Raw genomic sequence first — 144,179 nt, 5'->3', positions numbered from 1 at the left:
AAATATTTGAAGGAATATAATTCAACATGTCATTATTATTTTCATTTTCTTCTTGTGATGCCACAATTTGATTGATTGTGTGATGTGTGTGAGTGTGTGATGAGTCCCACATCGGGTATTTACTGGGTTGAACTGGGCTTTATTAACAACTTTAAGGAGCTTCAATTGTGACTAGTCCTTTTGAGATATAGTGCAGATGTGGCTAGCGCTCTTCCTTGGGTCGTTACATATAGTATCAAAGCCAGCCTAGTAACCCTGTATGGGCTCGAATACACTACTCCACAAAATGGGCACTAACAAGGACATTAGGAATTTAAGTGGGGGAGATTGTGATGCCCCAATTTGATTGATTGTGTGATGTGTGTGGGTGTGGGTGTGTGATGAGTCCCACATTAGGTATTTACTGGGTTGATCTGGGCTTTATTAACAACTACAAGGAGCCTCAATTGTGACTAGTCTTTTTGAGGTATAGCGCAGATGTGGCTAGTGCTTTTCCTTGGGTCGTTACATATGGTATCAAAGTAGGCCCGGTAACCCCGTCTGGGCTCAGAGACACTACCCCACAAAGTGGGCCCTAACGAGGATGGTAGGGATTTAAGTGGGGGAGATTGTGATGTCCTAATTTAATTGATTGTATGATGTGTGTGGGTGTGTGATGAGTCCCACATCGGGTATTAACTATGTAAATCTAGGCTTTATTAACAACTACAAGGATTCTTAATTGTGACTAGTCCTCTTGAGGTATAGCGCAGATGTGGCTGGCGCTTTTCCTTGAGTCATTACATATGGTATCAGAGCCAGCCCGGTAACCCTATCTGGGCTCGGAGACACTAACCCACAAAGTGTGCCCTAATGAGGATGTTAGGGATTTAAGTGGGAGAGATTGTGATGTGTGTAGATGTGTGATGAGTCCCACATCGGGTATTTACTAGGCTAAACTGGGTTTTATTAACAACTTTAAGGAGCTTCAATTGTGACTAGTCCTTTTGAGATATAGCGTAGATGTGGCTAGCACTTTTTCTTGGGTCGTTACATATGGGATCAAAGCCAGCCCAATAACCCCGTTTGGGTTCGAAGACACTATTCCACAAAATAGGCCCTAACAAGGACGTTAGGGATTTAAGTGGGGGAAATTGTGATGTCCCAATTTGATTGATTGTGTGATATGTGTGGGTGTGTGATGAGTCCCACATCGGGTATTTACTGAGTAGATCTGAGCTTTATTAACAATTACAATGAGCCTTAATTGTGACTAATCCTTTTGAGGTATAGTGCAGATGTGGTTAGCGCTTTTCCTTGGGTCATTACACTTCTAGTTGAACATCAATTATGGTGAACTTATTCATTTGTGACATTTTCATCATTATTTTCATTTTCTTCTAAATTATTTTGAAGTTCATTATCAATATTTGTTGTATTGCAAAATTGAACATCATTGTTATCTTGCAATTGTATCATTTCATTATCTTCTAACTCTTTTTGGTGAATTTCTTGCTCATTTGTGATATTTTCATTTAAATTTTGTATTATATTTTGTTTATTACTAATAACAAATTTATCCATTGATCCTTTTTGAGACTCAATTAATTTTTTTTTTCAAGTTTTTCATATCCAGATGCATATTTTCTAGTTGACATTTCTAATCAAACAATATATTTATAAAGACTAAAATAAAAAATATCTTTCAAGTGTAGAGCAAATGAGAAATAGAACCTGATTTATATAAAAAGTATTGATGTAGTTTCACTAAACAATAACAAGTTTTTAGCAATCTCAACCGGCATAAATAAAAACTTATTCAATATATTACCACTAACTAAAATATATATATATATATATATATATATATATATATATAAACACAAGATTAAAATTAAAAATAAATTAAGTACAAGCATAACAAAAATTTAAGCAGAGTTAGTTAGCCATAACACAAGGCTTATTAATAAGACCCACCCACAAAAAAAAAACACAAAACAAATCCTATCTATAATTCCCAAAAAAACGCAGGCTTTATAAAAAAAAAAAATTTGAAGGCCCAAACAAACGTGAAGTTAACGTCCAGTTCAGGCAGCCATAAACTGATAACAAAACTAGGGCCCAATCTTATTATCTTAACAAATAAAATGAAGAGAAAGCCAAATGCCCAAATATTTATACCTGAACTTGATACGGTGAGTAGTTGAGAGAGGCGAAGAAACCAAGAAAGCTTGCTTGAGCAGTCGAGGGAGGCAGTCCAAGCGGAGGAATTGAGGAAGCTTGCTTGAGCTGTTGAGCAGATGAGAACAGTGGAGAGCATCAGAGAGAATGAGAGACAGAGAGAGGTGGAGAGCAAAGAAAAAGGTAAAATTTTATTTTAGTTCTATCATATTTGACTTTATATTTGGTTGATAATATTTTGATAGGCACAATAGTATCTACGTTTTTTTTTTTTTTTTTAATTCTATTTTATTTGATTTTTTGTTTTGTTGATATATTGCTAACAATTTTTTTAAATAATTATGGGGCTCTTTTATTCTTATCGAACCTATGTTCTAGGATTTGAAAGGAAACAGCCACATTAGCATCAACTCAAAATCTATTTTGCCTTTAAATAACAAAACCGCCTAAGTGGTAACATATCTTTCAAGATTCCCACTTTGCAATTATATAGTAAAAACTGCTGCTTAAAGTAATTTTTAAATAAATTTGGATTTAAAATAAGCATTCTAGGATTTAAAAGGAAACAGCCACATTAGCATCAACTCAAAATCTACTTTGCCTTTAAATAACAAAACCGCCTAAGTGGTAACATATCTTTCAAGATTCCCACCTGCAATTATATAGTAAAAACTGCTACTTAAAGTAATTTTTAAATAAATTTGGATTTAAAATAGGCACTCTCAACCATCTATATATATATATATATATATATCCACCATGTCATTATCCATATAACTATTCTTTTTTTCTTATTTATTTTTTATTCCTGAATTTTGTTGACAATAATAAATATATAAATAGATTGGCTTTACACATTCATCTTATGTGGTTTTAATTTCCATATAATTTTGCATATACACATTCACTTTAATGTAGATGTTTATAACTAAAAAATAAAATAAAATTTCTAAAATAATAAAAAATAAAAAATAAAATCAATGAATACACAAAAACCAAAACAGTGTATACAAATATATATATCTATACAAAATACAATATGGAGGCTTTGCAATAAATTTTGCAAATATTTGTTTTTGCACCACGTAATTAGCATCCTTTCTTATTTTTATTTTTTGCAATTTTTACTTTATTCAACATTTCATCTTTTGCAACCATTTTCTTCTTAAATCAATCTTTTATCTCCTCAAATCACTAATTTTTTTATAAAAAAATTTCATTTGATTCCTTTATAAAATTTTAAATTTTCTCAATCATTGTCTTTTTAAATTTCCAACCTTTCATCTACTTTAACCATTCCTCTTCCATCTTAATTTTCTTATAAATTTCTTTTTACTTCATTTCCACCTCTCTCCCTATTCCTTCCAAGTTGTTCATGACAAAAAAAGGTTAATACTCTCTCTCTCTCTCTCCAATTTTGTTTCTCTTTTGGTGGATTCTTTTATTGTTTCTATCATTTTTTTTTCCTACTAATGGTGCTTTTGTTATTATTGATTTAATTGCCACATTATATTTGTTTATATTTTTGGCAAATTTGTATAGAATTTTATGCATATTTATGTATTTTGGTATTTTGATTCCCGATTACAAGTTCCACAATAGTGGAGCTAAAAATTTAGCTATTTGACATCTACAAAAGTCGTTTTATCTATTTTACCTCTTCACACCCAACATCAATGGATCTATATTTTTAGCCATTTGATTAAAATAATAAAAATATGAATAATAATAATAATAAAAACATCTACCACAAACTTCATCAACCAACCACAACCACCTCTACCATTACCCAGAGCCACCACCACCAGCAGTCCATAATAGGGGGGAAAAAAAAACCTCAGACCCAACATTGCAACAATATACCTCAGACCTAACCAGCCAACAAAAAAAAAAAGTAGTCACAGATCGGTGACGTGGATTGGTGGCGTGGGTCAGAGGCATGGATCGGTGGTGTGGATCAGAGGTGTGGATCAGCGGCTTGGGGCTTGGGTCGGCTTGGGACTTCGACGGAGTGGGTCAGCGGCGTGGATCAGTGATGTTGAGCTTCAAATGGGCCAGTGACGTTGAGCTTCGGGTGGGTCGGTGGCAATGAGACAGAGAGGTGAGAGTGAGACAGTCAGGCTTGGATAAAAGAAAAAAAAACAAATAATATTTTAAATGGAGGGAGAATAAAAAACTAATTTTTTTTTATAGCTTTCAGCTAGCTGTGCACTGTAGCAATTTAGGTAAAAAATTTACTTATACCACCACTATTGCAGCACTCTTTTTGTATATAGTGGTGCTAAAAATAGCTTTTTAGCACCACTATTATGGATGCTCTTAGTTCAATCTTTTATCTCCTCAAATCACTATTTAAAAAAAAAAAATTTCATTTGATTCCTTTATAAAATTTTAAATTTTCTCCATCTTCTTAAATTCTACTATTCTCAATCATTGTCTTTTTAAATTTCCAACCTTTCATCTACTTCAACCATTTCTATTCCATCTTAATTTTCTTATAAATTTCTTTTTACTTCATTTCCACCTCTCTCCCCTAGTCCTTCCATGTTGTTCATGACAAAAAAGGTTAATACTCTCTCTCTCTCTCTCTCTCTCTCTCTCTCTCTCTCTCTCTCTCCAATTTTGTTTCTCTTTTGGTGGATTCTTTTATTGTTTCAATCATTTTTTTTATACTAATGGTGCTTTTGTTATTATTGATTTAATTGTCACATTATATCTGTTTCTATTTTTGACAAATTTGTATAGAATTTTATGCATATTTATGTATTTTGGTATTCCGATTCCCGATTACAAGTTCTTTTTCTTTATCCTATTAGTTTGGTATGATTTCTGTTAATAATTAGTTGTTTTGTAAGTTAAAATTTGATTTTTTTTTTCTAGTAATCCATTTAGATGTTAAACTATGAGATTTTACTGTGTTTTTTTATTTTTATTTTTAATCCTTTTGGGTAGACAAATTTTAGTGTTTGTAGAGAAAGTACTCTTAAAATTTGTATTAGAAGTACCCTATATTGCCACTTATTTATACAATAACAAAGATTAGTCAAACAAAAATAATAGGATAAATGACATATTTTAACTTTTGCAATTGTATTAATAATAATAATAATAATAATAATAATAATAATAATAATAATAATAATAATAATAATAATCTCAACAAATTGTTTTTCTAATTGATCCAATTAATCATTGTTAAGCGACAATTGATATGAAATTTTCTTTGCTTGCAATGCATCTCCATATGGGTATGTTTTGATTCGGTATATATTTATGGATGTGTTGAGATAAGCATTGTATTTAAGAAGAGAGATCATGATCCTACTTTGTATACTTCAAAAGAGATAGATTGGTTTAAGATGAAAAATAAGTTGAAATTTTTTTAATGGTGAGAAAACTCTATTTTTATCATTCATTTCTAACTATTATAATTGGAACAACTTAAACCCCCCTTTATTTTATCACTAGCTTAGCTCATAATATGAGTAGATGAAAATTTTAATATAAAAAGGAAGTAAACATATATATATATATATATATATATATATATATATATATATTTATATATATATATATTATATATATTTATATATATATATATTATATATATATATATATATATATATATATTTATATATATATATATATATATTATATATTTATATATATATATATATTATATTTATAAAGACACAAAATTCATTATTTAAAAAAGAAAGCAATATGACGATGTTTATGTTAGGAAAAAAAACCCTTGCCCTTTGTTGGTTTGGTAAAGGGTTATATAAAAAAATACTTCTTAATTAATAGTTTAATACATCCAAAATTAAATTCTCTTATGAGAAAAACACTTTATTACAGATTACTAATCCTAATATATGATTTTATGAATATTTTAGAAAATAAATTGTACATTGTATTTCATTACAAAGTAATCAGATATTCCCGTGCATCATGCAGGGTTGCGACTAGTGGTTTTAAAAATTGAATTGTATCAGCCGATTCAACTAGAAATTAGACCCTAATCCGATCAGATAAAAATTAGGAAAACCAGTGGTTCAATAGATAAAAACTGAGAATCAAATTGGTTCTTTGACAGTTCTAGTTTTTAAAACCTTGCTTTCAACCTTAATTCCCTTTTCCCATTTTTAAGTAAGTGCACCAAATAGAACGAATTGGATTGAATGGACTGAATTGGACCGATATGGACCTAAAGTTCTGAATGGACTAGATTAGACTGAATTATCTAAATTGGACAGAAATGGACCAAACGAACCGAATTGGACTGTATGGATTGAAGTGGACTGTATGTACCGAAATAGAGATCCAATGAACTGAAGTGGACCGAATTGGACCAAAACCTTAACACACTAGACTACTACTAGTATATTTATAAAACTTTGATACTGTTGAGATATATTTATAAGTTTTTTGACAAATTAGTTGAGTCATACCGAAGGAATAGTTTTAATAAGCTTACTAAAAATACATCTTATTGGTGTGTCCATCTCATTCATGTATCAATTTTTTGTTCTTAATCAAGTTAATTTATAATGATAAAATTGTTTAATTGAAAAATGAAAAATAAATTGATTTAATTTTGGAAGTTAAGAGACAATTACTAGTTGAAGTACCTTGATTCTAAGGTTGAATGACAAAACTGACACAAATAAGACCAAAATTGTAGTTTTTTTGGTCTTTGATTTGGTTCAAATTCAATTTTTTACAAAGCAGAATAACTTGAATTAGGGCGGTTTATTATAGGGAATATAACTTAATAAACCCGAACCAAGTAGCACCACTTTAACATGGCATTTCAAACATTTTGAACATCAAATAGTTGTGTTTAATAGAATAATTCTACACCAGCAAAATGGACTCTGGTAATGACCATCAGTCAACTGAGGAGAAAGTGCCCAAATCATAGTTGTGATAGGTGATGAATTGGAAAGGTGACAATGTGGTGTTCGGTTTTTCCTTCACTAATTAATATTTTTCATTTTAATTTGTACAATGGGAAGATAATGTATCACACTTCAAAATTCAAGATAATATCTGTGATGTAGGGCAAATCACATGAATTTTTATGCTCCCCCGCCCCAAAAAGGAAAAATATTACTATCTAAATTCTAAAGGCAAATAACAAAGCCATTATTTATTTAGATTCAATTTCATTTTTCTTAAAAGACTAGTGATAATTCATCAGTGTACGAGTACAACTATGTTGTCACGCAATAAGGCACAATCTAATAAATTGCATTACATTGTGGACTAAGCCAGCTTATTTGCTTAAAGATGAGACAAAAAGTGACTTCTGCAAATAAGTTGGCATAGATCAAACGCCTTTTTTAGGTCACTCGGTTGTACATTGTGAAACTGATTAGTGATACCAAGCTACAGATAATAGTAACAGCTATGAACAAAAAAATTAATTCAATACTTTGATGAATCAAATAAAAGGAACACATGAATAGCTGGGTGATCTGCTATACAAACCTGTGTGGCTGTATCTGCTAGAGCTCAAAATGAACATTTTTTACTAGGACACACAAGCACCTTTTTATCTGCTGGAACCGGACCCTTGACATGAGAATTAAAATCCACAAAGCAGACCTCTAAACATAATGAATAAAGTTCCATGACCTGTCTAAATGACTATGAATTGTTTGTGTGGTGTTATGTATCGCACAAAATAAAAAGAGGTAAAGAATGTGTTATTTAAGACAAATTACAATAGCAAACCATGATCTGAAACACTTGTAAGTACCTATTTTAAGTGATTTTTGAATAATCTCCACACGCAGATTGAACTAGAATTCTAGCACGCGAATGTAACAAGTAACTACCAGAGGAAAGCCTAAACAGTATTCTAGTTCACGTCACAGGCGTCCTCTCATTGTTTTTTCCATTGCTCATCTTTCAATAAACCAAACCAGGATACAAAATTGGTGAATTTAACTGAAGATGCAGCTGTTATTTTTACGATCAAAATGCTAAATACTACAATAAATAAATACACAATGAGGAAAAGCCAAGAAGTGAACCAAACTAAAAATGGGATGGGATAAAAGAGCCTTTGACCCAAAAAGGGAAAAAAAAAATCAGCTATTCTCAGCACCCTCAAAAGTGCAAATATCTTTTACCATTTACACCATTTTAGGATAAGTGATATAATCATTCCAAATCCCACTATTGCTGTGCCTCCTGCACCTTCCTTCCCAACATCCAAATATCTCAATAAACTACTTAGGCAGCAGCCCTGAACCTGAAACAAGGAAAAATTTGCGGCCACAACCAAAGTGCAACTAAACACTACAGTGACAGCTTATTAATTGTTTCTCTCCACTTAACTTGGACAAAAACCGGTCCAAGATAATAATTTTTTATTGAGGATATTCTTTACTATTAAAATTTTCCCTAAAGCTGCAGTCTTGCACAAGAAAACTTTAGAGGACACATTTGGACTCCACTCAAACAGAGCTCCAATAGGCACTCTGGAAGCCCTACAAACTTCTATATTTCATTGAATTCCAAACCATTTCATCCTCTCCTACAAGTTACACATTCACTGAATCCAGCAGGTAAGGGCTTGGAATTGTAGAAGGGTTTAGACTTTAGAGCTTGTATTTTGAACGTAATAGAAGGGTTAGAGAAAAGAAATTTAAAAAATTGTGCAGAAACAAGTCGCACCAATTTTCAGGAAACAACACAAAGGTTTCAAGATAGGGTGGTTTAAGGGGTTAATTAGAAGTTAAGGCACAAATTATATGGGGTTTTCAACAAATAAGAAGTTTGTTGTAAATCTTAAAAGAGATTTAATGAGGTAAAACTTTGAGCTTTTCAAGATATTCCTTGCTACTAAAAATCATCCCTAAAGTTAGTGTCTTCCTTTTCTTAACTGTTGGATTCGGTGAATGTGTATGTTGTAGGAAAGTTTGATGTCCAATCTTATTGTAGGGCTTCAAAAGCACCTTTTGGAGCTATGTTTCCGCGGAGTCCAAAGGTGTCCTCTAGTGTTTCTTTGTGCAAGACTGCAGCTAACTCTAGTGCCCCCAACTCTGCTCTGCTTCTAAAAATCTTTGCCTATGTTGAAGAAGCCAATGCTACAAAATAAAAGCCAATGTTGCAATCTTACCAAAACTATCACAAAGAAATTTGGATACAGCCTTATTGGGACAGTGGGACCTCTCCAAACCAAGGATCATGATTTAAAAAAAACCACAAAAAAACAAAATAAAAAGTCATGCATGTCCTCTCTAGCATCAAACAATATAAAATCCTTCAACATCAAATGCATAAAAATAAATAACTTAGAAAGAAAAAAAAATTCTGATATGATCAACTACCTTCTTAATCTTTTCGAAAAAGTCATGGTGCAGAACCCCTCACTTTACTCGCACTGTTAACAATCTTCCACCAGCCCCTATCTTCCTTATATTTCAGCCTAGAATACAGCTCCAGCAGCAATCTTGTGTGACTACTTAACACCATTATGCCACTAATCATGCCAGAATTTCAGCCTATTTCCCACCCATATCTCAAATAGAGTGTTTCGGCTAAATGCTGCCCAACCCATTTTAATTCCTCTCCACAAACCACAACAGCACAACCATACACACCCCTGCCCAACTTAGAAGTCCATCCGGCCCACTCTTCCCCAAACTTCATAACTATCAACCTCCTTTAAAGAAGTGACTCCTCTGCCCCAAAACGCAATAACCATTTAAAAATGTATTGTCAATGTCTCACACTACGCCAAGTGCCACAACTAATTTTGCACAAATATATATATATATATATATATATATATATATATATATATATATATTATAAGAACTTATGGCCTGTTTGGGAGTTTAGAGAGGGAGGAGTGTAATACCCCACATAATTTTTTTATTTAAGAGTTTTCTTTAAAATATAATTGTTGGGCTATAGGCTTTCTTTTAATTGTTATTGCAGCCCACTACCCACTAAGCCCACATCTTATAATACAAGCTACAGAATAGAGGAAGAGATAGTCAGGGTTTATTCTAAGAGGCTAAGAGGTGTTTTCCTTGGAGTTAGAGCACGTACAATTGAAGAGACAATCAGATTGTTCAAGGTAAAATTTCTCTCAATTAGAAACAAGAAAAAAATTAGAATTTTATTAGGTTATTTAGAAATTTGATTTTGATCCTAAGATTTATATTCTAACATTTAGATTTTCCGCTGGATTAGATATTAGATTTGAGTCAGTGGGATTTCACGAATCATTATTTCTGTTTAAGTCTTCCATTGGATTTATACATATAATCCTAGATTGAAGTCAAACAATTCGGCTTTCTTCTTCCATTGAATTGGTGTATATATATATATATATATATATATATAATGGTTAAAGAAGAAGTCAAAGAAAGTTGCTATTGTTATTCGGTTGGATTTGTGTGTGTGTATATATATATATATATAATGGTTGAAGAAGAAGTCAAAGAAGGTGGCTATTATGCTTTAGTTGGATTTGTGTGTGTATATATATATATATATATATATATATATATATATATATATATATATATATATATATATATAATGGTTGAAGAAGAAGTCAAAGAAGGTGGCTATTATGCTTTAGTTGGATTTGTGTATATATATATATATATATATATATATATATATATATATATATATATATATATAATGAATAGAAGAAGTCAAATAATTCGGCTGTGGTTTCTTTGCCTCTGGGACTTATGCTATGCCAGTGTGGTGTTATATATATACATATTAGGATATTAGGATAGTTGTAAAGTTTTCTATGGTGGATATATATAATATGGCTTGTTTGGGGTTATGTATATCAAATTAAACTCTAAGGCATTAGCTGCTGCCTCTGCGTTCTGATAAATTCAAGGAAAACACATATTTGTTTTGGGTAGAGATACTTTGTGTGAGGACCCGAGGACCTAAGAACCCGAAGACCCGAAGAGAGGAAGGCCAACATTTAGAATGAAAGATGAGGTCTCTCCAGGTGTGCCCGAAGATGAGGTGGCATGGGCGATAACTAAATAAGGGGCATGTTACAAATATCTGGTTGTAATAGGCTGATTTGGAAGGTTGCGAGGTTGCATTAAATGCTGGGCAACAACCATTCTGGCCGCATTAATTAGCAAGCATCTCCTCTATCCGTCGCATTAATGTGGACATGACCTGAACAGTACGGGATGCAAAGTGGAATCTTGTTCCATTGCCGACGGACAAGTGTCACGGGAAAAGGACCGCAGATTGCAAGGTGTAAGGCTACGATGAAAGCAAAGAATAGCATAAATAGGAATCAAGAGATTACGAGGAGAGGGCTTTTTGTTGTTGAACCCTCTCTACCAAATGTATTGTATGAGGACTTTTAAGTGAATAGAGCAGCAGGAACGTTTTGAAGTATTTTATGAGTTTTCAGTCCTTACACTTTGCATTAGTGCTATCATGTAGTTCAGCAAAGTATTTTACTAGTGAGTCAGTTTTTGTAGTTTAGTAAAATTTATATTTTGTAGAGGATATTGAGTAATTTTCATAATTGATTATAGGTCCGATTTAAGAGTGTTTTGAGGCTCTTGGGAGATTATTTTGGCTGGATTTTCAGAGTGATTCGAGTGCGGTAAGTAATTATGCATAATATGCACAAGTTTTGCTCTTTAGGTTCTTAGAAGTTAAAGATTTTCAAAGTTATATTTTTAAGCTTACATTTTTTAAAAAGTTTATCAAAAAGCATTTTTACACTATTGAAAGAGAAATTTTAATTGGCTTTTAAATAATGTTTTAAAAGAAATTTCAAATTTTGAATAGCGTTTTGAATGTCTAAATCCCATTTAAAAGATGATTTTTAATTAAACTATTTTCTGAAAATAATTGAGTTTCAAAGTAAGTTTTCTAAAAAGATTTTTGTTCTTTAAATTGTTTGAAACCAAGTGATTTCGAAATCATGTTCTTGTTTTTCAAATGGTATTTAAGACGTTCCTTTTAGCAAACTAGATTTTCAAACTTATTCAAGAATTGTAAAAATATTTATATAACCTCTTGAGTTCCTATTCGTTCCCTAAGAGAGTCAAGCATCTTTTGATTTATGTTTCAATTTGATATTGATTATTCAATATATCTTTATTGTTGGAACAATTGTTAATATTGAGAAAATTATTATATGTTGTATAAACTTTATTGTTTGTGATATGTGACTCAAAATGAGTGTTTTTAGAATTGATCAGATATATATGTGTAAATCCGCTCACAGGATTGTATGTGAGAATATGTGTTGATCCCTCACCAGCAGGGGTTAGATGTTGGTATCCGCTCACAGGATTGTATGTGAGAATATGTGATGTGTATATGTGACACTGTGCTCTGATCAATTATTTGTATGTGTTTCCAAAAGATTTTAAGATATGATTATATGTGTATTAAGTGATTCTTTACATGTTTTGAAAACTATATTGGATATTTTGAGTGTAATTGTGAAATTAAACTCGTGCCTTGCTTGACTCTATTCCGTTGTGTATTCTGTATAATTACTTACTAGATGTGTGGCTCACCCCATCAATTAATATTTTCAGATTAAAGTATAGTTGAGAATTAGAACCTTTGGACCGCTTGTGAGGTGCAAGGTAGAGCGTGGAAGTTGTAGGCGGCTTCAGTGTTACTTGAAGACTCATAAAATTTTAGTTACCTTTGTTTTGTAGTTCACATTTTATATAGTGGAGTTTATTTTCAATTTGTGGAGTTTTGAAAAGATTATTAGTTATTATTTTTTTTATTTTCCGCTTAGACTTCACAACTTTTTGGAGATTATTATAAATTGTGGATTTTAGTTATTATAAGAGGTTTATCAGAAGCATTATTTATTTGGAGTTTTATTGAATTAAGTTTAAATAAATTATGTTTATTGAGCTAAGTAAGGTTAGCAAGTTAGTCAGGTATCTAAATTCATGTTTCATGGATTTGGGGCCTGACAAGGAGAGTAGAGGGGAGGGGAGTAGTGGGGAGGAGAGTAGAGGAGAATGATTACCCTCCACCTTGTTTGGATGTTTTTATAATTAGTAAGGGGGAAGGGAGTAATTAGCCCTTCCCCTTGTTTTTAACATTGTAATTTTATAAATATAATAAGGGTAAATTAGGTAATTTACTTTATCAATAATTTTATGTGCTCTACTCTCCCTCCAAATCTCTCCAATTTGGGGGAATTAAAAATGAGGGGGTTGGAGGTAGTTGAAACCCCTTCAAACCCCTCCCCCTCCTTCCTTAAAAAACTCCCAAAAAAGGTAATTAAATTACTCCCCTTCCCTCTACTCGACTCCCCCTCCTTTTTTAAACATCCAAACAGGCCATTAATATTTGGTTGTTCCAACTTGAATGACATACAACTAAAGTGGTATACAGATGCTTCATCAACCAGATCTTCGATCTCATTAATAAATAGGGTCAATAAATTCCAATTAACGCCTAGCCACGGAATCCAATGAAACCCGTTCCGCTAATCAACCACAACCAAATCAAACTCTCCCCTAACATTAAGGCTGTGTTTGTTTTGCCTTCAAATGATTTCAGGAAATCATTTTACACCGGCCCTTGTGTTTTGTAGCAACAGAAAATTGGGTCAAACGGAATTCATTTTCTACATTGACTGTAAAATACCCTGCCTCACCCGTAAAATCATTTCAGGTTTTAGTTTACCTTTAAATAATTTCCACCCAGGAAAATAGAAGAGAGAGAGAGAGAGAGAGAGAGAGAGAAACAGCAAGGAGATTGCACCAGAAGCACCGGTCTTGTCGCATCGAGCACCGGTCTCGTCGAACCCAGTCGCTCCCGATCACGCGATCTCACTTCTGCCTGAGATCACGGGGCCGTGCCTTCGCCTGAGATCGCACGATCTCACCATTGCCTGAAAATCGTGCGATATCGCCTCTCTCTCTTCCTTCTTCTCTCAACTTGACCGGATTTGATAATTTTTTTTTTTGGGGTTTTGTTTCTTTTATGTAACTCTGTTGAGAAATGATGATATATATTTGTTTGGATGCTGAGAAAATGTGAGCAACAAGTAAAAAATGTATTTTCTATGGTATTTTCAAGAACACAACTAAACACTAAAAAATATTTTCTAAAGTATTTTTTAAAATACCACCAAACACCTAAAAATATTTTCTTTTCCGAAAAATATTTTCACCTGAAAATATTTTACACTTGGAAAACATTTTATATCCAGCCAAACACAGCCTAAAATACAAAATGAATTCCCAAAAACAAAAAATACAAAATCAACATTTTATTAATTCTTGTGTACAAATGTGGGGCTGTACTTTTTTTTTTTTTTTTTTTCATCTGGGGTCGTTAGTCAATTGACTCACTGTGCTTCTCCAACATCATTAGCACTTCTAGTCATAGTTTTAAAAACTAGTATGGTAAAAGAACCGAAAAAGTGACTGGCTATCGATTTTTTGGTATGACTAGGGTTGAACCAATGGTCTGACCAGTGACATCATAAATATTTATTTTTATAATTTTACAATTATAAAAAATAATAAAATTATGACTAATAATATTTCGTTTATATATATATATATATATATATATATATATATTTACTTTTCTTGTACTGTATTTAGAAAATTAATCTTCAACTTATATATAAGAAGTTATATCTATTAAATTTCAAATTAACTCTAATAAAAAAAGTATTAAATTAACAATAGATGATAACAAAATTGTAGTAAGGTTGGTTTATTATTATATTTATATATTTGGTACTTATATAATTTGTTCCACTTTTTTTTTTTTTTAATCGGGTGTCGAAGTGTTGTGGTTATCTAGGATTAGCATGCAAATAATCCCATTAATTAATAAATACACTCCCCATTAAATATCACACCTACCTCACCTAACCCCACTAATTTAGACTTCAATTTTCTCCTTTTATTCTTAAGTCAGATTTGAAGTCCGAAGTCTCCAAAGCTGAAAATTATATGTTGTACCCGGCATATATGCCGGGTCTCTCACACAGAGGCGGGCCCCACAGCGTGTGGGACATGCCAGTGTGTGAGTGACTTGGCATATATGCCGGGTACACCATATACCAGTCAAACTCCAAAGCCAAAATTGCTTCTTCTATGCTCCACAGCCACTTTTAAGTTTATCTCTTAGTCTCTCTCGTTGGAGCAAAACTCAAGATAAAAAATTAGTGAGCTAAAGAAGTTGAAGAAGCTAAAAGATATCCACCTCAAGAAATAATGAAGGATCACACTCTCTTTGTAAAACACATATCACAGTTCTAATTTTTTTTTTAACCATATTTCATATTCTTTTTTTCCCCTCTTTTTGTTGTAGTAGTTGTTTAAAACAACAGTGTTTTGATCTATCATCAAACATTGCAATAACCAGTTCAATCATACTGGTTTCCAGTTTTTACGGTTGAACAGATCGGTTTCTGATTATTTTAGGTTTTTAGCTCTTTTTCGATTATTTGTCATTACCGGACCGGATTAATTGCCGATTTTCGGTTAAACTGGTCGGTCCGGTCCATTTTTAAAACTATGCTTCTAGCATCCCAGTCAGTTGCTAAATTGACAAAAAAATTTAAGTTTAATTGCTTTGCTGTTTAAAGTAGTGTTTTGAGATGTTAAAAACTAAAATTTTTCGATGTTTTATATTGAATGCTCTAAATATATTTAAAACAACCATTCAACCAAAATAGAAAACACTTTAGCGTGCGTTTGGATTGGGATTATAAATGAAATTATTTCATTATGCAATTTATTTTTACTACAATTTATGGATTTTATTGTACTTTTTAGCATTATTAATAGGCTTATTGTACTATTTCAACTAATTTTTATTTTTATCTACAATACTTCTAGCAAAATAAGTGATATTCAAACATAGCAAAATCAATTATTTATTTTTATTTTTACTACTTACTACTTTTGAAAAAGGGGGTACTGTACAACAAAGAGACAAACCAACTATTAATAGGCTTACAGTACTTTTTGGCACTATAAATAAAATTACTGTACTATTTCAACTAACTTTTACTTTTATCTATCATACTTTTAACAAAATAAACTATATTAAAAAAGCAATTATTTATTTTTATTTTTACTGCTTACTACTTTTGAAAAAGGGAGTACTGTACAACAAAGCGACAAACCAACTACCACCTAAAAATGTGGAATTATTGTTGAAGCAAGAAAAGTAGACACGCCACACTTCTGGCTCTCTCTGTTTCAAGTTTCAAAGTTTCAATATTAAATTTCAAGAAATGTCTATTGAAACGCCACTGCTATTAGACACTGCTACAAATGCCGTTGACTACAGAGGCCGGCGAGTCCTCAGATCCAACTCCGGAGGTTGGAGGTCCGCATGTTTCATGATAGGTAAGAAATTAAGTCTCACCTAAATCAATTCAAAAAAGTGAAAAATCTTAAATGACCCTTTCGTGTTTTTGGTCATAAAAATGGTATTTATGTATGAATATGATGGTTTATATTAGGTGTGGAAGTGGCTGAGAGGTTTGCATATTATGGGATTAGCTGTAACCTCATCATGTACTTGACTGAGCAGCTGGGGCAGTCAACGGCCACTGCGGCCGAGAACGTCAACACTTGGTTGGGTATGGCGTCGTTGCTTCCTCTTTTAGGAGCATTCGTAGCTGATTCTTATCTGGGGCGCTACCGCACCATTATTATTGCTTCTTGCATATACATTCTGGTGCGTATCTCTCTCTCTCTGCCCCTAAATTCCATTTAAGCATCACTCGCCAAAAGTGGGAGAAAAGTCAAATATCAATTTCATAGCAAAAAAACTAGATAGTTGCAAAGATCTCATAGCAGCACAAGTGCATAGGCACTTGTTTTCCAAATAACTCCTGTAGCTTAACCCTCAGACAACCATTATTGTCCTGGTCTTAACTTTTCCACAAAGGCTATGGGGTGTTTGGTGGTTGTTTTCAAATAACCATTTCAGTTTTTAAATATTTTACGTATTTTTATACAATTTTTTCAATCACACGTACTTTCACAAATATTTTTAAATAATCATTTTCAATTTTTAAACAGCCGTACCAGACAGCCCTATGTAAGGAGGACACAGCTTTTATACTGTGCATTAGTACATTGAATATCCTAAGATATAAACACGTGTTTGCATCCTATTCTCAACCCATGTAAGAGTTGCCTACCTTTACTAATACTAGAGAAAGGAACAAAATGGAGAGTATTGCCAAACTTGACTCAGACTTATCCCTCAAAAGCCTTTGCATTCAAGAATTCTGCTAGAGATTATTAGTACATTTTTCTTGGAAACAAAAGGCCTTTTAAACAACACACTGTTTTATGACAAGAGAGCATCAGCTTTCAAAACCAAATCTTCCCAAACCAAACATTAATGTTTCAGCGTTATATTTTAAACTTCGGCATTTGTTTTGTACACAGGGATTAGGCTTGCTGACTCTGTCAGCTATGCTTACTTCTATCAATACTTCTAATAACATGGGCATGAACAAAGTTACATTAGGTTCTTCTGAGCTCCAAGTGATTTTATTCTTCATCTCCCTATATCTAGTAGCAGTTGCGCAAGGTGGACACAAGCCTTGCATTCAAGCTTTTGGAGCCGACCAATTTGATGTAGAAGATCCGGTAGAATGCCGAGCCAAAAGCTCATTCTTCAATTGGTGGTATTTTGGACTATGTTCAGGTTCTGCTGTGGCAACGTTGATCATAAGCTATGTACAAGAAAACCTTAGTTGGGGTCTAGGATTTGGAATCCCCTGTGTTGTGATGGTCATTGCCTTAGGTCTCTTCTTGCTTGGTGCTAGAACTTATCGATATAGTATCAAAGGGGTGAAAAGCCCTTTTGTGAGAATTGGTCGGGTGTTTGTTACCGCAATTAAGAATCGGCGGGCTAAACCATCAGAAATAGCTAGTGAAGAGGAAGCTTGCAGAACCTTGCCACAGCATAACTTTCTACAATTCAAGTAAGAGAGCAATATTCAGTTTTATTTTAAAGACTTACCTCCTCTTTAATATGGTATTCTTGCCCCAAAAAATATAAAATAAAAACTTTATACGTAAACATGATATAAAAGGGTTCAGGAAGTTAAATTGTTGAACAGATAATACTTGGAGGAGACAATTAAAACCTTAATATAACATATAATAAACAGAGTTTATCAAAAGCTTATATGTAGGTTTTAACCTGACATGGTAAAATTGGACTTGGATTTAATAAGTTATGCAAACCTAAAAAAAAATATATATATGAGTTTGAGTAAAGCATTTGTGCCCGTAAAAAAATGGGTTGACCCAATTCCGATCGGCTGAAATGCCTATCCGGGTCAACCCGCAAGTTACATGGGTAAACTCTTTTTTATTTTTAAAGGAAAAACTTTTTGATCCTATGTAAAAATGTTTTTGCACCTTCACTTCTTGTTATTTTTTCTTTATTTCCTTTCTGTTTTAAGTTGTTTTCTTATCACTTATCAGGGAGACTTATAGATTCTTTCTAAACATAGTGGAGCCTCGAAGACTTCAGTTTAGTGAGTTATATAGTCTAAGGTACCTTAGACTATATAAACTTAAAATTTTGTGTATTATTTTAATTTTTACTTATGAGTCTTTTCGTTATTTGTTCACTTATTTCTATTGAAAAGAAGAAGACAGACAATTTGATCAAATTTCATTTTTACATATATATTTATTATTATTATTATTATTATTATTATTTGCATGCGAAAAAAACAGGTCAAACTAGATTGACTTGATCCTAAAAGAATGGATAAGGGTTATAAGTTTTGCAATCCATTTAGTACAACCCACTGTTGACATGAACCCAATCTTACCTAAACCCGACAACGTCGAATTTTAACCCAATAAACTTGACTAGTTTGCCAGAGATAGTTTGCTACTTATACCATTTATTTTACCCATGCTCCATTGAATTAGCTTGGGACTTACGTACAGTTTTCTAGAACACTATCAGAACTTTGATTATATTACTAATAAAAAAAATCATTCATACCACCTGTTTCCCAACTAATGAACAAGAATGGCTCCTCTTTCAGATCAAGAAAACAAATTTTAATTCCTTTTTTAGATCTAATCTCCTTTTGTAGAATGATTTGGATCCACTATTGTGACAGGTTCCTTAACAAAGCATTGCAATGCAAGGTATGTACTGTCAGTGAGGTTGAAGAAGCAAAGGCAGTTCTTAGGCTTGTTCCAATTTGGGTTACAAGCTTAGGTTATGCTATTGTGTTTGCACAAACCTCAACTTTCTTTACAAAGCAAGGGGCTACCCTTGATAGAACAATTTTTCCTGGCTTTGAGATACCAGCAGCTTCACTACAATTCTTTATCAGTTTGGCCATTGTTCTTTTCATTCCTGTATATGATCGCATTTTTGTTCCTATAGCAAGAGCTATCACCACTAAACCCTTTGGAATCACAATGCTACAGAGAATTGGAATTGGGATGCTTTTATCTGTCATCTGCATGGTAGTTGCAGCTTTAATTGAAATAAAAAGGCTCAAAACTGCTAAAGAATATGGGTTGGTTGATATGCCAGATTTGACTATTCCAATGAGTGTGTGGTGGCTTCTTCCTCAATATGTTTTGTCAGGAATTGCTGAAGTTTTTACCGTGGTTGGGCTACAAGAATTCTTCTATGATCAGGTCCCAATTGAATTAAGAAGTGTGGGTCTCGCCCTCTATCTCAGTATTTTTGGGGTCGGGAATTTTTTAAGCAGCTTTCTTGTCTCTATCATTGAGGAGGTGACTGGCGGGGATGGCAAGGATAGTTGGTTTGCTAATAATCTTAATCGGGCACATCTTGACTATTTTTATTGGCTACTTGCTGGAATTAGTGCAGTTGCATTTACTGCCTACTTGTATTTTGCAAAAACTTATATTTATAATAAGCCAAGTACAATTTAAATTTAAATTCAGTCACTTTGTTGTAAGTAAATTTAAATTGTATTTAGGCATGTGAATGCTCTATGTTATTTGTTAAATTAAAATGAAAAAGAAGAAAATCATTAAAAGAGAAAAGAAAAGAAAAAAGAAATAGGTGAAAGGAAAATGATGATGTACTAAGACATAATATGGTTGGTTACTTTCACGTTACCCCGCTATTGCATGTTAAATTAACTTAATTAATTAACTTGGATAATTAATTAATTAATTTGTCAAAGTGGTCAATACATTTTTGGCCTATCAATACATTTGTGGGTTCCAGTTAGCTTAACTAGTAAAGTCCTTGATGGTTGTATAAGAAATCTGAGGTTCAATCCCCGCTTACACCAAAAACTGATTGGTATCTTGGTCTGATGATAAAGAGCAATAATCAGGAACAGACACCATAGGTTGAAACTCTAAAAAAAAAAAAAAATTGTTTAGAAAACCAAAGAATATACTGTGCAAAAATTGAAAAAACTAGAGATGCATGATCTCATTGATTGTAAAACCACAAAATTTTCATATGGCTAATAATATATATATATATATATATATATATTATTCCATCTCAATATTCAAACTTACTGAATCTATGGGAAAAAAGTAAAAGAAAAAAAAATCATAAAATAGTGAAAATGAAAAAAAAGAAAAGAAAAGAAGAAGTTCCAACCATGGATTTAGTTTCCATTAAGAAGTTTGATCAATAGAAACTGCATTGCAAGAAGTCAAGGAAAACCTTTTGAAAATCTCTAAGTTCTTTTGAGATATTTCAACATCATAATGGTTCAACCAAAAAATTCGTTAAGATTTCCATGACCTACAAATTCACATTTTATGTTTAAACTTAAGAGGTCCAAACTTAATTAAGTAGATCTTTGTGTTCGAAAAGACGATTAATTGATTTGAAGAAAGGAACAAAAACCAATTTGATGAAGCAACCCAACTCAAGTTCCAACTTCCAACCCAACCAAATCTTAATCAAAATTAAAATGAAATCAAATCTTAAAAAAATGAAGGAAGAGAGAGAGAGAGAGAGAGAGAGAGAGAGAGAGCTGAAACCTAATGACTTACATTAAGAGAGCTGAAAGTCTGAAACTTAATGACTTACATCAAGCAAAGCCAATAGTTTGTTTGGGGCTTTAATTTGTAGAGAGAGATCAAACACCAATTAATTTCTAAAGGTGTAACAAATATGAGAAAACAACCTAAAGTTAATGACTTTCATCAAGCAAAGTAAACATATACATATGTGGCTGTTTATGGAAAGCAACAACATTATGAAAAAAGCAATTTGCAAATAAAACTAATACATATTACTGCATAATAGGTCTATCTGAGTGCAAGCTTTCTACTAAATAAGGCCATATTGTTTCTCTCCCTAAGAATATGAGCCAACAGCTAGAAGTAACCCCAAATACTCATAAATTGAAAGTTACAATGAAAACAAACACAATACAAAGATGGTATAAATTTTATTCATTAAAATGCCATGGAAAAATAAAAATGAGTCCACTTATATTGCTGTAGAAAACTCATTACATAAGTCATCCTGTCCTAATAGCTAAAATCAATTATTTATGTTAAGACATATGTGATTCATGTTAGAAGCATATGTCAATTTAGAATTGGCTAATTATTTGACAAAATGCATTTTACTTGTATTTGGGTAGATGTATGATGTGTTTAATACTTCAAAGAATAAGAGTTCAAGTCTAGTATTGAAGCCATGCAAATCTGTCCAAGAAACAAGTGCAAAAGTGCTGATTCATTAAAGCTCAACAGTTCTCAACAGATAGTTATCTATTGAGGCTCGATAGCTGCTCAACAGATTGCTATCTATCGAGGCTCGACAGCTTCTCAACAGATACTATTTATCGAGAATTATGAAATTCAGATTTCCAGATTTGATTTTCAACCCATGCCGACATGTATGTGTAGGGTTTCTTTTCTCACAACCCTAGGCATATATAAGACTTATTTTAAAGGCCGTTACATATGAGAATACAAGGAAAACACATGCAAAAAGTGATTGATGTCTTATTCTTTCTGAAAGAAGCTACTATGTCTTTTGCGTCTTAGGGTTTTATAACCAAGTGCTTCTTGATCTTCATTGTTAATGAAGTGAAGAACTTTGTAACCAACATTCTTCTTCTTCTTCAAGTTGGTGAGTGAGCCACGTACTAAGATTCGTGCAAAGGAGTTAGTCATATACTGAGATCCGTGTATCAAAGGGTGGCTTTCATATATTGAAGAGTTCAGAGGTTCTAAAGCGGTAGAAGGTTTCTGCTGTAAGTTCATCTATGAGGATTGTAGAGTCTAGGGACAGGTTTTGTACTAGATCTGAAACTTTTCTTTATTATAGTGAATTGTTTCTCGGGAAGGTTTCCACCCTAGTTTTTTACTGTGAAATTAGTTTGTTTCATTGGTTTTCCTAGGTCATCATATCTTGTCTTATTTAATTTTCTGTTGTGCATGATTTTAACATGATATTGATTTTTTTTAACAAGTTTTATTTATAATAAATCTAATTAACAACTTGGGTTTAAAACTTGTTAATTCTATCAACCGGGGTCTAAATTTCTCAACAATATATTTTTTGTTACAATTAAATTCTATCTCCTAGTTCAATTCAAGAGCAAGGTACTAATGGTAAAATCAAATTTGCTCGTTATAGATGATCTTCCTACCACAATAAAGTGGCTAAAAAGATAAAGAACAAAAATAATGGTAATAATACAAATAAACAAAAGTGAAATATTTTATTACTAAAAAAAAAAAGCCTTACGGGGAAAATTGCAAAGCATACTTATTAGGAGCAACAAAGGCAATACAAACCCACCATGGAAGCTCCAAATGAGAATCACTTTCAACAAATAATCAAACATTCAGTGATGCTAGAGACTTTGGCTTTGGGTTTGAAGATGTTGGTTTTGATTGAATTTTGAGAAGGGCAAGACCTCAAGAGGAGATAAACGGGCGATTATTCTGTTTACAACGAAAGGAAGAGGATGGATGGAAATAGTAGAAGTAGATAGAACTTGACAAATTTATTAATGGGTGAAAAGCAATGGATTTATAGAATAGGAAGAGACAGAATAAGAAGAGGTGAAAACTGAAAGGTGATGGGTTTGTATAATTGAGGGAGACAATTGTTTGGGTATGCTAAAAGACATGAAGAGGAGAGAGATGTAGAGGGATTAAACTCTTCAAAGAGAGCGTTATTTGGCAAAACCGCATGCTCTCCCGCATGAGGTCACTACTTTTATATATATATTGATTGATTGATGATTGATGATTATTATTGCAAACAATTAACAAAACTTCCTTTATAAGAAAAGTGCAAATAGGATAATACATAGATAAACCAATACATTCTTGTTTTATGCCATTGCTGGAGACTTTTCAATTGGGATTTATTATTTTTTGTCATAGTTGTATGTAAAATCCCTCATTAATGGACCCATGTTATCTGAAACGGAAATCCATGTAAGAGAGATGCCACATACAACCGTTACACACAATATGACCTCTTCAATTGTATCATCACATCAACTTTTTATCAAAATAAAAAATAAAAACATTGTTACACATCAACTAGTTGAAATAAGTTTGTGTTTGCTCAAACTAACTAGTCCAAACCTTATGAACTCTAACAAGTTTTATATTGCTAAATAGTTTCCATGTCAATTTTCCCCAAATTAAAGCCCTTTAAAATTTATCAAGAGCCTTATAACTTAATTGGTTGTCGTCTCCTAATATTTTCAAAGAGACCTCTAGAGTTCAAATTCCTCTTACTTATTCTATCAAATTATGCTTCAATAGTTCAACCCAGTTATTGGATGGCTATAAGCCAGATATGGAGAGGTGGCAAATGCATAGGTACAATGCCATCCTATCTAATATTGGAATGAACGGTTTTGGAAAAAAGATGATTAGTGTTATCCATTCTTCAAATGACGTATTTGTTTTTGTTTTTGTTTTTAATGGAAAAGACAGCGAGAAACTTTATTGCATATGTGAAATAGAGGATATATTATGGATAAGAGCTTGCCTAATACAGCAAGGGTACTCTTCAATCCAAACAACGGACTCAGCTATGCTAGACGCATGCTTTGCTAACATATGGGCTGGTAAGTTGCCCTGCCTCCTGACATGAGAGATGCCTACATTCCTGAATTCACCACAGATGTCTTGCATGCCTTGGATCACTGCAACAATTGAGGACGGAGGTGGAGAGTTATTACAAAGAGCATTATAGACTACCAATGAATCATCATATATTGTTACTGTTTTTCCAATTCTGACACCTTCAATTTATCATTGGTTTTACACTTTTTACTAATCGTAAACCTAAATGCCAATCTAGTTACTTCTTTTAATATCTAAATTCATTTTCAAACTATTAAATTTAAGAATTAGATGATAAGAACTGTTAGAAGGATCGGGAATCGGATGTCATCCAAAGTATCCAAAATAATTCGAAATGTAACAGAGGTCAAAACTAGTAAATAAAAATCTCAAAAAAAAAAAAAAAAAAATCCTAGATATGCGCCCATTAATAGCTTCCAAGAATTCTATCAATCATTACAGATGAGGATTTTCATCTGTGGCATCCTCTCGACTTCTCGACTTAACAAGGTGGTCAGATGTTAGAGATGCCTTAAAAGAATTGTCGTGAAATTTCTAATGGATGCAGCAGGCAATTAGTACTTCTATTTGCCCAATAAAAAAAAAAAAAAATTTATGTTAACTAGGATTGCAGACAATTTTGATGCCTCAGATGCCAATAGAATTTTCGTGGTGGCCATGAATAATTTAAGCTTTCCTTACATACCACTGTATTTATAGTCCCTTGCCCGGGTGGTACTAAGGGAGATGTTCCGAAGTCATTAAGGGCATGTAGAGATAAATGGTTCTCCCTACTTTGATGAATTTGAGTCAACATAAAGGTCTAGTTGAGATGAATTGTGTAATTTGCAAACAGACAAAATAGACGATTACAAGGGACATGATAAAACCATCAATAGCTAAAAATACATATGCCTAGAAAAAGCTTAAACCTATTGTACATAAATCTAATGGTAGAGTATCCTAGAAAATTTAGAGGATCTGAATCTAATCAACATATGTAACCAAAATAAATTTGTGGATACCAAACGAAATTGTTAACTTTTTTAACAAGAGGAGAAACACTAAGTTAATTAAAACAGTGATCAAATCATGAAATCAGGAACCCAATTTGTGATTCTGTATCATAAAGGCCACAACCAAGTACATCTTTATATATATCCATTTCTTTCAATCAATTGAATAAAATTGTAAACACACAAAAAGATTTATGTAATCCAAAATTTGTGAGAAAATATTAAGAGAAAAAAAGAGTAAAAGTTATGAATCAAAACCACAGTTTTAAAAACTGATATAGTCAAAGAACCGAAAAAGAGACTGGTTATCGGTTTTATGGTCCGATTGTGGTTGAACCGATGATGTCATAAATAATATTTTTAAATTATATAAAACAAATAATATTATTTTGAGAAAATAAAATAAATAATATAAATGTATGATAACCCATTATATTTACTAAATAATATCCAAGCATATGAATAGTTTTAAGTGAGTTTTCATGATTTATAATGTTAAAAATTTAGTGAAAAAAGGTATAAAGATAAAGATTATACTAACATTATATAATGTAATATTTTTAGGTTTTATTATATAAATGCATATATGTTATTAATTAGGAAAAAAAAATTCAGGTGCTTTGCTGAAGCCTGAATGTTGATGACTACCACTCAAAATTCAAAAATCAAAATTAAAAATTGAAATGGCCCACCTGTTTCATTTTCGACAACACATCCTACACTTCTCCATTCCCCTGCCAAACTCTCTCTCTCTCTCTCTCTCTCTCTCTCCTGTGTTTCATTCTCACGAACAGAAAATTTCATTTTTTCACCACAGCCAAACTTTTACTCACACCCAGCTAAATTTCATCTTTTTACCGCAGCGAATAGCCGAATACCTATGTAGTTTAGAACAAAGGAGTCAATATTGTATCCAAGACCGTTTCAGTTTGGTTATCAGAACGAAATATTTCGGTATTGGTTAACACTGGTATACCGTTTTGGGATTACTGCTATTTTATATAAGGGTTGTGTTAACGAGTACTGCTATTTTATATAAGGGTTGTGTTAACGGGCACCTTACAATACTAGTTAATAACACACTTTTCGGTAACTTTTTCAACTTTTGGCAGTTTTCAGTTTTTGGCAATTTTTTTTTACCTCTTTTAACAATTTTTTTGACAATTTTTTTTTAAAAGTGAAACTCAAAAAAAGAAACATTAACAAGCACTGTTAACATTTCCCTTTATATAATAATAATAATAATAATAATCTTAGAGCCCATACCTTCTATGTTCTTTAGCACTTAAATAATTTGCTAACACATTTAAAGGATAGCTAAATATCTATAGCTCCGTTGGATAAAACTTATTGCTGAAACTGAAAACTGAAAATATTGTAGCAAAATAATTTTTAAATGTGTGAATAGTACTGTGAGGCCAATTTTTAATATTATTAATCTGAATAAAGTGCTCGTGGGTCCTGTGAACAGTACATGAATAATAATTGTCTCCCGCACAATGCTGAACAGTACCTGGTACAGTAAAATAACGTGCATGAACAATACTTGTTACTGTTCATGCACATTGAAAAAAAAGAAAAGAGGAGAAAACGTAAAAACTCAAAACGCAGCAATTATAATTCAGATCCAAACGGCCACTGTTTATGAACCATGTAATCAGTTAAACTAAACTCCTTGCCACTAGAAGTTGACACTTGCCCATCTAAGCAATTAACTAAATAAAAAATAAAAAGTACTTGAAAGAGCAAAATAAGCCAGAGATAAGAACCCAGGAGAGACACGTGGCTTTGGGAAAAACAAATAAAATAAGAGACTTTTATGCTTTTGGCAGAGAAACCAAGACAAATAGGTACAGCAGTAGACGACGAAGGGAGCAATTTCAATGGCTAAAAAGAAGATCTAAGTAGCTAAAACGAAGAAGAAGATGATGTTGTTGATGATCTAGCAAGTTGATGCTTCAATGAGGGTCACTGGTTGCTGCAAGTTGCTGTAAGTATTTAAGTATTTAAAAAAAAAAAAAAACACTTTAGAACCTCATTCAAATTTTATCGGAGTGTAGGAATTGGTGTTGTTCTTGATGATTGCACAAAATTAACATTTTAGTAATTCTGAGCGTGGGGCAATGCTTTTTTATTATTTTATTTTTTAATATGAGGTAATTATTGAATTGAAATAGAGAAATAATATTTTTAATATATTTTTACAATATTTTTATAACAAATTTTAAGTGACAAATTATTATTATTATTATTATTGAGATAATAATAATAACTAATTTATTATAAAAATATTGTAAAATATTCTGGATCGCGATCGAATAAGTCAGCGAGCTTCTTGCAGAAGGAGTATAATAAAGTATAATCAACCCTGACAACTGTAAGGAAAAAAAAACAAAAAACACATACAGCCAGAATATAAAACAAATAGCAAAAGCCATTTTTTTTAAAAATTTTTTTAATTGAAAGAGGCTTTGCTGTACAGCAAAGCGACCAACCAACTCCAATCACTGCTGAAGTAAGAAGAGTAGCTGTCTCCGTTTCAGCTTAACTCTCAAATTTCAAAGTGGGGTTGTGTGAGGTTGTTGTGTCGTGTGGTTCAAGAAATGTCCATTGAAAGGCCACTGCTATTAGACACAGTTGCAAACGCCGTCGTTGACTACAAAGGCCGGCGAGTGCTCAGATCCCATTCCGGAGGTTGGAGGTCTGCATGTTTCATCATAGGTAAGAAAGTCTCACCCAAATCAATTCAACAAAGTGAAAAATCTCTCAAATAAAAATAATTAAGAAATGTGATGATCATCTCCTTTTGTGTTTTTGGGCATAAAATTAGTATTATGTATGAATATGATGGTTTATATATATTAGGTGTGGAAGTGGCGGAGAGGTTTGCATATTATGGGATTAGCTGCAACCTCATCATGTACTTGACTGAGCAGCTGGGGCAATCAACAGCCACTGCAGCCGAGAACGTCAACACTTGGTCAGGGACGGCATCGTTGCTTCCTCTTTTAGGAGCATTCGTAGCTGATTCTTATCTGGGGCGTTACCGCACCATTATTATTGCTTCTTGCATTTACATTCTGGTGCGTATCTCTCTCTCTCTCCCTCCCCTAAATCCATTTAAGCATCCCTTGCCAAAAGTGTGAGAAAAGTCAAATATCAATTTCATTGCCGAAAAAGTAGCAAGTTGGAAAGATCTCATTGGTAGCACAAGTGCCTAGGCACTTGTTTTCCAAATAACTCCTGTAGCAAACCTCAGACAACCATTATTGTCCTGGTCTTGACTTTTCCACAAAAGCTATGTAAGAAGCACATGGTTTGTGTCCACATTAGTGCACTGTTCATGTTAATGTCCGCATCCTAATGTGTTCGCGGCAGTTAATGCACTTGATACAATCCCAACCCATATGAGAACTACCGACCTTTACCAAAGAAAAGAACAAAATGGAGAGTATTGCCAAAGTTGACTCAATCCTCTTCCTCAAAAATGTCAAAAGCCTTTGCATACAAGAACTCTGCTAGAGATTATTAGTGCATTTTCATAGAAACAATGTCTTTCAAACAACAAACGGTTTTATTACAAGATAGCATCAGCTTTCAAAACCAAATCTTCCCAATCTAAACATTAATATTTGAGCATTATATTTTAAACTTAGGCTCTTTTTTTTTTTCCTTTTTTTTAAACTTTAACCATCCATGACCATGACTTAGATTGGGATTTATCACAGGGACTAGGCTTGCTGACTCTGTCAGCTATGCTTCCTTCTATCAGTACCTCTAATTACATGGGCAAAAACAAAGTTATATTAGCTTCTTCTGAGCTCCAAGTGAATTTATTCTTCATCTCTCTATATCTAGTAGCAGTTGGGCAAGGTGGACATAAGCCTTGCGTTCAAGCTTTTGGAGCTGACCAGTTTGATGGAGAAGATCCGGTGGAATGCCAAGCCAAAAGCTCATTCTTCAATTGGTGGTATTTTGGACTATGTGCAAGTACTTCTGTGGCAATGTTGATCCTAACCTATGTACAAGAAGACCTTAGTTGGGGTCTAGGATTTGGAATCCCGTGTGTTGCGATGGTCATTGCCTTAGGTGTCTTCTTGCTTGGTACTAGAACTTATCGATATAGTGTCAAAGAGGTGAAAAGCCCATTTGTGAGAATCGGTCAAGTGTTTGTTACCGCAATTAAGAATCGGCGGGCTAAACCATCAGAAATAGCTATTGAAGAGGAAGCTTGCAGAACCCTGCCACAGCATAACTCTGAACAATTCAAGTAAGAGAGCAATAATATTCAGTTTTATTTTAAAGACTTACTACCTCTTCAATATGGTATTTCTTGTCCCAAAAAAAAAAAAAAAATAGAAACTTTGTATACAAATATGATATAAAGGGTTCAGGAGGTTAACTTGTTGAAGAGATAATACTTGGAGAAGAAAATTAAAACCTTATTCTAACATATAATAATCATATTTAATCCAAAAGCTTATTTATGGTTTCGACTAGACATAATAAAATTAGACTTGGACTTACTAAGCCCAAAAGAAAAATATTGGTATTAGTATGGCTTTTGTACCCATAAAAAAATTGGGTTGACCCAAATCCAGACTTGCTGAAATATCTGTTCGGGTCGATCTGCAAGTCACATGGGTCAACTATTTTTATTTTCAAAGGAAAAACTTTCGCTTACTTTGGCTCTTTGATCCTGTGAAAAAATGTTTTTGCACTTTCACTTCTTGTTTTTATTTTTTTTTCCTTTATTTCCTTTCTATTTTAAGCTCTTTTCTTGTCAGGAACACTTGTAGATTCTTTCTTAACATAGTGGAGCCTTGAAGACTTCAATTTAGTGAACCATAGACTATGTACACTTAAAATTTTGTGTATTCTCATAAAAAAAAGTGTTTTATTTTAACTTTTACTTAAGAGTGTTTTTATTATTTATTCACTTATTTGTATTGAAAAGAAGACAGTCAATTTGATCAAATTTATTATTATTATTATTATTATTATTATTATGTGGAAAAAGGTCAAACTAGATTTACTAGACCCTAAAAAGAATGTATAAGGGTTAGAGCATCAGCATTGATTAATGTTATCCTATTCTATTTTACTATCTAAAAAAACTACTTTATTATTTATACCCTACCATTTTATAACATACATAACATCCTAACTTTTATTTTCCTATTCTACTCTTTAAAATAATATATCTACCCAATAAAATAATAAATCCCAAAACCATATCTATTCTCTCCCATCTCTCTCCTCTCTCTAATTTTTAACTCTCTTCCTTTGTCTCTCTTCCACTAAAACCACCACCACCACCCCCACCGTCCAAAAAGGCTACAAAACTCAAACAAATCACCCTTACTTCACTGCCCATTACTCACCACCGCCAAAACAAAACCCATAAATAACCAGCAAAAATCAGCAAAATTAGACCCATAAATGAAGAACTCGCACCATAAATGAACAAAACCCATAAACCGATCTCTGCATCAATCTCCACATCCCACGATCTCCATGCCCAACGACGATCTCCACATCCCACGCCCAACGACGATCTCTATGCCCAACGCCGATCACCACATCCAACACCGATCTCCACACCACACCCAAACATCGATCTCTGCGCCAAACCCCAAACGTCGATGACCACACTACCACACTGATCTGCAACGAGAGAGAGAAGAGAAATAATGAGTGGGTGGTGGCTTGCCATGGCCGGTGATAGTGGGTCAGGCCATGGTGTGGTGGCTCTAGGGTTGAGTCTGAAGAGAGGAGAGCAGAATGAGAGAGAGAAGGAAGATAGAGAAAAGAAAAGAAATAATGAGAGAGAGAGGAGAGAGAAAGTTGGATGGAGTTTTTTATAAAAAGTATGAGAGAGACAATTAAAAAATAATTTTTAGAAATACGACTGTGCTATAGTAGCATCTTATTAATAAGATGTTACTGTAGCACAATTGTAAATTTTTTTACAATTCCGAATGTTTACAAGTTCTAATGCTGGGTGATTTATTGGCTCTAATGCTAAATAATCCTTACATTTCCCATTTGGCATTTCTACTGGGATGCTCTTATAGCTTATATGTTTCGCAACACATTTAGTACAACCCATTGTTGACTTGAACCCAATCTTACCTAAACCTGAAAACATCGAACTTAAACACAATTAACTTGACCAATTCGCTAGAGCTAGTTTGCTGCGTAAACCATTCATTTTACCTATGCTTCACTGAATTAGCTTGGCACTTACGGACAGTTTTCTAGAAAACTATCAGAATTTTGATATATTACTAATTAAAAACAGTCATACCCCTTGTTTCCCAACTAATGAGCAAGTCTTGCTTTTCTTTCAGATCAAGAAAACAAATTTTAATTCCTTTTTTAGATCTAATCTCCTTTTATAGAATGATTTGGATCCACTAATGTGACAGGTTCCTTAACAAAGCCCTGCAAGGCGAGGTATGTACTGTTAGTGATGTTGAAGAAGCAAAGGCCGTTCTTAGGCTTGTTCCAATTTGGGCTACGAGCTTAGGTTATGCTATTGTGTTTGCACAAACCTCAACTTTCTTTACCAAGCAAGGGGCTACTCTTGATAGAACAATTTTTCCTGGCTTTGAGATACCAGCTGCATCACTACAATTCTTTATCGGCTTGGCCATTGTTTTTTTCATTCCTGTATATGATCGTATTTTTGTTCCTATAGCAAGAGCTATCACCACTAAACCTTTTGGAATCACAATGCTACAGAGAATTGGAACTGGGATGCTTTTATCTATCATTTGCATGGTAGTTGCAGCTCTAGTTGAAATAAAAAGGCTCAAAACTGCTAAAGAATATGGGTTGGTTGATATGCCAGAAGTGACTATTCCAATGAGTGTGTGGTGGCTTCTTCCTCAATATGTTTTGTCTGGAATTGCTGATGTTTTCACCATTGTTGGGCTACAAGAATTCTTCTATGATCAGGTCCCAAGTGAATTAAGAAGTGTTGGTCTTGCCCTCTATCTTAGTATTTTGGGGGTCGGGAGTTTTTTAAGCAGCTTTCTTGTCTCTGTCATTGAGGAGGTGACTGGCGGGGATGGCAAAGATAGTTGGTTTACTGATAATCTTAATCGGGCACATCTTGACTATTTTTATTGGCTACTTGCTGGAATTAGTGCAGTTGCATTTACTGCCTACCTGTATTTTGCAAAATCTTATATTTATAATATGCCAAGTACAATTTAAATTAAATTCAGTCACTTTGTTGTAAGTAAATTTAAATTGCATTTAGGCATGCGAATGCTCTATGTTATTTGTTAAATTAAAATGAAAAGGAAGAAAATCATTGAAAGAGAAGAAAAAAAAAAAGAAAAGAAAAAGAAACAGGTGGAAGGAAAATGATGATGTACTAAGACATAATATGGTTGGTTCCTTTTCCACTACCGCGTTATTGTATGTTAAATTGACTTAATTAATTAACTTGAATAATTAATTAATTTGCCAAAAGGTCAATATATTTTTGGTTTATCAAGTTGTTTAGAAAACCAAAGAATATAATTTGCCAAAATTGAAAAAACCAGAGATGCATGATCTCTCATTGATTGTAAAACCACAAAATTTTCATATGGCTAATAATATATGTGTGTGTGTATATATACTATTCCATCACAATATTCAAATGGTTGCACAAAAACCATAGCCATCAATAAATAAATATAAGAAACATAAAATAAGATTACTGTGTCTATGGGAAAAAGTAAAAGAAAAAATCATAAAATCATAAACAGTGAAAATGCAAAAAAAAAAAAGTTCCAACCATGGATTTAGTTTCCATTAAGAAGTTTGATTAATAGTAACTGCATTGCATGAAGTCAAGGGAAACCTTTTGTAAATCTCTAAGTTCTTTTGAGATATTTCAACATCATAATGGTTCAACCAAAAAATTGGTTAAGATTTCTATGACCTACAAATTCACATTTTATGGTAAAACTTAAGAGGTCCAAACTTAATTAAGTAGATCTTTGTGTCTGAAAAAAACGATTAATTGATTTGAAGAAAGGAACAAAAACCAATTTGATGAAGCAACCCAACTCAAGTTCCAACTTCCAACCCAACCAAATCTTAATCAAAATTAAATCAAATCAAATCTTTAAAAAAATGGAGAGAGAGAGAGAGAGAGAGAGAGAGAGCTGAAACCTAATGACTTAGGTCAAGAGAGCTGAAAGTCTGAAACTTAATGACTTACATCAAGCAAAGCCAATAGTTTGTTTGGGGCTTTAATTTGTAGTGAGAGATCAAACTTCAATTAATTACTAAAGCTGTAAGAAATATGAGAAAACAGCCTAAAGTTAATGACTTTCATCAAGCAAAGTAAACATATACATATGTGGCTGTATATGGAAAGCAACAACATTATGAAAAAAACAATTTGCAAATGAAACTAAATTTTATTCATTAAATTGCCATGGAAAAATAAAAATGAGTCCACTTACATTGCGGTAGAAAACTCATTACATAAGTCATCATGTCCTGATAGCTAAAATCAATTATATATTTTTGGTTGTAATTAAATTTTATCTCCTAGTTCAATTCAAGAGCAAGGTACCAATGGTAAAAGCAGGAAGATATTTCAACATAGATGTAAGAATTTATTATTTTTGTCAATTTACTATTTTAACCCTATTTTTAAGTTTTAGGTAGGGGTATTTTTGACAATAAAAAAGTAATAACTAACTTTCTTTTGCCAATTTACTATTTTAATCTTATTTTTAAATTGTTGATTAATTAATTTAAGGGTATTTTTGACAGGAAAAAAAGCAATAACTAACTTTTTGAATCTTCTTAATATATACAGATGTATGATAACTCATTATATTTACTAAATAATAGCCAAGCATATGAAAAATTTTAAGTGAGATTTCATGATTTATAATGTTAAAAATTTAGTGAAAAAAAGTATAAAGACTATACTAACATTATATAATATAATATTTTTGGCTTTTATTATATAAATGCATATATGTTATTAATTAGGAAAATAAAATTCAGGTGCTGTGCCGAAGCCTGACTGTTGATGGCTACCGCTCAAAATTCAAAAATCAAAATTAAAAAATGAAATGGCCCACCCCTTTCATTTTGGACAACACATCCTACACTTCAATCACTTCATAGACTTCCAGTAGTTCTACACTTCTACGGCAATACCACTCTTTGAAGTTTTCAATTTTGCCTTATTTTCAGTTCTCCGTTCCCACTGCCAAACTCTCTCTCTCTCTCCTGCGTTCCATTCTCACGAACAGAAAATTTCATCTTTTCACCACAGCCAAACTTTTACTCACACTCACAGCTAAATTTCATCTTTTTACCACAGCGAATACCTATGTAGTTTAGAACCTCGTTCAAATTTTAATCGGAGTGTAGGAATTGGTGTTGTCCTTGATGATTGCACAAAATTAACATTTTAGTACTTCTGAACGTGGGGGGCAGTACTATTTTATTATTTTATTTTTTAATATGGGGTAATTATTCAATTGAAATAACTCACCGAGCTTCTCGTGGAAGGAGTATAATAGAGTATAATCAACCCTGATAACTGTAAGGGAAAAAAAAAAAAAAAACACACATTCAGCCAAAATATAAAACAAAGGAAAATGTTAAAAAGCACCGGACGTTCAGTTAAAAATAAAAATATATTCAGCCAAAATATTTTCTTTTATGGGTTTTACTTAAAAAAAGTGAAAAAAAAATTATCAAAAAAATTACTAAAAAAAAAAAAAATTGTAAAAGATTGCGAGAAGCTGCCATAAAATTGCAAAAAAAGTTGTTATTAACGGGCACCTTTCGGTGCCAGTTAACACAATCCTAAAACAAATAGCAAAAGCCATTTATTTATTTATTTGAAAGAGGCTTTGCTGTACAACAAAGCGACCAACCAACTCCAATCACTGCTGAAGTAAGAAGAGTAGTTGTCTCCGTTTCAACTTAAGGGTCTGTTCGGTTAGAGGAGTGGAAAAGTAGGAGGATGAAAAATTGTAGGAGAATGGAAAAGTGAGAGGATGAAAAATATTTAGTTTTGCCTCTTGTGTGTTTGGTTGGAAGGGTGGAAAAATGGAAGAGTGAAAAACTCTTTTGTTTGGTTGGAGAGAAAAATGGAAGGATAGAAAATGTAATTTATATAAATTGACTATTATACCCTTGTTATATAATATGTAAGAAATATATTTATTTGTACTCATTAAATAATATAAAATTTACCACATCATATATATAAATTTATATTATTATAATGTAAAAATTATAATAGTGTACATAAAAAAGAGAGAAACAATAGAGGAAAGTGATTAGGTCACGTTGAAAAAAAAAAAAGAAAAAAAGAGAGAGAAGAGAGGGTCATAGGTCATGAATGAGGGTAGGTGAGAGAGGACATTTGTGTAAAAATGCTATGAAAGTACTTTTCTCTTCAAATTTTCCTTCCAATTTGAAAGAATAAAAAATGTAGGTTCAGGAGAGAAAACTTTCTCCCAAGTTTTCTCTTCTTTCTATTTTTCTTCCTCAACCAAATAATAAAAAACAACATTTTTTATCCTATTTTTCTCTCTATTTTCTATCCCTTATTTTCACCTCAAATGAACACACCCTATTTCTTAAATTTCAGAGTGGGGTTGTGTGAGGTTGTTGTGTCGTGTGGTTCAAGAAATGTCCATTGAAACGCCACTGCTATTAGACACAGTTGCAAAAGCCGTCGTTGACTACAAAGGCCGGCGAGTCCTCAGATCCCATTGCGGAGGTTGTTGGTCTGCATGTTTCATCATTTCATAGGTAAGAAAGTCTCACTCAAATAAATTCAACAAAGTGAAAAATCTCTCAAATAATTAAGAAATGTGATGATCATCTCCTTTTGTGTTTTTGGGCATAAAATTAGTATTATGTATGAATATGATGGTTTATATATATTAGGTGTGGAAGTGGCGGAGGCGGAGAGGTTTGCATATTATGGGATTAGCTGCAACCTCATCATGTACTTGACTGAGCAGCTGCGGCAATCAACAGCCACTGCAACCGAGAACGTCAACACTTGGTCAGGGACGGCATCATTGCTTCCTCTTTTAGGAGCATTCGTGGCTGATTCCTATCTTGGGCGTTACTGCACCATTATTATTGCTTCTTGCATTTACATTCTGGTGCGTATCTCTCTCTCTCTCTCTCTCTCTCTCTCTCCCTCCCCTAAATCTATTTAAGCATCCCTTGCCAAAAGTGGGAGAAAGTCAAATATCAATTTCATAGCAGAAAAAGTAGCAAGTTGGAAAGATCTCATTGGCAGCACAAGTGCATAGGCACTTGTTTTCCAAATAACTCCTGTAGCAAACCTCAGACAACCATTGCCCTGGTCTTGACTTTTCCACAAAAGCTATGTAAGAAGGACATGGTTTGTGTCCACATTAGTGCACTGTTCATGTTTATATGTCTGCATCCTCACGTGTCCGCGGCATTTATATTCACTTATATAATAAATCTTTTATAGCTGTAAATAATTCTATTTGATATAGACAAAACACTATTGCTTCCTATATTCAGAGTAGCCCATAACAAAAGCTAGAGACTGCAAATACTTTTAACTAACAAATTATAGTTTTGTGACTCCCATAAACAAAATTTGGGTTCAAATGCCCCCTTTGGCCCTCCCCTTCTTGTACCTTAAAAAAAAAAAAAATAGAGCATTTGATTTTTATCTTTTTAGGAACATTTTTTTTCTCTCTCTCAATGGAAGTATGCGGAGTCATTTCCTTGCTCAAGCCAAGGGCCATTGACATATACATATATTTAATAGCATTTGAAGTAGAGATAGTCCGATATCCAATAATACTGTGGGCGTGTAGCACAAAGAATCTTAACAATATTGTTGTGCCAATTATTCTTGCAAACTATCCCATATTTCGATTTTGAAGTACAACCACATTTTGCCATTGGCCTTAAAAGACTAGCTGAGTTCTAACACTTATTTAATGAAAGGAACTTATCCAGCTCAAATCCCCTCTATAACATTTCCTAAGAAAAAAAAAATTACAAACACATTCTATACGGTACTAAGAAAAGAAGTTGGACTTGGAGGGATTGGGATATCTACAGTCCCTTCCAGCATTAGCAGAACCTTTTTCATTGAAGGACGAAGAGATGGCTCATCAAGAATGCACCAAAGTCCCACTTTAAATATTCTCTCCAATTGCCTTTTGTCAACATCCTTATCACTCACTAGTTTATCTAGCTCACGAGCCTCAAAGCAAGAGTATGCCCATTCTTCAAGAATAGCTTCTTCTTCAGGAAAACTCCAATCCACACTCTTTCTACAACATATAAGCTCCAACAGAACAATTCCGAAGCTGTATACATCTGCTTTGATTGTCACTGGCTGGTTTCGATGCCATTCTGGTGCAACATACCCCTTTGTTCCTCGGACACCTGTAAAGGTATTGGTTTGGTCTGGCTTTAGTAGCTTTGCCAATCCAAAATCAGAGATTTTTGGGCACCTATATTCGTCCATGAGTATGTTTTGGGGCTTTATGTCACAATGAATGATTTGTGACTCGCACTCTTCATGGAGATAAAGAATTCCCTTTGCTATGTTGCGAGCAATTTCTATTCTTTCATCCCAAAAAAGTTTTTTTTCCGGTTTGAAGAGTATATTTGCAAGTGAGCCATTGCTCATGTACTCATATACCAAAAGCCTATTCTCTCCATCATGACAATACCCGAGTAGACGGACAAGGTTCTTGTGGTGTGTTCTTCCAATAACTTTCATCTCGGGTTGAAACTCTCTCTCCCCCTCAGTCAACACTTTCTCTAGTCTTTTGACTGCTACAATCTTCTGACCATTCCATATTGTTCCCTTGTAAACAGTCCCAAATGATCCTCTACCCAGCTCTTCCTTGAAACCATTAGTCATTTTCTCAAGATCAGAATAAGTAAATGATCTTAGAGAAACATCCATGCTTAAATCAACATTTCCACTATTAGAGACCCTTCTATATGCTCGGACTCGATTTTTATAAATTGCAATTGCAGAAATCACTGACATAATGAGTCCAAAAGCACTAAGTGAGATGCCCAGAATCATTATGTCCTTCCGAGAATATTTTTCACGTCCCAAGGGCTCGATTTTATTTATGGTGGAAGTAGATATAGCTACCTTGATGAATGCAATATTGTTTACATCACTTAGTACCCTTCTTCCAAATCTCAATGGAAGCTTTTGCTTTCGACAAACTCCATCTCTGTATGTAGCGGCTTCACAATTACAATCCTTCAAACATGCTGCTTCACAATCGTCTTTGGTCAATATTGTTAGGGAAGAAAAAGAATCATCTTCCCATACAGTATTAGGTACTGCTTTCATGATATATTTCATACTTCCATCTTTGCTCTTGCAACTTTCTGCAGTGAAATTCCTTTCACAACCTGAGCTCCAATTTCCCTCGATAACACTTGCAAAATCTGGAAGACATAAGCAATTAGCATCCTGATCATTCATAGTGCAAAACCCATTGAGACCACACAGGCCCTTAGGGTCACACTTATTATTGGAAGATGACCATATGACTGAGAAATTCCCATTCTTATCCAAATTGTGTGAGAATAGCCTGAAGATCCCATCCACATCAATTCGCATAAAATACACTACATCTTTTGTTGGATATCCGCCTTGAGTCAGATTTTTTAAGATTGTGCCGGTGGAATTGAGCAAGTAAAGACGACCATCATCATCCAGACATAGTGAAACATTACTGCCTTTTCCATCTGTTCCAGAAGCCCAATAAGCATATTCAGCTACATCTGTGGTTTGCACTGGGTACTGCACAAGGTTTCCATCCGTCTGCATTTTCAGACGAAATATTCCTGTCGATTGATCAGATACTGAGACACTTGAAAACAACTCATTTCCAACTGTGAGACGCTGACCTTGTAAGAGGGTATTCGTTGGGGATTCAAAACTTTGCCATATAATCTTCTTATCAGAATTATAGAGAACAAAGTTTCCCGAATCAAGCATTGATGCTGATGCTGCACGTTCAGGAGGATCGGCAATGGCTGTATCTATGCCTTGAGCTGATTGCATGATGAGTCTACCATCACTAGTGAAATTCAATGTAACACTAGCGAGAGCTGGAGGTTTGTCTCGGTTGGCTGTCCAGACTACCGTCTTTTCAGGAATCCCAGCAAAAAAAACTCCAACAGCATAGCCATTGGCTTGTTGGTAGAAGCCAAAGGCATAGAAACCAGATTGTGACTGCCATGAAGACTTGGAGGTAGGTGTTAAAGAAGAGCCAAGGTTTACAATGGATTCACCTCGTTCAGCTTCTGTAGTGATAATTGCTGAGAGAAAAATAAAAAACAAGAGACTTGCCATTACTAGAAAATAGCCAGTTCTCTCTGTTATTCTTTCACTCTGTTTGCAAATGAAATGCGACTAACACAGCTCCATATCAATAAAAAACAAGAGACTTGCCATTACCGAGTTATGATGTTGTCTTGAGTATTACTATTAAATATATTTTTTTGGAAAGTGTTTGGAAGGAAATAGTTTAAAAAAAAAAATGAAGCATTCTTGAGTATATGTCTTTTCTAAGGATGAAAAGTCACAACTTGTGTATATTCAAAGAACTTCTGGATATATAGAATAAGAATCATTCACTTTAGTCTCTTTCTTAGCTGGGATGAGAAGTCTTTGCATGCGTTTAATTATATTCAAAGCTTTTCAGCTGGTCATCCATTGAATTATTAATTAGTCATAACCCAAGCAACACGGGATGTTTAATTTCAAAGTCCCAATGCAGTGCTAAGTTTAAACCAATAACCTTGTAGTTCAATGGCACAATTTTTTTAACGATGAAAACTAGGATTAATTCAAATTCCCCCAACTTTATTGTAATTATCGAATTAAAAAAAAATTATTCACAAATATTTTAGGGACTAAAACAGATATTTGGCAACACAAAAATTAACTTTGTTTTATGTTGTGGGTTCCAGTTAGCTCAACTAGTAAAGTCTTTGATGGTTGAATAAAAGATTTAGGGTTCAATCTCCACCTACACCAAAAACTAATTAGTGTTTTGGTCTGATGATAAAGAGTATCATCAGGAGCGGACGCTATAGATTGAAATTCTCTTAAAAAAAACATTGTTTTATGGTTTGCCTTGAAAATGTACCGTTTGATAGTAGGTCAAGGGAGTGAGCTCGAAATCTAAGAAGCTGAAGAATTTGGACATTCAGGCTAAAAGGAATCAATCCGGGTAGAGCAGATGAACTGCTTGTGGTAAAGTTAGCTCCAATTGTGAAATTTGGCCACTCAAATTCAAAATACGGAGTCAAATAAGCGGTATGCAAGCTCTCGTCTATGAAAAAAGAAAATAAACAATCCAAATGTTAACCAAATAACTAATTTATGAATACTTTCAGGGATGTACATATTATACCTTTACAATATTTTTTTATTTTATTTTTTATTTTTAGAATCAACTAGTCACAAACCCATGTAATATGTGGGAATAGATAATTACTTTGTAATTTTGATATAAATATAATTTGTTCTCCTAAATTTGTTGAAAATAATTGGCTCTACCAAAAAATTAAGAGAAATGGTATGTCGACAATAATTTCACAACAAATCATATGTAGTAGGTTGTTATTGGTTGGCAAAAAACAATTTTAGTGTAGGTTTAAATTAGAACCTATAACAACTTGCCAACTACAACTTGTGAAAATGTTATAGACATAGTATTTCTAAAAAATTAAATTATTTTTCATCTCAATATATCTAAAGATAAAAATATATCATTCTATTATTTTTGGGTATGTTTGATTGATATTCATCCATTTTTTAGGTGGCTCCTATTCCTTTAAATTATTTTATAGTGCGTTCTGTTTTCCTAATTTGAGTTTTTAGTTTTAGATTTTGGATTATGCTATTTTTTTTTCAACAACTTGATTTTCTTTTTAGAATTTTCTCCTCTTAAATATCTAGAATACAACTAAACTTTTTAACTAAGTATTAGCTCAAATAAAAATTTAATCAAATAAGGAGAGAGAGGACTTGTGATAGAAAACTCAATTCAATTCAATTGGTCTTCTTCATATTTTAGCCAAATTCAATTTCTTCATATAGCCAAGCATACTTCTTTGTGGAATTTCTCACATCCAATTGGTCTTTGTGGATTTTGAGACTTTGTCCTTGGATAATCTTTCGCCCTAGTCTCTTTTTTGGTTGTCTATTGCTACCTTATATAGTTTTATACATGTCCTTTGATTTAATTTTCTTTCTATTGACATCAAATTCTACAATTTGTGTAAAAAATCTTACAGTAAAGGCAAGCATACTTCTTTGTGGAATTTCTCACATCAAATTCTACAATTTCTTCATATAGCCAAGCATACTTCTTTGTGGAATTTCTCACATCCAATTGGTCTTTGTGGATTTTGAGACTTTGTCCTTGGATAATCTTTCGCCCTAGTCTCTTTTTTGGTTGTCTATTGCTACCTTATATAGTTTTATACATGTCCTTTGATTTAATTTTCTTTCTATTGACATCAAATTCTACAATTTGTGCAAAAAATCTTACAATAAAGGCATCCCATAATAATATCTAAATTTTTTATAATACAAAAAAAAAGTAACATATCTTGTACTAATTTATACATTTACATTCATGTCACAACTAACATGTACGTACAATAGAACTAATTTATGCTACACATATACAAAGAGAATTATTTATCCATAGTGGAGAATGTATCACACAAATTCACATAAGAGGTATAACATCAGAGAAAAAAAAAATCATCCATGATTAACGACCACATAAACTATAGTAGTAAGACCCCATTGCAATTCTTTTAATGTATTCTTCACCATGGCTTTGTGATTTTTTTTTGGTTGGTTCATGGGAACCAATATTGTTGGCACCTGAGATCTTCGATATATGGCACATCACTAACAAAATTAATTCAGAAAACTTGAAGAATATGGGAGAGAAAAAAAAAAAAAAAAACCCTTCACTTTAGAGGGACTTTCCAAATTTGCAGGAGTGAGGTAGAGCAATTGCAAATATATATAGACAAAAAATCAGTAGGTTCTTTTTTTTTTTGGAATCTAATAGATTGGCAATTGAACAATTTTTATAACTACTTGATTTGGGAGAGGGAGTGTCATAAAATTGAAGGAAGTCTGAATTATTATCAAATTAGGTTTGATGGAATAATAAATGGAAAGTTGAAAAGTTAGGAAACGTTAATTAAGAGATGGAGGGTTTTTTTTTTTTTTTTTTTTGTGATTGGGAATTTGTTAATTTGCAAAAGGAAGGAAAACAAAAAGAAAAAAGGAAAGTTAGTGGGACCCATGACGTGGCCGCTGATGTGGCTCAATAGAAGTGAAGCAATAATAAATACTATACTTCAGCTTTTAGATATATATAGATATAGATTGGATTACAATCAATAACTCAAAAAAGATAAATTCTAAGTATAAGTTTCTCTCTCTCTCTCTCTCTCTCAAATGGTACTAATATAGACATTTGCTTGGTGTGGTCCAAAGGGCTCCTCTTTAAAAAGGTTTCCTACATTAAGAAGAAGAAGAAGAAGAAGATTGCACAAGAAGCCGGGGAATTTTCTATAATACCTAATTTGATTGCTAAGGATGGGATAAATGATATTTTAAAGGGCTTGGAATTGTAAAAGGGTTTAGAGCTTGTATTGTCAACATAATTGCAGGGTTGTAGAAATCTAAAAAATTGTGCAGAAAGAAGAAGAAGCAACTTTTTGGACAGTAACAAAGTTTTTAAGATGGGGCGGTTTACTGGATTAATTAGAAGATAAGGATAAAATTTTATAAAATGAGCTTCAACAAATAAGATGCAGGTTTTTTATAAATGTTAAAAGAGGCTTGACATGGTAAAGCATCGAGCGTTTCAGAAGCTTTGAGAAATACCCATAAACCATATCTGTCAACTGCAAGTTTGTAACAGTGAAAAAGAAGAGAGTAACAGTGAAAAAGAAGAGAGAGAGAGTGAGGATGCATCAAAACCCCTTTTTTTTTGTGTGTGAGAGAGGGAGGGGGGGGGGGGGGGGAAGGAAGCAACCTATAGCAGACATCCAATAAAAGAGTGCAGTTCTCTTTCACCAAATAAACCATTTTAGGCAAAGTGATATAATCATTCCAAATCCCATTATTGTTGTGCCTCTTGCACCTTCCTTCCTACCATCCTAATATCTCAATAGCTACTTAGGCAGCAAGTGAGCAACCCATAAACCTGAAAGAAGGAAACATTTGCAGCCATAACCAAAGTGCAACTATGTAGGAAAATAACATGAAATTCTCAAATCTGTGAGAAACAAAAAATAGAGAAAACACACGCTAAAGAAAAATAATTACATACACAAGACGGTATTTACGTGGTTCGACAATTTGCCTACGCCCACAGAGTTACAGAAATTTCATTATTATCAGAGAAAAATACAAAGTGCGGCCGTACAGTTTTTCACTCTCTCAAAAACAACAACAACAACAAGAAGAAATCCTAATTACCAAAACAGTGGTTTCTATATCCTACACACATGATTCACAATAGGCTACAAACCACGCAACATTTTTTCGGGTCGGGTTTGGTCGTTAACCGGATCAAATACAACTAAGCTCCACAAAGCCCAACACAACTAAACATTGTAGTGACAACTTATTAACATTTTCTCTCCACTGTTCTTGGACAAAAACCTGTCCAGAATAATAGTTTTCTATTGAAAATATTCTTTACTATTAAAATTTATCCCAGCTCCAATAGGTGCTCTGGAAGCCCTAAAAATTTATTTATTTCATAAATTAAAAACCAATTCATCCTCTCCTACAAGATACACATTCACTGACTACAACAGTTTAGGGCTAGGAATTGCAGAAGGGTTTAGAGCTTGTATTTTGAACATAATAGCAGGATTTATAGAAAAGAAGTCTAACAAATTCTGCGGAAACAAGTTGCAGAAATTTTCAGGAAACAACACAAAGTTTTTAAGATTGGGTGGTTTAAGGAGTTAATTAGAAGTTAAGGCACAACTTATATGGGGTGCTTCAACAAATAAGGAGTAAGTTTTTTGTAAATCTTTAAAGAGGTAAATCTTTGAGCTTTTCAGAAACTTTGAGCAATACCCATAAACCATACCCGTCAACTGTAACAGATCAAAAAGAGGAGAGAGAGAGAGAGAGAGAGAGAGAGAGAGAGAGAGGTGGGAAGAACCTTCAAGAAATAAAAATCTACAGCAAAATGTAAACTATCCTTAGATTTGTAAATCCAATATGAAGTTTTTTTTTTTTTTTTTTATTTATAAAAAAAAATCTTTCTCCAACTAAATAATGACAAATAAAATGTAAACTATAAATTATGTCAAATTCATTAAAACTATAGTCTCACATTTCAAAATGATAAGTACAATACAAAAATAACTATTTTTTTTAATTGCAAATAAATAAATAACTATTTACAAAAAATAACTATTTGAATTCTTATTCTTTATGAAAAATTTTGTTAATAAAAATAAATAATTTATTTTACTTTAGCATCTAACCAATCCCAAAAAGGGTATATAAAAAGGGAAAAAATTAATTCTTAACCATAAGTTTAGAAAGAGTCTAATCCATAACAAAACAACCTGACAGTGTTTAGGTCTATAAGATATTGATGATTTGTTTTATGTTTTATCTCCATTGTTTAAATGATAAGGAAAAATGGTTAAAATTATCAATTTATAAAAAATACAATTTCCTTTAAACTTGAAAATCTGAATATTCACTTATTTTAAAGGAAATTCACATTCATACAAAAATGATTAAGGAGGAATCCAGATACCCCTGGAATCTGATTCTCTAGTGTGCTTTGCAATTAAATATGAGAATTTTTAAACATTCTTAAGAATCCTAAAACACTAACTCGTACCAAATGCCATATAAATATATTGTATAATTGGCTAGAAGTGATTGCATTGAAGCCCAACAGACCAAACGTTATAATCTCTTAAGCTTCTACATTTATGGTTTCAAATAAGCAAAAGAGTGTGTGTGGTCTGAAGTGTCCAACTTATACAAAGAAAGAGCGTTTGTAAGTGAGTCAGGGTTTTAGTTTTCATCTACACATGGGGTAATAAGTGGGTTTGGGCTTTTCATAATATTTGGTCTAAATGTCAACAACAACCTATCTTTTATATAATAGGTATAAAAAAACCTTAATAAAAAGAGGTTAAAAAGGATAAATACAAAATTAAAGTTGTAAATGAGTTCTTGTTAAAAAGGTTTGACCCAATTTGATATAACTGATAAATGATAACTAGGTCTAGATCAATTCTGTGTTGACTTTTTACAGACAAAATCAACCTAAAACGATCCAATTCATATTAATAAATGTCATTTTTATCGAACTTAAATCAAAATATAAATATAAAATTGTTGATAAACTCTTCATTTTGGATCATTTATTAAATGGGTTGAAATTGGTCATGTCCATGTTAACACATACATGTTTATTAAATAGATCAAATTTGTGTTATAGCTCAACACAACATGTATTTATACTCAGTGTGTTATGTAGGCCATGTAGTGTCAACCTGCTTAATAATCTGGCCGTATTAGGATTAAGACACGATTTTTAGGAACACCCTTTGCCTTGATACGATACGACCACGACCCTCTACCATGAATTGCCTCCCTCGTTCTACGAAAGAAATGTAATGTGTATTGACAAGGCTATAAACATAGTTTTATTACTTGATTGTAGGAGCGATGAAACTTGCAAAATTAGGAACGATATTTGGAATAAGTGGAACAAGCCAAATCCATGCAGCAACAAGGAAATGCATCACAACAAAAAGTAACGATAATTTATCAGTACCCATAATTTACTTGTCATCTCACACTTGCGCCATTAAAAAGTTTTAAATTGTAGATGGCAAAGTGGTTGGTAAATTGGGGATTGCTGTAATTTTTTTTTTTTTTTTTTTTTTTTTTTTTTTTGTGAATCTAGCTTTAATGCATTATTTTTCAATGCATCTAAGGTTCACGAATGGCATTAATGTTCGTCAAAAAAAAAAACAAAAAAAAAACGAATGGCATTACTGTACGGGGCTATCTGATTAGGTCTACAGTTAGCTTAGAATTTAATCTACCGAAATATCCAATTAGAATCAAGCACATTGTTAGCAGTACAATGGCTAATCAGTTAAAGCTTGCATTGCCCTTTTTTTATTGACAAACTTATCAGCTGATTGCTGGTAAGCAAGGACGGACCCAGGTGAGGGCCTAAGAGGGCCCGGACCTCCCTGGGCCCAAAAAAAAAAAAATAGCAGGTTAAATTTTTCAAAAAACAAAAATATAAGCTTGGGCTTCCCTTAGTTTTTAGCTCAGGCCCTAGTCATGAATTCCAAGCCCAGCCAGCTAGCCCAAGAGGTAAGAGCCCATGACCCATGTTAAAAAAAAATTAAAAAAAAAAAAAAAAAAACTCAGTAGTAAACCTAATGGAGAAAGTGAAAGAGGAACTGAGGAAGGAAAAAAGAAGAAGAAGAAAAAAAAGAAAGGAAACAGAGAGATAGTGAGGCAAGACAGAGAGATAGTGAGCCACTGAGCCCATATGCCGACACGATGCGAGATAGTGAGCCCAAAGTCCAGATGCCGACGCGACACGAGACTCTACCCAACTGTCACCATCACCCACGTGAGCTCCATCTTGCCATTGACGCTAGCCCGCTGATTGCTCGAGCCTTCATAGGTATTTAATCTATGATCCTTTCCTTCAAAACCTAATAAAATGTTTGCAAATCTCAGAATCTAACAATTTGTGCTTGTGAAGTGTTTGTGTTTTTACTAATTACTGATGAGTGATGAACTGATTACTGATATTGGTGATTGATTGATTGTGAATTGAATCTGTGCTCCAGCTTGTGGTGTTTTATTTATTTTTATTTATTTTTGGCTTTTTGGCTTTGTGACTCTCTGTCACTTTGTGTTTGTGACTCCTCTCTTGTATTATATAGATGAGAGAGAGAGAGAGAGAGTGGAGTAGAGTTTGTAGAGATTACTCAGAATATTTGTTTGACTGTTTGTTTGTGCTTTGTTGACTGGTAGTTGGGCATAATAGGGACAAGTGACAGAGAAAGAAGAAGAAGTAAAGTTAGGAAAAGTTTTTGTTAGTAGTGCAGAATAAGTTTAGAGTGTCGGTAGTGTCGTAGTGAGATTGGATTAATGGGTCAATGTCAGAAAGATGGAGACAACACAAAGACAAAGATAAATAAAGGCAGACCAAAGACAAAAAGAAAAAAAAAATCAAATCATATAATATAAAAAATTGTCACAAATTTAAGAAAATTGTCACACAAATTTAATATATATGATTCTTATTTGATTTGTAGATCATGAAAAAATCAATTGTACTTGATTTTTTTTATTTTTTCAAAAAAAAATATTCAAATTCTTTCGAAATCAACGGGAGATTGCCAACAACTAATGTTGATATTCCAATTCTAGAAAATGTGGATGTTCCAATTCAAGAAAATATGCATTCCCCAATTCTGGAAAATGTTGATGTTCCAATCTCTCAAACACAATTTCAAAGAGTTGATCTTGATTCTTTGGATTATGATCCCAGAACATGCAAACAAATATGGGAATATCATGTTAATCAACGTGATGAAATTCGACGGGCTTACATTACAAATGGTCCACACCAACCTCCTCTAAAGACACACAAGAAAAGTGGAAAGCAAAATCGTAGCTTTCAAGCTTCTTGGTTTGAATATAATAAAACATGGCTTGAATATTCTCCTACGACAGATGCAGCTTATTGTCTACTCTGCTTTGTCTTTCATAATCCAAATGGAGTTGTGGGACAAAATACATTCACTGTTGGTGGATTTAGAAATTGGAAAAAAGTTGGGGGCAAAGATTGTTATTTTGAAGGTCATAAAGGAAAAGATCCTAACTCAGCTCATAGAGATGCCAAGCAAATGTGTAAGGATTTGATGAACCAATCGCAGCATTTACAAAGGGTAGTTGATCATTTCACTATTGAACAAATTGCAAATCATCGGTTGCAACTGAAGGCATTAGTTTTTATTGTCCGATATCTTACCTTTCAAGTTGTAGCTTTTAGAGGTCGAGATGAAAGTTTTAATTCATTAAATGGTGGGAACTTACTTGAATCATTGGGTATTGCGACTTTTTGGATTGAGAAGGTTGCTAAAATAATAGAAAAAGCTCCCAAAAATGCAACCTACACATCACCTAGGATTCAAAAGGAAATTCTACATGTTTTCTCAGCTAAAGTGAAGAAGACCATTTGGGAAGAAATTGGTGATGCAAAATTTCGCATAATGGTTGATAAAGCTCATGATGAGTCCATGAAAAAGCTAATGACTATGGTTTTTAGATATGTTGATGCTGAAGGCTTTGTGAAAGAACGTTTTTTTTTTGGCTTATTCATGTTGTTAACATTGCGGCTTTGACTCTAAAGAATGTGATATATTCTTTGTTATCTCAACATTGCTTAGATATGTACAGTTTTTAGACCTCTTAAAACACAACCAAATTAATCTAGTTATTTAGCCAAGTGATTAACTTAGGTAAATTATGCAAATCTAGCTTAACACATATAAATCATATCATTGACAAGTGAGGAAAATAAATAACACAACGACATGATAACCCAGGAAAACCAAACCGGTAAAAAACCTGGGGAGGATTTAACCTAACTATCCTCAAGGTAAAACAAATCTACTATGAAAGAATTGAAATTTACACAATAGCGACTTAGAACACTAACATCCTATTGCTACCTCGAGTAGGAAACTTACTACCACGATCACGTGACAGCTCTGAGTCCACAAATTACTTTTTTCTTGGATTCCTAGCAAGCACAAATACTCCCGCTTGTATATCTTTAAGCTCTTGAATCTGCAAATTGAACTAATCACCAAGCTCTTGACATCAATCTAGACCTTGATAACCCTAAGTGTATGTGAAGGCAAATACCTCTAGGTCTCACAAGAGATTCACACACATAGCATAAAGAGCAACCTTAAAACGTGGCTAGGGTTTTCTTTTTTATACTTAAGACAAAATATAAAACCCTACACGTAAAACGAGTTTGGGTTGAGTTGAAAAAATCTTAAGAAAAAAAAATCTACACGAGTTTCGATCAATTGAGTCTAATTTTCGATCAATTGCGCCAGGCAGATTTACACAATAAACCTTGCAGTACACTCGATTCCAACTTTTTACTTAAACATACTTTAAGCAAGACTAAAATAAGGATAAACGTTTTGATCATGGTTTGCCAACATTACAAATTGAAGTTCTAATACATTTAAACCTAAAGTCTTAGAAACCAATAAACTCCCCCTTTGGCAATCCGTGACAAAATACAAAACTTAACCAAAGTGCTCAAAGTTACAAAAACAGCCGAACAAAAAAAATTCAACCTAACTATTATCTATCAGTTGCAAGTGTAGACAACAACACGACTGAATCAACCTATATATTTCTATAACACTTAACAAACACATAAACGCAAGTGTGGAAAATACAAGTAAACAAAAATTAACTTCTTGATTTCACATAACACAAAATAAAGTCATATATCATGAATAACCTCATAAATATAAATCAATAAACAATGTGAAACAAGAGACATATATAATCAAAGTATTTCCCCCTATCATGGACAACCCAAAAAAAAAAAAATCATGAGCCAAAAAGGTAAATACATAATGAAGCACCTAGATATAATCTAAAGCTCCATAGCTTCATACCAACAAAATCTCCCCCTAACAACAAAAACTCCTCTACATATGTACTTTCCCTTTTTGTGACGAATTGTCAAAAGACATTTACTCATTATCAAAAGGAGGTGGTAGAGGTCATCGTCTAATACTCTCCAAATCCGCTCACAAAGCACGAAGCTCATCAAGCATGTCCACCACAAGCTGACCATAAGTTGCCAGAACGGTCATGACAGTCTACAACATACGACGAATCTCTAAATCATCCGAAATAGAAGGTGAAGGAACAGCAGCAGCAATAGCAGTCAGATTGACAGATGCCTTGGCAGAAGTATCACCTGTAGAAGAGGGAGGAGGAGGTGCAACACTAGAAGTCTCAACCCTAGGGTGTTTAGAGCTTGCTCTCATCTGAGTAGCCCTCTGCCAAAGAAAGGTGACACCTAGAGGAGCAACTATATAGACAGGCTCAGACGTGAGAAAGCTCTCTAAACTTAAGTGAAAAAGACCTGATGAATACAAACCAAAAAAAAAAAAAAAAAAAAAAAAAAAAAAAAAAAAGCATGAGAAATAGAACTACTTTGATGAACCTCAGTCAAAGAATAAATGAAGAGATGAAGAAAGCTCATAGGAGCATCGGTGACAAGGGCATACAAAAACGCACATCTCTCTATAAGAATGGTGTGCAAATGAGAGATAGGCCACAAAGAATGACAAGTAATCCGAAAGAAAAAAATAATGAATCTCGGTCAACTCAGAAGACGTGATCTGAGGATCAAAACCCACTAGATAGAAGTACCAGTAATGTATGACATGATGTCATCAAGGGGAGGAGACTCATCGTAAGGATAAACAGGATGCTAAACCAGTAGCACCACAAGAGTAGCAGCCACTACCAAAGGAGTAATGGTATACTTGTCACCACATATCCAACTTTTCACAAGAGTGTTGGAATCAACGGAGTGGACAGAGTGATTTGAGTAGAACTCTTTGATCAAGGTAGCTAAAGGGAGATGAGAAATGTCCATCAAGGGTAACCAACCCTTACACTTAAAGTTTCTCCTAATCTCAGGGTCAAGCTCATCTAAAAGAACCCTTCTCTCAGCCCAAATGTTTTTAACAAGGTTCAAAGTCTCATATGTTTTCTGGTTTTTCTCACTCAGAAACCTATTACTCTTAAAGGAAGGAGCAGAAGAAGAGGAGGCTTTCCTATTAGCTCTAGTATTACTAGTCATGGTGCTAAAGAGCAGAAAGGAGAGACAGACAAGAGACAAAAGACAAAAAACAAGAAAAACCCAAAGGCAGACTGCATGTTAGCACAAAAATATAGAAAATAATAATCTATATGATGTATGAACAATATCAACACATGATGCATGCTCTAATGCAATGATAATAAGTTCAATTTTACTTTGAAATCACAAAATTAGCTTGAGCATAAAATCCCAAATTTTGAAAAACCCAATTTCAAAAATCCAACAAATTGATCATTACACAAGATAAATAACACAAAATAATGATCAAATCAACCAATCTAACAAGCTAATTTCATCAAAATAAGCTCAATTGAACAAAAACCCCAAATCAGATAGTTTCAAGCCCTAGAAATTCCAATTTTTCCCAAAATATCAAATTAATCAAATTAATTCACAAAGATCAGTTTTATATATTGAGGTGATATGTGAATAGTAATCAAGCACAATTTTTACAAAATTCATCACATAATTTTGAAAGAGATTATCATCTAAAGAGTTACATCATATAACTCTCATATCTCTTAGAATAAAAGCTTGCAATCATGTAAGTTTTTTTTATTTGTCTTATAATGTACACACAAATTTTATTTGATCAGAAACTTATTAGAAATAGCCAAGATAATGTATACACAAATTTTATTTGATTGATTTAATTATAGTCCAAAAATGTACACACCAATTTTATTTGATTGATTTAATTATAGTCCAATAATGTACACACCAATTTTAGTATTTAAACCGAGGCTACACCTTATGTTCTTTTTGTGCATGTGCTACATTTTCTCGAGCACAAAATCTTACGATATGCACTAATGTGTTCATGATTGAATAGTAATCAGTAGTGAGATGGTTATTTATGCATTTCTCATTAAGATCAAGTCCGACAATCAAAGGCATGTGACTTCAAAATCAAGACAAAGTGATAAAAAAACTATAAACATCTCCACACACGAAATGCACTACAAAGCTCAAATTAGTAAAGTGTAATAAAATAAGCTCATCCAAGTTAATAAGGTACATAGACATGTTATGTAAAAATAAATTAGCCAACCTTGATTTCAAATCCAAGAAAAATAATGCAAAACACATTTTGCTTTCCTTTTTTTTTTTTTTTTGAAAAGTAATAATAAAAACAACTTAGAATGAAATGCATTAATGTTATGTAATGCAAATCCTAAAAAAACAAAGAAAACAAAAACAACAAAAAACAAATGGTCACAAAGAGAAGAGAGATAAAGCACAAGGACCATGTTAGAAAGACTCAATTAGATCGAGCCTTTTGTATCTAAAACTTTTTAGATGCAACTTTAGCATTGGAGTTATTATTCAAATTAGAATTCTGAGAAACTCTAGAATTGGAATAAAGGTTTAAAGCCTTTACCAACTCAGCAATAAGTACCATAGGATCTTGTACTTAAGGCACATGTACTTTTGGTTTATTTGCTCGCTTAGCAGCTTGCAACTTGAAATAGTTTGGATGAATGTGCCTAGACTTTCCACAAAAATGACAAACCCATGCAGATCTATCTTGCAACTTGCCCTTATGATGATTAGAAGTCTTAGGTTTAGACTCTTGAAGATCAACCCTAATTTTCCTAAGAGGTGTAACTTCTACAGGTTTGACAACCTCACTCACAGGGGGCTCAGAAGAAGGAACAAAGTTTGTAAAATGTGTTTCAGGAACAGAGATGCTTTCTACAAAATCTAAGCTAGTTTTATCTGAAGGAGACTTTTGAACACTCAGCATATGATCAAGTTTGGAACTAGCAAACCTATTAGTTTGTTATCTAGAAACAGATAATTCATCTTCCAAATTCTTAACTTTATTAAGCAAAAGCATGTTCTCAATCTTCACATTATTCAACAATTCATTAACATCAAACAATTTTACAAGCAAATTTTTCTTATCAAGTTCAAGAGATGCAATTTTCTTTAAACCTAGATCAACACTCATAGCATCCTTTGCAGCAACTTTGCAAAGCTTATTGTAGGCTTCTTGTAAATTTGCATCCTCAGAAAGTTTCCCATCAGAAGGGTTCTCCTCAACAACAACACTTTCATTAACTACAGCAGTAGCAGTGAAAGTAATGAAATTTCCATCCTGATCACTACTAGACTCATTGTCAGAAACTTCATCATCACTAAGGGTTACAACCATAGCCTTACCCTTAGACCTCAAGAATGTTAGACATTCAGATTTCACATGACCATACTCTTGACAACCAAAACATTATTAACCCATAGAATTATTAGAAAGTTGACTTACTTTTTTTTTAGGTTTCTCATTATTGTTCACCTTAGCGAGTTTATTCCTTTTAAAATTTCTAGGTTTAGCATTGTTTTTACCTCTTCCCCTTTTGTTGTTATTCCTAAGAAAGTTTTTAAAGTTCTTGGCAAGATAGGCAATCTCTATAGTAAAGAGCTCATCATCAAATCCACTTACATCAACACCATCAACAGACTTAAGAGCTATTGATTTGGATTTGCTAGTCTTAGGTAGGTCCAACTCATAGGACTGAAGAGATCCTACAAGTTCATCAATAAGAATGGAGTCCACATCCTTGCTTTCAGTTATGGCAGTTACTTTGGGTCTAAAATCTTCAGTTAAAGATCTAAGTATATTCCTAACAATTTTAGGTTAATCATAGATTTCACCAAAATTATAGCAAAATTAACAATATCATTAAGCTTAGCATAGAATTCATCAAAAGTTCCATCATCAGACATCCTAATACTTTCAAATCTAGTTGTTAACTGCTGCAGCTTATTGATCTTAATTGCCCTTGTGCCTTCATGCACAGTTTGGAGAATGTTCCATGTAGTGTGAGCAACCTCAACATTAGAGATTCTCTTGAATTCCTCCATAGAAACAGCATTAAAAATAATATTCATAACTTTGCTATTAAAAGCAGCTGCTTCTTTTTGAGAAGTTTGCCACTCACTCACTAGAGTAGTGGGCTTCTCCCATCCGAATTCAATGGAGTTTCAGACTCTTTCATCAATAGATTTCAAGAATGCTTTCATTCTTACTTTCCAATAAGCATAGTTATTTCCATCAAAGTGAGGTGAGATCGCAAGAGAGTAACCGTGTTCCATGACAATGGGGGTCAAGGACCAACTATTAGATCAAATGATCTAAACACAAGAGCTAACCTGCTCTGATACCACTTGTACAATTTTTAAACCCCTTAAAACACAACTAGATTAACCTAGTTATTTAGCTAAGTGATTAACTTAGGTAAATTATGCAGATCTAGGTTAACACATACAAATCATATCATTGACAAGTGCGAAAAATAAATAGCACAATGATATGATAACCTAGGAAAACCAAACCGATAAAAAATCTGGGGAGGATTTAACTTAGCTATTCTCAAGGTAAAACAAATCTACTATAAAAGAATTGAAGTTTACACAATAGCGACTTAGACCACTAACGTTCTATTGCTACTTCGAGTAGGAAACTTACTACCACGACCACGTGACAGCTCCAAGTACACGAATTACTTCTTTCTTGGATTCCGAGCAAGCACAAGCACTCCTGCTTGTATATCTTTAAGCTCTTGAATCTGCTACTGAATTGATCACCAAGCTCTTGACATCGATCTAGACCTTAATAACCCTAAGTATATGTGAAGGAAAACACATCTAGATCTCACAAGAGTTTCACACACACAGAATAAAGAGCAACCCTAAACCGTGGCTAGGGTTTTCCCTTTTATATTTAAGACAAAACATAAAACCCTACACGTAAAACGGGCTTAGGCTGAATTGGAAAAATCTGCAGAAAAATAATTTGCACGAGCTTTAATTGATTGTGTCTAATTTTCGATCGATCGAGCCAGGTAGAGATACACAGTAAACCCTACAGTACACTCGATTCCAACTTTACACTCAAACATACTTTGAGCAAGACTAAAATAAGGATAAAAGTTTTGATCATAGTCTGCCAACATTACAAATTGAAGTTCTAATACATTTAAATCTAAAGTCTTAGAACCCAACAAGATATACAATATATTCAAGGGCAAGGATACGATGGAGCATGCAACATGTGAGGTATGTGGAATGGATTACAACCTTTGATTTTGAATGATTTCTCATATGCTTACTACATCCATTGGTTTGCACATCGTTTACAATTGGCATTAGTAAAAACATCAAAACAAGTTGTCCCCATTAGTGGGTTTTTTCTTAAATTGCTTTTTCTAATCAGAATTGTTAATACTTCATGCAAGCGTAATGAGCAATTGAAAGTTGCCAATGGTAATGAAATAGCACGTTTGATTGATCTTGAAGAGCTTGAGACTGAAAATGGACTTAATCAAATTGACACTTTACAACGACCTGTAAAAACACATTAGAGTTCACATTTTAAATCAGTTTCTAGCTTATTAAGGATGTTTACTTCAACTATTGAAATTTTACTAAATATAATTGATGATGTAATTAATGGAGAACATCAAGTAGAAGCAAAGTCAGCTTATGATGGTTTAACTTCATTTGAATTTGTCTTCAACTTGTATCTTGAGAAGGAAACTATGAAGATCACTAATAAACTTTGTCAAGCTTTGCAAAGCCAATCTCAAGACATTTTAAATGTCATGCATTTAGTTTCATCTACTAAAACACTTATCCAAAAATTTAGAGATGATGGATGGGATGACTTACTCATTACTGTGATATCATTTTGTGAGAAGCATTGTACTGATGTCCTCGATATGAATGCTTGTTATGCTGCGAGGCAAGGTCGAGCTCGTAATCAGCAAGATAATGTTACAATTGAGCATCATTATTGAGTAAATATTTTTTATGCTGCAATAGATTCTCAACTATAGGAACTAAATCACTAGTTTAATGAAGATGCAATGAAGTTACTTAGGCTTAGCTTAGCTTAGCTTTAGAACCTCGAGAGGCATTAAAATCTTTCAAAAGTAGTGATCTTTGTTTGTGGGTAAAGAATTTCTATCCACACGATTTCACAGATTATGACAAACAAGTGTTAGAAAATGAACTTTATCATTTTGAGTATAATGTAGTCTAGGATCCAGAGTTCAAAAAATTGAAAAGTTTATTTGAGTTGTGTCAATGGTTAGTGAGAATTAGAAATTCAGAACACTACAAACTTGTTTATAGAATGGTGAGACTTGTGCTTACTCTTCCAGTTTCTACTGCTACTACAGAGCTAGCATTTTCAGCTATAAAAGTTGTCAAAACTAACATTCGAAGCAAAATGAAAAATGATTTTTTGATAGACTCTTTGATGTTATACATTGAAAATGATCTAGCTTCAAAATTTAGTTTGGATTCAATTGTAGATGATTTTGAAGATTTGAAAAAGCGTCCAATTCCCTTTTCATAGATGATTGTATTAAGAAATAATAGTGTTTCGTGTCTTTTGTTTTGTTGGTAGATGATTGTATCTTAATATATTAAGAAACAATGATTTTTGGATATTTGTCTTGATTGATAGTTTATTAATATTATATGGATGCGTATTTGAAAAAAAAAATTTCGCTTATCTCCGGCCCCACTCCCTAGCTTGAAATCCTAAGTTTGTCTCTGCTAGTAAGGTACCTATTATGGAGACTATCGATGGCCTCAATTGGCCGTGTCTATTGATAAGAAAATAACTTTTTGATTTTTGGATGAATATCTAATGAGTAACAACAACTATGCAGACATTCTCGTTGTGGAAGGCGATGTCCAACTAGAAAGGAATTAGAGTGTAATCAAGGATGATTATGAAATTTTAGCCTCATCATTTTGTAGTTTTTTTTTTGGTTTTTTTTTTATAGAATATTAAGTATTTTAACACACACACGAGGAGAGAGGAGAATGTCTTAAAGAATATTTAGGGTCTATTTGGTTTTATTGGTTTAAATATGCAATGTAATCAAGAATATTTAAGATCCATTTGGATTGAGGGGATGAAAAGGGGGGTGAAAGGGGGTAAAGTAGAGCCCCTCAATTCAAATGGACCATTAAAGAATTAGAGGGTGACACCAATATATCCCTTTTATGGTAGCGTAGCCTCATCAAGGATAAGGTGGTGAATTCGAGACCCACCTTGTTCGAGTATAACTTACCCATAAAAAGAATAGCATAGATATTTGTGACCTTCCTGATGTTCAAAATGATGGTTCCTGGGCTTCCTAACAATCAACCACAAGAACAAAATCAATAAACAAAATTAAAATCAAGAAATTTCACAATAGTTGACATTTAGTAGTCCCATTTATACCTGTAGTAGAATACCAGAGATAGCATTTTGGGAATCCAAAACTTCAAATGTGGAAAACGCCTTGAAATTTCAGCAAGGTGGAAAACGAAAATTTGTTGCTAAATATGAAGCTACATTCTTTAAGCAAGTTTAATTTTGGGATAATGAGTCACTTCAATACACAATAGACATTTTGTATATTGATTTCTTGAAATTTAAAAGAGGTTTTCCATTTTGAAGAGAAGATAAAAGAATTGCCCAACGACTAGTTTTCAAAATACTCAACAGCTATATTGTGATTTATATCCAAATGGCATCATTTTTCATTAAACTATACAATACCGTTTGGCTCAGGAAAGCTAGTTGTTGTTTTATCAAGATGGTGTCATTTTGCTATACTTGTTAGCTGAACTTATCCTCTCTCTCTAAACTTCAGAGTATTGTAGCGGCTAGCAGTTATGAAGATTTTTCTAGAAGCTAGAGTTAGTTGGATGATGACATGTTGATCACGTGTGTAATTGAGATTAACAACTCCCAATCTTTACAGAAATATAGTTAGGCAGTTAGCTTAAGCTATTCTTGATCTTGTATATATATGTATTGATGTACACTTTTGATAGTTAGTGTTGCTAATCATTTTTCATTTAATCACAGACTCTCTCTCACTCTTCCTTTCTCTCTCTCTGTTATTTTTCCGTCATTCTTAAAGCTCTGATTTTCTCAGCAATCTTTCATGGTATCAGAGCCAAACACCATGACTTCCACAATTGCATCTTCTTCAACAAGCAATACTAGCAATACCTCCACAACTACCACCATACCTTCACAGTCATCATTACTTCTTCTTTCCAATATGTCAAACCTGATGTCCATTAAGCTGGATTATAGCAATAACATTCCATGGAAGCACCAGTTGGTGACCATCCTTAAACCCATTCATTGATCGAGCACATAGATAGCTCAATTTCCCCACCATGCCCCTTTCTTCTTGATGCTCAGGGAAATCCAACGACTATGGTGAATCTAGAATATCAAACATGGGGGATCAAAGATAAAGCACTCCTCTCTTTGATCAATTCAACACTAACACCTCAGGTGTTTTCTTTGGTTGTTGGAATCACATGTGCTTAGGAGGTGTGGAACACTTTAGATCAAAGGTTCACATCTACAGCTAGAGCCAATATACTAAATCTCAAACTTGAACTGCAAAGCCTCAAGAAAGATACTAAGACTGTTAATGGATTCTTGCAGAAGATTAAGATAGCTTGAGATAAACTTCTTGCAATAGGAGTTGTTGTAGATAATGAGGAATTGATCTATATGGTCCTCAGAGGCTTACCAAAAGAATTTGCACATTTTTGCTCAGCAATTCATACGAGGAGTGATCCAATCTCCTATGAACAACTATCAATCATGCTTCAGAGTGAAGATCAAGCTATGATGGAAGTTTCAGACTCTATTCCACGTTCTCTTGCAATGTTTGCTTCCAATTTAAAGCCAAGTGGCAATGGAAGCAACTCACAATCCAACATGTACCTAAACCAAGGTTCTGCAAGAGGAAGGGGAAGAAACAATTACAATAGAGGGAGAGGTAGTGGTAGTGGTAGATCAAACAACTACTCACCTCACTCTCAAGGCAATGGTGGAGGCAATTTTGGATTCTACAACACTGCTACTTTTTCTTCACAACATCACTCATAGAATCAGAACGATAAGTCTAAGAATACACGTCCACAATGCCAAATCTGTGGCAAGATGGGACATCTAGCCATAGACTGCTACCACAAAATGGACTTTGCTTTTCAAGGCAAGAATCCACCAGCTAAATTGGCTGCCATGGCAACAGCATCCAACACAGCAATCACTGGCAATTCAGATCCTTGGCTTATTGATTTAGGATACCGCATCATTGGAAATCTCAATAATTTGACAAGTCAATCTCAGTGCAAAGGATCTAATCAGATAGCAGTTGGTAATGGCCAATCTCTTCCAATCAACCACATAGGTAATACCTCACTCCATACCAAATATCATAAATTTCAACTAAGAATTGTCCTTTGCCAAGAATTGCATCTAATCTTTTATTTGTGCACAAACTTTGTCTTCATAATAATTGCTCATGTTATTTTGATGCATACAGATTTCTTATCCAGGATATTCCTACAAGGAGAATCCTTTACAATGGCTTGAGTAAGAATGGCCTTTATCCCATCTACTCCAAATCTATCCAAGCTCTTACATCTCCTTCGCTTCAATCACACTCTCATCACAATCACGCTTTCAATGCTCAGAAATCCAATAAACTACTACTATGACACCATAGGCTAGGTCATCCTAGTGATAGAGTGCTGAATTTAGCCATATCTTCTCTTGTTTCCAATAAATCTGCTAGTACATATACTGTAACCAATAATAATTCTATTGTCACACATTGCAGACATTGTCTCGGTGGAAAAATGTGTCAGTTACCTTTCAAGAATTCTATTCTTCAGTCCATCTAAGCCTCTTGAACTTGTTCACAATGATGTATGGGGCCCTGATCTTGTTGTTTCAATCAATGATTACAAATGCTTTTTGGTTTTTGTTGATGACTTTACTAAATTTTCTTGGGTTTATCTACTTAAATTCAAGTTTGATGTCATTAACATTTTCAAGAATTTCAAAGCTACAGTTGAAAATCTTCTTGATCATAAAGTCAAAATTTTGAGAACAGACTGTGGTGGTGAATTTACTTCAAAGGCTTTCAATGAATTCTCTTCCACACAAGGTATACTCCACCATCTCTCTATTCACACACTCCACAGCAATATGGTGTGGCAAAAAGAAAGCACAGACACCTTGTGGAATGCTCCCTTACCATGCTTTCCCATTCACATTTGCCCCTTTCCTATTGGTCATATGCTATTTTTGCAACAACACACATTATCAATAGGCTCCCTACCCCTATCCTAAATAATCAGTCTCCTTGGGAAGTGTTATACAAATCTAAACCTGATATTAGTCATCTCAGGACTTTTGGTTGTACATGCTTTCCTTTACTCAAGCCTTATAACTCTCACAAGCTACAACCACACACTAAACCATGTATTTTTCTTGGATACCCTGCATATTCAAAAGGCTACATTTTTCTTGACCCTTCTACTCACAGAATATATATAACTAGGCATGTCTTGTTCAATGAACTTGAATTTCTATATGATGAGAATTCTACTTTATCCTTTGGTTCTTTATCTTCCTCAAAATGGTTGTCCTCACATGTCTGTCAGTCCTTAGCCATATCTTCACCTATACACTCATCTCATGATACTTCTACTCAGTCTTGTCCTCAGCCTACTTTTGATCCTACCCTGCTTTCATCTTTTATACAACCATCTCCACCTCTTCCTTCTGATTCTTCCCCATATTCTGATCCACCTTTATCACCATCTCCACCTCTTCCTTCTGGTGTATTTGCTATTCTATGTTGATGACATTGTTCTCACTGGTAACTCTCTAGCTTTTCTACAATCTTTTATCAAACAGTTGAGCTAGACTTTTGAATTGAAGGATTTAGGGGATTTGCATTTCTTCTTGGGTCTTCACATTCATTGCTCACCCAAGGGGATTTTCATCAATCAGGCTAAGTACATAACAGGTCTGTTTGGATAGAACTTATTGCTGAAAACTGAAAACACTGTAGCAAAATAATTTTTAAATGTGTAAAAAATTACTGTTTACTCTTTTTTTACTGTTCATATGCCTTAGTGCACTGTTCATTTCCCATGAACAGTGCGCTAAGTGCAGGTCTTTTAAAAAAAAAAAAAAAAAACGCGGAAAGGGTTTGGACGCAGACGCAGACGTGTATCCAAACCTTCTCAACAAATCTTCTCACTAAGCATCATATGCTTCATTCCAAGCTTGCCAAGACACCATGTGTTCCTTATGTTAGACTTGTTCCAAATGATGGTACTTTGCTCTCTAATCCTCATGTGTATCGCATTCTGGTTGGTTCCCTAAATTACCTCACCTTCACAAGACTTGAATTGAGTTTTGTTGTTCATCAAGTTTTTTAGTTCATGTCTTTTCCCACAGATGTTCATCTTGTAGCTGAAAAATGCATTCTGCTCTATCTTATTGGCACACAACATTTTGGCATTTGTCTTCAACCTGGTCCTCTTTCTCTTTCTGCTTTTTCAGTCTCAAATTGGGTTGGTGACCCTTATGATCACCATTCCACTACTGGATTTCTTATGTATCTAGGTTATAACCCCATTACTTGGAGTGCTAAGAAGCAGCTCATGGTTTCCAGATCTTCCACAGAGTCTGAGTATCATGCTATGGCTTCCACAATTGCTGAACTTTGTTGGCTTCATCAAGTTCTTAAGGATTTGGGCGTTTATCTTATTGTTCCTCCCAAAATTGGGTGTGATAATGTTTTTGCTTTAGCTATTGCCTTGAATCCTGTATTCCACGCCTATACAAAGCACATCGAGGTTGACTATCACTTTATTCGCAAGCGTGTTCTTTGCAAAGATCTTCACATCAAATACATATCTACTAGTGATCAACTTGTTGATTTCTTTACTAAAAGCTTGCCTACTTCTCGTTTCCAGATTCTTTGTTCCAAACTCTTGTTCACAGTGGTGCTCAAGGTTTTGAGGGGGGGTGAAGAGAAGATAAAAAAAATTGCCCAATGGCTAGTTTTCAAAATACTTAACAGCTATATTGTGATTTATATCCAAACAACATCGTTTTTCATTAAACTATACGATACTATTTGGCTCAGGAAAGCTAGTTGTTGTTTTATCAAGACGGTGTTGTTTTGCTATACTTGTTAGCTGAACTTATCCTCTCTCTCTAAACTTCAAAGTGTTGTAGTGGCTAGTAGTTATAAAGATTTTTCTGGAAGCTAGAGTCAGTCGGATGATGACATGTTGATCACGTGTGTAATTGGGATTAAAAACTCCCAATCTTTACAAGATTATAGTTAGGTAGTTAGCTTAATCTATTCTTGATCTTGTATATATATTTATTGACGTACACTTTTGATAGTTAGTGTTGTTAATCAATTTTCATTCAATCACAAACTTTCTCTCACTCTTCCTTTCTCTCTCTCTATTATTTTTTCGCCATTGTTAAAGCTCTGATTTTCTTAGCAATCTTTCATGGTATGTGATTTATATCCAAACAACATCATTTATTATAGGAATGGCAATAGGTCGGGTTCGAGGCAGGTTTTCTTATGCTCGAACCCGCCTTGCGAGCCTACCCCGTTACCCCAACCCGACCCGTTTACTAAACGGGTTTTTTTTTTTCAACCTCATATCCGCCTCGTTGGGCTTTGCGGGCACAACGAGCCCTGTCAGCAACACAAATCACAGCAACACAAATAACAAAATCTAAGAAAATCTCAAACCAAAATCCACCATACCCATTGATTTACGGAATCTAAATACATTTGAAATCAAAATTCAAACCAAAGCACATGCAAGCAACAACATCAGATCTTAAAAACCAAATCTAAATCCCTAATCCCAAGAGAAAAAAAAACAGAAGAAGAAAGTGAATAAACCTTGGTTTTGTTCATAGTGGCAGCAATGCTGAGATGATCAAGGTTTAGCCATGGGCTTTACAAGCAAAACCACGATGGCAGCAACACTAAGATGATCAAGGTTCGACCATGGAAGCTTTGAGGGAGGTTCGGCCATGGAAGCTTTGAGAGAGAGAGGGTCTAAGAATTAGTTTGACAAGTGAGGAGTAAGAGATGAGGAGCGACTATTGAGAAAAGTTTAAGAATAGGGTTAGAAATTTAAGTTAGAATAAGTTTATATATATGGGATTTTTGGTAAATTACATTTAAACGGGTTGGATCCGGGTCGGGTATCATAAGAACCCGCACCCAACCCGAATCTACTTTGGGTTTTATTTTAAAAGCCCAAATCCGACCCTACTATTTCACGGGCCAGGTAAAACCCAACCCATTAAGGTTGGGTCGAATTGAGTGCCTGCGAGTTAGGTAAAAATTGTCATGCCTAGTTTTTTATCAAACTATACAATACTGTTTGGCTTAGGAAAGCTAGTTGTTTTATCAAGACGTTGTTGTTTTGCTATACTCGTTAGCTGTACTTATTCTCCCTCTCTAAACTTCAAAGTGTTGCAGTGGCTAGCAGTTATGAAGATATTTCTAGAAGCTAAAGTCAGTTGGATGATGACATGTTGATCACGTGTGTAATTGGGATTAACGACTCTCAATCTTTACAGAATTATAATTAGGCAATTAGTTTAAGCTACTCTTGATCTTGTATATATATGTATTGATGTACACTTTTGATAGTTAGTGTTGCCAATCATTTTTCATTCAATCACAGACTCCCTCTCTCTTCCTTTCTCTCTCTATTATTTTTTTGCCATTGTTAAAGTTTTGATTTTCTCAGCAATCTTTCACATTTAACAAGTAACAACATTCTACAAAGATTGTAGTTTTCTTTTTCTTCTCCTCCCTTTTCTATTTTCACACTTTGACTTTTCACATTTTTGTTTGTGAGAATTGATAGATATCATCTTGTAGCATTTGTAGCTCCAGGAAAATGATAACGCTCGCTTGGAACTTTCCACTTTTAATTTGAGTGTAACTATAGCCTATAGCATCTGAACCTTTGTGGCTTTGTACCTTATAAAGTAGAGTTGCCCGAAAATACAATAAGCATGCACAAGTTACTTATAATTTTGAGTCGGTCTAACATAAATATCTATAATGTAAAGCTGAAGGTCATATAATCTAAAATAACATCTTTGTAATTTTGTTTCGTCTTGATATTTTTTATTGCTTAACAACTTTATTAAATTTCTCTCGCATCTTCGAAAAAAAAAATTCTTAGTTTCACCACTAATTATATATAAGAATATTACCACCACACACCCTTAGTACAATAATTATTTTAAAAATATAAGTACCTATGAGGTGTAAGGGACAAGAGCTGGAGTTCAAGTCTCTAATAAAGAATTTCACACGCATATACATTTAGATTAAATTAGAGTAGAATTTTTATTTTGTATTAATATATATATATATATATATGAACTTTTCTTGAATGAAATTACTTATTTTCATTCATTTTCAACTCATCGTACCTTCAAGTAAAAAAATTATATGTAATTTTTATTTAACTATCCCGTGTATTGTACAAGTTAGTAACTAGTATGTTATATATATACATATATATAATCAAAATATTATTGACTTTTAGTTGACCTCTCTTTATTGTGCCACGTGGACGGTAGAAAATAACATGCATCTTAAAAGCCAATTGACTAAACTAAACTACCAACTCAACGTTCTGGCTCTTGGGTAGTTACAAATTTTGCACTAATCATATTCCTTCCCACCAAAAACAGAAAAAAGAAACACTTCAGGCCTATCTCGTTCTTCTATCACTCTCTTTCTAAACCAAAAAGAATCCAGGGCCCCGCAGTCTCACCATCTCATACCAAGAAAGCTACTCATCATTCAAATTTTTTGTTCACTGTCTGACTAAAAGCAAATATGAAACAAAAAAAAAATGAGATACCCCTTCACAACCACTCGTCTTTGGATCTCCTCCACCAAAGACGTGGTCCACGTCCACCATGTCGTTGACTCATTGTCACAAAACCTTGTGGCTTGGGATGGAGCCGCCAGGCTCTACTTATGTGACTCCAACAAACACTGCCTCTGTTGATCTCTTCAGATCCACTATAGATGGGTTGGATTTACTGTCTGAATTTTTTTTCCCTCATTTTTTTGAATTAGAATTTCGTTATGGTGATTTTTTTTGGGTTTAGTTACTGGATTCAGAGGCCCAATAACTTGAAATTATAACACCCGGTGCTTACATAATCCCCTACTCGAAGCAGCAATGGCATGGCACAAGTCATAGGTGCTCTATACATCACAAATATTTGTTGCAGGTTAAGCGTCAAAAGCATTGGTGAGCCAGAGAGAGAGAAAGAGACAGAGAGACAGAGAGAAGGGTGGGGTAAGAAACTCAATAGTACGCATACATTGTAGGATCTCTGCAGTGAAATTAGCATCACAGCCAATTCAGATCATTGACTCCAACAAATAAGAAAATCAAGGTATATGCGGTTATTGCATTAGAGCAATGAGCTAAACGCAAGATATGAATATAGTTTCAGATGTACTTCTAGCATATGAATGTAAAAACTTTGGAATATTTGAAGGGTAAAATGGCTCATATTCTTGGGCAATACCCTAAAATAGCAACGGTGAAGCAATGCCGTCAATGAAAGCACATCTCAGTTCTAAACAGGGAGAGAAGAATTATTAAGAAACTAATGCTAGATTGCAATTAATTTCATGTTCTACAAATGAGAGGAAACAAAAGTTTTTTCCCACTCAACCAAGCCCATATCAAAATTTTTGACTTGCACAACAATTATAATTGTGCATTATATAACACAATTATACAATCCTGTCATTCCCTCATTTTCCAGGGGAACCAAACCAAGGGTTCAGAACCCAGAAAAGTAGTAGATCCTACATTAACAAAGCAAGAATAACAAGCACTGAAAATATTGTCATCCGACATTATGTTTAAAGCAAAGAAGTGTTAATCTATACCATCTACCTCCATGTTACTTTTTTTTTCCCTCAATTTATGCCCTTAATTAAAATACCAGTCCTACAGTCCTCTCCAAATCAAATCTATTGAAATTCAATATCAAAGCCATAGAGTGAAATAACCTATACACAGACAGGCATAACCTTAGCCCAAATGCATTGTATACGCATTAAGGAGCTATTGGATTTCAGATTTTACACTCATTAGATAAAGTAAATAAAAAAATTTAAAAAAAAAAATCCTCCACCTATTCGGCTTATGTAAATTGTAAAGTAAGCTTTCCCATTGTGAACCCAATTAGCTGAAATTCAAAACCTTACATCTGTGAAAAAATCATCAGTCAAAAATATTTAGGAACTTTGAATCTCTAAAACGTTGTTCCTTATCTCTTTTTCTTCTTTTTTCTTTTTTCTTTTTTCAATAACCAAACAGACTCAAGCCTATTAGTTACAAAAGCAAACTTCAGTTAATTACATAAGAAAATGCGGAAATAAAAAATAAACAAAAAATCCAAATCCCAAATCTCAACACATACGTTTTCAAAGCATAGAAAGGAGCCATATTTGAAGGAAAATTTTAAAATCTTACCATAGTAACTAAAACATTGGGTAGGGTTGCTTCAAGAACACCTTCTCCAACAGCAATTTAGATAATAAACCTTCTAAAAGAAACCCATCTCTCTGTCTCAACCACACCCATCTAAAAGAAACCCTCCCACTCTCTGCTCCCATCATCTCTCTCTCTCTCTCTCTCTGCCACTCTTCTCGAAATGTCTTCAGAAGTTCTACAGTGAGTGAGAAAGACTCCCCCTCTCTCTGCGTAGCAAACAAATAGATCAAATAGAGTAAAAATACCAAACTGCCCCACTCCTGTCGTTTTAAGGTTTTGAAGGTCGTTTCGTCAAACAAACTCTCATTTTCTCTATCTCTATATATATAGTATAGAAACCCTCCTCACTTTCCAATAAACAAAGTATAATAAACTCCTACAAAGACTTTTATTTTTATTTTTATTTTTTATGAACAAACTCCTCCAAAGACTTTAAAAATAAAAAACTCCCAAAAACATCTTTCATATAGTTCACCGTATGTTATAGAGTTGGCAATTCACCATATATGTAATTAATAAAGTACAACACTCAATATAATTAAATTGAAAAAGTAGCATATAAATTTTGCTAAAAGGCTTATCAATTTTGATGAAAAAATGCGTAACCATTAAGAATTCAGTATATGAAACATTGAGTGTAGAAGCAGATAGTGTTGATTAGAAATAAGATAAAATAATAAAAAATAAACTAAAGAAATATTGTAGGTTTGGAGTCTGTGAGATCTATTGTTATTATAATTTTTTCTTGTACAATCCACAACATTGGAAAGAAGAAAGAGAGGAACAAATGAAAGGAGAAGTTACCACCAAGGTGGTGTGGTCCAGTGGTGTTAGGTGATGCATAAAGAGCTGCGCTAAGGGTGAGGTTCTATGTTCAAGTCCGAAAATGGACTTGCGTGGGGTTGCCTTCCTTGGCAGCCTAAGATCACTGGTGCCCCTTGTGGGGCTGGAGAAGTTATGGCTCACCAGTCTCCTTGCACCCTAGTAGGGCTCGGATCCTGACGAGTAGGGTGCTACTATGGTCATGTCTGTAGGTAGGATTGCCACGTTAGTCTCTCCCTACCCATTTTTCATTCCGCCAAAAAAAAAAATGAAAGGAGAAGTTTTCATTTTTGTTTTTTTGCTTGGGTTTGTTTGTTTGTTTGTTTGTTTGTTTGTTTTTTATTTAATTTTATGTGATGTGGATTGTTTTTATTTTTATTTTTTATGCAAGTTTTTTTTATATTATTATTTTTTCTTTTTACGGAAGATGAGATAGTGTTTCTTTTTTGGATGGTGTTTTTATTTATTTATAGCAACCATAGGTAGCCTTTCTTTCTTTTCTTTATCTTTTTTAGAAACGTAGGGTAGTGGGGCCAGAAAATGGGAAGTGGGAAGCTTTTTTTTTTTTTTTTTAGGAACCGTGGATAGTTTTTTTTTGTTTGTTTTTTTTAGAAGGTGGGGGCAGTGGGAATTGGGAATTGGGAAGTGGGAAGGTTGTTTTTTTAATTTATCTTTTTATGAATGCTGGGTAGTTATTTTATTTTTTATTTTTGTTGATTTACAATTTTAACTTTATTTTTTTTAAGGAATAAGAATAAATTAATTAAATTAAGGTATCTTAAGCTAAAATTGTAATAACTAACTTTCTGAATCCTTTTAATATATAGAGAAGAGATAATATATATACTATATATAGGAGAATTCATCTTTTTTAATTGAACTTTTATGTAGTTCAAAAATACTCTCATTAATGAATGGTAACTTCATTTAAAAATAGAGTTATAAATGTTAAATAACAAATTTTATTTTGAATTCGAAAAGAGAATTCCTAAAATTTAGGATTTTTTCCCTTTACATTCAAAAAATAAATTACAATTACCACTTATCTCTAAAATTTATCTTTTTTTATTTTTTTGAAAAAATTAAAAAATATTTATTTATTTTTTGATACAAATATATATATATATATATATATATATTTCTAAATTATAATATATGCAAATTTTAAACTTTTATCCCAAAAAATAGAAGTCTCTGAGCACATGCACGAGTGTGCACTTAGAGGCTAATATAGAGGTAACATCATTTGATCCCATGACTCGGACAAATATTTATGATACCAACAAGTCTAAAACACAATAATATTTTTCATAATTTTTTATACTTAATGTTATGTACTATAATTGATGAATAATATAAATAAAAAATAGGTAAAAATATTATTTTGGTCATTACATTTTGGGGCTATGTTCAATTTGGTCTCTATTATTTTTAACTTGAAGTCAATTTGGTTTCTACCGTTAACTCACTAACAGAAAATGTATACGTGACAAATAGTGTACACAATTGGCACACTTGATGTTGACATAGATAATAAAATAATAATAAAAATTATTTAATTTCTATTTGAGAAAATCATGTTATCAATTTTAAGAATTAAAAAAATAAAACAAAAAATTTGAATGATGAGTAGCTTTCTTGCATTTTCTTATCAGCCAAACATAACAAACTCATAAACACAAACTTAAATGCAATCCAAAAAATTCACCATAACCAAATTCTATTTCAACTTCCAAGCAATGGATCTCTCACTTTCAGACCCAACACCAATCCCCGACCTTCTTAGACCAACCAAATATAAAAGCAAAATTGAATAGTCTTAAAAGTTAAAACCCCAAAGATTCCTTGCATTATGTCCTATTGCATACTCAATCTCTTTCTTTCTGAACCAAAAAGATTCCAAGGGCCTACAGTCCCTAGTAATTCTGGTGCCACACCCTATCCCACAACTTTGTGCACAAATTTCACATGTGGCAAGCCACCTCATCACCTTGGGCCCACCAACATACCACAACACTTAAAGCTTGAGCGGCAAAACAAATCCTATAGTAAACATTACTCCTTTGGTCTTCTTCTCCCTCCCTCCCAAAACCCATATGTGAAAAAGCTTAAGCGCCAAAACAAATTGTAGCTGCTGGAGTACTGGAACTACGATGCGAAAATTAAAAAATCACTCCGGAAAACACCATCCTACACTAGAAAATAAAAACCCAACCTTGAAAAACATTACCTCTCCACTGAAAAACCAAAACCCACTCCTCCCCAAACCCGCGAAAACCATCGTTCGTATCAGCTCCATCTATTGTGGGGGGAAAAAAATTCTCTTCCAAATCTCAGAGTTGATCAACATCTGCCATCCAAGGAGGTGATTTTTCATTTCGCTTTTCCTCTTATTTTCTCTAGATTTCTTTGTTAGTATTGCTCTCATTCAATAAAAATTATTATGCATTTGTGTTAGTTCACTATGTACTGTTGTGCTGTTAGTTTACTTTGTCAATTGTTTGTTGTGTTCTCAATTAAATTGTTGCTGGGAGGTTCCTTGTTTTAGGGTCCACTGCTTTATATACTCCCCTTGTACTCTATTCTATTTCTATGAAATCTAAATTGAAATATCAACAAAAAATGCAATCTTGAAGTTGTGAATTTGTTGCCTATAATAATTGGGTTTTCCATTTTTCTATTGCATTTGGAAATGAGATTTTTTTTTCTTTTGTAATAATGGCTAGAGGCTATAGACAATAAAAGTGATCCATCACTTGCTTTGCAAAAATAAATGCGAATAACAAATTTATATGAAGCACAAAATTTTTGAAAGGATAAATTATAATATTTAAAAATATTAATATTCTTATGATTAGGTGACTTTATATTTTGATAATGTGTTATGAATTATATTGTATAGGCATGGCAGATGAAATATCAAATGTTTTCTCACATGTGAAATTAAACAAAGATAATATTGAGAATGATATGGTGGAGGGGGATTCAAATGAAGATATCGAGAATGATATGGTGGAGGTGGAGTCGAATGAAGATAATATTGAGAATGAAATAGTGCAGTTGAATGAAATGGTAGAAACAAAAGGTGTGGAAAACAAAGCAAAAGACCCTAAGTTGGGAATGATGTTTGATTCCATTGTTGATGCTATGATATATTATAGAATGAACAAGAGTTTTAATTCATTTGTGGTTGCAGTAGGGGGACATGAGAATTTGTCTTTTCTAGAAAAGGATTGTAGAAATCTCACATGGAAAAATTCAAACATTCACATCTTAGGGAAGGGAATGCTAGTGCAATGCACCATTACTTTTTGAAAATGCAAGTTGACAATTCTAAATTCTTTTACACAATGGATTTTGATGACAACGGTCAATTAAAGAATGTATTTTGGGTTGATGCAAGAAGTAGGGCAGCATTCAAAGAGTTTGGTGATGTAGTTACATTTGACACTACATATATGGTTAACAAATACGAAATTCCATTTGCTCCATTTGTTAGGGTGAACCATCATGGGCAATCAACATTGCTAGGATGTGGATTGATCTTAAAAGAAGATACAAATTCATTTATATGGCTATTTAAATCTTGGCTTGCATGCATGTCTGAATGTCCTCCCAATGCAATTATTACGAATCAAGACAAAGTCATGAAAAAAGCGATAGAGATTGTTTTCCCTAATGCACAACATCGATGGTGCTTGTGGCATATCATGAATAAGTTGCCTGACAAATTTAAAGGGTTCAAAGACTATGAATCAATAAAGTTCTATATGAAAAATGTTGTTCATGATTCATTGACAAAAGAAGAATTTGAAGAAAGTTGGGGTAGTTTCATTAAGAAATATCAACTTGAAAGCAATGAATGGTTACCTGGGTTGTATGATGAGTGGCATCGTTGGGTGCCTGCCTCTGTGAATGATATGTTCTGGGCAGGAATGTCAACATCACAGCGAAGTGAAAGCACGAATGCTTTCTTTGATAAATACATTAATAAGAAAACTACTTTAAAACAATTTGTTGAAAAATATGAGAATTCTTTGGCAACAAAGGTGCATAATGAAACTATTTAAGATTTTAATTCTTTCAATTCATGCATTTCCTGTATAACTATTTATGATATGGAGAAACAATTTCAGAGTGCTTACACTTCGAGAAAATTTACAAATTTCCAAAATGAGATTGTTGAAAGCATTTGTTGCAGTTTGTCTTCATGAAGGGAACATAACAACTTTTCAGAGTATGAAGTACGTGAAGATGTATCACGTGGAGAAGGTTAGCGGAGTGTAATTTTTCATGTGTATTTTAATGAGGATAACAGTGAAGTTAACTGCAAATGCAGGTTGTTTGAGTTCAAGGGGATAGTACGCAGGCATCAAATATTGGTGTTTATTCATAGGAAGATTTATCGATTACCAGACAAGTACATCTTAAATAGATGGAATAAAAATGTCAAAAGGAGGCACACTAAAGTTTGAATAAGTTATGACAATTGGTCTTTAAAACTTGAAGCATGTCACTATGAAAAGATGTGTAATACTTTCTACGAGGTTGCTAATTTGACAGCAGATTCTGAAAATGCATATAAGAATGTGATGAAACAAATATGTGAAATGAAAGGAGAACTCAAGGAAGGGGGAAATGCTTGTGGTAGCAATAAGCCTATTTCTATAGATATTCAGAATGCTTCCACCTCATGTGGCAATGATCTTGTAATATCAAAAGAAGCTAGAAATTTTTTTGATCTAGTGGTTGTTTGTCAAAAGGAGCAACCATCATTTAAAAGGAAGATGTCAAAGGTTGAACAAGTTGTTAAGAAAAAAAAGGAAAAGGAAAAGAAAATGAAAATGAAGACTATAATTAACGAAGGCAATGTAGTTAACCAAGTTGAGACTTCAATTCTTGAGGAAATTTGTGAGAAGGTTAGGCTATAATAATTATATTATTTACTTATTTTTTGGATTAATAATTGTTATTACTATTATTAACTTTTTTACTTTGTGCTTTTGTAGGATTCTACCAAGGTTGGAAATGTGTATAGTACAAATTCTACTATGGGATTTGGTATGCTTGAAATGCATGAGAGTTTTACCTTTAATGTAATACTCTTTATTTTCTATTATCAGGATGTTGCTAATAGGTTTAAATTAAATATACTGAAATGCAATTATATTGTATATAAAATGTAGGATTTGAAATGCAACAGTCATAATCACAACATGTTGGCGATAAGAATTGTCAATTTTTTCCCCAATCGCTCGTGTAGCCAAACATAAGTGGAATTCCTAATATCACTGGGATACATCCATATTTTGGCCTACAAAATATGTTATAAGGAGGAACTTTTCCATTTCAAACAAATATGATAAGTCAAAAGTTTGGCATGCACCCTTTTCTTTACCATGATAATGTATCTCAAGTAGAAGTGTAGAACTCAATTTTGGGTTGGATCCATAGAACAATCATGGAGTCACTATAAAGAGGTAGGCGGCTCAAGGGCAGGTGCACAGTAACAACCAGATTTTTTTAAAAAAATTACTATTATTATTATTATGTTTTTATGTAGGATTCTATTTCCTTAAAGAGAATTTTATGTGGCCCACATTTGAGTGAAGATGAAACTCATGTCTTAAGTTTCTTATTTCATGTCTTAAGTTTCCTATTTGTGAAAGTTACATGTTAGGTATAACATCCTTTGGTAACCCTCAATTGGTATAACATCTTTGGTTAATAAAACACTACAAAGTTACAATTTTTAAGCTCCTTGATGGAAGGAGAGTTATGAAAATCTTCATCTAAAAGGGTCCCTAGTCCACCCTATATATATAGCCTGTATTTCCATCAAAATGATATGTGTGAGATAAAGGCTATAGACTAGAAGACCCTTTTATATACACTATCATCATATAGTGAGTCTTCTTTTCTTCAAAGACTTAAACAACTATGGCTAGAGCCTGAAGGTATATTTATTTTATTCCGCAACTCTAAATTTATCTTACATTTGGTATTAGAGCCTCCTTCATGCTATGTTGTTTAGTAATTTCTTTATTCATAGGTTTTCTATGATTTGGCTAAATTTCCAATGCACATATGGATTTAAGGACATAAAGTATTTGCATTGCATATTCTTTTGTGCTGGGACCTTTTGGCTAAATTAACTCTGCCATCAAAATCTTGCCTTTTAGCCAACGTCAGCAAACAAAGTTCTAAGAGGCATGGACTAATGTTAAGTTTTATGCCATGTATCTCATGTGTGGGTTATAGCATATAGTATTGAAGCCTATCACTAAAATAGTTTTTACCATTGTTTGGGTTGGATGGATTTAAGATGGGATAGTTTTTGAATATAGACGACTTTCTATAGAAAATTATTCCTTTTGCATTTGGCATTGGCCGAATGTTTCTGGGGAGATCATGATTGGTTTTCCAAATTTAAGCTTCTCATGAAAGGGGACATCTGTCATGATAGCTTTGCATATAGATTATTATGCTTCTTTGTTATTTAGCAGAACTTATCTTGTCTGACTTATAGTGTGGAGTGATTTTATAAAGTTTGTGACTATATATGAAAATTTGATCATTACATAGTTAAAATTTATGATATTTTTAGTGTATTTACAGTTTCTTACACTTGTCTTTAAATATCATTTTATGGTTTATTTTAATTGACATGATCAATATGATGTTTCGTTTATCTTTATGATGTCATTTGAAGGGGCGACTATCAAAATGACTTGAGAATAGCCATATCATCTTAAGCTGTAGTGATAATCACATCAAGTTAATTTTTATAATACTTCATTAAGAATAAAGACATCTAAATTGTAATTAATTCATGAATAACAATAACTTGGCCACACAGGGATGTTATTATTTTTATGATTTAATTGGAATAAGATGGTGAATTACACATTAAGAATATAATTTTCCTAGGCCCAAAGGTATGGAAAATTTTATTCTTATTTTAGTAAATTTATGTGTGATGCACCTCTACCCATAGGAAGGTTAGAATTTACTACTAAATTGACATTGGTTGATTTAGAATTAAGGTTTATATTTCATAGCCTTAAAGTTTATTTTTTCTTGGTTATTGCAGCAATTCCTACTACTTATATACCGATTAAAAATATGCCCACGAAAACCAAATAGCACAACAAAGTTGGTGAATCCATATATAACTGATTCTTCATGTGTGCCAACGTTAATTGGTGACAACTATAATGATTGGAAAGAAGCATAATAATCTATATGCAAAGTTATCATGATAGATGTAATGATCAAATTTTTATATATAGTCACAAACTTTATAAAATCACTGCAAATTATATGTAAGTCAGACAAGATAAGTTCTACTAAATAGCAAAGAAGCATAATAATCTATATGCAAAGTTATCATGATAGATGTCCACTTTCATGAGAAGCTTAAATTTGAAAAACCAATCATGTTCTCTACAGAAACATTTGGCCAATGCCAAATGCAAAAGGAATAATTTTCCATAGATAGTCGTCTATATCCAAAAACTATCCCATATTATAGCCATACAGCCCAAACAATGGTGAAAGCTATTTTAGTGATAGGCTTCAATACTACATGCTATGACCCACACATGAGATACATGGCATAAAACTTAACATTATTCCATACCTCTTAAAACTGGGTTTGTTGACATTTGTTAAAAGGCCAGATTTTGATGGCATAGTTAGTTTAGCCAAAAGGTCCCAGCACAAAAGAATATGCATTGCAAATACTTTATATCCTTAAATCCATATGTGCATCGAAAATTTAGCCAAATCATAAAAAATCTATGAATGAAAAAATTGCTAAACAACATAGCACGAAGGAGGCTTTGATACCAAATGTAAGATAAATTTAGAATTGCGGAATAAAATAAACATACTTCTAGCTAGCTATAGTTGTTTAAGTCTTTGGAGAAAAGAAGACTCACGTGGAACATATGGGAACATATGGGACTTAATAGCTTATTTGATGTTTTGTATTTGGACACATATTTGCTTGTTCTTAGAGAATAAAAGACAATATATATTTTGTGCACATAAAGTATATATATAGAGTTGATTTAATCCATGGGAATAAATAAAGGAAAATATATCCGTGGGAATGTTTAGAGGAGGACCCGAATGGCTAATAGGTAGTCCATTCATAAAGAATTAATGGCCCATAAAGTACTCATGTAAGGATTACATTATATTGTAATACATGGAAGGAAATACTCAATATACTTAGAGGGGATTACCACCATGATTCATATATTGGATTCTTTATTTGAGTGAGAGCATTTCACAACTAGTGACATGGATAATATTGTGGCTATAGCATAGTGATAATCACTTATTGAGTTATTTGAATTTCATGTGGGCCAAGTGGGAGAACGTAGGATTATACTTCCTTAAAGAGAATTTTTAAGTGACTCACATTTTAGTGAAGATGAAACTCATGCCTTAAGTTTCCTATTTGTTAAAGTTACATGTTAGGTGTAACATCCTTTAGTAACTCTCAATTGGTATAACCTCTTTGGTTAATGAAACTTCATGAAGTTACAATTTTTAAGCTCCTTGATGGAAGGAGAGTTATGAAAATCTTCATCTAAAAGGGTCCCTAGTCTAGTCTCTATATATAGCCTGTGTTTCCATCAAAATGTTATGTGTAAGGTAAAAGCCATATACTAGAAAACCCTTCTATATACATTATCATAATACAGTGAGTCCTCTTCTCTTCAAAAACTTAAACAACTATAGCTGAAGGTATGTTTATTTTATTTCGCAACTCAAAATTTATCTTACATTTTAATGTTGAAATCTAGTGCTTTAAAGCTGAGAATTGGGTTTATTGTTTTTATTTTTTTACCAGATGTACCGATTTAAAATTTTTTTTGGATCAAGGTCTAAATTTTAGATGTTGAGAACTTGAATTCCAAAAATTGAGAGGTGGTCAGCAAGTAAATTCTTTATGTAAATTATCAACTTACTCTCTTGCTAGTTAGGCTGGTCTTAACAGAAATTTTAAAAAGCTAGGGGGTTCATGGCCGCCTATAATTAATGTTGAGTCATTCCACATCGGTAAGGTGTGATATTGAGAAGAGGTTTATCTCTTGCCCCGCGATACTAACTGCCGCGTTCAATTTTGGTATTAGCGTGTGAGTGTATTCTCTTATCTCATCCTCCTTCCCCTATATATATGTGTGTGTGTGTGTGTGTGTGTGTCTCTAAAAAAAAAAGAAACTTAGTGTTGTTGGGTTATCCCACATCCGTAAGGTGTAATATTAAGAAGGATTTTATCACTTGCTCCGCGACACTAACTGCCGCATGCAGTTTTGGTATTGGCGTGTAAGTGTATTTCCTTATTTTATCTCCCTTCCCCTATATGTGTGTGTGTGTGTGTGTTTTCTAAAATAAAAAAAATACTCAGTGTTGTTGAGTCGTCCTACATTGGTAAGGTGTGATATTGAGAAGGGGTTTATCACTTGCTCTGTGATATTAACTGCCGCATGCAGTTTTGGTGTTGACGTGTAAGTGTATCTTCTTATCTCATCCCATTACCCATATGTGTGTGTGTATGTGTGTGTGTGCGTGTGTTTATAAAAAAAAAAAGATACTCAATGTTATTGAGTCGTCCCACATTGGTAATGGGTGATATTGAGAAGAGGTTAATCACTTGCTCTAGACACTAATTACCACATGCAGTTTTGGCGTTGGCGTGTGAGTATATTCCCTTATCTCATCCCACTTTCCCTATATGTGTGTGTGTGTGTGTGTGTGTGCACGCGCGTGTGTGTTTTCTCAAAAAAAAAAAAAGATACTCAGTGTTGTTGAGTCATCCCACATCGGTAAGGTGTGATATTGAGAAAGGGTTTATCACCTGTTCCGCGACACTAATTGCCGCATGCAGTTTTGGTATTAGCGTGTGAGTGTATTCTCTTATCTCATCTTTCTTCCCCTATATATATGTGTGTGTGTGTGTGTGTGTGTGTGTGTGTGTGTGTTTCTAAAAAAAAAATAAAGATACTCAGTGTTGTTGAGTCTTCTCACATTGGTAAGGTGTGATATTGAGAAGCGGTTTATCACTTGCTTCACGACACTAACTGCCGCATGCAGTTTTGGTGTTGGTGTGTGAGTGTATTCTCTTATCTCATCCCCCTTCCCGTATATGTGTGTGTGTGTGTGTGTGTTTTCTTAAATAAAAAGATACTAAGTGTTGTGATGTTGTCCCACATCGGTAATGTGTGATATTGAGAAAGGGTTTATCACTTGCTCTAGACACTAATTGCCGCATGCAGTTTTGGCGTTGGCGTGTGAGTGTATTCCCTTATCTCATCTCCCTTTCCCTATATGTGTGTGTGTGTGTGTGTGCACGCGTGTGTGTTTTCTCAAAAAAAAAAGATACTCAGTGTTGTTGAGTCATCCCACATCGGTAAGGTGTGATATTAAGAAAGGGTTTATCACCTGCTCCGCGACACTAATTGCCGCATGCATTTTTGGTATTGGCATGTGAGTGTATTCCCTTATCTCATCCCTCTTCCCCTATATATATGTGTGTGTGTGTTTGTTTTTTTTTTTTAAAAAAAAAGAAGATACTTAGTGTTGTTAAGTTGTCCCACATCGGTAAGGTGTGATATTGAGAAGAGATTTATCACTTGCTCTGCGACTCTAACTGCCGCATCCAGTTTTGGTGTTGGCGTGTGAGTGTATTCCCTTATCTTATCTCCCTTTCCCTATATGTGTGTGTGTGTGTGTGATTTCTCAAAAAAAAAAAAAGATACTCAGTGCTGTTCAGTTGTCCCATATCAGTAAGGTGTGATATTGAGAATGGTTTTATCACTTACTTCGCGACACTAATTGTCGCATGCAGTTTTGGTGTTAGCTTGTGAGTGTATTCTCTTATCTTATCATCCTTCCCCTAGATATATGTGTGTGTGTGTGTGTGTTTTCAAAAAAAAAAAAAAAAGATACTCAGTGTTGTTAAGTTGTTCTACATTGGTAAGGTGTGATATTAAGAAGAGATTTATCACTTGCTCTGCAACACTAACTGCCGCATGTAGTTTTGGTGTTGGCGTAGGAGTGTATTCCCTTATCTCATTCCCTTTTTCCTATATGTGTGTGTGTGTGTGTGCGCGTTTCTCAAAAAAAAAATACTCAGTGTTGTTGAGTTGTCCCGCATCGGTAAGGTGTGATATTAAGAAGGGGTTTATCACTTGCTCCGTGATACTAATTGCTACATGCAGTTTTGGTGCTGGCGTATAAGTGTATTCTCTTATCTCATTCCTCTTTCCCTATATGTGTGTGTGTGTGTGTGTGTGTGTATGTGTTTCTCATAAAAAAAAGATACTTAGTGTTGTTGACTAGTCCTACATCGGTAAGGTGTGATATTGAGAAGAGATTTATCACTTACTCCGCGACACTAACTGTTGCATATAGTTTTGGTGTTGTCGTGTAAGTGTATTCCCTTATCTCATCCTCCTTCCCCTATGAGTGTGTGTGTGTGTTTCTAAAAAAAAAAAAAAGATACTCAGTGTTGTTAAGTCGTCCCACATCGGTAAGGTGTGATATTTAGAAAGGTTTTATCACTTGCTCTGCGACACTAACTACCGCATGTAGTTTTGATATTGGCGTGTGAGTATATTCCCTTATCTCATCTCCCTTCCCCTATATATATGTGTGTGTGTGTGTTTTTAAAAAAAAAAAAGATACTCAGTGTTGTTGAGTCAACCCAGATTAGTAAGGTGTGATATTGAGAAGGGGTTTATCACTTGCTCCGTGACACTAACTGCCGCATGCAGTTTTGGTATTGACGTGTAAGTGTATTTTCTTATCTCTTCCTCTTTCCCATATGTGTGTGTGTGTCTGTGTGTGTGTGTTTCTAAAAAAAAAACAAAAGATACTCAATGTTGTTGAGCCATCCCACATCGATAATGTGTAATATTGAGAAGGAGTTTATTACTTGCTCCATGACACTAACTGCCGCATGCAGTTTTGGTGTTGGCATGTGAGTATATTATCTTATCTTATCTTCCTTCTCCTGTATGTGTGTGTGTGTGTGTGTGTTTCTAAAAGAAAATAAAGATACTTAGTGTTGTTAAGTCGTCCCACATCAGTAAGGTGTGATATTGAGAAGCGGTTTATCACTTGCTTCGCAACACCAATTGCCGTATGCAATTTTGGTGTTGGTGTGTGAGTGTATTCTCTTATCTCATCCCCCTTCCCCTACATGTGTGTATGTGTTTTGTTAAAAAAAAAAATACTCAGTATTGTTAAGTCGTCCCACATCGGTAAGATGTGATATTGAGAAGAGGTTTATCACTTGCTCCGCGACACTAATTGCCGTATGCAGTTTTGACGTTGGCGTTTGAGTGTATTCCCTTATCTCATCCCCCTTTCCCTATATGTGTGTGTGTGTGTGTGTGCACGCGCGTGTGTGTTTTCTCAAAAAAAAAAAAAAAGATACTCAGTGTTGTTGAGTCGTGCCACATCGGTAAGGTGTGATATTGAGAAGGAGTTTATCACTTGGTCTGCGACACTAAATGCCGCATGTAGTTTTGGTGTTGGCGTGTGAGTGTATTCATGTATCTCATCCTCCTTCCCCTATATATATGTGTGTGTGTGTGTGTGTGTTTAAAAAAAAAAAAAGATATTCTGTGTTGTTAAGTTGTCCCATATTGGTAAAGTGTGATATTGAGAAGAGTTTTATCACTTGCTCCACGACTCTAACTGCCGTATGTAGTTTTGGTGTTGGCGTGTGAGTGTATTCCCTTATCTCATCTCCATTTCCCTATATGTGTGTGTGTGTGTGCGCTCGCGCGTGTGCGTGTGTGTTTTCTCAAAAAAAAAGAAAAAGATACTCAGTGTTGTTGAGTCGTTCCTTATCAGTGAAGTGTGATATTGAGAAGGGTTTTATCACTTACTTCACGAAACTAATTGTCACATGTAGTTTTGGTGTTGGCGTGTGAGTGTATTCCCTTATCTCATCATCCTTCCTCTATATATATGTGTGTGTGTGTGTTTTCAAAAAAAAAAAAGATACTCAGTGTTGTTAAGTTGTCCTACATCGGTAAGGTGTGATATTGAAAAGATGTTTATTACATGCTCTGCAACACTAACTGCCGCATGCAGTTTTGGTGTTGGTGTGAGAGTGTATTCCCTTATCTCATCTCCTTTTCCTATGTGTGTGTGTGTTTCTCAACAAAAAAAAAATACTCAGTGTTATTGAGTCGTCCCACATCGGTATGTTGTGATATTGAGAAGAGGTTTATCACTTGATCCGTGACACTAACTGCTACATGTAGTTTTGGTGTTGGCATATGAGTGTATTCCCTTATCTTATCTCTCTTTCCCTATATATGTGTGTGTGTGTGTGTGTGTGTGTTTCTCATAAGAAAAAGATACTCAGTGTTGTTGAGTAGTCCCACATTGGTAAGGTGTGATATTGAGAAACGACTTATCACTTTCTCCGCGACACTAACTGCCGCATGTAGTTTTGGTGTTGGTGTGTAAGTGTATTCCCTTGTCTCATCCTCCTTCCCGTATGTGTGCGTGTGTGTTTCTCTAAAAAAAAAAAAAACTCAGTGTTGTTGAGTCGTCCCACATCGGTAAGGTGTGATATTGAGAAGGGGTTTATCACTTGCTGCACGACACTAATTGCCGTATGCAGTTTTGGTGTTGACGTGTGAATGTATTCTCTTATCCCATTCTTCTTTCTCTATATATATGTTTGTGTGTGTGTGTGTGTTTCTCAAAAAAAAAAAAAAAAAGGTACTTAGTGTTGTTAAGTTGTCCCACATCGGTAAGGTGTGATATTGAGGAGGGGTTTATCACTTCGCGACACTAACTGCCGCATGGAGTTTTGGTGTTGGCGTGTGAATATATTCCCTTATCTCATCTTCCTACCCCTATATATATGTGTGTGTGTGTGTGTGTGTTTCTTAAAAAAAAATAAAGATACTCAGTGTTGCTGAGTCGTCTCACATTGGTAAGGTGTGATATTAACAAGCGGTTTATCACTTGCTCACTACACTAACTGCCACATGCAGTTTTGGTGTTGGTGTGTGAGTGTATTCTCTTATCTCATCCCCCTTCCCGTATATGTGTGTGTGTGTGTGTGTGTTTTCTTAAATAAAAAGATACTCAGTGTTGTGATGTCGTCCCACATCGGTAATGTGTGATATTGAGAAGGGGTTTATCACTTGCTCCAGACACTAATTGCCACATGCAGTTTTGGCATTGGCGTGTGAGTGTATTCCCTTATTTCATCCCCCTTCGCCTATATATATGTGTGTGTGTGTTTGTTTTTTTTTTAAAAAAAAAAAAAAGATACTTAGTGTTGTTAAGTTGTCTCACATCGGTAAGGTGTGACATTGAGAAGAGATTTATCACTTGCTCTGCAACACTAACTACCGCATGTAGTTTTGGTGTTGGCGTAGGATTGTATTCCCTTATTTCATCCCATTTTTCCTATATGTGTGTGTGTGTGTGTGTTTCTAAAAAAAAAAAAAAAATACTCAGTGTTGTTGACTTGTCCCGCATCGGTAAGGTGTGATATTGAGAAGGGGTTTATCACTTGCTCCGTGATACTAACTGCTACATGCAGTTTTGGTATTGGCGTATGAGTGTATTCTCTTATCTCATACCTCTTTCCCTATGTGTGTGTGTGTGTGTGTGTGTGTGTGTGTGTGCGTATGTGTTTCTCATAAAAAAAAAGATACTCAGTGTTGTTGACTAGTCCCACATCGGTAAGGTGTGATATTGAGAAGAGATTTATCACTTACTCCGCGACACTAACTGCTGCATGCAGTTTTGGTGTTGGCGTGTAAGTGTATTCCCTTATCTCATCCTCCTTTCCCTATATGTGTGTGTGTATGTGTTTCTTAAAAAAAAAAAAAGATACTCTGTGTTGTTGAGTCGTCCCACATCGGTAAGGTGTTATATTTAGAAGGGTTTTATCACTTGCTCTGCGACACTAAATGCCGCATGTAGTTTTGGTGTTGGCATGTGAGTGTATTCCTTTATCTCATCCCCCTTCCCCTATATATATATATGTGTGTGTGTGTGTGTTTTTTTTTTTTAAAAAAAAGAAGAAGATATTCTGTGTTGTTAAGTTGTCCCATATCGGTAAGATGTGATATTGAGAAGAGTTTTATTACTTGCTCCGCAACTCTATCTGCCGCATGCAGTTTTGGTATTGGCGTGTGAGTGTATTCCCTTATCTCATCTCCCTTCCCCTGTATATGTGTGTGTGTATGTGTGTGTGTTTTTTTTTTTTTTAAAGATACTCAGTGTTGTTGAATCGTTCCAGATTGGTAAAGTGTGATATTGAGAAGGGGTTTATCACTTGCTCCGTGACACTAACTGCCGCATGCAGTTTTGGTGTTGACGTGTAAGTGTATTTTCTTATCTCATCCCCTTTCCCATATGTGTGTGTGTGTGTATTTCTAAAAAAAAAGAAAAAGATACTCAATGTTGTTGAGCCGTCCTACATCGGTAATGTGTGATATTGAGAAGGAGTTTATTACTTGCTCCATGACAGTAACTGCCGCATGTAGTTTTGGCGTTAGCATGTAAGTATATTCCTTTATCTCATCTTCCTTCCCCTATATATGTGTGTGTGTGTGTGTGTGTTTCTAAAAAAAAATAAAGATACTCAGTGTTGTTAAGTCGTCCCACATCGGTAAGGTGTGATATTGAGAAGAGATTTATCACTTGCTTCGCAACACTAATTGCCGCATGCAGTTTTGGTGTTGGCGTGTGAGTGTATTCTCTTATCTCATCCCCCTTCCCCTATATGTGTGTGTGTGTTTTGTTAAAAAAAAAAATATACTCAGTGTTGTTAAGTCGTCCCACATCGGTAAGGTGTGATATTGAGAAGGGGTTTATCACTTGCTTTGGATACTAATTGCCGCATGCAGTTTTGACGTTGGCTTTTGAGTGTATTCGCTTATCTCATCCCCCTTTCCCTATATGTGTGTGTGTGTGTGTGTGTGTGTGTGTGTACGCGCATGCGCGTGTGTGTTTTCTCAAAAAAAAAAAAGATACTTAGTGTTGTTGAGTCGTGGCACATCGGTAAGGTGTGATATTGAGAAGGAGTTTATCACTTGGTCTGCGACACTAAATGCCACATGTAGTTTTTGTGTTGGCGTGTGAGTGTATTCCCTTATCTCATCCCCCTTCCCCTATATATATATATATGTGTGTGTGTGTGTTTTAAAAAAAAAAAAGATATTTTGTGTTGTTAAGTTGTCCCATATCGGTAAGGTGTGATATTGAGAAGAGTTTTATCACTTGCTCCGCGACTCTAACTACTGTATGCAGTTTTGGTGTTGGCGTGTGAGTGTATTCCCTTATCTCATCTCCCTTTCCCTATATGTGTGTGCGCGTGTGCGTGTGTGTTTTCTCAGAAAAGAAAAGATACTCAGTGTTGTTGAGTCGTTCCATATCAGTGAAGTGTGATATTGAGAAGGGCTTTATCACTTACTTTACGACACTAATTGTTGCATGTAGTTTTGGTGTTGGTGTGTGAGTGTATTCCCTTATCTCATCATCCTTCCCCTATTTATATGTTTATGTGTGTGCGTGTGTGTTTTCAAAAAAAAAAAGATACTCAGTGTTGTTGAGTCGTCCCACATCGGTAAGGTGTGATATTGAAAAGAGATTTATTACTTGCTCTGCCGCATGCAGTTTTGGTGTTGGTGTGAGAGTGTATTCCCTTATCTCATCCCCCATTTCCTATGTGTATGTGTGTGTGTTTCTCAAAAAAAAAAAAATACTCAGTGTTGTTGAGTCGTTCCACATCGGTAAGGTATGATATTGAGAAGGGGTTTATCACTTGATCCGTGACACTAACTGCTACATGCAGTTTTGGTGTTGGCATATGAGTGTATTCCCTTATCTCATCCTTCTTTCCCTATATATGTGTGTGTGTGTGTGTGTTTCTCATAAAAAAAAGATACTCAGTGTTATTGAGTAGTCCCACATTGGTAAGGTGTGATATTGAGAAGGGACTTATCACTTTCTCCGCGACACTAACTACCGCATGCAGTTTTGGTGTTGGCGTGTAAGTGTGTTCCCTTGTCTCATCCTCCTTCCCTTATGTATGTGTGCGTGTGTGTGTTTCTCTACAAAAAAAAAAAAAACTCAGTGTTGTTGAGTCGTCCCACATCGATAAGGTGTGATATTGAGAAGAGATTTATTACTTGCTCCACGACACTAATTGATGCATGCAGTTTTGGTATTGGCGTGTGAATGTATTCTTTTATCCCATTCTCCTTTCTCTATATATATGTTTGTGTGTGTATGTGTTTCTCAAAAAAAAAAAAAAGGTACTTAGTGTTGTTGAGTTGTCCCACATCGGTAAGGTGTGATATTGAGGAGGGGTTTATCACTTACTTCGCGACACTAACTGCCGCATGCAGTTTTGGTGTTGGTGTGTGAGTGTATTCCCTTATCTCGTTCTTTTCTCCTATATGTGTGTGTGTTTCTAAAAAAAAAATAAAAATTGATGTTATGTACAATAATTGATAAATAATAAAAATAATATCAACTCCATGAAAGTGATGATAATATTCCAATTATCTTAATATACTTTTGGGTAAAATATCATTTTCTTCCTTAAATTTTTAGTTTTTCGTTTCTAAACCGTCAAAAGTTTGTTTTTTCATTCCTACACTTTACAATGTGTTATACTTTTCATCCTTTAGTTAATGTCTGTTAGTTTATGACCTACGTGGCCTAATAATACGTTTCAATTTGGCTTATGACATGGCTAAACCAAATCGTTTGTTGATTCCAGTTAACTCAACTGGTTGGTGTCTTAATCTGATAGTTATATAAGAGATTTAGGGTTCAATCCCTGCTTACACCAAAATCTGATTGGTGTCTTAGTTTGATGATAAAAACCCATCATCAGGAGTAAACGCCAATAAGCTCTTTCTCTACCAAAAAAAAAAAAAAAAAAAAAACCAAATCGTTTAATTTTAAAACGTATGGACACTTGGCATACAATTATTGGCACATGTGGATTACATATTACATTAAGACAAAAATACCCTTCACTATCTCAGTAGAGCTTTATGGAAAAAATCAAAATATCCAACGTGAAACCCTAGTGGTATAGTCCAACCGTGAAATCCCCTCCCCCAATCCGCGACTGGCAACCCCAACCACGAAATTCCCATCCACGCCGACAAGTCCACATCACCGATCCATCAGTGGTTTTTGCTGATCTTCACAATCTGCCGGGTGAACCCCACGCATCAATTCCCAAGGTAACAAGTATAGCTCTAAACTCAGTTCTTAAAAAAAAAAAAAAAAAAAAAAATTTCTTCTAAGACACCGTTGTTACTAAAGCAGTAGCAGAGAAATCCATGGCCATAAACTCCTTCAAATTCAAGCATCCTCTTAGTTCTCTGTGTGTGTCAGTGTTTATTTGGCTTTTTTGCTTTTTATTTATTTTAGAAGTTATGCAATTGTGGTGGATATGGTATTAAGGTAGAACTTTTTGATTTGGGTTTGTGAAATGATTATTGTTCTATTGGTTATTTGGTTGATTTATTGACTATATGCTTGACGAAATTCCTAAAAAGAAATAGAATTTTGCCTACCATAAGCAAAGTGGGAAGTGAGGCAAGGCAAGGCAAGGCAAGGCAGATTAATGAGCATGGGTTAGGGGAAATAAGGTGAAGGACTAAGACGGCAGTGTCTGGGTAGGCGATCAGTGCCGCCACAGCGAGATTCGATGTATCATTGGGAGTGAGGGGCATTTTTGTCTCACTGCAATATTTATTCCACATGTGCCAATATTTATACGCCAAATGTCCATACTTTTTTTTTTTTTTTGATAAGAAATGTCCATACTTTTTAAAATTAAATGGTTTTGGTTTAAGTCTTTGGTTTAAGTCGTATGGTATGTTAGCACATTTGTATGCTACATAAGAAATAAACTAACGGACCTTAACAAAAAGATGAAAAGTGTATTGTTTTGTATAATTTAGAAATAAAAAACAAATTTTTGTAAAAATTTAAGTACGAAAATAATATTTTATCTCATAATAATAATATAATATAATATTTTAGTGGTGACGATGAAGGCATATCCAGATATCCTTTTATCACTTATCCTACAAAATATTATAATAATATAATATAATAATAATTAAAACAATCAACAGCAACGCCACCAGGCACCAGCTAACTACCAACTACATGTTTCTCCAAAAAAAAAAAAAAAAACCAGCTACATGAAAATGTGGGATTATTGTTGAAGTAAGAAGAGTGGAGAAGCAACACAGTTGTTAACTGTGTCGTGTGGTTCAAGAAATGTCCACTGAAAAGCCACTGCTATTAGACACCGTTGCAAATGCCGCCGTTGACTACAAAGGCCGGCGAGTCCTCAGATCCAACTCTGGAGGTTGGAGGTCGGCATATTTCATCATAGGTAAGAAAGTCTCACCCAAACCAATTCAACTATAAGAATTATGATGATCATCCCCTTTTGTGTTTTTGGGCATAAAAATAGTAATATGATGGTTTATATCAGGCGTGGAAGTGGCTGAGAGGTTTGCATATTATGGGATTAGCTGCAACCTGATCATGTACTTGACTGAGCAGCTGGGGCAATCAACGGCCACTGCAGCCGAGAACATCAACACTTGGTCCGGAACTGCATCGTTGCTTCCTCTTTTAGGAGCATTCGTAGCTGATTCTTATCTGGGGCGCTACCGCACCATTATTATTGCTTCTTGCATTTACGTTCTGGTGCGTATCTCTCTCTCTCTGCCCCTAAATTCCATTTAAGCATCCCTTGCCAAAAGTGGGAGAAAAACTAGCAAGTTGCAAAGATCTCATAGCAGCACAAATGCATAGGCACTTCTTTTCCAATAACTCCTGTAGCAACCCTTAGACAACCATTATTGTCCTGGTCTTGACTTTTCCACAAAGGCTATGTAAGAAGCATACGGCTTATGTCCAGTGTATTAGTGTATTGGACACGTTATGATATCGATGCATTGGACAAAATCTCAACCCATGTATGAATTGCCCACCTTTAATAATACTAGAGAAAGAAACAAAATGGAGAGTATTGCCAAAGTTGACTCAGCTCTCTTCCTCAAAATCCTTTGCATACAAGAATTCTGCTAGAGATTAGTACATTTTCATGGAAACAAGAGGTCTTTAAAAAACACACTGTTTTATGACAAGAAAGTATCAGCTTTCAGAACCAAATCTTTCCAAACCAAACATTACTAATTTACTATTTTAGCATTAATTTTTAAACTTCGGCATTTTATTTTTTAGTTTAACTATCCATGACTTAGATTGGGACTAATCACAGGGACTAGGCTTGCTAACTCTGTCAGCTATGCTTCCTTCTATCAGTACTTCTAATTACATGGACACCAGCAAAGTTAGATTAGGTTCTTCAGAGCTCCAAGTGAATTTACTCTTCATCTCTCTATATCTAGTAGCAGTTGGGCAAGGTGGACACAAGCCTTGTGTTCAAGCTTTTGGAGCTGACCAGTTTGATGGAGAAGATCTGGTGGAATGCCGTGCCAAAAGCTCATTCTTCAATTGGTGGTATTTTGGAGTATGTGCAGGTTCTTCTGTGGCAATGTTGATCGTAAGCTTTGTACAAGAAAACCTTAGTTGGGGTCTAGGATTTGGAATCCCCTGTGTTGTGATGGTCATTGCCTTAGGTGTCTTCTTGCTTGGTACTAGAACTTATAGATATAGTATCAAAGAGGTGAAAAGCCCATTTGTGAGAATCGGTCAGGTGTTTGTTACAGCAATTAAGAATTGGCGGGCTAAACCATCAGAAATAGTTATTGAAGAGGAAGCTTGCAGAACCCTGCCACAGCATAGCTCTGAACAATTCAAGTAAGAGAGCAATATTCATTTTTATTTTAAAGACTTACTACCTCTCTAATATGGTATTTCTTGTCCCAAAAAATAAAATAGAAACTTTATATATAAATATGATATAAAGGGTCCAGGAGGTTAAGTTATTGAAGAGATAATACTTGGAGGAGACAATTAAAACCTTAATATAACATATAATAAACACATTTAATCCAGAAGCTTATTTGTGGGTAATGACTATACATGGTAAAATTGGACTTGGACTTAATAAACGATGCGAACCTGAAAGAAAAATATCGGTATGAGTCAGGCTTTTGTACCCGTAAAAAAAAAAAAGGGTTGACCTAAGTACCACCTGCTGAAATTCCTGTGTCCAGCTCAATCTGTAAGTCACACAAGTCAACTCTTTTTATTTTGAAAGGAAAAAATTTAGCTTCTTTTGGCCTTTTGATCCTTTGTAAAAATGTTTTCGCACTTTCACTTCTTGTTTTGGAGCCTTGAAGATTTCAGTTTAGTGAACCTTGAGACTATGTAAACTTAAAATTGTTTATTATTTTTAACTTATGAGTGTTTTCTTTATTTGTTCACTTATTAGTACTGAAAAGAAGACAAAATTTGTTTAAATTTCATTTTTACTTATTATTATTATTTGCATATGAAAAAAACTAGTCAAACTAGATTGGCCTGACCCTAAAAAGAATGGATAGGTGTTTTTAGGTTTTGCAACTCAGTACGACCCATTGTTAACTTGAACGGAATCTTACCTAAACCCGCCAATGCCGAACTCAAATCCAAGAAACTTGACCCGTTTGTGAAAGCTAGTTTGCTACATATAACATTCATTTTACCTATGCTCCATTGAATTGGCTTGGGACTTATAGGCTGTTTTCTCCAACACTGTCTCAACTTTTATTATATTACTAATAACAAAAATAATCATACCACCTGTTTCCCAACTAATGAATAAGTCTTGCTCTTCTTTCAGTTGAAATAATTTTGGTTTACTTAACTAAAAAAAATTTTTATTCATTTTTTAGATCTAATCTCCTTTTCCAGAATGATTTGGATCCTCTAATGTGACAGGTTCCTTAACAGAGCCTTGCAAGACAGGGTATGTACTGTCAATGATGTTGAAGAAGCAAAGGCAGTTCTTAGGCTTGTTCCAATTTGGGCTACGAGCTTAGGTTATGCTATTGTGTTTGCACAAACCTCAACTTTCTTTACCAAGCAAGGGGCTACTCTTGATAGAACAATTTTTCCTGGCTTTGAGATACCAGCTGCTTCACTACAATTCTTTGGCGTCCTGGCCATGGTCTTTTTCATTCCTGTATATGACTGCATTTTTGTTCCTATAGCAAGAGCTATTACCACTAAACCCTTTGGAATCACAATGCTACAGAGAATTGGAACTGGGATGCTTTTATCTATCATTTGCATGGTAGTTGCAGCTCTAACTGAAATAAAAAGGCTCAAAACTGCTAAAGAATATGGGTTGGTTGATATGCTAGATGTAACTATTCCAATGAGTGTGTGGTGGCTTCTTCCTCAATATGTCTTGTCAGGAATTGCTGATGTTTTCACCATGGTCGGGCTACAAGAATTCTTCTATGATCAAGTCCCAATTGAATTAAGAAGTGTGGGTCTCGCCCTCTATCTCAGTATTTTTGGGGTTGGGAATTTTTTAAGCAGCTTTCTTATCTCCTTCATTGAGGAGGCAACTGGTGGGGATGGCAAAGATAGTTGGTTTGCTGATAATCTTAATCGGGCACATCTTGACTATTTTTATTGGCTACTTGCTGGACTTGGTGCAGTTGCATTTGCTGCCTACTTGTATTTTGCAAAATCTTATATTTATAATAATAGGAAAAGTACAATTTGAATTCAGTCACTTTGCTGTTAGTAAATTTTTGTACTCCTTGTCATTCTTTGGTGTGTTCAACCTAGGGTTCAAATGTTTCATGCTAAGCAAAAACATTTGACCTAATGACATCATATCCCGAAATTCTAGTTTTCTAACATAGAATTTCTAGAAGCCAGCACTTTTTTATTTTTTATTTTTTTTATTATATAGGTAAATGGATAGTAGAGGAGGGGGAGGTGGGGTTTGAGCACCTTTTAAAAGCCAACACTTAAAGCTCAACTACATGGATGTTATGTGTTTGGGTGGGGTGTCACTTGGACGCTTATATCTCTGTGTTTGGATGAGGGGAGAATAGAGGGGGGTAGGGGGTAGGTTCTAAACCCTCCTTTGAAAGAATTTGAAGTTGAGGAGTTATAGTTTACAGAAAAGAAGGGACGGAAAAACTGAATCCCAAGAACTTGGTGTTGGGACATCAAATTAGGGCTTTAAGGTAAAAAAAAAAAAAAAAGACCACACAACTCAAGAAACCCAATTGAATCAATCTAATCCAAAAGGTCACAGGATATTTTGACCACCCAGGTGATCAAATGTGGGTATGAGAGGCTTAATATTAATGGGAACAATGAACCCAACCTAATGGAATATGTTTGTATGTATATATACATGGTATGTCTTATGCATTATTTGCCACATGGTAACCTTATATGTAGATTTTTTTTTCTTTCCTAAACCCATCACAACCTCACGACTTTCTTATTTATCTTTTTACCCATTGGTGGAAAACGTTAGGAGTGCATGAGGTCTTACCATGTGGGACTCTAAACTTACAGTTAGCTTAAAAAATTGGTTGGCATTTAAAAAGCCTAAGCCCAATTAATGAATTATAACCCAACCACTCTGTTACAGCTCTTTCACTTCTTTGCACTCATCTTAAAAACTGAAACGTTCAACAAAACCAATCACGTTCTCTCTCTCTCTCTCTCTCTCTCTCTCTCTCTCTCTCTCTCTCTCTCTCTCTCTGTTTCTTTTAGGGTTTGTTTGGTTAAGAGGATGAAAAAGTAGGAGGATAGAAAATGAAGAGATGATGGAAAGTGGAAAGATAGAAAAGATTTTAGGTTCCTTCATTTGTTTTTGGTTGGGAGGGTGGAAAAATGGATGGATGGAAATTTTTTTTATTTAGTTGAAATAAAATTTGTAAATTTACCATCATGTCCCTATTAAATAAAACAAAAAGTAACACATTATACTTTAAAGAAAATTGTGTATAGATAGACACTTTATTAAAAAAAAAAAAAAAGCATAAGAAATAAACCTAAAACTGTTTTCTTTAAAAAAAAAAAAGAGCAAAAACAAAAACAAAAACCAACCAAAATTAATGAGAAAATAAACATATGAGCACCTAAAAAAAAAAAAAAAAGAAAAAGAAAAAAAAGAAAGAAAGCTACATGTCCAGCAAAAATCAAAGAAAAAAAATAACCAACATGTTAGTTAGTAACAAAGAAAGAAAAAAATCAAAGGAAAAAAAAAAAAAAAAAGAAAGAAAAGGAAGCTAACACATTAGTTATAGGGGTGTCCAAACCTGACCCAGACCCTCCAGATCGACAAACCCGCTTGATCTCCACCTGATTTCAGCCCGAATTGACACTCCCATTGGTCGGTGACGGGTTTCCGCACCCAAGACCCGATGCCGGCAAGTCAAGTGGCGGGTTTTCTTCTCCAAAATCCGAGCCACCTGACCCGACCGATGTTATATACAAATCCGGCCAACTTTGGCGAGATCAAGCTCAGATTCAAGGAGATCCAGCGAGATCTCGACCATATTTTTTAAGATCCAGCGAGATTGGAGGAGATCCAAGCTGATTTTGGCGATTTTCGGTGCAGATCTTGACCATATTTGTAGATTCCGATAAATTTTTTGAAGATTCTGGTGACGTTTGCAGGATCTGGCAACTTTCTTCACCAACTAAATTGACCCAAACACCACAAAACCCAAAACTGACTCGACCGATTGATGCAGGCAGTCAGTTTCGAGTCCCTCCGCCTTCCACCTAACACCGGTAGGTCGAGTCCGGGTTGGGTTCAAAACCAACTTGGCCCGACCGGTGGACAGCCCTAATTAGTTACTAACAGAAAAAAAAAAAAGAGAAAGCCAACACATAATATAGAAAGAAAAGATCAAAGGAAAAAAAAGAAAAAAGAAGCCAACACGTTAGAGATTGGAGGTGAATTCCAACATGAAGGGTATTTTTGAAAGCTCATTTCATGAGCTTCCTCCTCCTAGTTTTCTTCCAATTTTGGAGAGAAAACTTTTTAGTGGGCTTGGATAAAAAAAACCTAGGCCCCACCATTTATTTTTTTTTCCCACCCAACCAAACACACTCCAAAAAAGTTTCTCTCCTTATTTTCTTTCCAAAATTTTCCATCTATCCTATTTCACCTCTAAACAAACACACCTTTAGTTCATTTTTTATTTATTTTAGGTATTGAGTTTCTGGTTTGCAATGTTTATAGGAACAGAAACTCGAAAAATCAAAGTTTCAACTTTACCTGCTGCGATACAAAATACTAAACCGAAGGAACAACCACTGAAGATTATCAAAACCTTCTTCTATATCTAAGAGGTACAAAATATATACTAGCCCTGTTTGTTCATTTTGTTGTTGTTGTTGTTGTTGTTGTTGTTGTTGTTTGGTAATGGGTTTTTGCTAATTGAAGTGGTTTGTTTGTGTTGCTTTGATATATTTATTGGATCAAACTGCCAATGGAGGTGAAACTTTTGTAGTGGATTTGAATAGCAAAGAGCCCAGAAGTAGGTATATATTTTATTTTGAATCCATAATGTTTGATAAAATGCTTGAAAGAAAATTGATTAATTATATTCTAATTTATTTTCATTTGTTCTTTATTTTGTTTGGGATTAGAAACAATTAAATTTGGGAAAAGTTGACTGAAAGCACTTACAATTACATATACATTGCTTGCATTCGTTGGGTTTTCTTTATTGTTGCCTCATGCCAATGTTGGTTGTATGATGTATCAGCCTCTAATTGACACAGGTGAAACAAATTAACTTACTTATGGATAAGAAAGTGGTTATTTTTTTAAAGGTGAATAATTTGTTTTTAATCATTGAGGGTTATGGGTAATTTGAAAGCGAATTTTTAAAACAATCACCACAATCTGCACATATTATATATGTCTTGCTTAATGAAGACTTTACCATGTAGATGGAAGCAAATTATCTTAAGTCTGTGAAATGAGATGTGCTTAGGCTTAATACTTATGTTCAAGTTTCTTTAGAAGCCTCTTAAGTGTCACCCCATAATATCCAATAATATTTATTTTAAGCACAAATAACTTCCTAGATGGAAATATTTAAGAGTTATGTCCTTCAACCTAAGAATACATGTGACAAATGCAAAGTGTGTGCATTAATGCTAATTACGACAAAACCTAATAGCGATATGGATATGATTATTTTATTTTTACTTTGAAGAAGAAGACAATATATTGCAATGATTGTTATATTTAGTTTCACTAATGATTGTTAGTAATGATTTCTTTTGGCTTGGTATTGCTTTACAAGTGCAATCTCTGTAGGACAGTTCACTAATGATTGTTATTAATGATTTCTTTTGGTTTGGTATTGCTTTACAAGTGCAATCTGTGTAGGACAATCAAGCTTCTTTGTTTGACTTGCTCTTCCTTTACGTTTAAAAAGGTACTACTGATGCTGTAATACAATATGCCTCTTTATGCAGCTTAGGTAGTATGCAAGGTTTGTTGCAAAAGGATTATATATTAGTTCATAAAGCAAGCAAAAGTGCTTTTGGCTTTCAGTCAATTCCTCTTGTATCTACAGCAATTCAATATCTTAGATTTTGGCTTTAAAAACTAGGCTTTTCCAAGTGGCACATCGAATTGAAAGACTCTCTACATTCTTTCAGCCAGTAAGACTCTCCTATTAATTGCCACATTAGTTTACTCTCTTCAACTTGTCTTTTAGCATGCCTGAACTGTTACACAATCTCTTCTAACCTCTTGACATTTGCTATTTTTGTCTCCACTCTTTCCCATACAATTGATCATTTTGCTATGAACTCATTTGGCCTAAACTACAGGGTATGACTTGGTTGAAGCTAAGAACTATTGCTGCTACTTTATGCCAAGGTTTTAAGTATGAGCACTCATGTGGATGATCCTGCATCACTTACACAATTCACATCTAGTTTGAGCAAAATAATTTGATAGTTACAATGGGGTAGAAGGGATTTGAACCCTAAATGGCTTTGTTGGAAAGAATAAGAGGGGCCAGTTAAGCTACAAGGCTATTACCTAGTTTGTGCAAAATAATGGACAAAATGACTGTTTTGATTAAAAGATATGCCAACAAACTCCAATAACAAACTAACATAAGAGATTGAGTGATGCTGCCTACAAATATGCAGTGGAACTCGAACAACATTTAACTTCATCAAGGCTCCAACATGAAAGAAAAGGTAAATCGCACAGTCAATGAATTAAAGGTTTGTTGGGCTGTTACTGAGTTGCCAATTTGGGATTGACTACTATAGGTTTCTAAAGGTGCAAGGAGGGAGGAGAGGTTTGAAATTAAACTGGAGCATAAATTGGCAGCTTTCTATGAATAGTAGCTTGAGTTTAGTGGAAATATCTTTGATGAAACTATTGGAGTTATTAAAACCAAATGTTTCGGCTAAGAAGATTGAACAGGACCGCAGGAAAAATCCTACAATTTCATATTTGGTATAGTGTATACAATTTATACACACTATTCTGTTTTGCCGAATTTCTGTCAATGACTGTCATGATTCCTATACAACAACAACAAAGCTTTAGTGTATACAATAATCAAAGAACATAACAGAACATTCACAGAAATGCAACGACAACAGATCATTCAGAGAGGCACAATAATCTCATACATGTAGGAAGATTTTTAGCGAAACCTAATCTAGCCCATTCAGACACATTGGGTGAAAAAATTAGGGGAAAAGTAAATAAAAAATCTGCAACCCACGAACTGCTAGAACTGCCCATGGTTTTCTAAACCGAGCAGTTAGACCGTGGTTCCCTTCGGTTTCAAACTTTCTTTCCATGCCAATTTTTTAGGTTATAAGAACAAGTTGGACTGAGTAGTCCAGCCTGGGTTTTAAAACCAAGATTAATCGTCCTTGGACTGAATGACATTTCTTCCCATTGTAAGTGATGGTTGCATGGTGAGGTCACACGTTCAATCCTATGTGTGTGCATGAGTTCAGTTGTTATTGCAAGTCAGGAGCAGATAATCTAAATGTGCTATTGCAAGTAAAATCCATTTAATCCATTTTCCCCAATAGTAAATCCGCCCAGCATGTAAAATAAAAATTCCCAATTTACATGGTCATGCATCTTCAAAAGCAAAATGAAGGCAAGTGTGAAGGACCTTGTTTAATATATAATATTAATTGAAAGAAAAAGCTCTAAGAAAGGACAGAAACCCCAGTGCATATTAAATAGAAGAGTAACATGTGGATATATTTAAAAAGAGCTAGCTCCAAAAATTCAGAAGCAATACCTATCAAAAAAATTTCAGAAGCAATAAAAAATCCAGTAAATCGGTAAAGGGCATTTACAAGCATCCATCTATGTACACAAACTTCATATAAAAAGAAACCTCAACATCAAAGTAGATAATTCGTGCTCTTTAAAAGTCCAAGCATTTCCTCCCTAAAAATGCAGCTCAGACATAAAGGTTCCAATGTGGGCTAATAAAATTTGTACTATCTGTTATATATTTGGGCCTTTAGGCTTGCTTTATTGCTCACTGGCATAGCACTAAGATATAGAAAACTCACAAAATACAAGCATATTTTCAGGTTTACTGATTTTTTTTTTTTTTCCCCGATAAGTAGTATGCTGCAAGCTTATTGATAAAAGGATGAAAAAGTAAGCAGAGAGCAACTGGTAAACAAAGCGGCTTAGAAGTTTCCACTTCCATGATCAAGACAAATCATCTTAGTTGATATGTTATAGTCTTCGCAGATGAAACGCCCAATTTCATCATTGACTACAAACTAAAATTCTGAGTTTACAAAGAACTTGTGACTTATATCTTCTGTGACTAAATCACATAAATCACATACTATGCATCTCATGGACTATATGATAATGTTCGAATATTCATGTTACTATTATTTTAGATTATAATAAAATAATTTTATTAAACAGAACATTAAGTCATACATAATGTCATAAATAATAACATACATAGTATCATATAATAGGATTTAAGGGCACTAATCCTAACACCTGAAAGGATAATGGACCTGATCATAAAATGTAGGTTGCTTTGATATATCAAGAGTGGGGTCTAAAGTAACGATCAAAACTCAGTATGTTAGGCAACCACATTTAGTGTTGATGGAACATATATTCTCAAGATGGAATTCATAGTCTCTTAACGGAGATACAAAATATTCCCTTGAGATAAGTTTAATGGGTTTGGTTATTTAGAGTGTTAGGCCTAACCACTTTAGTAAGGAGTTGCTAAAGTATATATTTATGAAATTGGATATCATAAATATATGATGAATAACTTAAAGGATTAAACTGGGTATTCAAGGAATTAAGATGTAGTAATCTTTAAATTGACAGTCTATATTCATGACTTTGTATTACTATGAATATTTTATGAAGGGGTTACATGTATAATAAAGTCTTGGGATATAATTTATAAATAAGGCGTAGAGTGCAACTATATTTATATAGTGGTATTAAATATAGTTAATGGTAACTTTGGACTTGTCAAGACTTGACAGAAAAGCCTAAGACCCATTGGAGCTAGTGTCTTATTGGTCCCTTTTGGTCCCACTCCAGGCCACACACTTAAGCCGAATTGGAAAGGCCCAAAAGGCTAGGCCAATTAGATAATCAGTTAGATACAAAGGGAGAAACATACAAAATTTTTACTGAGATATAACACTCTTGTGAAATGGTGTATGTGTAAGTGTAAGCCATTCTTTCTAATTCTCCCTTGGAAACTGATTGAGAGACCACACTTCTTGGGCGTTAGTGGAATTGAAGTGAAGATTAAAAGTGTTCCCAAGTGCTTCTGATCTTTATTTTTTGAAATTCACCACACCAAGGTACACTCTCTTGTTGTTAAATTCTGAAACTTACATAGTGTATGTTATCAATTGCAAATGAAGTAGATTTGTTAATTTTCCACTACGTATGTTTTGTATGTGATACAAACATGTATTTTTCCAATAGGCGTGAGCGTCATAACGTAGCACAGTGCCATTCGGCACTCTAAAAGTGCCATTCGGCACTCCGAAAGTGCTGAATAGCACTCCTTACGTGCCAAGTGGCACGCAGCCTCTCCATCGTACACACATGCAATCCCATGCAATTTCGCATTCTCGAACTTTCTTTTTAGATTGTTTGACACTTAAAAAGATTTTGCTTTAGTCAAACTGGGATACTCTGACATGTCTAACTCACTTGTTTTCAAAAATCATCACTTGCATCATTGTTTTAAAAAATTGATCAAATCAAGTTTATTAAGACTCATGAATTTATGTTCCAAACTAGGGGCATTCGACTATACCTCATGCAATTTTCAAAAAAATATCATCATCATTTATTTTCAAAAAAAAAAAAAAAAAGATTATCATCTTCTTTTCAAAAAATTCATCACCAAGATTTCCAAAATTCATGCATTCTTTTTTAAATAAGGGCATTCGTCAATGGCTCATTTATCTTAAAAAAAAAGGGGGTGCCATCATCATTTTTCTATATACAAAATTTTCTTCACTAAGATTTTCAAAAATCATGCATTCATTTCAAACTAGGGGAATTCGGCTCTGCCTTATTCAAGCAAGTGCAGATTCCAACAGAACTAATCAAGATAAGTTTAAATTATTACTAGAAGACCTTATCAGGTGAATTCTAAACTTATGTTAGTTAAAGTTTCTACATGATCCAAGGTGATGCCAAGGACAAAGTGCTAAACATGCAAATTATTTCGAGATTGTCTAAGGAACACTTCCTTTTGTTTTGCAAGAAAATAAAAATACAAGTCATACATCACTGGGACTTCGAGTCCGCCCGCGTGAGGACCTCCTTAACCCACCTTTAGAGGAGCCACCTTCAGTATTTCCTTCTTCACTCGAGAAAAAGCGAGGATCGTATTGACGATTTTCGAGTTCAAGGCTCTTGATCCTTTCCTCCAAAGTTTTTCTGGTAGCATGAGCATCCTCCATTCTATATGCCTAGAAAGTCAATAGAATCAGGTGTTAATTCCACCATCAAGCACAGCTCAAGCAAGAGATACTTAGAAAGCGACATGGCATACCCAACTCGAATCATTGAGCACATATTGGGAGGATTGAGTGCGAGCCAACGATTGCAACCCTCCTATCATCCACATGCTTTCCTCCACAAGATCTACATCAACCTGAAACACAAATCTACCAGATCATGAACCATTTAATAAGCCAAGAAGAAATAAGGACAAGGAACTAAAAATTCAAGAACACACCGGATCGGGCCAAGGAACATTCGGCGCGTGCTCTGGCCTATTCAAGGGCATGGAACTATACGTTTCATCAGGATTCATCACATCATATTGCCATGCCGGAAAATAAGGACAAGTTTCTGCAAAGGAACTAGAAGAACTACCAGCATGATGAGGAGAAGGAATTTCTTCCTCTCCTTCAGAAGGTGGAGGCTGAAAATCCAACATGAAAATTTTGTCACCAAGCAGAAATATGGAAAGAATTTGCAAAATGAAGATTTGGCGTTAGAAAGGAAAAGAAGTACTGTCCGGCCAACCAAGCAACCTTGCAGACGTGTTTCAATAAATTTAGAATAAGATCCTTGGGCATATAGTGGAATTGGAGTAAAGATTAAAAGTGTTCCCAAGTACTTCTGATCTTGTTTTTGAAATTATCCACACCATGGTACGCTCTCTTGTTCTTGAATTCTGAAATTTACATAGTGCATGTTATCAATTGTGAATGAAGTAGATCCGTTTATTTTCCGCTGCTTATGTTTTGTATGCGATACAAACATGTATTCTTCCAACAAGAACGCCTAGAGGTCACTGACAAATGATATTGGGGCAACCAATGGAGAAATCTAGGAAAAATGCCAGCAACTTCCTCCCAGGTTTCATCACCCACTCCAAAATACTCATACATCCAGACCTGAAAATTGCCACAACACCATTACCACAAAGCCAAAATAACTTTCCAAAGCTCACACATAACCAAAAAAAAAAAATCCCAAACCTCACCTGCCATACAAATGGAGCCCCACCTAAGCTTGAAAGACTCTACCTAGAGAGTTGGGTCATGAAATGCATCAGAGTAGCATAAGCCATGCCGCCCCAATCATAATTCCAAATTTGTCCAATTTTTCTAAAGCTTTCTAGGTAGCGCAGATTCGCAATACTGCCTAAATTCAGACACAAGAAAGTCCCAACAAAAAGAAGCATGAACATATGAGCACCTTTTGCCACAGTCTCACAATGAGGAATATTTTCACATAGCCAAGACAAAGGGATATTGTTACTCCTCATTCTAGAAGGCACTACACCTAGAAGTTTCTTGAGTTCGGTTGAAGTAAAGGAATCATTGACAAGAATTCTTTCACCACCCAACCTCAGACCAGTGATAACAGAGAAGTCATAAGGTGTCAACATTACCTCCCTAATACAAGGAAAGTGGAAGGTACATGTAGTGTCCCAGAAGCGTTCTGCCAAGGCGAGAAAGCTTCGAAGAAAGTGCCAAAGCCTGCTTCATTGATGATGTTTTTGATGCTAGGAGACAACGCTGCCCATGCACTTTTTAACATATGGAGACTGCCTTGACTCTTGAGGCTCTGTAACACACAAGTTCAGCTCATCAATTTCCATGACCAAACCGAATGCCCCACCGAAATTTCAACACAATCAAAATTCTTCACATATCTGTACACAACTACCAAATTTTTTTCATAGCCAAAAAAAAAAAATCCTACATTTTCAAAATAACAAAAACATTTCACAAACTCATACCCATGCACAAATAAATACCCACATGGCACAAAATCATAATCACAAAAATTTTCCAAGAACCACCATCACATGCCCAACAAATTTCTTTTTTCAAAATTTCATGCCCACAAAATTTTTTCATGTCCAAAAATCTTCCATACCCACAAATTTACCCATAAAATTTTGCCATGTCCATAAAACAAAGTTTACACATGCCAATAAACTTTCTTCATATCTATCATGAACACATTCACATAAGCCTACCACAAATTTTTCACAATGCCAATACTCCCAAAATTCAAACCAAAATTCATCCAACAACATCACAATATCTACCTACATTGTCAAAAATTCCATAAGCCACCAACATTGTTCAAATTGCACCATGATAAAAAAAATAATATTTCAAGAATGCTCCAAAGACAACATTTCCAACATAACCAATCACACAATGCCTCAAATTTCAAACAACCAAATGACAATATCTCACCATGAAACTTTCAATGAAACATGTAACAAAATTTTTCCAAGCATAAAAACCAAAGAAAAACTCACCTTGGTGTCTACATGACAATATGGAGCATGGGTCCTAGGGTCTTGAAGAAGTCCATCCTCCTCATGCCAATCAAATGTTGGATCATATTTCTTACCATGAAAAGTAAGAAGAGAAGGTCATTTGGAAGAAGAAGCCATCTCTATGCAAAGAAAAATGGATTTGGAAAATGGGTTTTCACCAAAATGGGAGTGTTGTGAAAATGTTCAAAACACAAGGATCTAAAGAAATGTTGATAGAGATGGATGAGGGAAGCTTGAGAAGCTTAGAAAAGCGTTTTTTGTGAGAAGAAATGGTGAGATGAGGAAGAAAAATCAAGGGGAATAAGAGTGTGAATAGTGACAATGGAGGAAGAGAGATGGAGGAGGATGAAACAAAAAAAGAAAAAAAGAAAAAAGAGAGACAAGGAAAGTGGGGGGCCAAATTTTGGCCCCCACACTTGAACTTAGCATATAAGTTGAGTCAACTTAGTCAAACTTAGTTGACTTAGTCAACCCCCCCCCCCCCCCCCCCAAAGTTTTTCAAGTTTCTCAAATATCTTTTAAACTCCAAATTTTCAAAATTTTCATCTCCAAATAATAAAAAAGAAAAAGAAAAAAGAAATCCACTTTCTCAATGCCAATTTTTAATTCAAACCTCTAGTTTTCAAAATTTCAAGAAAAAATTCAAACCCCAGATTTCATGATCAACATTTCAAGTCTTAATTTTCAATATTCCAAATCTCAAAATTTTAGATTTCAAATTCCAAATTTCAAATCAAAATCTCAAAGTTTCAAAGTCTCAAAATTTTAGATGTCAATTTCAAAACTTTCAACCTTCAAAAAATCAAATCTGTTCCAAAAATAAAATCTTTTTTCAATCAAAGATTTTCTTGATAAAGTAAAAATCAAAAAGGGGTATATGAAGATCACACATCTCAAAAAGCAAAGGGACAACAAAACACTCGTCAAGTTAAAGACTAATTCCAAATTTTGACTTTTGCAGGCAACAACTTGGTTTCAAGGATGAGAAGCCCTTGGAATTATCTCAGTTAAGATTAGAATCATTGGTCGCAAGAATCGACGTATCCAAGATCAATATTGTAGTCGTAGACATTATCTCAATCAAGATTAGAATCATTGGTCGTAGGAGCCTACGTATCTAAGATCAATATTGTGGTTGCAAACATTACCTCAGTCAAGATCAAATTCATTGGTCACAGGAACCTACGTATCCTAGATCAATATTGTGGTCGTAAACATTACCTCAGTCAAGATCAGAATCATTGGTCGCAGGAACCTACGTATCCAATATCAATATCATGGCCACAAACATTATCTCAGTCAAGATTAGAATCATTGGTCACAAGAACCTACATATCCAAGATCAATATTGTGGTCGCAAACATTACGTCAGTCAAGATCAGATTCATTGGTCGCATGAAGCTATGTATCCAAGATCAATATTTTAGTCGCAGACATTACCTCAGTCAAGATCAAGTCCTTTGGTCGTAGACACTTCTTTCGTCAAGATCAAGCCCTTTGGTCGCAGACACTTCTTTCGTCAAGATCAAGCCCTTTGGTCGCAGACACTTCCTTCGTCAAGATCAAGTCCTTTGGCCGCAGACACTTCTTTCGTCATGATCAAGTCTTTTGGTCGTAAACACCACCTTCATCAAGATCAAGCCCCCTTGGTCGCAGACAACTCCATTATCAATATCAGAATGAAAAAGTTTGTTAGTCATCAATTGTCAAGAATCATTTCAGAGTTCATCAACTACCAGCTAAGTCAAGTATTTTCATTATTTTGTCAAAAAGATAAGGTACTAGTTCTATGTTCCAAAGTTTTAGGTTTGAGGGCTAGGTAATCTTTGAAAATTCAACCTCAATTAAATCATGGTCGCTAAAATCAGTGTCTTTGTTTTACATTAAAATTCACTTTCCAAGCTCTGTCAATAAGGGGTATTCTGTAAACACTCGATTTTTCACCCATGATTTAATCAAGGAAGATGACTGGAGTAACCATCCATGTACCAAAAAAAAATCATTCTTTCATTAGATACATCAAGTTGTTCTTGCATCACATGCATCAATTTGTTCTTGCATTACATGCATCAGTCTATTCATTACATATCATAACAACGATCTTGAAATTCTAACGGTCGCAACGGTGTGTTCGGTTTCTAAATCGAACCATCGAATTGAAAGATATCGCATGATCAAGTTTGTACGATCCACATGCATTTTTTTAGGAAGAGTCGATCACACACGATTAATTTAAACTAATTCTGATTGGTTGAACAATTAAAATTAATTTAATAATTTTGTGATTGGTTGATAATTAGTGTTTAAATTAGGGTTGCATGCATAGGAATAAAAGGGATAATTGGATAACAATAAAATTGTGGATAATCTGAACTTTATCAAGATTTATTTTAGGATATTTATCTACAGGATAATTTTTCTTAAAAATCCTAAATTATCCAGAAAAGAGACAAAAATCATGGATGGAGGATGAAAACACGTCTAGGTGCAAGGGCTGGTCATAAAACCCTAGAAGAGGAGTCCAAATGGCACCAGAACACGAAAGTACGTTTGGCGTTGGAGAGCCGAACAACACTTTAAAATTGCTGAATTCCCATCTTTTGGGCTTTGGCTCAATGGCTTTCGGGTGACAATAATGCACATCCTCTTCGACCTTTTCACAGAAGGATGCGTCTGGATTCTCACTTTAAGTGTCGTTGCTTATTTTTTAAGCACTCCAATCTCTATAGATAGAGGCTAGGTCTGATGATTTAGTAACTTTTTTTTATGCTCTGAGAGGCATACGTTTTGAGACCCTCAAATTGCTGATACATGTTGATTCTCTCTGAGATTTGCTGCTTAAATTAGGGTTTTTAGGTTTCAAAGATAACTGAATAATTTTCTTTGAACCCTAAAACATCCTTTCAAGAAAAAAGAGTGCTCATGCAGGAGGTTGCTTTCTAACCCTTTTGTTTTTATTTTTATCATGATGATGCATGTTTAATTATTTCAAATATTCATATTCTGACTTGTTAATTTAGATTATCAAAATATTTTCTTGATTCTTTTATTGTTACTATAATAATTTTTTTAGTTTTAAAGATCTACATGTACTTAACTCTTTTTATTCAAAATAAAACGGATCTACATCTTCCTTAGATGTAAATCTAAAATTTTCTTAGAACAAAAACGGATTTATATCTTCTTTAGATACAGATCTTATTTTTTATATGCATGCAGATTTTTGAAATAAAGAAAGAGATCATGTATTGTTTGTTGTTTGTTTTGTTTGGTCCATGTAGCATAAAATTATTTTATGAATGAGATCCTCTCCATAAAAAAATCTTTTTCAAATGGAAAAGAGATCTGATTTTTCTGTTATAAAAAACCATTTTTTATCATCATAAAACAAATTTGATCTTTTACAAAACTCAAAACCATTTTTTTTATCTCTTAAAAAAGAATATGAATTTTTTAACAAACCAAAAGACTTTGTTTTATTAAATGAAAAAAGATCTGAATTTTCTCTTCAAGAACCATTCTTTTTACACATACAAAAACAAATCTAATTTTATTTATTTATTTATATATTAGTCAAAATCAATTTCTTTTAATCATTAAAACATATCTGAATTTTTAAACAAGAAAGAGGATACATTCATAAATGGTTGTGTGGTTTTTTTTATTTCACATGTTCAACATATCATTCATAACATGCATAAAAATGATACATTGGTCACAAGAGTCTAGAAGACCAGACTCTGTCTAGATGGAATGGGTGCCTAACACCTTCCCATTCCATAACCTAGCCTCCAAACCTAGTTCTTTGGAATAGGTAGACCTAGGTCTTATCTTTGTTTTTATTTTTGGGTAGATTGTAACTAGGACAAAAAGCCATGTATTTTGGTAGGTTGTAACTAGGATCTAAAGCCATGTAATGTTCAAATTTTCAAATTTGTATCCCATTTTTATTCAATCAATGAAACGAAGCAATTCAGTTATGTATGTCTTATTTAGTTTTTCTTATTTTTTATGCATAAAAAAATAAGTGGCGACTCCACACCACTTACCCAAAAAGAGAGGTGCCTTAAAAAGCACACCACAATCTCTCTTTTTTGAGAGACAACTCCAAATTTGGCGAGGTCTCTCACAATGTGATTTAGTCATAGAAGATATAAATCATAAGTTCTTTGTAAACTCAGAATTTTAGTTCATAATCAGTGATGAAATTGGGCATTTCATTTGCGAAGACTATAACATATCAACTAAGATGATTTGTCTTGATCATGGAAGTGGAGACTTCTAGTTGATGTGTTGATATATTTTTAGCGTTAAGACATATTGAATTGGACCGCTGTGAGATTTATTATTTTCCTAACGACTGTCAAATGAATACTAAATCTCACGACTTCTATTTACCTGAACTCTTAATCCAGAGAGAATAATGGACCTGATCATGAGGTGTAGGTTACTTTGATATATCGGGAGTGAGATCTAAAGTCACGATCAAAACCTCAGTATGTTGGATAGTCGCATTTAGTGTTGATGGAACATATAATCTCAAGATGGAATCCATAATCTCTTAACGGAGATATAAAATATTCCCTTGAGATAAGTTTAATGGGTTTGGTTATTTAAAGTGTTAGGCCTAACCACTTTAGTAAGGAGTTACTAAAGTATATATTTATGAAATTGGATTTCATAAATATATGATGAATAACATTAAGGATTAAACCGAGTACTCAAGGATTAAGATGTAGTAATCTTCAAAGTGGTAGTCAATATTTATGACTTTGTATTACTACGAATATTTTATGAAGGGGTTGTATGTATAATAAAGTCTTGGGATCTAATTTGTTAATAAGGCCTAGAGTGCAATTATATTTATATAGTAGTATTAAATATAATTAATGGTAAGTTTAGACTTGTCAAGAGTTGACAGAAAAGCCCAAGGCCCATTGGAGCTAGAGTCTTATTTATTCTCTTTTGGTTCCACTACAAGCCACATGCTGAAACCCAATTGGAATGGCCCAAAAGGCTAGCCCAATTAGATAATCAGTTAGATATAAAGGGAGAAACATACAGAGTTATATGAGACATTATTGTGGAATGAAATGGTGCGTATGTGAGTGTAAGCCACTCTTTTATTCTCCCTTGAACACATACATGTAAATTGATTGAGAGACCACACTTCTTGGGCATAAAGTGGAATTGGAGTGAAGATTAAGAGTGTTCTCAAATACTTCTAATCTTTGGTTTTGAATTTCACGGCACCATGGTATGCTCTTTTGTTCTTAAATTCTGAAATTTACATAGTACTTGTTATCAATTGCGAATGAAGTAGATTCGTTAATTTTCTATTGCGTATGTTTTGTATGAGATACAAGCCATTTTTTTAAACAATTGGTATCAAAGCGGTCTTCACAGTCATCTCTCTTTTAGCAATGTGGAAGGTGTGGGTAGTGTTCCACCACCTCTTGGCAAGAGATTGCATTAAGATGGCACTCGCCGACCTCTCCGGTAGAATAGGAATAATAGGCTCAAAGCCAATAGTACGAATGTGAGGCGTTGTCTCCTCAACGAGGTCCCTGTACCATTTAGCCATGTGATTAGTACTGCCCCTACCAGAATATGGGGATGAAGCCTAAAAAAAGGAATATGATGACATTAGATTCACAATTAGGACCAAGGAACAATGGAAAAAGAGTTTTAGACTTCCAATGAGGTGCAAAGTGGTGTCAGAATCACATTTAGATGCAAAAATAATGAAGAAAAGTGTTAGATTTGCAATTGAATGAGAAACAGATGAAAAAAAGAGAGTTCAAAACGGTTAAGATAGGGTTTCTGCCTGACAATGTGCGTGCATAGGCCCAAGTCTGCGAACATAGGCACAAAGCATGCGTACGCCGATTGAAGTTTGTGTTTGCATAATCTCAAGAACATGCCACGTACGTATGAAGAGAGGTTGCATACGCATGAGCAAGAGCCGCGTATGCAAGCTCAAGTCCTCGTATGCACAAACCCACACAGAGAAGTGTTCTTCGACATTTTCAAACATATCTCCACCAAGACTCATCCTAAACATGTTCCTACTCGTCCTAAGGTGTTAGGTTTTCATCTAAACCCATCCCACAACAAAATCCAAGCATTTACAAGTCCAAAAACATATTAAAATGGAAGATTAGAGGAAAACTCAAAAATGAGAAAAAATGAAAAAACTCACCAATCTACCCCGGTCATTTGTTGAAAGATGATCTTTTGGCCAGTATGTCAACGGAGGGGACTCCATCAGCCTCACCACTCTAGTCCAATGAGTGAGGTTGAAAGCATCACTAGAGAGCACGTAAGAGGTCTTCTTGGAATTAGGTGCCATGGAAGAGACGAGGAAGTTTAGGGAGGGAGAGAGTTTCATAGTGAATGAGAGAAAAGAGAAATCAGATTGTGAAAGGGAGAGAGGGAGAGGACAAAAGCTTTTGTAGAGAGGAAAAAAAAGTTAAAGAGTTAGAGAGAATATGAAAAGGTGAGGAAGATGAAGAAAAAAATGGTTGGTAATGTAGACACCACATTTTGTACCTCTTACAACTCGGGCCCTCGTTCCCCAATGATACTCAAACTTTAATGCCTAAGGCTAGCTTAGAGCCTACTTAGATATTAAATTGACTTGAGAATTGTTAAAATAGAAAATATATCCTTTTAAATGAGCAAAAATCTATTTTTGGAAATAAAATGACCAAAGTGATCTTTGGCCTGCGTACATAGGCCAATGCTTGCGTACACAGGCGCATTCCTGCGTACGCAGCTAGAGTTTCAGAAGCATAAGAAAGTCAAGTTTTCTTCAACAATGGTTGAGGTTTGGAATATATCCCACATCGTCTGGGAGCCACTCCAAACCCCATTTTTTCCACTATATAAAGCATTACATGGTACATTTTCAAAACACGCAGAAATTCCACGAGAAAAACCTAAGATTCACTAGAAAACAGTGAATCAAAAGAGAGTTTTTCACAAAACATCCTAAAGTCATTTTTATTTGATTGAGATCTTTTTGGCCCCAATCCTTTTAGTTTAACATTGCAAATCACTATTTTATTGAATTGTGATAGATTTGACTGAGAGGTGTAGACACCGCATTTTATGTCCCTTACGACTCAGACCCTCGTTTTCCAATGATGCTCGAACTCTAAGGCCCAAGGCCAGTTTAGAGCCCAATCAAATATTAAATTGATTTAAGGAGTGTTAAAATGGAAAATATAACCTTTTAATTGAGCAAAAATCTATTTTTGGAAATAAAATGACCAAAGTGGCCGTTGGCGTGCGTACATGGGTCATGGTTCGTGTACACGGGCCAAAGCATGTGTATACATGCATATTCTTGCATATGTAGCTAGGGTTTCAAAAGCATAAGAAAGGAAAGTTTTCTGCAATAATGGCTGAGGTTTGGAATGAATCCCACATCGTTTGGGAGTGGTTCCAAACCCCATTTTTTCTACTATAAAAATCCTTGCATGGTGCATTTTTAAAACACACAGAAATCCCACAGGAAAAACCTAAGATTCACTACAAAATAGTGAATCAAAAGGTAGTTTTTCACAAACACTCTCAAGTCAATTTTGTTTGATTGGTACCTTTTTAGGCCCCAATCGTATAGTTCAACATTGCTAATCACTCTCTTATTGGTTTGTGAATAGATTTGACTAAAGGGAACGGTCAAAATCAAGCTTGGAAATCTTTTGTTTAAGGTATTCAGTCTAACCCTTCTTTTTCATTTTTTTTCTTCCTTTTCTATTTTTCTTTTGTGTTTTAATCTTGTTTTTGCTTATTTTATGTTTGTACATATTTGCTTAGATTAGCCCTTTAGTTCTTTTCATGTTTTGTGTATGTTAGGTTGTTAGTTTGTTGTTTTAAAGTTCTACTCTGTTTCTGTGTTATTAGGTTTTATGGGTAAGGATCTACGTACGCATGATCTAGCCTGCACACGCAGGCTTGATTCTGCGTACGCAAAATGTTGGATAAATACATGTTTGTATCGCATAGGAAACACACGCAGCAGAAAATTAACGGATCTACTTCATTCACAATTGATAACCTGTACTATGTAAATTTCAGAATTTGAGAACAAGAAAAGCGTACCTTGGTGCGGTGAAATTCAAAACCAAAGTTTAGAAGTACTTGGGAACACTTTTAATCTTCACTCCAATTCCACTTACGCCCAAGAAGTGTGGTCTCTTAATCAGTTTCCAAGGGAGAATAAGAGAGTGTCTAACCCTCACATACAAACCGTTTCATTCCTTATATGATCTTAATGAAAAACCCACTATTGAAATTCTGTATGTTTCTCCCTTTATATCTAACTGATTATATAATTAGGCTAGCATTTTGAGCCTTTACAATTGGGCTTAAGTGTGTGGCTTGGAGTGGGACTAAAAGGGACCAATAAGACACTAGCTCCAATGGGCATTGGACTTTTCTGTCAACTCTTGACAAGTCCAAAGTTACCATTAACTATATTTAATATCATTATGTAAATATAGTTGCACTCTAGACCTTATCTATAAATTATATCCCAAGACTTTATTATACATGCAACCCCTTCATAAAATATTCGTAGTAATACAAAGTCATAAATGTAGACTACCACTTTGAAGATTACTACATCTTAATCCTTGAGTACCCGGTTTAATCCTTTAAGTTATTCATCATATATTTATGAAATCCAATTCCATAAATATATACTTTAGTAATTCCTTACTAAAGTGGTTGGGCCCAACTTTCTAAATAACCAAACCCAATAAACTTATCTCAAGGGAATATTTTGTATCTCCAGGAAATATTTTGTATCTCCGTTAAGAGACTATGAATTCCATCTTGAGAATATATGTTCCATTAATACTAAATGTGGCTGCCCAACATACTGAGGTTTTGATCGTGACTTATAGATCTCACTCCTGATATATCAAAGTAACCTGTACCTCATGATGAAGTCCATTATTCTCTCAAGATTAAGAATTCATGCAAATAGAAGTTGTGAGATTTATTATTCATTTGACAGTCGTTAGGAGAATAATAAATTTCACAGCGATCCAGTTCAATATGTCTTAATTCTTAAAACATATCAACATACCAACTAGAAGTCTCCACTTCCATGATCAAGACAAATCATCTTATTTGATATGTTATAGTTTTTGCAAATGAAACGCCAAATTTTATCATCGAATACGAACTACATTTTGAGTTTACAAGGAACTTGTGATTTACATCTTCTGTAACTAAATCACATATAATGCATCTCATGGACTATGATAATGTCCTATTAGTTCATTTATAGATAGTCTCATGGACATAAATCGCATAATGTACTATGTAAGTTTCAGAATTTAAGAACTAGATAGCATACCTTGGTGTGGTGAAATTCAAAACAAAAGATCAGAAGTTCTTAGGAACACTTTTAATCTTCACTCCAATTCCACTTTACGCCCAAGAAGTGTGGTCTCTCAATTAGTTTTCCAAGGGAGAATAATAAAGTGTCTCACATACACATACACACTATTTCACAATAGTGTCAAACTCATAAAATTCTGTATGTTTCTCCCTTTGTATCTAACTGATTATCTAATTAGGTTGGTCTTTTGGGCCTTTCCAATTAAGCTTTAATGTGTGGCTTGGAATGGGACCAAAAGGGAACAAATAAGACACTAGCTCCAATGAGACTTGGGCTTTTTTATCAACTCTTGACAAGTCCAAAATTACCATTAATTATATTTAATACCATTATATAAATATAATTGCATTCTAGGCCTTATTAATAAATTATATCCTAAGACAATATTGTACATGCAAGCCCTTCATAAAATATTTGTAGTAATAAAAAGTCATGTATGTACACTGCCACTTTGAAGATCACTACATTTTAATCCTTGAGTACTCGGTTTAATCTTTTATCTTATTCATCATATATTTATGAAATCAATTTCATAAATATATACTTTAGTAACCAAACCCACTACATCTTAAATATATACTTTAGTAACCAAACCCACTACATCTTAAAAAGTCATAAATATATACTTTAGTAACCTCACTACTTCTTAAGGGAATATTTTATATTTCTGTCAAGAGATTATGAATTCCATCTTGAGAATATATGTTCCATCAACACTAAATGTGGTTGCCCAACATACTGAGGTTTTGATCGTGACTTTTAGATCTTACTCCTGATATATCAAAGAAACCTACACCTCTTGATCATGTCCTTTATTCTCTTAGAAATAAGAGTTCATGTAAATAGAAGTCGTGAGATTTATTATTCAATTGACAGTAGTTAGGAGAATAATAAATCTCACAGCGGTCCAATTTAATATCTCTTAACTCTTAAAACATATCAACACATCAACTAGAAGTCTCCACTTCCATGAGCAAGACAAATCGTCTTAGTTGACATGTTATAATCTTTGCAGATGAAATGCCCAATTTCATCACCGACTACGAATTACAATTCTGAGTTTACAAAGAACTTGTGATCCATATCTTCTATGACTAAATCACATACTATGCATCTCACGGAATATATGATAATGTCCAAATACTCATGTTACCATTATTTTAGATAATAATAAAACAACTTTATTAATCACAACATTATGTCATACATAATGTCTTACATAACATCGTACAATAGGATTTAAGGGCACTAATTCTAACAATCTCCCACTTGCCCAAAAGAATACTGTGCATTAATCTAACTCCCATTCCCTGTGACTCAAAAGTCATTTGCGGCAAGGCTTTGGTAAAGGGATCCACTAGATTACTTGCACTATCAATCTTTGCTACTACAACACTTCCTTGAGCAACGATGTCTTGAATAATGTGGTACTTTCTTTCAATGTGTTTTCCTTTTTTGTGATTCCTTGGATCATTGGAATGAGTAACTGCACCATTATTGTCATAAAACAATGTGATAGGAACTTGCTTCATTCTCACAACACCAAGATCATAAACGAATTTCTTGAGCCAAATAGCTTCCTTTGTTGCTTCACAAGCAGTAACATATTCAGCTTTCATGGTGGAGTCGGCAATACAATATGGCTTAACACTCCTCCAACTTATGGTTCCACTTCCCAAGGTGAACACACAACCTGAAGTGAATTTTCTGAAATCAAGATCTAACTGAAAATCTGAATCTATATAACCAATAGGTATCAAATCCTTATTATGGAAAACAAGCATATAATCTCTCGTTCTCCTTAGATACTTGAGAATATACTTTATAGCTTGCCAATGTTTAAGTCTTGGATTTGATTGATATCGGTTGACCATGCCAACTGAATAACAGATATCCGGTCTAGTTATAGCATGGCATACATGGGACTTCCCACTACAGAAGCATAAGGAATTTGTCTCATCATGAGTCTTAGGCCTTTGGTCATCAGACGGAGGAACTCCATGTCTAAAAGGAAGTAATCCTTTCTTCGAGTTATACATGCTAAATCGTTCTAGAACCTTATCTATATACCCCGCTTGTGATAAACCTAACATCTTATTCTTGCGATCTCGCCAAAGCTTGATCCCTAGAATAAAGTTAGCTTCACCCAAGTCCTTCATATCAAATTGGCTTGACAACCAAACCTTTACTGATGACATTACCCCTACATCATTTCCAATGAGTAGAATATCATCGACATAAAGCACTAGGAACATTACTACTTTGTCTCGATGTCTTTTTGTACACACATGGTTCATCAAGATTTTGTTCAAAACCAAATGACTTGATTTCTTGATCAAATCTGATGTTCCATGACCTAGATGCTTACTTAAGTCCATAAATAGACATTTTCAACTTGCATACCATATGCTCTTAGGTCTTTGCTATGAAACCTTCCGGTTGCATCATATAGATTTCTTCTTCAAGATTGCCATTGAGAAATGCAGTCTTGACATTCATTTGCTAAATCTCATAAACATAATAAGCAGCAATGGATAAGAGAATTTTGATAGATTCAAGCATGGCTACTAGCAAAAGAGTTTCATCATAATCAATACCTTCTTTTTGTATATACCCTTTCACCACTAGTCTTGCTTTAAAGGTTTCAACCTTTCCATCTATCCCTCTCTTCCTCTTGTAGACCCATTTGCAACCAACAGGTTTAATGCCATTAGACGCCTTTACAAGATCCCAAACTTGATTGGAATATATAGAATCTAATTCAGATTTCATAGCTTGGACTTAATGATGTGCATCTATATCAATCATTCCATCTTCATAAGTGTAGGGATTCGATTCAGCCTTTTCTGAGACAGTTTCATAAGTTTCTTCCAAACCTATAAATCTTATTGGAGGCTGAACAATTCTCCCACTACGACGAGGTTCCTATGTACTAATCATCTCATGAGTAATATCTCGTGGTATATCTAATACATCCACATCATCCTTAGTTTCAAGCATTGGTTGTTCAATTATAGGTTCATCTATCTCAACCAAGACAACTTTACTCCTAGGATTAAAATTATTCACATAATCATTCTCCAAATATTTGGCATCGGTGCTAACAAACACTTTGTTATCTTTATGATTATATAATAAATAACCCTTAGTTTCCTTTGAATACCCTAAAAACATGCATAGTTCCGTTTTTGCTTCCAACTTATCAGACTTCCCTTTCAACACATGTGTTGGACATCACCAAATGTGGAGGTATCTCATACTAGGCTTGTGTCTACTCCACAATTCCTTAGGTGTGTTAGGAACAGATTTTGAAGGAACTAAATTTAAAATAAGCATAGCAATTTTTAGTGCATATCCCTAATAGGAAACTAGTAAAGTTGAATAACTCATCATGGACCTAACCATTTCCAAAAGAGTCCTATCCTTCTCTTTGCTACACCATTCTGTTGGGGAGTTCCTAGTGCAGTCAATTGGGATACAACTAAACTCTGAACGTTCCCAAGAGCGTTCTTGGGTGGCTAACATGTTCCCAAGAGTATACCTAAACTCTGAACACATACTCTAGTAGTAAGATCAAAGGTCTTTCCTTGAAAGGATGCTATATTCATGGTTCCTGAATCATATAACTAGGTGGCGACTCCCTCCTTGTGTCCACAGTGGCGACTCCACTAGGGATAGTAAATTTAATTGCTATGCATCTTGTTTCTTATCCTTAATAAAAACTTTTTCAATACTTGTTTGCACACACATTCACTTGTCTTTTTGTCCCTTAACCTTGGTTGGTGATGAGTAGGAAGGTAGAAGGCTCTATTCGAGCCCAAATCTTCCGAAGTTCATCCCACCAACTCACAATCGGTGTCATCTCCTATAATGGGCCTTGAGTACGTTAAAGGTTTGCTACCAATCCACTATGGGGTTTACTTATGCCCTTGGTTGGATCATAGCCCACCTAGTTGTGAGTGACCTACTTATCTATCCTTTTAGCCTTAGGGAGCCTATCTAGACTAGAGAGATCTTAGATCCTATCATGAAGGGTAACTTATATATATCTCTTGTTTGTTCAACCATATATCATGTGTTCACCTAATTTTAAAGGACAAATAAAAGGTATAAAAATGGAAGGGGTGGCCCTAAAGTTATGGTATACCCTAAGAAGTTGTGAGATAAAAGAAAAAAAGTTCTCACATATAAGAGGTTTGTCCCTAAATCCAAAGGCATAACTTAACTTGAAAGGTTCATAAGATCATAGCTTAGTTGTTATAATGGGCCCAAGTGGGAGAAAGCCCTTTTGAAAAAGAGGACTTTAGGCCTAAGATAACATATACGCTTTGGACTTAGCATCCAACATCTTTTAAAGACAAAATGAAATTCCCTAATCTTGGCTCTCTTTGTTGCATCTAGGCCCAAAATGATGAGAATCTCATGGACTTTGAGAGGAAGGCTACAATGTATTCTAGCTAGAGAGCTATTTCAAGGAAAAATGATGAAATAATGAATAAAAGATGAAAAGCCCAAAAGTGATGAGTACCATGTAAGCCCAAGTTTAAGACAAAGGGTTGAAAATTTCTAAGTACATTCTAATGGAAGCCCACGAGAGTAAGATGAGAGCTTTTTGTAAATGGACCAAAGTCCAATGAAACAAGGAGCAAGGATCCATGAGAGGAAAGGGAGTAACATTGTAATTGGTCCTCCATTAAAATGTTTTTAACTTAAGAATTTTCCAAGAACTTCTAAAAAGTAAAAGGAACCTTTTAATTGGGACATGAGCTTAATAAAGATGGTGCTTCTTTTCAGGCATCATTGCAACACGAAAGTTGAGAAAACACGTCCCTACCCCCATTTGGATTTGAGAGAAAGTAAGGTGCTTAATCAAAATTGAGGACACACACCAAGAAGAAGGAAATCCCCAAGAAACAATGGCTACCTCCATGGAAGACCTAATGGTGCAAAGGATCCTTAAGGCCTTACACGAACATGGAGAGACTCTTAAGAAAATTGGAGGGTGCTTCACTAGGTTGGAGGAATCTAAGCTCAAGAAGTCCGCATATGTGGAAATCCATGCGTTTCCCTTCTCGCTCATGGGAGGTGCATCGAGATGGTACTATAGCCTTGATCCAAGCAAAACTAAGGTGTAGAATGAGCTAGTGGAGTTGTTTGTGGACCAATTCACCTTAAACACCATGATTGATATGACTCTAAGGGATTTGAAGACTACCAAGCAAGGTGTTGGGGAGACATTTTCTAAATACATGACTAGATGGAAGAACAAGGCATCTAGAATGGTCAATAAGCCAAATGAGAAGGACAAAATCAACATGATCATCAAGAACTTGATCCCGGTTTATAATAGTAGGCTTTTGTTATCGCCTATTAGCTCATTTGGAGAATTATGTGATTATGGGACAAGAATTGAAGATGCTCTCAATAATGGACAATTGGAGAAAAGGGAAAGCAAGTCTCCAACTAAGAAGACATATGGAGGAGGGACCACCACTAAAGCACCCAATCTCGTAAATGTAAGTGCCATCATAACCCAAAAAACACTAGCCTACCCAAAGAAAGCTCTCTGAGAGTTCTCTGACCTAGGATAGGGTACTACTAGAATACGATGGAGACTGATTGTGTGGACTATGTGAAAGGCTGCCACGATTTTCAAACACACTCCAACTTGAACCATGTACCACCTAGTGAGTTGTATAGCATGACTTATCCATGGCCATTCTTAGTTTGGGGCATAAATGTGATTGGGAGGATCGCTCCTAAGGCATCAAACAGGCATGAGCACATTTTAGTGGCAATTGACTATTTCACCAAGTGGGTGGAGGTAGCCTTCTATTCTGTGTTGAAGGCTAAGCATGTGGCTCAATTCTTAGAAAACATCATATTTCGGTTTGGGATATCCCAAGAGATCATTTCCGATAATGGTTCCTACTTTGAAGGTGAAGTCCGAAGGGTTATGGAAGAATATGGTATTTAGCATCACAAGTCTTCACCATATCGACCATAAGCTAATGGGGCCGTAGAAGTAGCCAATAAGAATGTGAAGAATATCCTAGCCAAGATGGTAGTGACATACAAAGATTGGGCCGAGAAGCTTCCATTTGCCTTGTGGGGTTATAGGAATTCTATCTGTGCATTGACTAGGGCAACACCTTACTCCTTGGTTTATAGTAGTGAGGATGTGCTTCCTATTAAGGTGGAGATACAATCTTTGAGGGTGGTAGTAGAAACTAAGGTCCTAGAAAAGGATCAGACTAAGGCAGGATATGAACAATTGGCTTTGATAGATGAGAAGATGGCTAGGGCACAATACCAAGCAGAAGGATACCAAAAAAGGAATGCTAGAGCTTTCACCAAGAAAGTGGAACCAAGAAACCTTAAAGAAGGGAACTTGGTCCTAAAGGTGCTTAGAGATGAGACTTTTAATCCAAGAGGAAAAATGAAGCCTAGATGGTCTGGGCCTTTTATCATTAAGAAGATTATGTTTGGAGGTACTACAAGAATCACAGATTTGGATGGGGAAGAGATGCTTTGCCCGATTAACATGGATGGGGAAGAGATGCTTCGCCCAAAAATACCACATTTATAACAAAAAATAAGAAGGAAAAAAAGCCTACTAATTTGAACACTCAAAAGGGCGGCCTAGATAAAAATTAAGGCAAAAGAACCCTGCTAGATTGAAAACTCGAAAGGGTGGTCTAGGCAAAAGATAAGGGAAAGACCATGGGCATGGCAAAAATTCCTGACGGGACGTCATACGCAAAAATTACATGGCAAAGGAAAAAGAAAAGAAAAAAAAAATGAGGTGACAATAAACAAAGATAATAAAAAGGAAATTCTCTCATTGCTCAAATTAAAAGATAATAATTTTGTTTTCATAGGGGATTTGAAACATTACAATCATTTATTAGATTCAAGAACAATTACATAAGAATCATAAAAGTGTAGGAAAGTAAATTTTAGGGCCCTTCAAAGTTGGTCATTCAGTCCTCCTTGCCTTCTTGCTAGTCCTCATATAAGCTTTCTCGTCCCTTAAAATCCACTTCATTTCATCCTCCAACCATTGCTTGTAGCTTGCAATAGGGTAGATGCATTTGGGAGGAACAATGTCTTTCGTCACCCTACGACGTGACCAAGCTTCACTAATCCTACCCAAGATTCTATTGGTGAACACTGTGGTGTGGAAGGCACCCTCGTCATTAAGTGCTCCTTGGCCCTCTCCAAATTGCCTTGAGATATGACAAGTGGAGTACTAAGAGCAGCATCGAAACCCAACTAAAGTTACACAATGATCGTTGTAGCAACTATGGACCAGGCTTGAGATATGCTACCATTCCATGACTCATTGAATGTCAGTCTCCTTAAGGCAAACCACAAGCTCCATGTACACTTCAAAGCCCATGATATTCTAAAGCCGACAGTCCCTAAGATTCCTAGAGAGGTAGGTGCTAAGGGGCACAGTAGGAGGTTGAAGCAATTGAAGCTTCTCTTGTAGCCATATTTGAAAAAAAGTAAAAATAAAAAATAAAATAAAAAGAGAGAAGAGAAGATAAGGAGAAAAGACAAATAAAAGAAAAGAAAAAAAGAAAGAGTGGAAAGCATGAGTGAGAAAAAAATAATAAATAATAATGAAAGACGATATAAGGTGCCTCGATGGGTTGAAAACCGAAAAGCAATCCATGCAAAATTAGAGGAATCTTGCTAGGTTGAAAACCTAGGAAAAAGTTAGAGATTATACCTGAAGAAGAGGAGGACTGCCCGCAAAGAAGCCTGCTTCCTTCCTCTGAAAGGCATCCAAACCATTGAGGGTTTTTTTCCAAGATCAAGCCTACTGAATTACTTCTCTTTAGCTCATAAGCCACCATGCACATCCGAAGATCCACACAATATGACTTTTGGACCAAGAAATACCTTGCAAAGGCACATAAGCAAAAGACATGAAGGTCCGAACTGGAAAAGTAATCAAAGACCAGCCTAAAGTTGAGTTTGTCAAAGACACACCACCTATTGGCTGTGGTTTTAGGGATGCCCAACACAACTCGCAGCAAGGAAGGAAGATCCCCACCCATGGTAGGAAAGATGATATCATCAATCTCTAATTCACCCATGATGGTAGCAAATTTCTCGATAGAGAGGCATAATTGAAGTGGAATACATGTTGAGAAGGAACCCAATAGTTAGCAGCAGCACGAAGAAGAGGCTTATCCATCCTAATTTGATGGTAAAGGGAGATGCAAGAAAGGCCATAGGGAGCAACGGAATCCTTGAAATCAGGACCAAGCTTCCTAATCCAAGTGGAGACATCAAGAGGAGAATTTTTTGCCATTGGGAGACCTCAAAAAAGTGTTCTTTGGGTTGCAAATCCGTTGGTGAGGGTTTTGGATTCAAATGGCTACTTTTATTATACCTAAGCAAGTTGGCTAGGGTTTTTCTGATTCACGGCTACGTATGCAGGTTCATCTCCACATACATACGACGCTTGGCAGAAACCCATAGTCCCCTATTTTGATAAGATTTTTCCTACTCCAAAGCAATCCTAGGGTTCTTGTGACCTAAAAGAATCATTCAATACGCATTCCAAGCACAAGATTGCAAGCATCAAAGAAGCAAAGTTGTATAGAAACATACAATTTAATATTACCTTGTAAATTATGTGCTAAGTTCCAATCAAAAGCATAAATGTAAAAAGATGTTCTTAAATACAATCATTTGTCTAAAAAAAAAAACCCTAATGTCTGCTAAAGGGAATAAAAAAAAAAATTAAAAGCAAAAAGAAAAGAAAAAAAGTTGTGTGCTGTATATATGCTGTGATTACAAGTAATCAACGGTGCTACCTCTTCCTAGGCTGGTAGCTAGGAGTCGCCTCTGAGTCCTCGTCCTCACCACCATCACCATCATCATCATCACCACCGCCTGGGTGGGCCGCTCCACTAGGACCAACAGACACCTCACCCTCTCTGCCAAATATAGAGCCCTTAAGCCTGCTCCTTTAAGGGGTCAGGTAATCTCCGTAGTAATGAAAAGGGCAAGCTCCATGTTTTGAGTAGCAAGAAGGGATTGGCCAGCCCATGGGGCCCAATTTACCTATAAAGACACAAGGTTAGGAGGAGAGTATTCTAAAGGTAATGCATAAAGAAGCTAGAACTCTTAAATTTACCTTATTTGAAGTTAACCTCATAAGATGCGCCTTCACTTGAGGAAAAAAATCCCTCAGAACTAGGTCGGTGCCTGGAGTTATAAGGCCATACCTAACCACCCACCGCTACCAAAAAAAAAAAAAAAAAAAACACACAAGCCACAGGTTAGATGCAAGATGACAGTTTGCAAGATGACAGATGCAAGCTGATAATTTTCAAGTAGTATAGTGTGCAAGACTACATGCTACAAATGAAAATTTAAAGAATGAAAAGAGAACCGACCTCAAGGAGCTTCCAAGGCCTTACAAGCTGCCATAAAGTGCCCCAGTTAAGAGTGTCAAGGGTAGAGTAAAGATAAGCAAGACATACTTGCCCCCAGTTGGCCCTTCGCGCCTCCCTAAAGTCTTGGAAGAGGGTTAGCCACCTCAAGGACACCGTTTGCCCACCATTGGCAAAGACATAGTCCCTCAACAAGTGTTAAAGGAAAGGCCTAGCCATACGAACACATTCTTCCAGAGTCCACTATGGGAGAAACATGTAATCCGACACCAAGTTGAAGTAGCAAATGGTCTTAGTGGAGTACTTCCTCCCCAACATGTCGATGCCTAGCTGGACGCCTGACACATTGTCCAAACTGATGATGGCCCCCTCGAAGCTAAGACTAGTTATGCGATAAAAGTAGTTGGGAGTCACCATCATCTCCCACTTAGTAATATGAAAGGTGTGGGTAGTGTCCCACCACCTTTTAACAAGGCATTGCACCAAGGTGGCACTTGTAGACTTCTTCGAAAGAAGACCGATGACAGGCTCAAAGCCCGCTTCATAGATATAGCCCCTAGTTTCGGGGGCAAGCAGGTTGAACCATTCCACCACCTTATTGGTGCTTCCCCTACCAACATAAAGGGATGATGATTGCAAAAAGAAAGAGGACAATAGATTCATGATTCAAGTGAAATATTGGAATATGGTGTTTTGATGCAAGAGTGAACATGAAAAGAATGATATACTAATATTCAAATGCAAAAATGACAAAAAGATGTGTTAGAATTGCATATGGAAGTGAAATGGTTGAAAGAGTGAAAATGGGTAGAGTAGGGCTTCTACCAGGCATCTCACGTACGCAGGTCAAAGCCCACGCACATAGACAAGACCCTGCTTACGCAGGTCCATTCCCATGTATGTAAAATCTCAAGAACATATCTGTGTACACAAGAATAGAGCTACATACGCATGAATGCAAACCCTCTAGGGTCATGAGGGTTTGCCCACGTATGCAGAATCTCAAGAACATACCTACGTATGCAAGAACAGAGTTGCGTACACATGAATTCAAACCTTCCAGGAATTCATGCGTACTCAAGAGCAGATTAGGTCTAGGAACCATAAATATAGCGCCTTTCGTGGAAGGACTGATCTTACTACCAAAGCATGTGTTCGAAGTTTAGGTGTGGGAATAGGAAGGTGTTAGGCACCCAACCCCACCCCACCCATCCCATGAGTTAGCTTCCACTCATTGTGTCATATGTCTTAATCTTGTTAAAGGCATATTCAACATCGTTATTCTAGACTCACACACACACTACCATACATCTACGCAAACAACATGACATCCCAAACTATAGAATACATCTATCATGCATATCATATCAAAAGCCTAGCATACATCTATCATGAATCTCAAATCAAAACACATCGAAGGCAGCATGCAAATAAGCATATATCATTCTCAAGGCAGAAACATAGACATGGTTGGGTATCTAAACATCCAACCAAGCATGTTAAACACATATCAAATACATATTCCCAAACGAATGCATGTTCATATGAATGCATAACTTACTTTACTTACCTCACTACACCATAGCACCTATGCATCAATGCATGGTCATATCATATGCATCTTTATGGCATATCAAAGAATTAATTAGAAAGAAACCCCAATCCAGCATGTGAAGAGCAACCAAAAGCATAAAATAAAACAAAGTAAAGGCATACTATATAAGAGAAATAAAGAAATAGAATCAAAATGGTTTGGATTAAGGTTTCTATGCATGAGTATGTGTGCGCATAGATAGGGCCTGCATACATAGCCTAGTTGTATGCGTACGATACTTTGAGTATGTGTGTGCATGCAATAAGCATGCATACGCATACACACCCTAAACCCTAACCCAGAAAACAAGAGCACAAAATAGAGCCAAAAACTTAAAATAAGAACCATACATACATAAAACGATAAAGCAAGGAAAACCTAATTTAAGCAAGCATGTTAAACATATATAACAAATAGAACAAGGGAAAAGAAGATCGAAACAGAAGAAAAAAAAAAACTAGAACTTGTTCCTCAAAGCAACAAAACTTCTTAGCTTGATTTTGATCGTTCCCGTTAGCCAATCTATTCATAATCAAACAAAAGATGATTAATAAACTTGAAACTTGAAGATCAAGGCCAAAAAGGCCTAAATCAGAAAAGAATTGACTTGAGGATGTTTTGTGAAAAACTCTCTCTTTGATTCACTATTTCTAGTGAATCTAATGTTTTCCTATAGGATTTTCCATGTTTTGAAAAGCTACTATGTATGGCCTTTTATAGTTCAAAAATAGAGGTTTATAACGAATTCTAGACGATGTAGGATTCATTCCAAAACCCAAAATTCAATGCAAAAAACTTTTCTTTCATAGTTTCTAGAACCCTAACATGCCTACGCATACTCATGTATGCGTACGCATGCATGAAGCATGTGTATGCAGAGCCTGAGCATGTGTGCACATGCGCGTGTATGTGTACACATGCCTTAGGGTTTTCGTGGTCTTTATTTTCCAAAAATAGCTTGTTTTATTTAAAAGAAAAGTATTTTCCAAAAATCTAGCTTTAAGACCAAAAATTGTTTCCACCTCAAGCATGAAATCCAAGATTTGATAGATAATGGGACTCTCCCAAACCCAAACATCCTTATTAAGCCAAACATTTGGAAGAACTATTTGCCCGATTATCACCGAGCTCCTCCCCCATATTAGAATTGGATGCAAGTGGAAGAGGCCGGTTGTGTTTGCTCGAAATTGATAAAGAGAGTAGAGGTCAATACGATGGAAGTTCAAGGGATATGGGATGAAGAAGATGAAGCTCTAAAGAGTGCAGTGGCTATATGGGGAATACTCCTCAAAGGGATGTCCAAATTGAAGAAAATGATCCTGAAAGAAGATGTGGCAAACATCACTAGAAGTGGGAAGCATTACAAAGCATCCTTTTTAGAGAAAGATCATCCCAGTAGGAATATGGAGGATAGGCCAAAGCCCAATAGAGCCCAAAGGAAAATAGGAGAAGGAAAAGGAAGATAGGGTTTTAACCCAATTGAAGAAGACTCAAGCTCATGTGTCTATATTGGGTTTGCTAATGGCCTTTCATAAGCACCTCAGTGCTTTGTTGGATGCTTTAAATGGGAAGGAAGTACCCATAGAAACTACACCATAGGAAGTTCTATCTCTTATGGGGGTTGAGGCCCCATCCCATTCTTTTCTCACCATTTTCGATGAAGAACTTTCTACTGAAGGAGACACTCATTCTAGACCTTTGCAAATCACCATCGAGTGCATGGGTGCCAAGGTTCTAATGGTGCTTATTGATAATGGATCCGCACTGAATGTCTGCCTATTTAGAATTGCCCTCTTGGTAGGCTTGGACTAGGAGACTATCAATCCCTCTTCTTTGACTATTAGAGCATATGATAACACTTCACGAAAGGTTATGGGGACTTTCAAAGCACCCTGAAAAATTGGCCTATTGTAAACAATCATGGAATTTCATTTGATGGACATCACCCCTAACTATAACCTCCTCTTATGGAGAGCATGACTTCATCACATTGGAGCTATTCTTCTACTTTGCAACAAAAAATGAAAATCCCATAGAAAGGAGGAATTGCTGTGGTACTGGCAATGGTGAGATCCTAGCACCTGTCTATGGACTTGAAAAGGGTGACAATGAGTTTCAAATGAGTGATTTTGAGTTTGTGAACATGGTTGATTATGGATTGAGGGATGAGAAATACACTACAAATTTGCTCCCATATTGTAGCCATAACGTGATTGCAATGATGAAGAGAATGGGGTACATGCTGGGCAGGGTCTTGGAAAAGAAGAGGGGTTACTGAATTCCCCGACTTCAAGACTCAACTAACCAAGGAAGGTTTGGGACTCTTTGAAGGCTACAATGTAATAAAAAAGAATCTTGGTACCCTAAATGGGAACCTGTGAAGGAAGGAGGAGACTTTCCTTTTTGTGGCTTTCTCGAGCTTTGGGTGGATAAGGACGAAAAAGTCAATCTTGATTGGGAGATGTTCTTCAATGAGAAGCTCACATTCAAAGAAAAACTACTGTGGTGATCAAGGAAGTTCAAGAACAAGTCAACTAGATGGACTAAATGGATGCTGAAGCAATGGAGGTTATGCTGAAAGTGGAGGAGGAAGTTCTCGCCATCACCATCGAGGAGCCAAGTGATCCTTCTACCTTTATCGTGTCTACTGATAGGCAACTTAGCAATTGGACTTGGGTTGGGTTTTCCAAGAATATGGGAAAGAAATTTTGTAATGCAAGTTCAAATGTACTTTTTAACATTTTCAATAAGATGAATTTTGATTTGGCTTATTTTGATGCATCCCCTAAGATTGAAATTCTGCACTTAAATGATTTTAATGAATTTGAAAATGAAATTAATAAACAATTGGAAAAGAAAATTAAACCTATGGAACTAACTTTTGAAATTCTTAATTTGGACAATGATGAGAATCCATGCCTAATTAAAATTGGCTTAACCCTGAATGAACAAGAAAGAAAAGATCTTCAAGAACTTCTCACTAAATTCTAGGAAAGTGTTGCCTAAACAAAGGAAATTAGCTAGAACCTAAACAATACCAAGCAAACTTATCACGATAAGCATAAAGCTTGGCATTGTGTCTAGTTATGAGTTAGGGATTGCTAACTAAGCAATTAATTACGCAAGCCTAAGTATTTAATTTCATCAATAATATATTCCACTTCCAAAGTTTCTCAACAAATTAATTTACAAGGCATAGACTCCAATTTGTAGACTTAAATCATTCATAGTATTTTTCTTAACATCAAAACCTCAGCACTTTATAAGTGGTTCTCACAAGATTTACACCACATCAACAAGAGAGCCATGATACCAAAAATCACAATATCCTCCAAGACTAACAATTTAAATCTTTAACTCGCTCCAAATAATAAATAAAAATTATATTCACCATCTGTTTCACATTAAAAACCAAAACCCCCAAATCTTCACCACTTAGATAGCCACCATTGTAAAACTATAAACCCACTCATCAAATAATTCTACTGTTAGGAAATTTAGATCCTGGTTGATAGAATTAACAAGTTTTAAACCTAAGTTGTTAATTAGATTTATTATGAATAAAAAATCAATATCATGCACAATGGAAAAGTAAATAAGACAAGATATGATGACCCAAGAAAACCAATGAAACAAACTAGTTTCACAGTAAAAAAACCTGGGGGGGAACCTTCATGAAAAGCAATTTACTATAGTAAAGAGAAGTTTTAGATCTAGTACAAAACCTTTTTCCTTAGACTCTACAATCTCCATAGATGAACTTACAGTAAAAACCTTCTACCACTTCAGAACCTCTGAACTCTCCAATATATGAACGCCACAATTTTTGATACACGGCTCCTAGTACGTGACTCACTCCTTTGGACGAATTCCAGTACGTGACTCACTCACTAACTTGAGAAAGAAGAATGTTGGTTGCAAAGTTCTTCACTTCATCAACAATGAAGATCAAGAAGCACTTGGTTACAAAACCCTAAGACACAAAGATGCAGTAGCTTCTACAAAGATAATAAGGCATCGGCCACCTTTTGCATGTGTTCTCCTTGTATTCTCTTATGTGACGGCTTTTAAAATAAGCCTTATATATGTCTAGGGTTGTGAGAAAATAAACCCTATACATACATGTTAGCATGGGCCGAAAATTAGATCTGAAAATTCTGATTTATAAATCTTAACAGATACCTAATCTATTGAGAAGCTGTTGAACCTCGGGCTAAAACAGCTCTTTAAGTCTCGATAGATACTAGCTGTCGAGCTTTAATGAAAAACACTTCTTCACTTGTTTCTTAGACAGACTTGCATGGCTTTAACACTTGAACTTGAAACCTTGTTCCTTGAAGTATTAAACACATCCTAGATCTACCCAAATACAAGTAAAATGTGTTTTTTCAAAGGATTAGTCAATTACATAAAATATTGACATATGTTCCTAACATGAATCACATATGTCCTAACATCTACCAACACAAAATTCATACATATAAACGTATTAATATCACTTCCAAAGCTCATAAATCACATGGGTATCATTATGAAAGCTTAGATAAAGAAATCCTCTAGCAAAAGCATATAAACCAACCAAAAAGATTAGAAATTTTACCTTAAATAAAAGAGATGAAGATGCCTTAGAGATTCCTAGAGAGTTTTCCAATGATCTTGCAATGAAAAGATGGTGGAGATGGTGAAGGGTGAGCATTGGTGAGAGAGTAAGAGAGAGAGGTAGAGAGGAGTGTGTGGGTGAGGATAGGTAGCACCAAGAGACCACATGCAAAAGAGGTACTACATGGTGCGTTATCCCCTACTACCTATAGGGGGGATAGGTAAATCCTTGAGGGTGTGGATGAGGCTAGGCAGCGCCAATAGACCACATTCCAAAAGAGGTACATATCATGCTAGTGTGTTTGGGTTCCAACTTGTCTGTGGCGGTATGATGTCTTGGTGACATTTCCGTCTTTGCGACACCTTTGGAAAGGTTTCAAGTTTTGAAATGGTATTGGAAATTTTTATGGACCACAGTGAATAAAATAAAGTTTCATAGTTATTTTAGGAAGCTTGGTGCTATATTATTTCTATCATTTCTGTTGGGTTGTTAATGAATTTGATTTTGCATAAATTAAATGGAAATTTCTAAATTATAGTACGTTTTGTAAAATGCTCATTATCATGAAACTTGCATTTCCCTTACCCCCTTAATTATGCTACTTACTGGGCTCTGTCTCATCCCATTCTTTTACAAACCTTTTAGAGTAGGCAACAATTGTTTTAAGATATGTTTTTGTGGCTAGCAGTAATTAGACCAACTACTGATGGAGGCTGGACTTTTGTTATGGTGATCATTAGATGAACACACAAAAATAGGTTTGACTCATTCTTTTGTATCTAATAGTGGTTATAACTTTATTTCCACTGGTGGGACAAGTTAATGATATGTAATTATATTTATTCAGACCTCCATTCTTTTGTAGCTAATGGTCATTGTAATTATTGTATAGAGCTCTGACTTACTTTAGGAGTATCATTCATGAAATTTTTATGATAATTCTTGATGTTGGTACTTTGATAACGAATTTTGGATTGAATTGTCAAAAGAGAAAAATCAACAAGTACCTTTGAGATATTTTATCATGCTTTGGACCCTTTTGGGTTTGGGGTGTGACACGCTATGACTAAGATATTCTTGTTGGCTATTCTATTAGCATTGTGAATAAATTTTTCTTGAGCTTATTTATTTAACTTGTCAATGTTTTCCATAAAGTACCCTGATGCTTCTTGTTTAGTGTCTTTCAGCAAAGACAAGTTGAATCCAAGTCAAGATTCTAAGCCTTTTTCTTCCAGCAACTTCCAAGGTTCAGATCTTTTAGACTAGGCTTATTTTTTTGTAATCTTGAGTAGAATGTATTCTAGGACATTCATTGTACTGGAATGTTTTATCACGGATTGCCAAAGTGGGAGATTGTTAGATTCATATTTTTATGTAATTGGCATATCCTATGACAAAACGCATTTTACTTGGGTAAATCTAAGTAGGTTCAAGATGAACATTACAAGTGGTTACATTGAAGACATGGAGATTACTCAAGAATCGCTCAAGAAAAACTGAATCTATGGGTCCCAACACCTCTTCAATACTTGTCGATCTATTGAGATTTACTGAAGCTTAATACTTACCTTAATACCTCTCGATCTATTGAGCTTATGGGATTTCTGATATAGCTTGCAACGTTTTAATTATATTGGCTATTTGTTTATGGGTTTGTATGATCTTTATAGGACTAAGAAAGCCCAAGGTTTATGTAAACCAAATTGGAATAGGAGAGCTCATTAAAAAGGTCCATTAAGCTTCTATTTAAATAAGAAGGTGGAGAAGAAAGAGGTATTGCTTCATAAGGTGGAGAAGAAAGAGGTATTGCTTCCATTAAGCCCAAGAAAGCTTCATAAGGTTTTCTTTTTGATACCCTAGCCTCATTCTACAGAAGAAAGAGGTATTGCTGCATTTCTTATACGCCGTTGGGTTCTGTAACTAAACAAAGTCTCTAGCACCAAAATTGAAGATCTTATTGGTGTTTCTTTGTGAAGTTGATGCAAATCAACTACAACAATCAAAGGATTGCTGTGGAGTTAGTCACGAACTAGGGTCTGTATAAAAAGGGAAGAAGTCTTCTACAAGGTCAAGTCCAATTAAGGATTGGAGCAAAGGTTCAACTATAGATTGGTAATTTGGGATAGGTCTGGTAGTGGTAAGATTCCTTATACTTGTAATTGCTTGTTCTTGATTATTGGATTCTTGGGAGTGGTGAGCTAAAATTTATCCGATGGGGTTTTTGCTTTGCGAGAGGTTTTCTCCATTTGTCAACAATCACCGTGTCTATTTATTTTTCACTGCACTTAGTTTATTTGGTTATTTGTTGGTGCCTCCACGATTTGCATGTAATTTGATCTAATTAATCAACTTGGGTAATTGAATTAATTTTTCAGGGTCAATCTATTTTCACCCAACACAAGTTGTTACTTAGTTTTATTATTCAAATCTATGTTAAAAACATACAATCATATCACTTAATGCAGAAAAGTAAAGAAGACAAGCAATATGATGACCTAGGAAAAACAATGAAACTATCCAGTTTCAAGGTAAAAAAGCCTGAGGGGGATTTAGCCTAAACTATCCTCAAGACAACATATTCACTATGATAGAATAAAGTTTTACAATAGATTTGTTCCTAAATCTAAGGCTATCTCTTATAGTACTTACTGACATGACCACATACAACTCCAAATTCATGGACTCTTCTATCTGAATTTATTGCACACAAACACTCACATTTGTGACTTTAAGATCTCACTCAAAGCTTTAGATCATCAGCAATTGTTAATCTTATATGCAACAACTTATCTCCACTAATTCTTGAATATAGATCTTCTTTCTAGTAGAGACTTGTTGAGTTAAGAGGTTACAGAACCTCACAAATCTCATGGGAGTAACCCACAAGGCTTCTAAGAATTTCTGAAATGTATTTAAGATTTCCCTTTTATACCTAGTAGTGTTGGATTCAAACCCTAAATGTTTTCGCAGGCTTTGGCTTTGATTAAAATTTTGCAAAACACGATTCTCAATCGATCAAGTCTGTCTCTCGATCGGTTGAGCCTTACAAATTCTGAATTCTTTTTTCTACAGCTTAACTGTTCTTGAATCTTGATTTGAACCAACATGAGCAATGTCTAACACTATTCTAAGACTTAGAAATCTTAAACTAGACACGTTTTAGTTCTCAGTTTGCCAATTTACATAAAATTAGAACCTAAACATTTATTCTTAAATTTTTAGAACCTAACAGACATCATAATAAATTGCATAGAAAAAGGGAAAAATGACAAGAGACCTCTTGAACTTTGTGTGGTGGCTATTACAACCCATGGATTTATATTTTAGTTAATTTACTCCCCAAACTTTACATATGCCCCAAATAGAGGCACATGTTAGACTGCTGTTTAAGTAATTAACAGAATAATCACATGGGATCCACGTGCACCTTCATTTGACTAAGCCAAACCAATTGAGAGTGATGGAGAGAGAAATTCCACCACAATTCAATTTGATATGGGGAGAAACTAGGAGGAGAGAGAGAGAGAGAGAGAGAAGCCGGAGCATCTTTGATGGCCAAACTATGTGGTCCCTTCTTTGTTCTTCATTTTGGCTGTCGATATAGAAGTTTGTGGGTCTACTGCAATTCATGGTTTCTTCTAAGCTCTACACTTTACGTTGTAACTCAATCCCCTCAATTCTATTTCCATGATAGTATTCCATGTAAGATTTTAAGAAACTTTATGTGGCCCACATTTAAGTGATAAATGAAAACTTATGTCTTAAAGATTTTATTTATGAAAGATGCTATGGTAAATAATAATTTCTAAGTAACTCTCAATTGGTATAACTTATTTGGTTAATAAATATCTTGAAGTAAATGCCATAAATTAGAAGACCCTTTTATATACGTTATTATACTGTGAATCTTCTTTTTCTCCAAATACTTAATACAACTCTAGTTGGAGCTATATTTGTTTTAACAACTCTAAATAAAAAATTATAAAAAAAATAACCGCAAAAGATAAGATGTGTTTAACAATAACTAGCTTTATAGTTCAAATCTATTCCAATTCATTTTGCACATTCGTACAAAGGAAAGCAACATAAAAGATCGACTAGTCACACTTGACTGGCAATTGCTAATAATTATATTTTACACCTGCATAAATTGTTTTATACGCCAGATTTATGCAGTGGGGGCCGGATTCGGAGTGCAGACACGCACCTGATTCGCAAATTTATGCAATCTTCAATTTTCGAATTCGCTGTTCGTGGGATACCTCCTTGTAAAGTAGACGTTCACATGGCTTAAACCGAAACAAGGTAGATCGGACTATATCAACAAATAGGCGGCACTTCAGCAACACATATAAGATTGACACACAAGCAAATAAACCAATGAAAACAAAGATCAATGGCAATTCCTTATGCTTAAAATTCTTCAACCAAAAGGATATAGAAAATGAAACCATCATGGCAGCAATTGAGATGCCAAGTGAAGTGACTCCAAACATCAACCTAACAGGTAACCGTACAAGAAAGTCGTCATAGGAATAACGTGAGGTAAGGATGGATAAGAACATAACAAGGGATGTTGAAGAGGAAAATAATGCTACTGCATTTGAAACTGAAAAGACCATAGCAAGATTAGCAGTACGGTTTGATCCATCAGCTGGTTGGACACTAAACATAATAGAGCAAATTAGTGTAGCAACCAACATGGAATACTCAGCTGTGTCCATCATCCATTTCTCTCCCTTTGTCCTCAACTCCTCATGTGTCCTCGCAAATAAAGCATACGGTGTTTCCCCTTTCCCGTTTACCATTTCTTTGAATGCAGGTCTTACAACCTTTTCCACCTCCTTCCATTACAAATCATGGGAAAATATCACATTAGAGACTTATTAGTCCAAAAACTCTAAAAATTATACGTAGAAATTAAATCTGTCTATAAACAAGATTAAAAACTCTATGAAATAGTTCAACACGTACAAATCAAAGCATGTATAAATAAGTATAGACCTTGAACCATAATAATTCTCGTTGCATTTGAAGAGCTGCTCCTGTTATAGCATTTAGCTTCTCTTGAGGTGCCAATCCTGCAGCTAAATGCAATATGTTGGTTCCATCTTCTACTTGATCTATTAATAGATATCCAATTGAGCCTATCTCATTAATTAAATTGAAGATTCTTTCATGGCGCTTCTCAACAGCAATGCAGAATATGCTTTTATTGTTTTGTGTTTTCCATAATAGATCAACGTCAAAATGAATAAGCTTGACCAAGAACTCAACGTTGCCTACTTCTGTCGCAACAAACAGAAGTTGTGAAATCTCATCTTGGATTTCATTTGAATGCTCAACATCATCTCTGTGAGCCTGAAGACATCTTGTAAACAGCTCATTGACATGAGATTGCTTTGAGTCTTCCTGTTTTAACTTTGACCCTAGAATTGACAGTAAAAAAGAAGTAGCCATATCTCAATGAAACTGAATTTATCAAAAGAATCAAATAGATCTAGAGAATAAAGAGAGAATGTGCTACTAGTACATGTGATTCGTGTATTGTAGCATATTTGGTATATTATAATAGACATTATAATGGAATTACTATTCTCTTGTCCTGTTATGTGTATTTTACAAGGTATATATATTTCTCATGAATGGATTATTAGGTTTTAATTTGGAAAAGTCCAAGACTTTGTAATTTTAACAGTCTGTATTGATTATCAAACATTCAAGATTAAGAGTCAAAGATACAACTAAAAGAAGACAATTTTTTAGGATTTTGACTATGATTTGATCACCATTCAATCTATCAAAATTCAGGCTTTGACAACTTTTTGATCACATCTTGATCAATCAAAAGAGTATTCTCAATTGATGTTTGACAACAGCTCAATCAATCAAGATTCCAGAAGTCAGTATATAACGGCCTGCTATAAAAGACATCGTTGAAGTTGTTGAGTTAGACATTGAAAAGCTAATCAAGGCGAAAACCCTTGGCTCCATATTGGCACATTCCAACCCGTGAGTTCAGAGAGTAGACAAAAATATCATTTATGGTGTTATTGTTGCCATAGTGCAAATCAAGGCTGAAGTCAAAGAACCTATCCCTGTACATTTGGTGCGGAGTTCAAATCTTAAAGTTTGTGGGGGCACGTCAATAAATTATCTGCCGGGTGAAGTCTAGATTCATAGTTTCAAACAGAGGGCATTTTGCTGGAAAGTTTTGCTGAAATGGGTAAAACCCAATTTTTTTGGTATGTCTCATATTGTGAAACTTCAAATCTATTAGTCAATTCATTATTGGGCTTGAGGTTAACCCTCGTAGCGGTATTTTATTTATATGCAATCCATCGGTTATGATATTGGTGACAAAATTGCTAGCTTGTGGTGTTTTAACTTGTTAAAATTTGATCATGTGATTGTTAATTGGCTTATCAATATGTTTAATCCATTGCATAATTAATCGAAGGGGTCTAAATGTTTCTATTCAATTGGTATCAGAGTAGATATATTTTTGTGCAGGATTAATTTATTGAGTATGATCCTTGACCCCTACTTTCCACATATCAACTTTAGTGACATGTGGTACTCCAACATGACAACTTAATTCAAGATGTTTCTAATGACGATGGTGTCCTTTTAACTGTATATAGTAACTTTCTTGGGGGATTGTGTTCTATATCATAAAAGTGGGCCAAAGTGGGCTTTTTCTCTTTTCGCGAAAAAAAATTAGCATGTTACCCCATTTCCCAAACTAATTAGGAAAATGTCCCTCTTTTGAAACTCGATTTTTTCAAAATTGAGTTAAGCCCTATAGCAACGTTTTAAGGAGCCTATAGTGACATTTTTAAGGACTAATAGCGGCGTTTTGTAACTTAAGCTCCATGAAGTTGAGTTATAGGTAAAAAAAAAAACTTGCATGTAACTTGATTTAATGGAGGTTAAGTTACAAAACTCCGTTATAGGTCCTTAAAATGTCACTATAGGCTCCTTAAAATGTCGCTATAGGGCTCCAGAATTTTTTTTTTAAACTCGATTTTGAGAAAATCGAGTTTCAAAAGAGGGACATTTCTCTAATTAGTTTGGGAAATGGGGCATTTGCCCATTTTTTTTGTGCGAAATGGACGTTTGCCCATTTTCGCCCATAAAAGTGCAAAGAAATCCCAATAAAAATTAAATATGGTCAAACTTGAAAAAGAAGAATTGATTGTAAAATTGGATGAAGCGAATAAGTTGAAAGATATTTGTAAAACTCAGTTTCATCTCAAGTGAACAAAGATTAAGTGCTTGGACGAGGAACATGTTAATTTTAAAACTAAATTGGAAATAGTAAGTAGTGACAAACTTGATAAAGGGCCCAAGTCTAAAGACATAAAGTTGTATATTCCTCCATTCAAGAGGAATCATTAACAAAAATATAAGACTAAAACAGTTGGGATAAACAAGGGTAAAAGACTCCCTCCTAAAAGACCCATAAGTAAAATCCAAGTTTCAAAACCCATGTCTAGACTCCCTCCTAGGCTACAAGAATGATCTAACTTTTTCCCTACTTGTCACCATTGCTATATTGTTGGCCATATTAGACCAAACTTTCCGAATCTTAGGTCTTAGTCTAGATTTCCATCTAGGAAGCTTAGTGGTCCAAAATCTATTCATGTGTATCACCGTTGTGGTTTTCTAGACACACTAGCCCAAACGATTTCAAGGTTCATCCTCAAAAGTGAGTGTCCAAGTTCTCTCAACCTAGGCCACAAGACCATGTGGCTTTGATTGGTGAATTATTAAAATTCTTGAGCTTTTTGACTTAGTTTAAAAAAAAAATGCAAATTATTTTCATTCCATCTCTAGACACACTAGGACCCATGCCTCCCCACCTTCACAGCCAACCATCTCAACATCCTAGTTCGTTCTATGGTTTCTCAAGTTGTTGGTTTTTTTATAAGTCATTGTATTGTTTTAATTATTTATTTTGTAATCTTGTATTATTGATAAAGTTATGTTTTGTCACGTAACTTTCAAATGGGGAGATTGTTAAGTTTAAAGTTGGCAAATTATATGTTTTATTTGAGTTATATTCTCTAAAATCAAGTACAAGACCAAATTCAAAGATTTAGCTCAAAAAAGGGATATGGTTTGTGGGGGAGAATTTCATATTAAGCGTGCGTTTGGATTATGAAAGCTTGGAATTGTGTTAAAAATACAAGAGCATGTTTAGACCCCAAATTAAAAATTACGGCTCGGTTGATTTTACTCTAACTTATCTAAGTGTAGAAACAAGAGTAAATGCGAGTGAACAACCAATAGACTACTCTAAGCCATATTCAACAATACACAACAATAAAATGAAAGCTAAAAAAGTAGGGAAGAGAAATGCAAATACAAGATAACATGCTAATGTGTTATTGAAGAGGAAACCGAAGAACTCGGCGAAAAACCTCTCCGCCATCCTTCAAGCGGTAATCAATCCACTAGAGAAAAAAGATGAAGTACACGAATAACAAAAGACCTTCCAAGCCTAGTCTACCCAATGTACTTGAACCCTCCAAACTTCTGCTACCAACGGACTTCATGAAGTCATGTCTTTTCTAACTTTTTGGATCCTGCAATGTGCTCGATTGCATTCACCGAATCTCGGCTTCTTCTAATGCTTCTCAGCAGCACCAAAACTCACTGGGCATTTAGTATGGGTGTGGTAAGTGTTTGGGCTATCAACCTCTCAAGGATTTAGAAATTGAGAGGTAAGAGTAGAGGAAGACCACAATAGATTGTGTGTAGAATTGTGAGTATGACAATCTCACACTCTCAAGGGTAGAGGCTAGGACTTTCTCTTCTGAAAAGCTCTCTACTCAATATGTGAGTAATGATGGTATATGTAGTGTGATTGAGAATGTAGTGGAGCAGATAAGACAAAATAGCAAAATAGACTATTTCGCGGGTGTCTCACGGGAAGACCTTACTCGCGAGACACTCGCGAAAACCAGCTGTCACCATCTGTCATGACTCTTCGCATTCCAGTTATGTGCAGGGCACATGCATCACTTCGCATGATGCTTAGTCGCGAGATACTCGCGAGAAATTTTCTCCTTTCAAAAGCTTGAGTCTTCACACACACACTCTCTCTCTCTCTAACACACAACCCTTACAATAAAATCCCACATAAAATACAGGGTATAAAAGATTGAATAAAATTACAATCAAATTTGGCACGGAATTAAAGCCAACACAAAATAGTTGTAAATTACAACTTTATAGATTAGAATGAAAAATTAAAATTATTTTACTATTCAGCTTATTTTTGTTATTATTTATGGACTCCACTATACTTTTTGGTACTAATTATGGATCTCACTACATTATTTTAACTAACTTTTACCTTTACCTCAGCAATAACTTTTCAATTTTAGTAAAATAAGCAGTATCCAAATACACTCTAAAAGTGTTCAAGCAATTTAGGGCTGATTTTGCGTTCATTTTATAAGTACTACTAGTTGGCAATTAGAAATATGAGTATAAGTTTTGTAGTGTTTTTTTCTCCTTTTGATGCGTCCATTGATTGTTCACTTTGTTTGTGTCATTTATTTTACGCTTTATTGCTTTATTTCTGTGATTTCGTTATATTGTGGATATTAACCAGAACTCAATTGAAATTTAAAATCAATTAACGTGGAAAGTTGATTTAAATTTTCTAAAATCAATCAATGGGATCTAAAATGTCTTTTCGCTTGTCTATGTATGTCATATCACATGATTAAGGAATGTATAATCACCTTGCAAGATTTAAGAATTTCAAAGTCACAAACTCACATGGAATATTGATGTGTCCCCTTAATAGTTTTCCAAGTTGACTTTCTCTAGTAAATGCAGAAGGATTGCGAGCTAACACGCGTAATGCAGTCTCTCCATCCGAGTTTGTAGCGGTAGCTAAATTCAGATTGGCCCTCAGCATTTTCAAGGCTACTCCTGCATTATTTTAAACCAAAAGCAAAAATTCTAAGCAAAAGTATTTATGGACGGAATTCTTTGTCTCTTCAAAGTGTGTTGTAGTATTTAGTTATGTTTAATTGATAAAATAAAAAATATTGAGAAGGAACATGTTGAATATTTTAGTCATGAAAAATATACTAGACAAAGCATGACAATCATATGGCGAAAGGTACACAACAGTTTCTCTTTTGACAAAATTTTTTCTCCTCATGCACTGATTTTTACCTAACTAATGTTGGCTAGGCCTTGGAATTTTTGTAAAATTGTGAGATCACAAAAACTTAGGTAGCAATATATTATAAAATCATTCAAAAGCCCAAAATTCAAATGTTTATATATATATATATATAAATCTATTAGGTGAAGATGACCGATCAGTATGTAAATCCATGCTAAAATCTCCAGTCCGTCAATAGTTTGATACCACATTTAGAAAATGGGTGAAATTGTGTAAGTTGTCCTTAGGAAAGAAAAAAGAAAAAAGAAATTATATATATACACACATGTATGAATGACTTAGATTGTGTTAACTCGTCCCACCACTTTAAATGATTAAGTCATGATTATGTTTTGAACTTCAAATCAATTCTAGAATGAGAAAATCAAATTCGTAAAGACAAAAAAAAAAAAGGCCAAGAAACATTATAATTACTTATGCTTACCGTATAAGTCACGCATAACACAAGTGATAAATAATTTGGCTTGTTCACTTTCATCCCACCCGTGAACCATCTGTTTAGTCTCAGAGTAAAGCCAATCTACCATTCGACTGTGTCCTAACGAAGCAGCCACATATAGTGGTTTCATTTCACCTAGGTTTGGCAGCTCATCACTATTTCTCTTTAGCATCGCCTTGGCAATATTCACATTTCCAGCTGCAGCAGCATAGGTCAAGGCAGTGTTCCCAACATTGTTTATAGCTGTTAGGTTGCCATTTCTCGATGTCATCGAAGTCAATAATTTATTCACAAACTCTTCCTGGTTTGCTGCAGCAGCAATATGAAGGGTGGTTTCTTTTTTCTTACTAATTTCTCTTTGAATGTCTGTCATGTCCTTAACAGATTTCCAGTCACCTTTCAGGGCAGCCAGATAAAGCTTTGTACGCTCTGTACAAACAACTTCATGTGTAATAGAAAATTCTTCTAACTAATTACTGAAAAATCATGGTACAAGTATTTTATAAAATAAAAATCTTATATCTTTTTTTTAGTGTTCTATTTTATAATTGAACTATAATATTTTAAGTTTGATTTTTTTTTTTTTGTCCATTGTAAACTGTAGTTATTTTCTAACAAAAAAAAATTTATGTAAAACAAAATAAAATGGAATATAGAAATATTTATACTTTCTCAAAAAAAAAAAAAAAAAAAAGAGAAAAGAAAACATAGGTTTTTTTTTTTTTTATTGAACTGAATATTTAATATATATACACAATACACGTGTCTGATTTTCTTTTATTTTACACTTTAGTTGTTTTAAAATAAAAGTAAAAAAGAACACAAATTAAGTTGTGATATATAAAATATATATTGAATATATAAATATATAGTTTGAAAGGAAAATTGATGTTAATTTGAGAATACATTTCAGTTGTACGTATTGATTTCCTTAAGAACTGATTGAATGTTACTCTATTTAAAGATGGGAAAGTAAAGCATTTACCGTTGTTTAAATTGACATCATTTGTTGCCATTGCAACTTATCAATTAGCTTTAGTGTACCTGCAAAGGAAGATTTCAGTCAAAGAAGAGGATACTGTACCGTATCGGCCGATATGTATCGTATCAGTATGTGCACCGATATCAAAACTCCAATGTTTCGTATCAATATGTGTACCTATGTATATATACAGAGTTACATACTAGTTGAGATAAAAACATAGATCTCAATTGAGACAACAACCCATATTTTTAAAAAATAGTATTGCATTGGCTTTTTAGAGCGTGTATTTAATTATTATGTTTGTGAACAAATGTATAAAAAAAAAAACAAAAAAATCGTTATTTTATATTTATTATGTTGTTTATATTTTATTAATTCTAAATAAATGTTAGTATATTTCTCATCTGCTCTTTTTAAAATTATTTAGTTTATATAGTTTTGAATTTTAATATTTTTTTAATTCTTAACTAGTCGAAATGTTAGTATATTTTTTTATGCTAATGGCATCTGCCTTAATTCCAAGTAGTCGAATTTTTTTCTAAGTTTTGGCCACAAAATTAATTTCTGGTCCCATCCCGTATTGATAAAAGCATAGGGTTCAGTATTCTGGAATAAACTTCACGTACGCTTGTGATTTGCATATGCTTTTTATGTTTGTACTTGATTAACAAACGTATTGAAATAAGGTGTATGCGTGTGTAATAGTAAAAACATCGAGATGAAATAAGATGTCTGCGTGCGTAATAGTACTTAAAAACATCGAGATGATATAGTGCTACAAAACAGTTCTGTTTTCTTCAAACAAAAAATAAAAAAGAAGTGAGAATGCATGCATAGATGTTATATCTACCTGAAGAATGATTAAGGTCAACTGGATTAAGGGGCTTCCCTCAGTGTAGACCACCAACTGTCGTTAATACTTGAAGGCAATTCCTCTACAGTAAAAGTGTGGAATTAATGGAATGGCGGATGATTCCAATGCCCAAGTGTGCTTAAATCATAATCAAGCTGTCAAACAGAGTGGAAAAGACATATTAAAAAAATTGTAAAAGTATTCCAAAAGCAGGTAAAGTAGGCCGTCCAATTATGAATGGTTTGTAATTGATATTAGCAACATAGCTGTAAGTCATTTGAAGAGACTTGCTTTTTCATGATAAAGTTTACGAAATTTTTTTCTAATGCTGTTGTAATTAATATTGGTAACTTCTAAGTCATTTCTATACAATATATATTTTAGAAAGACAATTAAATTTAATGCAATACATTTGATTAAATTTAAATTCTAATGTCTATATCTAAGTTTTAACATGTTTCTTCGTCCAATTCTTATTACTAGTAATGATATCTCACTTGGAAAATGTTATAGATAGTACACATTTTACCATATAACTTTTACAAATTAATATGTCAATGAATATAATATATTGATGTTAACAAAATAATAAATAAATGTTGAAATTACTTTTTTTTAGAATTGATCACACATCAATTTGTAAGGATAATTTGTATTCCCAACATGGATCAAGATCCTCTCAAGTTCTTAGAGGTACTCTGCCACATATAATTTCTGCAATCTTCTTGATCATTCTTTTATAATAAATAACAACTTTTTTTTAAATTTCTAGAAGATTCGTTTCCTCAAATGGAATTTACGTACAATAAATTAACTAAATATAGTACATTACATTCTTTAATGAAATTTAAACACATAATTGCATTGATCAATAAATTATAAATAGTATTATCATTTTATAAGACAATTAATTTTAATACAATCAGATAAAATTTAATTGAGAAATTTGATTTACTGCACCTAATATAATGTACTTAAGTTTTATTTTGTTCCCTCATCCAATTCTTGTTACTAGTAATGCTATATCTCATATGGAAAATGTTATAGTAACTACAAATTATACTACATGACGTTTACAAATTAATTTAATAATGAATATGGTTGGATGTCAAAAAATTAATAAATTAGTAACAAAAAACATTTTTTGTAATTGATGACACTTTAGTTTGTAATAGTAATTTGTATTCCCAATATAGATCAAAATCCTTTAAAGTTCTTATGGCATTCTATCACATACAATATCTTTCTTTTTTTTTCCCCTTATAATAAAGAGAAATGCTACATCTATAAAATTTTCACAAGAAGTCTTAAGTGGCAAATTGGCATTAGCAGTTACTAATAGGTAAAAAGTTAATTTCAATAATGAGTTCAAATTAAAACTAATAATAATCTATTTCCTAAGATTTGTTTTGAAATTATTAGAGACGTAACTTTGCTCGGTTCACATTATGTCATGCCATATATTATATATATATCTTAACAGGGAGAAGAAAACACGTTCCTGCCGTCCACTTTCCCCTCCCACCCCCTTATCGCCCACTCGGCTTGAAGTCAAGAACAATTAGTTAAAAATAAACCTAGCATTTAACACAAAATTCAATGTTTCTCCGAATTTCGAAAACATTACTAGGCAAAGAAGAACGCCAACAAATTCTAATAAACTTGTAAAGTTGTCTCAATCTATCTTTGCTTTTTCTCCCACTTTTTTCAGCACCCATATTGAAAGCAAAACCAATACTACCTAGAGTAGCATAGTTTACTAATATCGAAAAGGCAATGAAGATGAAGAATAATTAGAACCACCCGGGCACGTTGTGGAGGAATAAGAAAATGAGGTAAGAGAGAAAGGGTGGGAGAGGGAGGCCAAAGTGATGACCTTCGAAGTTCTTTAGAAATGCCTTTTACTTTCGGTGTTAACTTCTTGGTGGGGGTGCAAGATGAGTTATTATTATAGCATATCTCATCTCACATTGGCCATGGCTACTACTTAGAAAGTTCAATTGGCACTACTTTCCGCCCAATCCTCGTTGCCATTCGTTATTCATCACATTGAAAGCTCATACTAGGAACTATGTTGCAGGGTCATTGATCTTTTCGTCGATCAAACATGCAATTGTTAAATCTCATGGCCTTAGTGGAATACAAACTTTAGGATCCCACTAAGCCCCTGGTCATGATGACTTCGTTACTTTTGTTAAGCATTCAAGCGTAACTCTACACACACACACACACACACACACACAAAAATTGGCATATTTTATATAGAGAGATGCAAGAGTATAAAACCTAGGTACATATGTGTCGTCCTAAGCAAATAGGTGTATCATATGCTATACACATAAAAGAAGGCAGATATATGAAACATTGAATCATGACAAGTAACTATTTTTTTGGTGGCATGAGTAGTCCCTTTACCATTTACTATGGTTCACCATACATTTTGTATGTCTTTTTTTATTCCTCCATCTAATTGAACTATATCACCCAAAGGTGACTAAGAGATAGGGTTTTGACTCTCATCAATATATCGTAATGCGTTTTTATCATTTGCAAATAAAGATAAGTAGTACGACACGTCAAGACTGTTTTTCGTGTGGCCGTGTCTTCTAGCAAATCCTCAACTTTTCTAATTTAATATGCATCTTGCCTTCTGTTAGGAACTCAAATTATGTCATATGCTTTGTAATCTCCAAATAGTTGTTGTAATTCCTTTAGTTAGTTAGAAGTTGAGATTAGCATGAGTTAGTTAAGATTTTTTCACATTACACGTATTTTTACAGATTTTTTCACCCATACGTATTTCCAAAAAATACAAATAACATTAATAGAACAACATTACCAAACACCCCCTTAGGATTTGAGTACATATAACTCATTTGACATATGGCTTTATGTAATACCCACAAAAAAAAAAAAAAAAAAAAAAAAAATTAAAAGGAAGGTTATTTAAGTAAATTTGTTTATGGAGTCAATTTTATAATTAAAATTTTTAAGGGGTTTTTTAGAAAATAAGGTTGAAACCCTAGCTATATATAGTCTAATTTAAGTCAGCGTATAGTGACAGATGTTTTGAGAGAGGAGACTATCCAAAACACTCAAGTAATTGAGGTAAGAGCCTAAGTATCTTCTTTTTGTCAAATCTAAGCTTTATTTGAAATTAGAATATTTTTTATGTGGATATTTTGGCCAGTAGTGAAACTATTTAATTATTCAAGAGTTTTAATGCTGCAAACGAAGAAAAGTTTAAATTTATTTTCAGTAAACTAGACGCTAATACTACAGATTTTTTATGTTTTGCAACTTAGAATGCGTTTGGATAGCACAGCACGTCCACGTCCAGCCCTTTTTTTTTTCCACGCGCATATGTCATTGTTCATTGGCCATGAACAGTGATTTTAGGCCAATGAACAGTACTTTTTGGGATGAACAGTAATTTTTACACATTAAAAAATTATTTTTGTACAGTGTTTTCAGCAATAAGTTCTATCCAAACGGACTCTTAATCTCATCTATGCCTATGGTTGCGTTGAGCGGAGATAGAATCTACAGAATTTTAGGCCTGGTGGGACAAGTTCCCGCACAGCCGGAATAGTACTGATTTGATGAATTGAGGTTTGACAAGTTAAAAAATAAAAAATAAAAAAATAAAAGAAAGGAAGAAAGAAATAATGGTTGTTCTGTGAGGCACATGGCCTAGCTTGTCCTTGGAGTCGTCAACATCTCAAAATATGATAATGGTGGCAGGTGGTAAAAATAAATAGATAAATAAATAAATGTACCTGAAGAGTATTCCACGTGTTGCTCTTCTTTTTACAAGTGACTTTTAACTTTATGTATTCTATAGGTCTTATTCGAGGGTATTACTAGTGGCAGAAAGTAAAGAATAAATATATGGTGAATATGTGGATTTTTGTGTTGAAATAATAGTGAAAAATTATGGGATATTTTTAATAGTCTCTCGTTTGGCCGAGTACTGTTATAAGTTATAAGTTTTGTTTTTTGTTTTTTTTTTTAAATTATTTGATTATTGAGTATAATGCTTGAAAATTGCTTAAGTGATATCTAAGGATTTTAGAAAAAGTGTTTGGGAGAAATTTTCTGTGGTGAGTTAGCTGAGGTAAGTAACCTTATCCTAATTGGTTTTATTTTGCGTATTTTAATTACTGAAAATTGTTTATAGTTGAAACAATTTTATTTTTATTGTATTACTGATTTCAAGTAAAGAATTATCACAAATATATCTAATTACTGAATATATGATGTGTTTTATTTAATTGTTTTTAGCTATACTGATTCAAAGTAAAGAATAAAGAATTTTCACAAATATATATGTGAGCATTGAATGTAAGATTTATTTTATTTAATTGTTTTTTTTTTAACTATATTGATTTAAAGTAAAGAATATAGAAATATCACAAATATATTTAAATATTGAATATATGATTATATATATATATATGTGTGTGTGTGTGTGTGTGTGTGTATGTGTGTGTGTGTGTGTGTGTGTGTGTGTCTTTGAATAAGATATATTTTTGTTAGAAACTATGATTTCATATATATGGTTATGAACAATCTGACTATAAATTAATTCTGATACCCAAACCAATGGGGGTTATTCATTGGTACTCTGATACCCAGCCAATGGGGATTGTTCATTGGTATTCCTGATACCCAGTCATTGGAGGTTATTCATTGGTATTCCGATACCCAAACCAATGGGTGTTATTCATTGATACTTTGATACCCAGCCAATGTGGGTTATTCATTGTTACTTTGACGCCCAGTCATGGGAATATAGCGCTACCATAGTCATAAGATTGTTAAGAATATGAATTATGTTTGAATATTTGAACTATTTTGAGTCACTAAAACTGCTTGTGTTTTTGGAACCTATTGTAAGTTATAACTTTTGATATATGGAAAACTGATTATTTTCTAAACCATCTATGATATATTTGTAAAATTAAAGTATGTGATCTATGTGCAACTTATTATTTTAAGACTATGAAACCTCTTTAGTTATTTTGAAAACACATAGTATTTCATAACTTTGAAAACACATATCACATCTTATACTTTACAAATCTATTGCTTGATAGAACTTATTAGGATTTTGGTTACTTATTGAGTTGTCAGCTCACCCCTTTTTCCCCTCCAGTTTCAGATTGTGAAGAATAGCAAGATTTGAGAGTTTTGATATTGTGTTGTGAGCAAGAAATGAAGCTTAGTGGTTTTGGGATTGGATGGTCTTCTAATAGTTTTATATTTATTGGCCAATTGGCATTATGTACATGAGGTTTTAATTTTGTTTCTATTAAATTATTAGAGATCTATTCATAAAGAAATTATTGAGGTATTTTGGATTTATTTGATTTAATTTTTGAGGATAAATTTTAGTTGCTAAGAAGGCCTTGCACGCTTGTAAGGTACTTACTTTATAAGCGTGTGGCGGTTGTCACGTGTCTATCTTTATAGTTGGGTTTAGGGCGTGACAATTTTAATGGTATTAGAGCTTAGGTTATGATCTTGTAGATTTATTCTAGGTTTTGATTTAGAATGAAATCTGCGCCCTAGGCATTAAAATTCTAGTTATTGTTTATGAAGGTTATTAGGTCATAGATATTGATCTTTTGATGACTTGATGAGAAGTGTAAGTGAGGTTCCATCATATGATGATTTGTTAGGTCATATTTGAAGGATTTGATATTTATGTCTATGTGGTTATGCATACGTGACTTATAAATACAAAAGAGACGATTATGATTGATATACTTCTATGAT

At 34.4% G+C, this 144,179-nt stretch overlaps 6 protein-coding genes and 2 pseudogenes across 8 annotated transcripts; 6 read left to right on the top strand and 2 right to left on the bottom strand.

The window, feature by feature from the left end:
• Window positions 1–16,385: 16,385 nt before the first annotated feature.
• On the top strand, window positions 16,386–20,109 carry LOC142617317 (protein NRT1/ PTR FAMILY 5.10-like). The gene is made up of 4 exons (XM_075790105.1): window positions 16,386–16,547; window positions 16,664–16,881; window positions 17,604–18,145; window positions 19,310–20,109. Exons 1-4 carry the CDS (start codon window positions 16,433–16,435, stop codon window positions 20,100–20,102), a joined length of 1,668 nt encoding a protein of 555 aa, XP_075646220.1. The 5' UTR covers window positions 16,386–16,432; the 3' UTR covers window positions 20,103–20,109.
• A 7,623-nt stretch (window positions 20,110–27,732) lies between these two features.
• LOC142617315 (protein NRT1/ PTR FAMILY 5.10-like) lies at window positions 27,733–32,521 on the top strand. Of its 2 annotated transcripts, none has more exons than XM_075790102.1 (4): window positions 27,733–27,988; window positions 28,133–28,350; window positions 28,996–29,537; window positions 31,699–32,521. In XM_075790102.1, exons 1-4 carry the CDS (start codon window positions 27,871–27,873, stop codon window positions 32,489–32,491), a joined length of 1,671 nt encoding a protein of 556 aa, XP_075646217.1. In that variant the 5' UTR covers window positions 27,733–27,870; the 3' UTR covers window positions 32,492–32,521. The 2 variants fall into 2 exon arrangements, with proteins under 2 accessions (XP_075646217.1, XP_075646219.1); XM_075790104.1 differs by having other exon boundaries at window positions 27,740–27,988; window positions 28,979–29,537.
• A 3,509-nt stretch (window positions 32,522–36,030) lies between these two features.
• Window positions 36,031–90,288, top strand: LOC142617190 (protein NRT1/ PTR FAMILY 5.10-like). 2 transcript variants are annotated; one of them, XM_075789926.1, is made up of 5 exons: window positions 85,676–85,814; window positions 86,783–86,983; window positions 87,086–87,303; window positions 87,881–88,422; window positions 89,488–90,288. In XM_075789926.1, exons 2-5 carry the CDS (start codon window positions 86,866–86,868, stop codon window positions 90,281–90,283), a joined length of 1,674 nt encoding a protein of 557 aa, XP_075646041.1. In that variant the 5' UTR covers window positions 85,676–85,814; window positions 86,783–86,865; the 3' UTR covers window positions 90,284–90,288. The 2 variants fall into 2 exon arrangements, with proteins under 2 accessions (XP_075646042.1, XP_075646041.1); XM_075789927.1 differs by lacking the exons at window positions 85,676–85,814; window positions 86,783–86,983; window positions 87,086–87,303 and adding exons at window positions 36,031–36,064; window positions 36,203–36,426.
• LOC142614598 (G-type lectin S-receptor-like serine/threonine-protein kinase LECRK1) lies at window positions 37,320–39,722 on the bottom strand (annotated as a pseudogene).
• Window positions 70,453–72,682, top strand: LOC142615304 (protein FAR1-RELATED SEQUENCE 9-like; annotated as a pseudogene).
• A 25,618-nt stretch (window positions 90,289–115,906) lies between the features above and the next one.
• LOC142616500 (uncharacterized) lies at window positions 115,907–116,275 on the top strand. Its single transcript, XM_075789341.1, has one exon. The coding sequence runs from the start codon at window positions 115,907–115,909 to the stop codon at window positions 116,273–116,275; it is 369 nt and encodes a 122-aa protein (XP_075645456.1).
• An 84-nt stretch (window positions 116,276–116,359) lies between these two features.
• Window positions 116,360–116,887, top strand: LOC142616499 (uncharacterized). Its single transcript, XM_075789340.1, has one exon. The coding sequence runs from the start codon at window positions 116,360–116,362 to the stop codon at window positions 116,885–116,887; it is 528 nt and encodes a 175-aa protein (XP_075645455.1).
• Window positions 116,888–131,022: 14,135 nt separating this feature from the next.
• Window positions 131,023–138,501, bottom strand: LOC142616498 (uncharacterized). The gene is made up of 6 exons (XM_075789339.1): window positions 138,396–138,501; window positions 137,546–137,604; window positions 136,546–136,989; window positions 135,704–135,859; window positions 131,102–131,337; window positions 131,023–131,031 (listed from the first exon to the last, which is right to left on the bottom strand). The coding sequence occupies exons 2-6, from the start codon at window positions 137,574–137,576 to the stop codon at window positions 131,023–131,025; spliced, it is 876 nt and encodes a 291-aa protein (XP_075645454.1). The 5' UTR covers window positions 137,577–137,604; window positions 138,396–138,501.
• Window positions 138,502–144,179: the final 5,678 nt, after the last annotated feature.

The sequence above is a fragment of the Castanea sativa genome, chromosome 11 (assembly GCF_040712315.1).
Source record: "Castanea sativa cultivar Marrone di Chiusa Pesio chromosome 11, ASM4071231v1".
Classification (NCBI taxonomy): domain Eukaryota; kingdom Viridiplantae; phylum Streptophyta; class Magnoliopsida; order Fagales; family Fagaceae; genus Castanea; species Castanea sativa.
This window is presented reverse-complemented; position numbering and strand designations above follow the sequence as displayed.

Excerpts from the sequence above, each read along its gene's own strand:
- LOC142616499 (XM_075789340.1), top strand. The coding sequence starts at position 116,360 with ATGGTAGTGACATACAAAGATTGGGCCGAGAAGCTTCCATTTGCCTTG.
- LOC142616500 (XM_075789341.1), top strand. The coding sequence starts at position 115,907 with ATGGAGACTGATTGTGTGGACTATGTGAAAGGCTGCCACGATTTTCAA.
- LOC142617190 (XM_075789926.1), top strand. The coding sequence starts at position 86,866 with ATGTCCACTGAAAAGCCACTGCTATTAGACACCGTTGCAAATGCCGCC. Across the intron at positions 86,984-87,085 it reads GTCGGCATATTTCATCATAG|GCGTGGAAGTGGCTGAGAGG; the intron begins GTAAGAAAGTCT and ends GGTTTATATCAG. Across the intron at positions 88,423-89,487 it reads CATAGCTCTGAACAATTCAA|GTTCCTTAACAGAGCCTTGC; the intron begins GTAAGAGAGCAA and ends CTAATGTGACAG.
- LOC142616498 (XM_075789339.1), bottom strand. The coding sequence starts at position 137,576 with ATGGCAACAAATGATGTCAATTTAAACAACG. Across the intron at positions 136,990-137,545 it reads TGATGTCAATTTAAACAACG|AGCGTACAAAGCTTTATCTG; the intron begins GTAAATGCTTTA and ends TTGTTTGTACAG. Across the intron at positions 131,338-135,703 it reads GGGACACATCAATATTCCAT|GGTCAAAGTTAAAACAGGAA; the intron begins GTGAGTTTGTGA and ends TGTCAATTCTAG.
- LOC142617317 (XM_075790105.1), top strand. The coding sequence starts at position 16,433 with ATGTCTATTGAAACGCCACTGCTATTAGACACTGCTACAAATGCCGTT. Across the intron at positions 16,548-16,663 it reads GTCCGCATGTTTCATGATAG|GTGTGGAAGTGGCTGAGAGG; the intron begins GTAAGAAATTAA and ends GGTTTATATTAG. Across the intron at positions 16,882-17,603 it reads CTTCTTGCATATACATTCTG|GGATTAGGCTTGCTGACTCT; the intron begins GTGCGTATCTCT and ends TTTTGTACACAG.
- LOC142617315 (XM_075790102.1), top strand. The coding sequence starts at position 27,871 with ATGTCCATTGAAAGGCCACTGCTATTAGACACAGTTGCAAACGCCGTC. Across the intron at positions 27,989-28,132 it reads GTCTGCATGTTTCATCATAG|GTGTGGAAGTGGCGGAGAGG; the intron begins GTAAGAAAGTCT and ends TATATATATTAG. Across the intron at positions 29,538-31,698 it reads CATAACTCTGAACAATTCAA|GTTCCTTAACAAAGCCCTGC; the intron begins GTAAGAGAGCAA and ends CTAATGTGACAG.